Raw genomic sequence first — 121,896 nt, forward strand, 5'->3', positions numbered from 1 at the left:
TTTTTATTTCACTGCTTCCTTTACCTTCCGTTACCTTAACGACACTTTAAAAAAGGCCCAGAAGGCCCAAAGTGTAAATCATGTGCACGCACAAAGTGCAGCCAGAAATGTAAATAGTTAATGGCCATTGAAGGGCCATAAATGACCAGCGCGAAAGTTGACGCAAATATATTGTTTTTAATAAGGCAGTAACTGCAGCTTGCAGCGGAAATGGTGGGAAAACCAAGGACCCTCATCCTGGCATTTCATATTGCTAAAGCGCGAACATTAAGTGGCAGTGTTGTCCTTTTTTCGCTACAAGCGAGTGGTAGGGAGAGAGAGCGGGACAGGAAGGAAGTTAATGCAGGGCATTTGCCTTCGGGTGCGTGTGTGTGTGTAAGTGTGTGTGAGTGTATGTGTGTTTGTTCAGCAACATTAAAACAGAAGCGGAATATATAATTGGATGGTGAATATCGAATGGAAAATGCCCTGGCAGGGATGAAAGGTATTAAATTAGTCGCGATTTATTGATAAATTTATTTTTTATAGACAGACTTTAAAATTAAATCTGCAAATTAGTAATACAAATAAGATTTATTGGTAATTTTTACAATTAGTATTAATTTTATAAGAGCGGTTTAAGCTTAAAGTAGTAATTGGTAAAAATATTGCAATTTTTTAATCCATTTTCATAATTATTACTTACTTAACAAATAAGATTTACTTTTATTTGCTTACACATGCGTTAAAAGGCTTCTCGACTTGAATGTTTTGGCTTTTCCAAGAAGGTTTTAAATCTGAAAAGTCTGCAGAATTTCTTTTTTTTTCTGAGAGGTTACTGCTGAACTGTAGCATACTTTTCGGCTTGGATAGGGTACCCAACCACTGCTCATCATCGCCAGCATCCGGACCACGCACGTAGTCACGACCAGGAAACCCATACACTCCAAAAACTAAACAAGAGGGGGGGGACGGTCGGCTGGTTGGTGTTGGTGTAGCAAGTAACGGGAAGTGGGTGTATGGGTTTTTGGGGCGAAACAGCGCGGGCATTAAGCACGTCGGCAACATAAATATTTTAATTTTGCTAAAAATTTGTGCTGAAAAGTCGCTTTTTTGCATTAGGAAGTGCGAGGCAGGGACTTCCCCGTCAGACACACACACACCAACGCATATATACTAGTAGAAAAACACATATACACTGACATAAACTAAACAAAATGGCGTCGACGAAAGGATGCGCTACGTAACTGAGATGCTCGCTGTTGTTTGCCTTGTTTTTCCGGTGCTCCGCTGTAATGATAAGCGCTGTTAGTGTTTTACTTTAATAGGCAAAATTATGTGGCCACACAAATACACCTACACACTACCACACAGACAGGCTAACATACACACATACACACACTAACAAAAGTCTTTGACTCAAACACGGCTCAAAGGCATAAATTATTGCGGTTAACTGGCTTCGCTGAATCCAACGAATGGAGCACGGAAAGCGTTGTCAAAGCCCGCTTGGTTGACTTCTACTCTTGGCCAAAAGGAATACGAGTACAGTGTCCCAGATATTATTCCTGTGTTGAGTTTGTTAGTTACGACATAATAAGAGAAACTAACTGAGAAGTGTGGAATATCAGCAGTTTTGTTGAATTTCTGTGCAGTTTTCTTTTTTTATTTTAGCCGCCTGTTAAAAAAGTTTGCCGAGATTTATGCAAAGAGTTTGAGTTTGTTTAGCTTGGCTAACTATTTCTAGGCAATTTCGTTTGAACTTTGATGATTAATGGTGATTTTTTTAGTATAGTTTGGCCAGGAAATGTGTGTGAGCTTGCAGAAGAAATTGAATATGTGGAAAATTAAATTTTATGCTATGATTTATGGGTTCAAATAAGGGGTTATTGACTTGAACTTGGGTTAAGATGAAATAATATCTAATATTTAATTTTCGGTTAACAATTCAAAGCTGAAATGCAATGATAAAGTCTTCGTTGCTTAATAGTTACTAAACATATTTAACATACAATACTCAAACCTTTTCCCTTAATTACTTCTTCGGCGTTTTCCTCAGAGAAATTCCCCAACAAAATTACAATTTTAAAGTGTTTGAATTCCGTAAATTCTGAGCCATTCATCAACTTAATTAAGAGGCCATTGAATTCCAAAGTAAATACCTTGCATACCCAAAATTTATTCGGCGTATTGGAAAATATATAACCTCAGCCCTCAGTTTATTACGACTCCTTGCGGTTTATTACATGAATTTTAATTGAACCTTAATGAAAAGGCCTTGCAAATATTTGCGCAAATTGCAATTTACTAAAAATTTGCCAATTTGAATTTTCGAATTTGCTGTTAATTGAACACTCGAAGTTGGCTTGTTTGCTGAACGCATTTGTTGGGTTATTGCAGACAGGCCAACGACAACAGGCAAATAAGTGTGCAAACATGTGCTTGGCCACAAGAGCAAACATGGACAAATGAATGGTTAAATGTGTCACTAATTACGAAATGGCCGGCAATCAATCAGCGGCATAAAAGGAAAAAGTCCTGGCCAAATGGTCGATTGGGGAGACACTTAATGGCGTTTAATATTCAGAAAAGGTTCTTAACATCCCGAGCGGCGGTATAATGTACTCAATTAAAATGCGAGCAAGACAAAGTATCCGTTTACCCAGCCACTCTATCTGCGGCGATTTATGTGGCAGCGACACCATGGCGTATACTTAATTTGACAAATGGCTAACAAAGCAAGAAGAAGTATAGGGAAAAATGTATCTATATGACTTGTTTACGATTCACTTAGCTGATAGTTAAAAGTTTTATATGATTAGTAAATCAAATTTTGTTTGCCAAACAAGATTTAGATGAGAAATGGAAAAGATTTTTATTACATAAATAAATTTTACTTTTACTTTTACTGATTTTTTAGAATCGTATATCATTGTACTGTTCTCCATCCCTTGTCATTACGAATCTCATTGTCTGGAAATTAAATTACTAATGACTTTAATTATAGAGTGTCAATGAATTATGTTGTGCTGTTAATGGGCCATTTGCTTGGCATTCGCATTGAATTATGTGGAAAACAAAAGGATGTCAGCAAAATTCATATGCCCCCTGCCGAAAATGGAATGGAATCAATTTTGCAAATCGAAAATCACTGGCAGGCATCGACATTGCATGTCTGGCTGAATGGCTTGACAAATGTTTAGATTGAATACAAAATATTCGTAGACAAGAAGCGTCCGAAATCGGAGGGATGAGTTGCACTTGAGATGCATGTCTGACTAAGAACCTGAAGGATGCAGGCCAAACATCGATTCAAGTCTGTCAATCTGCTCTCCAAGTCGAGTGTTTGGCTGTCTGTCATTGAATGATTGACGTGTGCGGGGCGTGTCAATAAACCGATAAGTCAAGTGCCGCAAAATTGCAAAGAACCAACTCAAAAATGCCAGGCAATCGGATGTGAACGGGGCGACATGGTCTTGTTCTGCGATAGTCAAAGGCTTGCCAAGCCTTTGAGCAAAATTAAATTAAAAAAAGCTTTTTTGTCAACTGAAATTCAAATAATATGAAAAATCAACATTCAATATCCAATATTTATATATTACATTGATTGAATTCATCATTTTAATTTCAGAGTAATTGAAGGGCATGAATTGTATCTTATGCAGAGCTTTCCTGCTCGACTTGTTTGTACTTCGTTTGCCCTTCGGCTGCAATCGTTTAAAACTACATGGCGTATACGTAATGTTGTTTTCGAGCCTGTTTTTTGTTTGTCTGTAGTATATTTGACCCCAGGACATTATAGTGGCTGCTGCTATAAATAAATGCCATTTCCACGTAAGCACTAAATATTTAAAGGCAAATTATAATTAAGGGAGGCGTAGGAAAAAAACCTTTTTGGGGGTGGACCAAATTCAATTAATTAAAGGCAGCCACTTGCTGATGGATGGCCAAACCACGGCGGATGTGTAATTTAAAATTAATTTGCACTAAATGAGACCCACCCTTCGATGGGGCTTTTCTAGTGCCGCACGCCACATGCAATCGCTGTCCCACATTGCGTGTGTGCGGTGCAGAAACCTTGAATTGCATTTAAAATTCTTGCCACCTCTTCGCGTTTCGTATTTTGACACGAATTTTTAATTGTTTTCATCGATGGTGGGAGCGGGAAATTGGCACATTCGGGCGGGCTTTTTGCACTCTGCGGTTTTCTAAATAACTAAATATCTTTGGCCCGCAGCCGCATTTGTTGGGGTTTTGGTTCAAGTGGGTCTCATTGAGCCACTTCTATGGCTGCCGCACTAGTGCATAGTGAATTTGTTCCACATTCTCTGGATCTTTTGTGTCCCAATAGGGGGCAAAGTTTCCAGATATTATCGCTGACCATTGCCCGGTCATTTGGTCTCTGACCACTTTCTACTTTCTACATTCCCTTACCCTTTAACACCACTCCACCCATAGACAATCTGGTTCTCCGCAGCATGTTGATTTATATTTATATTTGCTGTCCAAGTGTATCTCGGGCCGGCTCTAAAGTGGGTTATGAGGTTGCCGGCAGGCCATAAATTGAATTATGGCTCACCAAATGGACAAGTCGTAAGCGTAAATTATTGTCAATAAAGTTGGACGTTAATTGCAGAAGTATTGACTAAAAATTAATTATCTTTTTGGGGTTTTCACGCTCCTGAAATGTTTGTTTAGACATTATAATTTGTATTTCAGCTTTGCAAGTAAAATATACCTTCTAACACTTTTATTGTTTAAAGTGTTAGTTAACCAAACCCTAAAAATCACTCCCTCTCTATTTATAACAACTCTTACAAGTCCGGTGCCCAAAAACAGAAAGTACATAAATATTTAAATAAATCAATCAGACAAATGAAAGCTCTTGTAAATATTTGTAGTCTGCTTTCGAGCGCCCACACAGACCCACTCAAATATATACAAAAACAATCAATTGGCAGCTCAAATCACACACACACACACACAAACACATGAGCACGCACTTTTGTTTCTCTTTTGAATGGGCTATAAATGCCGGCTAAAGAAGCGCATAAAAAACCTCGCCAAAATGCTTCAAATGTAAGATAAACAAACCGGCAAAAAGATTCACCAACACACACAAATGCACAGCTCATCCACACACACACTCAAGCCCACAGACATTCACACCCACACTAGTTATAAAAGAGAGTTTTTCCAGCTTAACGCAAACTCACCAAATTTCCCAGAGAAAGAGCCAGATGGAAATTAAGAGAGGGAAGTTTTCACTTCAAGTCGAAACTAGACATTTTACGTAGATTTCTTAGGGTAAATTTGACAGTTTCAGCTCATTTACTAAGAAAATAATAAGGAATAGTTTGACATATAATTAATATTTAAATGTTAATTCTTTTTTCTTCAATTGAAATATTTTACAATAATAAAGATTTATAATAAAAATTTGAAATGGCTATTATTATACAAAAATTCTTCTCAACCCACTGTTAAAAATAAAGTAATTAAATTAATGATTTTTCTTGGAATTATTCTACTAAAAACTTTAAATTTAATTATTATTTTATTGTTACTAGAAAGGTCAACTTAGTATTTGTGCTACTTGTGCTCTAGAGCAAAAGCAACAAAAAAGGTAGCCCACTTTTAGGGGCTGGTAAAATGCCTAACTAAAATGGCTTTATAGGTGCTCTTAACGACAACCAAAAAATACAAAAAAAAAAAATAACGGATAAAAACTAACAAGAAACACAGGCAACCGCAAACAGGAAAAACAAAGCCTTATAAATTGGGTTTTCTTGCTGGCGTGGCTGCTGCACTTAATAATTATAATTTATGCAAAAACCAACAATTGTGGTGACCAAAAACAATGCCACACAAAAGGTGCACTTGACTTTTAGGGGATGTGTAAAAGGTTTCGAAGAGTACTAAATTTGCATAGTTTGGTTATTTAATTACCTTAAAAATGGGATTTCATTATGTAAGAGTTTTGATCAAGAAAGATTTCCACCTGATGGGAAAAATTGACAGAGGTTAAATAGGAAAAATTTATTACGAAATGAAACCATTTCACTAGGTTCTTAATTTGAGTAGTAAAATATTTGAACAAATGTAATTAAAATGTTTCATTTAGCATACATAAATAATAATATTTAATAAAAAGAAACTCGAGGCCATGTTGACGAAACCCACTTTCCCATTATTTTGTGACCCTTTAGGACTTTTCATCCATTACCTCCTGAATAGCTGCATTTTGAGTGGGTGATGAAGTGCCTATGCAATTATCATCTAACTGATAGCCGGGACTTTTGTAACAGCTTTGACATTAACATGTTGTTGGGCCTTTTGCAATCGCTCGCTGCGTATTTCGGCCGCTGAGTTAGCATGGCTTGGAATTGATGTGCTTCAATAAATTTCAGCAGGCGGAGTCAACGAGGTGTGCATCGATGCTGGGGTATGGTGATGGGGATAATCCCCATGACTGCTCCTGTCCGGTACAATGGCATATGGCAACCGAAACCGCAACTCTCCACCCTTTTGCAACCCACAAAACCAGTTGACACATGTTGCAGTTAACATGGCAAGTGGATGTGGCATGGCTTGTATCCCGTGTGGAGAAGGCTTCAAATGCCAGTTCAGTGGACTATGTTTGCGGTGCAAAGTGATTTGCCATTATAGCAACACCCACAGGCTTCACATTGCCCACTTTCCTCCCACCCATTTGGGAGCGCTGTCTTTGGCACTTTGATCATTTGCCATTTTGCCTGTTTGCGTTTTAATTAACTTACACCGGCTTAATGAACTTTCCAGGCCTTTAGCACAAAACTCAATCCGAAAGAGGCTGCTTATTAGCTCTTGACATGATTCCATGGCCATCTCATTGTGTCCCGGATATTTACTGGCCCCATTTCCAGTTGTAATTGTCGTTGCGGTGTTGGCCATTCGATCTGATGGCCAACACCTTGGCCATAAGGCTTAGGGCACCTTGTAAGCTGCTTAACCGCTGAGCTCTTGATTTCGAAATGAAGTCGTTCATTGGGGGATAAAGTAAGATTGGGATGGTCTAAGCAACTAAAACTGCTTAAATTGGAACAGAAAATAAGTAGTTTTCCATTTTCCTTAGGGAGTAAGATGATGGAAACTTATGGAGACTTTTTGTATAAGTGATTAGGTTTTTAGATAAAATATTATTGTTTACTAAGAGGGAGTTTATAATATCCATTTGACTAGCAACTAAAACATAAATTAATATGTCATTAAAATCTGTTCTTACCACAATTTTCTTGCTTTTCTGGCCACACAAACATTTAATTTACTTATTATTGTAATTGAGCCAGAAATTTTGCTCAGACCTGTCATTAACAGCAAATTCTAGGAAAATGTCCTTCAATACACAAAACGCTTAAAATAGAATGAAGAAGGAGAAATCAAGTTTTCATTAATTTAATCAATTGAATTTGTATTTTGCCTTCGGCAAGGTTAATGGTTTCTCGTTTAATTTTTCGTGGAAAACCGCCCGGCACTTAAATAATAAAAAGAAGTCTCGAAGGATGTCAATTTTATTTTTCGACAGCTTTTTCTATTTCCACTTTGGCCCTCGGCAGGCTGTCAAATATTTGATTTGGCCTTGGTCTAAGCTGGCTCTTTTGAAGGCCATTGGCCACTTGAAAAGAATGGCTCTCGGCACGAAAGCGTTTGAATTGTACGGTCATTCGAGTGGAATTTTAAGATTAGTGGACTCGAGATGGACTCGGATAATTGGGCAGCTTATTAAAGGTACCCCTCCTTCTCAACTGGCCATAAGCATTGAACTTGAAGTTTTGGCCAACTTTCTTTCTGCAGAGGGAAACAGCTGCTGGCTGGAAAAACTTTTCGCCCACTTACGCTCGAGTTTTAGCCCCATAAATTTCCATACTAGAGCAAAGCAAAAGCAGAACAGGAAGCTGAACAAACATAGTTGATCCAATTAACTGACTAAGAATCACTTAGGTCGAAAGTTTACCCTGGGCCTCCACTTCACATCACATTGCTTTGGGGCATCAAAGTTATCCCTTTTAAATGTCTACTCAATCCCATCTTCAAGTGTACAACGATGGTGGTGGATCTCTCCTGTAAGTCCTGGCACTCACACATGCCCATCATTTCATTGTCCTGCGGTAGCACCAAAAGGATGTGGTATTGCCGAGCTTTTGACGAGACAATCTGTATTCATTGCCACTTTAATATTTAGCGATGCGTAAGCCGCTGTCAGTCACTTCACAGTGAAGTGATTTTTTCCCTTCCTGTATGTATATGTATGTATTTTTTTTAACTCCATTTTTTCCCAGTGATTTTAAGTGCAATAATTTGCATTGCAACTGACACGATATCACTGTGAAGTGCAGTGCTTCCCGCTGGCACTCACCGCCAATTGACGAAACAAACACGCTAGTTGGACGTGGCACAAAAAAAGAGTGAATTTAAATTGCCAGAGAGCTATTCGAATTAACACTTTTGAAAATGTACAGTATAATTGGCGCTTTTTTATTATTCTCAGAAAGAAATAAAAATCCATTTTCATGTCTGTTTGGTTAGCTGGCCGGAAAATAAAGAAATAAAGAAAATTTATCTGATTTATATATAATTTCTTTTTATATTAAGCAAACATTTCATTTTCTTTTGTGGCTTTTTTAAATTATCTGTTATAATTAGTTTGTTAGGTTTTGGTGTAAATAATATTTAAATTCATATTTAATGCTAAATGAAAGTTTATGTATTTTACGAGTTTCCCAAATTGTAATCCGTTCTTTCTGCAAAATAAGAAAAGTTAAAGTTGTGATCCCCAAATGTAACGGAACCCTCTGCGTCCTTTTTAATCCTTTGACAGGACACCCTGCTTCTTTGCATTGCAACTCATTAAAAATTGTAAAAGGGGAAACAACAAAGCCAAACAAACGGCAAAGGAGGAAAACGGCAAGGCGGGGCGGTGGAAAATCAAGGAAAGATGATGGGGCAAATGGAGGAAAAGGAAAAATCCGCGAATGAGTCAAGGTGAACACACTTACTTTGGGCCAGAGATCCGTTTTGGCAAGCAAATGAACCCAGGGTCCGGACCTCGGAAGATGCCCCTACACAGTCACACAACACCCAACCATTTCCACCCACTTTCCATCCACCTTACCGAATGAATTTCCTCTAGACTTTTGCCTCGCTTCCTTTGTTTATTTGCTCAGTGCGTTTTCAGTTGACTGCATTGCTTGTCGTGGGCCGCAATTCGGAAAAGCGGGGAGAAAAACGCGGGAAAGGCAATGGAAAATCGGGACTCCGCGGAGGAGGTGGTGGAAATGCAATAAGTCACCGATTGGCGACAGGCTGCACAAATGTGTGGCCTAGTGCGAAACAACGTTGCGTACATAAAAATGGGTTACCAGTGCAAGGCTGCCCAAGGCATATTACGTATACGTACGTATACGTATAACAGTTGCCCAGCGTAATGGAAAGCCATAAAAACGATTTATGGCAGTGTAAGAGAGATGGCAACAGGCCAAAAGGGGTTAATCAAGGTCAACACCTTGGGAGGACTTTAACACGATCTTTAGGCCACTATGTTCTTTTTTGTGAAGAAAAATTAAGTCTTCTTGAAAATGTCCTCCTGAAGTTCTTAAAAATATTACAAATGTATTTTAATTAAAATACAATAATTTCTTAATTAAAAGAGAGTACAGAATTCGATCTGGTTCCCAAGTGTAGCAAGCCATTATCTTTCCGCCACGCAATTGATTGAGTTTGGGGATTTGTAGATATCATTAGCTGTCCCACATGACATTTGTGTACGTCCCCGTCTGATTTAGCCATTTATATTCACATTTCCAACCACCCCCTTTTGGGCTATCTGATCGGTGGATTCTGCTGGGGCTGAGTTACAATTAATCGTTGAAAGGATTACACGCCCCCACAGAGGCACTCGGAGCGGTCCGTTCGACTCTCATCTGCCCACTTAAGTGATGCTAATTTATGGCCCCAGCACATCTTGTTTGTTTGTCGTCGTCTCCGAATGAATGAGCTTTTCCCCAGGGACTTTTCCCCTGACTTTCCTTGTTTGCCGCTCGGTTTGTCCGGTGTCATTTTCACCAGGAGTTTTGCGGTAAGTTTTTAAGCCAAGATTAAGCGGCATTGTTGCCAGTTTTGTATGCCGTTGTCTGTGGTTTGTCGTTTGCATTTCAATTGGACAACTAAGAAAACCGGAAAAATATTATCAGCTAACTTGGGTTTTAAGGATTTTATGGATTAACAAAACGTAGAAATTGATTTTGACCGCAGATAATCAAAAATAATCTACAGTTTAAAGGTTTGCTTTAAAGTTCATCTTACAGAAGTATTTTTCATGTCATATTTTCAGGAAGAATAACCAATTTGAAACCATACGGAATTACAGATTTCCAGAGACAATATCATCATTTTGCACTAATGAAAGGCACCAAAACAGGTCAAAGGACACCTTTGTCCAGTGCATCCTGCACTCATCCTTTCCATTCCATGCTGATTGTTATTGTTGTTATGGTTGCGACACCAAATTGCAACCGCATCCGGATCCAACCGCCTAATCAACGTGTGACTCGCACACTAATGAACTACGGCCGCCAATTAGCCAATGGCCACACCCACCACCTACTCTTTGACCTGCGATTGACCGCAGAAGATTGAGTGGCACTGAGCTGTCGAACAACACGGTTGACCATTCGCTATCCATTTAATGCACTCAAATGTCATCAGTCCTTTTGCCTTTGCAAGCGAATCGTCTTTGTGAAATCCTTGAAATGCTCCAATATCATTCCATTCGTGAGATGATGGCCATAATGCCTCCTGTCATTGCTTGTTAAGCTATGAATTCCGAATGTTAAGTACTCAGTTCTGACTGAAATTATTCACAATGTTTCACGGTTAAGGAACTTCACGGAGATAATGCCAATTTATATGCTTAATTAGTTATGACTCTAAGTGATTAAGTTTGCTGCTGTATATTAATAAAAAAAAAATTTTTAAATATACAAATTGATTTTAAAGTTAACTAGCTGTCAGGCATCTAGAAAGGCATTTAATAGAAAATATTGTAGTTTGCCAACCAAGGGTCACTCTAACTTTTAGTATTAAAAGACGATATATCGATATATATTACGATAGCAACAAATACTTTAGGGCGGGAAAGGAGGTGCCGAACGAGGTATTAAAAGAAGTGATAATTTAAACATAACGGACGTGAAAAAAATAATAAAATAGCATTACGACAAAATGTTACTCTAATTCTGAAAATGCTATTGTAGTAATTAACCTTTTTTAAATATTTACTAAATAAGTAAAATACTTTAAAATATATTTTAAATTATTTTGACAACCAAATTAAATAAGCAAATCAACTTCGAAATACCCTAAGAAAATCAATTCTCTTCGGATTTATGTAACTAAAGCCACTAAGATGACTTAGACTCTAACTAAAACGAAGCGGAAATCACAATGTTGTTAGCCTCCTGCATTGTGTTAATCTTTTTTTTACGAAGCACACCGGGAATCCAATTGGCAGTGGATGCCAGTTTTAAATTTTGGAAGTTCATAGCCTCACTTTGGGTTAATGGGTATCAGGAGTGCGGTGGATCTGTAATCGATGATCATGTTGTCTTGACTGCCGCCCAGTGTGTCAAGGGTATTCCGGCCAAAAATATAACAGTCCGCGTGGGCACACCAAGTATAAATAGAGGTGGCGAAATCATTCAAGTAACTGCCACGGTGGTACACCCAAACTATAAGGAATGGGATAATGATATCGCTCTGCTGTGGCTCGAATCATCCGCGTTATCCGATAGAGTGTCCAAGATAGAGATAACTAATAGCGAACCGAACGAAGGCGAGTATCCAAGCAACGCGGGATGGGGCGAGACAGGGCTGGAGGTCTATGTCATGCCCAAATTACTCCAAAAGGGAGTGACTAAAGTCAAGAACCGGGAGAATTGTAGCGAGGAGTTAATTGAACCGTTTGGCAAGGAAATTCTCTGCACACATTATAAGGATAACGATATATGCCCTGGCGACTATGGTGGTCCCTTGGTCTTGGCCAACAAACTAGTCGGCATCGCAGTGCAAGGACATGGTTGTGGACATGTCAACCTTCCCTCTCTCTACGTGAACGTCTTTCATTATCGGAAATGGATCGATCAGAACTTAAAAAAGCTGAAGAAAAATAAAAAATAATATATTTTTCTGAATGTATATTCTTATCTGTTTTTATAAAAATGTTTTGATATTTTATAAAAACATATTGATCTGGTTTCACGGTTTATGGAGAACGGACTACGGAATGATTGTGTTTTAGCTGTTAAATGACACACGTGGCTTTGGGCAAACGGATAACAATGATTGGAAGACACAGAAATATGATTATGCCGGACATGCTGACAGGTGAAAGAGGACTGGCTTGATCCACATTTAATTTACAAATGTCAAAAAGTGATTGAGTTCCAATACAGTTCATATTAAAATTAAAATTTTAAAAAATATAATAATGCTACATATATTATTATTGATTAAAAAATTGTCTTTATTATTTTTTATACAAGATAACTCATTTATTATCTGTGTACGTAATGTATTCCTCAATTTTATCATTGATCCAGTCGCGGAAGAAGGCAACGTCTGCGTAGACACCAGGATTCCGACCGCAACCTTCTCCCCAAGAAACAATGCCAATTAAGTTGCGATCACGGATGCTGACCAAAGGACCTCCGGAATCCGTCCTACATGAATCTCTTCCAATTCCATCGGCACAAATCATGTCCTCAGTTATCTTTGATTTAATATAAGCATTCTCACACTCGGTATGATTAAGTATAGCTACATGGACTCCCTGGAGTGTTGGCCAACTATATGCAGCATCTTCTCGTGTATATCCCCATCCTGAAACCAAGCTCATGGTTCCACCTACGGGAGATTTATCAGCGAGAGCTATTTTCTGTACATGGTTATTAAATTTCAGGGGTGACTCCAAAATCAACACTCCAATATCATTAAAAAAAGTTTTGTTATCGTATAGTGGATGGTATACAGCTTTTAAAACATTCACCAGTTGGCCACCTTTACTCCAATGCGAAGATCCAGCACGAATAGATAACCCCTCCACTCTTATCTCAAAAATGCAGTGAGCAGCAGTTACAATAGCTCGATCGCTATATATGGCTCCACCACAATTGTGAGTCTCTTTTCCTTGCAGCGATACTTGCCAAGGAACATATTCGATAGGAATAGAGTGGCCGCCAATAATTCTTTCCTCTGGCCCAGGGATACGACCAGCAGAAACCAAAGTAGCAATCGATAGGAAAATTAAGCACTTGAAATACATTTTGACTTTGTTTCACTGAAGTCATCAATGACTATGCTGAATTTAGTGCGACTCTTTTATACAGAAAACTGCTGTCGTTGCTTAAGTTAAAGCTATCATTCCTTTAGAAAAATAGATAAAGTCCTATAACTTAATATGGTTTATGGAACACTTATCTTTATGGAAAGAAATTTTCTTAAGGCAGCTAACATGACTTATTGAATTCTTTAGTTAAATAAGTTTTTAAAGCTTTTTATTTTCAAAGATCTACGATAATAAAATTAATTTAGAATAAATTGTTTATAAAGATTTCATACATTTGCTCACGCTGCATATACGCTGTAAAAACAACTAAAAAAAACTTCTTAAAAAATGGATGTTTTTTTTATAAATTTAAGTTTTACTTACCTGCCACAAGGGAGCCAAAGATGAAAAGCTTGTATATATGTCCGCTGTTTATTGGTTTTTTCTGTCCTTGAAGGAACTCCAACCTTTTAGGACAATGTGGACAAAGTGGCCTAAGCTGCAGATCCCTTTCCATTGAATTTTTGAAAAAACTGGAGAGGGACTCTAAGCTAGATTTGGACAGTGGAAGGGGCTTATCCTCGAGTCGAACGGGTATAATATTTGAGCAGATTTTTCTACGTGAAACCCGACGAAAAATTGCCAACGTTGTCTCGCCATTAAAATGTTTTCCGGGAGCGTATATAGATTGGATTGTAAATAGATGATTATAGCTCACATTTTCTTCAAAACTAAAGTGGTTCAGAATAATGCTGATCTCGCTGGTGCAATATGGTTCTATCTTGCCGGCATTTGGGCTAACGTTATAGTGCCGATGGGCATTTGATTTTACCTATGTAGATTCAGGCCTTGTTACTTAAAAGATATAACAAGCGGTAGGAGACTCATCTCACCTTAAACAGAACTTGCTTATAGGTGGGATTTAGCAAAGTCAGTATCCTTCTTTGACTGCGATCATATGGTGCATAAAAAGTTAGTAGTTTAGGATTCACACAAAGCAAATTCATTCTCCCCCTTCAATTGATTTTGACTTGTTCCTATTTTCTTTTTTTTTTTTTTTTATTTTCCGTTTGAAAAGCAACCGAAACGTGTCGGAAATATGCCAGCAATGGGAATGTTTTTGACAGCATTTGCATATGCTGCCCATCGATCCGAGTGCTGTCCATGTTTTGCATTTATTGCCACCAGATGCCGGACCAAAAATCCTACCAAAATGTTTCCACCGAAACGCTGACCACAGCTGGAGGCACCATCACGCATTAGCATTAGGCACTTCCATGTTTCATGTTCCAATGTTCGGGGCGCCGCGCATTCACATTATTTGCAATCCATTGCACTTGTTCTGGGCAGCCAGCGATTCCAAATCCCCACAACCAAATGGATGATGAACTCAGCTGTCCAGTTGCCTTTTTGGGTCATTCATTTCCCTGCAGAGTTCAGAGTCTGGTGAACAATTGATGATGCCACACACATATGTGGGGCGCTATGGATAAATAATGGCATTGAGGGGCGTTTGGATTGATTCACCGATTCAATTCTCTCTGGCTGCATTTTTTGTTTATTGGACAAATCGATAGAACTATTTAGAATGTGTCTTGTAATATTACTAGCATTTTGGCTAGTAGAAGGGAAAGCTAAAGTGTAAGATTACCGTTGGAAAATGTATTCCTTTTTTTATATATATTATTACAAAGATATTATCATTAGGTTTAAGCTTTTTGTCAGTTCATTAAATATATTTAAACAAATAAATCATAAGAAAAACAAACTTCCCTAGGGGCTTGCAACAAACATTTATTTTAAACACACTTTCACCTGTCAGCAACAGATTTATTTTCTGGATTATTCTTCCACTCTCATCTCAGATCGCTTTATATATTTTCGATCTCCCCTAAGCTACCCAAAAATAATGTCATGAATCAGCTTTTTATAGTTGACCATTCCCTGTTCATCGATCCTTCCCTTCAGCAAGTCGTCAACTTCATAAGGACTCATGCGATCTCCACACTCGGTTAAAAGACGACGAAGTCTAATGGCGGAAAGTAAACCGGAATTATCCGTATCGAAGATCTTGAGACAAGATGTAAACTGCTCCTCTTCCCTTTTCTTATTCTTGGGACTTAGCCGGCCTCCGTGTTTTCCCAGACTACTGTATATGGTCATCACCTCATCGAAAGATATGCGCTCCATGCTGGAGACCCTAAACTCCCGAACATGTTTACTAACCATCGCCTCGGTGGGATTGGCACCCATCACTCGGAGACAGTCGCCTAGTTGGCGTATGGATATCTTATTATCGCCACGAGTGTCATGCCCCAGGAAAATCTCATGCATTTCCAGGATGCGGCTTTTGTCCGGCTTTCGGTTAGGAGGCGGTGCTGTCATGTTGCCCATCCTCATCGGAAGTTTGTCCGGCTTTCTTGATGATGGATGAATGATAGAAGGGTTGAGTTGATTGCCTGTCCTGGACATCGTCGGACAGTTAGGATCTGGGAGTTATGGTCACGGTTTATGGGTTACGGACTACGGAATGATTGTGTTTTTAGCTGTTAAATGACACACGTGGCTTTGGGCAAACGGATAACAATGTTTGGAAGACACAGAAATATGATTATGCCGGACATGCTGACAGGTGAAAGAGGACTGGCTTGATCCACATTAAATTTACAAATGTCAAAAAGTGATTGAGTTCCAATACTGTTCATATTAAAATTGAAATTTAAAAAAATATAGTAATGCTACATATATTATTATTGATTATAAAATTGTCTTTATTATTTTTTATACAAGATAAATCATTTATTATCTGTGTACGTAATGTATTCCTCAATTTTATTATTGATCCAGTCGCGGAAGAAGGCAACATCTGCGTACACTCCAGGATTCCGACCGCAACCTTCTCCCCAAGAAACAATGCCAATTAAGTTGCGATCACGAATGCTGACCAAAGGACCTCCGGAATCCGTCCTACATGAATCTCTTCCAATTCCATCGGCACAAATCATGTCCTCAGTTATCTTTGATTTACTATAAGCATTCTCACACTCGGTATGATTAAGTATAGCTACATGGACTCCCTGGAGTATGGGCCAACTATATGCAGCATCTTCTCGTGTAAATCCCCATCCTGAAACCAAGCTCATGGTTCCACCTACGGGCGATTCATCAGCGAGAGCTATTTTCTGTACATGGTTATTAAATTTGAGCGGTGACTCCAAAATCAGCACTGCAACATCATTAGAACGTTGCTCGTATAGTGCGTGCGGTATGGTTATTGCGACTTTTACCAGCTGACCACCTTTACCCCAATACGAAGATCCAGCGCGAATAGATAACTCCTCCACTCTTGTCTTAAAAATGCAGTGAGCAGCAGTTATAATAGCTCGATCGCTATGTATGACTCCACCACACTTGTGGGTCTTGTTTACTAGCAGCGATACTTGCCAAGGAACATATTCGATAGAAATAGAGTGGCCGCCAACAATTCTTTCTTTCTGTGGCCCAGGGATACGACCAGCAGAAATCAAAGTAGCAATCGATAGGCAAATTAAGCACTTGAAATACATTTTGACTTTGTTTCACTGAAGTCATCAATGACTGTTCTGAAATTTGTCCGACTCTTTTATACAGAAAACTGCTGTCGTTGCTTAAGTTAAAGCTATAACTCATTGAGAAATATATATAAAGTCCATAAGCTAACATAGTTTATGGGATACGTATCTTTATTCAAAAAATGTAATAGATAGAAGGTGAAGTTCTTGAACAATCAGAATCAATAACCAAGCCGATGTTCATGCCTCACTGCACGTCTTCTTACGCCAACAAACTATAAAATACAAATTTATAAAAATAGGTTTAATTCCAAATATGTATTAATTTCGTTTTTATCGCTTTTTGGACCAAATTCTAGTGTGACCATAATTTCTTATTTTATTACGAACTTAAAGTTAGAGAACCTTACATGGGCAAATAGATAGAAAAATTAGGATGGGGTATTCTGCTGTTAGCTTAAATATTATAAAATTGGTAAACATTATTATTATTATTATTATATTATTAAAATTGATATTTCATCTAAAGGCTGCCGCTACTCAAATTTATTAAAAAAAACACAGATTCCTGTAAGAAAACATAAATGTTAATGGAAAATGTTATTCTAGACATAAACCATAAAACAAAAATAAGCCATGAATTTGAAATGCCAAACTTCATAGAAATAGTAGGCTGTGATTTTCCGTTCTGTCATCTCATCTAATGACAATTCTCTTTCTAGAAAATTCATTACTAGAGTTTGCTTAGTTGGTGCCCTCAAGTAAAAATAGTTTTTGAAGAAAATAAAACAATTTATTTTTAGTTAGGTTTTTAAGATCTTTCGCAAAATGGGAGGTAATCTAAAGCGCAAGATTATGAAACGCGTAAGTATTTTTTAGTATAAGAGTTCTAGAAAATTGATAAGAATATAGAGTTTTACAGAGGATGACTGTGGCTGGAACTAGACCTTTGTCTATTCCCGTCGCAGAGCCAATAAAGAAGCTCGGTTTTTATGAAAGTCTTGATGGTTTCCTCGGACGTGATGAAACTGATGGATTTCGCGGGAAAAACAATAAAAATGATTGGAATGGCAATGTTTCTGGTGCAAACTTTGGCTTAAATCGCAAATCTGTATCGCCTTGGGAGAGTCCCGTTTCAAACTTATATACTGGACGCAATCCTTCACCACCTGGAATTCTTCGTTCCAAAGATCGCAATAACTCCCATGAGTTTTTTCAAAAATATTCAGGTCACCAGTTGAAACGACCCATCTTGAAAGGCAGTTTAAAGAAACGGAGTCGAAATGCCAGTGCTCTTGGCAACATTTGCAATGATCAACCTGGAATTGATTCGGATATGGAAGACGATGAGCATAACTCCTTCATAGTTGGTGGCTTCCAGTTCCCGTATCCCACCAACGACTTTGGCAATTCCTCCTTGTCGGAGTCCGCGTACGTCGAACGCTATTTAAAGAGGGCTCCGGACTATATTATTCGCATTACGAAGACCAAGAAAGACCCTATAATACAGCACATCTACTGCGACGGGATGAGCGATGAAATCCATGGCAATGACATATCCGTGGTCCGTTTTCGGGACAATCTTAGCAAGGAGTGGGACGAAATATATAAGGGCCGTGATTACCGTAACTGGAAAGGCTGGTGGGAGGATTACCGCTATGTCGATATCCAAATTTGCAAACAGTTGGAAAAGTTCGATTGCTTTAATACAAAATATAACTTTATGATGCAAGAAAGCCCATGCGATGAACCCAAACTAATCAAGAAAGCCACGATGGCCCTGACCAAGAATGGAAAGACTTTTTTGGAAAACATGAAAGTTATCCATTGCCTCATGGACCACACTCTCCTCGCTAGCCTGTCCAAGGAGTCAGCTATTAAGCTGCAAAACATCATTCGGTCTGTTCCCAATAACTTGTGGATCTACAAGTTGAAAGCCATGATCTACGTATGGTTCCGCTACAGTATGTACATGACGTCCCAGGACATTTCGAATAAGAACCTCCAGATAGTTCTTAAGGAGTGGAAGAGTCCCGTCATTCACTGGCTGGCCAATCAGGCCTTCAAAGAGCTCCTGAAGATCAGCAAGTCCGAGTATCCAGAGTACAGTGAGGTGTTCGGAGCACCTCGCAAGGTTGGACAAATTTATTGTAAAGCCTGGGATATCGGTACACTTATCCGAATATCCAGTCGATAAAATTTGCTTGTTAAAATTATTTATATACTTGTTTTCCACTTTTGTTTCCGAAGTTTCAATGTATCGAAAATAACAATAATAAAATGAGCAGTGATATCACCTCAGATGCACGCCTTACATCTTAGTACCTTATTTTTTGCCAACTATTCATGATGACTATGTGTGGTATGCTCCTCAGTTCGTAAACTCGCTGGCATAGTTTCCTGGGGCCACATTCATGTCGTTCCCAATTTTCCAGTAGTTTATGTCAGCGGAGGTTATACGAAGACTGAAAGCGAAATTAAATCCCGAAAGTGTAGATCATAATGTTTTTATGAAGGTAAAAAGTTGTGTATATTTGTGTTATTTATATATTTTTTCCATTAATTTAACCATAAAAGCTAACATAACTCAACTAGTCCTTCGATCTTTCCCTGTTCTGTCTTTTAAATTGCTTGCAATGACAGAAATGTCCCTTATCCTCCCACAAATGTTCATCGGATACTTATGAACTTATCTCGAATGAGTGGTTTTACCTTCACTGTTAGTCAGATGGATTGCCATCGATGTCCTGGCCTCCGGAGAGTCATCTATGTGACTTTACCAAGTTATCTGCTGGGTTTTTACTTCGCCCATTGCTCATAATGCACTTTGCTTGTAGAATATTTAATTAAATGAAAAATAGCAAAACCCAGAGGAGGACCACCACCCATTTGGTTACCGTGGCATCGGTATCATTTTATGCTCACATCCTGGCAAGGGCCGCAAAAAAAAAAAAAAGAAAAGTTTATTTGTTTCGTGGCTGCCTCAGTCAGTCTTCATTTATTGTAAATGAGTTTGCCTGGACGGGATGGAAATGGTAGATGGTTGGGCTTCGCTGGGGGAAAGGATGCATATATGCATGCGGGCCAAAGGATGCATATTGAATAAGACTGTTCCGCACGCAAATGACATTCCAATTCAATTCCGATTCCCAATGCAAATAATTTGCAGCTGAATGCTATTAATGATGGAATGCCGGCTGCTGGTTGGCGAAATGGAGAGACTATGGTGAATATGTTAATAACATTTCATTTACCGAACACTTTTCTTTTAAATGAATGCAAATGAAATGAGGTTTTTGGGCCTTCGATTAAACATATCCACAGGATACGTATATTAATTCAATTCTAGTCAGTGGGACTCTGGAGTACTATAAGGAAGTAATCCTCCTGCGGGCACAGCAACACCTCGTGCAAGAGTGTCCTTAGCCGCAGGAAGGTGAATTCATTGGTGGCATCCAGATCCAGAACCACTTGGCGGGCTTTTTCCCTCAGGGTTTGCATCAATGCCGTATAGTGCAGTGTCAGGTTGTATTCCAGGGTAGTCTTTATGGGTATCCCATCATTGTCCACCACAACTATCCCGATGACGTTCTTAAAAGACTGAAAACGCTTCAGTTGTTCCTCCACTTCAGCCGACATTATCGGATTTTCTAGTGTTAGTTTGTTTGTATGTTGGGAATGTGCTTGAAACTAACGAATTATAATGGAAAATGAAGGAAACTTCAGAGCATACATAGAATACTATTTACTTTATAGATTCTTAAATTATTTTTACTTACAAATCATAATTTTGCAAACTTTCCTCAAGGATTCTTTGTCAAATGACGGGTTCATTTCGTTCTGGCAGTTTAACGAGTCGATACAAGTTTCATGATGTTCGGCATAATCCGGGAGCTTCTGGTGCTGTTGTGTCCGTAAATAAGCATTCAAGTTGGCAACAACGCCGGATGTTGGACTGTAAAAGTTTCGCTTTTGTGGATGGCAAAAGTACGGAAAATTAATTGAATGCTGTTGATGCTGCCAATGCCCCTTCCATGGTCCTGATCCTGTTTCTGAATCTGAATCTGGTCCTCGTCCTGGTCCTGGACCACTCGAAATGCAGATGAAATGTTTGCATCAAGTTCGAGGCGGTGTGGAAATTATGCCACTCTTCCGGCTCGACCAGACTACGGCAGACAAAAGCCGGACAGCCAGACTACGGACAACGGACTACGGACTCCAGAGTTGTTATGAAAAAGAGTGTAAAATTGTTCACTTTTTAAATTAATTAAAAGTCTTAAAACTCATAATGAAATTACTCAAATGGACAGATGGCCGGACGGGATGGACAGGATGAAAAGGATTCGGGCAGTGCATATGCAAATTCCTGGCCAGACTTGAGGGAAATTAAACTTCTTTTTCGACTTCTGGCTGGCAAGGAAATTCATTTGGTAATTAAATCAATGTCCATGTGAAAAACCTCAAATGCAATTTGTCATGCAATGCCGGAGAAGTCAAAATGTGGAAAATACTCTCTCTATCTCTATCTCTCTCTCTAACAATGTTACAAATGGATATGGAAATGGGGCGGGAAAATGTGGAAAGCGAGTATGCATTTTATTGCATATTTGTTGAATAAATAGTTAGTTTTGCACGCTGGGTAAATAGAAAATACGAAATAAAAATAATCAAATTCAAATGCAACAGGAGCCAGAGTACCGAGTTCGGAGTCCTTGATCCTGTTTTGATGTTAGCTGACTCTTTTACGAAACTAAAATATTTACAAATATTTTAGCAATTTATGCAACCTGTGTTTTTACTAGTTACAAAGTCACGATAAAACAAAAACATGTTTTCATTGCCCAACAGCAATTGGCGTTGGGAGTATTTGTTTAAAGACAAATATGCTGCCATGTAATTTGATATTTATGAAAACAAGTTTTTCTTGCACTTTGTAGTTTTTTTTTTTTTAAATAATTTTAATTTGTTATTTATGCATAGAACTCAGTCTGGTCATGACACAAATCATATTTAATTGGCGTTGGCCTTTCAGATTTTGAACTTTAAAATGTTATAACTTCAACTGCCTGATATCTACTTTTCCATCGACATTCAAGCGATTTAAGTCCGGGCAAATGAATTGTATTTCGTTGATATTTGACTCGTTTAATGCATCGGTAATTAATTGCAAATTAATTGATTTTTTTAATAAATATATGCCCGGACATTTTTATCATTCATCTGCAGGATTTCCTCTGTTTTGTCACCTCTCGTTTCCCGCTCTTCATTTCCATAACGCTATTTAATGAAGAATAATTTATTAATCAACGACTCATTGGCCATATTTGATAATTTCTGCAAATATTTCAATAATATTCCAAAGGTGATAATGAGATCACCAGAGACGACCCGAGTACAACTCAAATTTTAAAGTGGCAAATTTGTGTAAGTGAATTATGAGCCAGGACAGGTTAATGAGACTCACGGATTTCATTTGCAATTAGCAAGGAGCACACAGGCACACACATTACCATGTCCTGGCCTACTGGTTACATGTTGGTTAATTTCGTCCTGGCCAAAATTTAAATTATGATTGAGCATTGCCATGGCTGTGGGTGTGTACGTGCCAGCTTTGTTATTAATTGAATTTTAATTAATGGCCGTGTGTGACGGAAAATGCTAGACTCTAAAGCCGATTTAAAAGGCACAATAATTGTTTATGGAAGGGTGGAGAAATGCTGCTAAGTTAACTTTTATTTATACAACTTAAAACAGTCATGGATGTTTAGTTTTCTCATTAATATCTTTTATCTAACTGCGGAACTTTCCTCTTTAAAGCTTAAACACCAAATAAATCGCATAATATATTCCTAAATATAGATCAAACCTTTCTCAAAATGTAAGGAGGCATAAAACACGTTTCAAATCCCTGAAAATCGCTTCCTGCCATCCGATTTGGAGGGAACTTGAAGGCCTTAAATAAACTGCTAAAGTGTGACACTTTCTTATTTGATGCTCGCTTGCTTTTGCAAAATCATAAGCAAAAATGCCGGGGGGTTAAATTTTAAATTAAATATTAGAGCGTGGGCCTTGCGAAAAGGAGCCTCTGGGCAGGATAAATGCGTAAACACGATACCCCACTGTGTTCAAGGATCCTCTTTGTGCCTGAGTGTGACTGTGTGCGTGAGGGTGTGAAAGTGTTTGTCTGCACCTGACGCCTTCGCTTTGTGCTTTTTTTTTTAGAATTTTATTAAAATTTTCTATTCTAGTTGCCTGCTTTAATGCTTGGGCGGCCGTAATGGGGTTGTATATTTTTGGATAATCCAGTTTTTACCTTTTTAACATTTATTTTTTTGATTAAAATAATGAATAACATGTCAGCTTAGCAAAGTAAAATGTTTTTAAATGTATAAAACTTATATTTTGTACTATATTTAGTCCCTTTTCCCATTTTGAATAATTACTAGGCACTTTTTGCTTAGCTATAAGTTCGGCACTTTAATACCCAGCAGAGCCATAGCATTTTCCTTATCAAAGTGAAAAACTTCTATCATATTTAACGGAAGAAGGTCAACAAAGAATAAAATAGGAAGACGAAAAAAAAAAGGAAAAACCTTGACATCACCTTTTTCAATCAACTAAAAAGTGTCTTGTTCGCCACCGACTTTTTCCTTTCTCCGCGGCACCACTGACTCAATAAGCCGGCATTTTATTTGCATTTTTTTCGTCACTTGCCCGCCGTCTGTCCCAAAAGGCTGTCTGTCGTCATTTCTGCTGCTTCGTTGGCTGCCAGCCGAGTTTTTCACTTTGTGCCCCCAACGATTTCCATTTTCTGGAAGGAGGAGGCGAAGGATGTGGCTCAGTAAGAGGTGGGTGACAACAGGAGGCAAGAGGATGAAGACTGGAGGCTGGAGCCATCGGCGGCAGCAAATTCATCATCGTCTCAGCCCGCGTCTGTCAGCCGCGCTAAGGATACAATAAATGTCCTTCGCGGTCGCCCATCTCACAGACAGCCTGTTCTTTTCCAATGTGTCCTGATGGCCAAAGTTACACAGGAAGAAAATTATTGTACTGTTATCAGTTATATAACTATTTTTGAAAGCGTATTAGAAAACATTTCAGAGAAATAAAACATTTTTTAGTACCATTCAAGATACAATATATTTTCAGTAAACATAATATTTGGAGTAACAAGAAAAGTCATTGTTTTCAGTGTATTTTTCGGATCGCTTGTAGAAATGACACCCTGTACCGCTGAGTGTGTCTGAGGTTGAGTGAAATACTCTGTCGGATTAATATGCAGTAGCGCTTTGCATTTTTTTGTAGCCTTCTCTTTGGTTTGTATCGTCATTTTCCGTTGCTGTTGGTTTATTCATTTGCCTTTCCCTGTTTTTCATCTGTTTTCATATATATATATATTTATTTCCTTTTTTTTTTGGTTTTCCCTCTTAGCCCGGAGGGGCTCAGGTGCACTTTGGGGATAACAAATTAAACAACTTTATGCAAGTGGAGCTGAATAAATTGCAGCGGATCTCAGAATATGGATTCACTTGGCATAAGTAGGTTTTTCCTGGTTTTATTTCCTGGTTTTATTATGGCATTTATCAAGAGTTGCTTCGGTGTGGTTCGGTCAAATTTTTGATATATCCTTAGAATGCCAATTGTAAAATAAAGAATATCGAAATCATCATATAAGATTTTCTATTGATATTCGGTTAAGTGTAAATACATCCGAGGCCAAAAACTAACCCTTGCCAATCTTTCACTTTGCTCCATAAACCTCACTGTACTGTGGAAACTCAGTTTGACTGATCTTCCAGAGCTCTTCGAATGCCTGTTTGGCCAGCCAGTGGATGACGGGACTCTTCCACTCCCTTTGGACCATCTGGAGGCCCTTGTTTGACATGTCCGGAGACTTCATGTGCTCATTGTAGCGGAACCACAAGAAGATCATGGATTGCATCTTGTTGATCCACAATTTATTGGGTATAGACCGAATGATGTCCTGCAGATAAACAGATGCCTTCTGGGATAGGCCACCGAGAAGAGTGTGGTCCATTGAGGCAGTGTATAGTTTTCATGTTTGCCAAAAAATCCTTTCGATTTTTTGTCAGGGCCGTTGTGGCTTTCTGTATTAGCTTGGCTTCATCGCGGGGGCCTCTTTGGGCCATGAAATTGTATTTCACATTGAAGCAATCGAACTTTTCCAACTGCTGGCTGATATCCACGTCAATGTAACGGAATTCCCGCCACCAACTTTCCCAACTACGGTACCCACGGATTTTATACATTTCGGTCCACTCCTTGCTGAGATTATCCCGAAAACGGGCCGTGGTTATGTCATTGCCATGGATTTCATCGCTCATCCCGTCACAGTAGATATGCTGTATTGTTGGGTCTTTCTTGGTCTTCGTGATGCGAATAATATAGTCCGGAGTCATCTTGAAATAACGTACGGCATATGACTCCGGCAAGGAGGAATTCCTAATGGCGTTGGTGGCATACGGCAACTGGAAGCCACCAATTATGAAGATTTTATTTTCATCGCATTCCATTTCCGACTCAGTTGCATATTGATCATTGCGAATGTTTCGAAAACTGTCTTTCGCGATGGATCGGTTCAACCCATGACCTTCTGAAAATTTTCCGAAAAACTCATGGGACTTTTTGGCCTCTTTAGAACGAAGAAATCCGCTTGATGTAGGAATACTGCCAATAACTGAGAGCTGACTCTCACAAGGCGATATAGTTTTGCGAATTGCGCCAAAGATTGCAGCAGGACCAATGTCATTCGGGCCATATATAGCGGTTTTTCCTCGAGATCCATCAACTTTATCACAACTGAGGAAATCATCTAGACATTTGTAGAAACTAGCCTTCTTGAGTTTCTCTGTAACTGGGGGAGACGAAGGTCTTGTTCCAGCCACAGTCATCCTCTGAAAAACTCTAGATTTTTACCCACTTTCAAGAAATCTTAGCACCAAAAAAACTTACGCGCTTCATAATCCTTCTCTTTCGATTTCCAGACATTGCAAAAAAGATCTTAAAAACTTTTTTAAAGTTAAATTGTTTAATTTTCTTTAAAAATTTGTTTTTATCCGTATTTAATTTTCACACAGAATATGTTAGAATGATGATTGTTATTTAAATAATGACAGAACAAAAAATCACAGCCTACTAGGACTTTAAAGTTTGACATATAAAATTCATGACATTTTTAAGAAAAGGCAAGTACGTCATGCCTTTGAATTCGCAAATCCTTATAGAAAGTCGTATTCATCTACCAGCTATCAACAAAAAGTTATACGTAAATTTTTGGTTTATCTTTGTAAATTGAATATTTTTTAAACGAAAAAATGGAATCGTCTTACATCATTGCCATGCTTATTTCGATATTTTGTCATTGCATTGGCCTCTTCTACAATCCTATCGAAGCCAGCACAGAATCAACAGTGTTTTTGATCATCGCCATTATATTTCTGCATAAATTGAAGACGGTCTTTAGACCAAATTTGACTTATTCTCAAGGCGGTCCATTCCTTGAGGTGGCGGTTCTTTGCCTGGCGATGCAAGTGCTCCTAGTCGCCATGTGGTTTCCCGTCTATCAAACTCTGCAATTCTTGGTGAACTTCATTTGTGGTTATCTGCAAGGTCTTTTGAGCGATGATCTCGCTTGGTTAATGGAAAAAATCAATCAATCGGCCGTGACAGTTGTTCTCCTGGCCATGGAATTTGCTGTGCTCCTCACTACCTTCCAGATCAACGATTTGCAACGATTTTTCGGCTGCAAAGAAGACTGTCTCTCGGAGAGTGTCCTTTCTCTTGTGGATAGGCAGGAGATGTTAGCTCTACGCAGGGAGAAAAGACTCTTGCAGAAGGAGGGGTACTTTAAGCCTGCACGGAAATAACAAGGAACATTCTTTCTTAATTTAATCAAATTTATAATCTACGCCAAATGTATTTAATAAAAGGTTGTATTAGAAATTTGTTTAAGAAATTTTAAAGATTTTTAAGCAAGTAACTTTTACACTCAACTTGACAAGCTCTTACTTATTTTTCCCTGTTTTTTAGTTTCAATTTATATTCTTTCTCCTTTAAGAAACACCAACGACAATATGCAGCAAGCTCTGCTCCATTGGACGTGATAAACTTTCGGTAATAATTTATTGCAATCACTCAACTCAACGGCCACGTCAATGGCCAGTGCAAAAGAAAAAACCAGGAAAAATCCTGAAAAAGGAAAAATAAGTAAAGCTGCGAGAGGACTGTGCAATATTTTAAATTGCATCCCGAAGGATGATAAAAAGTGAGCAGAAACGAATGAAAACATTCGAATAAAATGGGCCGCACATTCGACACACGTCGCGACAACGAATGTGCAAAAAATTGAAATAAATAAGATATAAAATGGTGGCATACACACACACTCACACACACACACACGATTGGGAGGACAACAATTTATGCATCGCAGATACATATGGGCAAACATATATATTTACGACTCCCCATTCGATGCGATAAGTGTGTTTATTTGAGTTTGCCCAATGCAATATTTACAATGCAGCGACACCAATCTTGGGGCATCTCCTCGGGCGCACACGGCGTATGTGGAATGTGGAAAATGGAGTGTATATGCGGCAAATGCCTGTTTGCTGACTCGGCGACACTGTGAAGACACGCCCCCTATATGGGCGCAATTAAAGCAAACAACCAGGGAAAACTAATCTCGAGCGGATCGTAAATTCCAAGCGAGCATTCCTGTGGGACACCCGATGGATGTCAAGGATACCACACCCGAAAAAAAAAACACCGCCCCTTCTCATCCGGCAATAGAAACTCTGCACGAAATCTGCGATGCCGGCGGAATGACTAAGCTGCCTTTCTAATTCCTTCTCCAGTTTGTTTACGCTGCCAGCGAATCTGAGGAGGCTATACGTCCTACTCCCATTGCTGGCAAAGAAGCGGCCATCGCATGTGGATCTCGGAGCTGCTAAGAGTGCCAGATGCTGCGCGCATGAGGTCGGGATTGAAATGGAGAGCCGAGGCATCATTTGCATATTAATTAAATGTCAAAAGAGTAACGCCAGCAAACTGTTTGCGACCGCTTCCAATTAAATTGACTTGCAATGTGGAACAGGATGGGCAACTACTAGCTCAGTCAAGGTCAACTGAAAGTTTGGAAAAAAAATAGTTTTATGACCTTTGTAAAATTGATTAAAAATTTTTTTGTATGCAGCTTAAGCTTGCACCCGCTTCCGTGGCGATTTGCCACTGTTGAATCATTCTATCGATAACGGCCTACTTGGATGCTTTATCCGTATATTTTTATGTTGTGTGTATGCAGCTTAAGCTTGCACCCGCTTCCGTGGCGATTTGCCACTGTTGAATCATTCTATCGATAACGGCCTACTTGGATGCTTTATCCGTATATTTTTATGTGTGCTTGATCTTTCTGGGGGACTCGAACCCATGCCGCCGGAATACTTCGGTTTCACCTTAACCCCCCTGAGCCACCATCCGTGGCGATTTGCCAGCGTCGAATTGTTCTATATAAGCTACCTATCGATAAAAGCCTACTTTGATTCATACGATATATTTTTATGTGTGTGTGTTTGATCTTTCTGGGGGACTCGAACCCATGCCGCCGGAATACTTCGGGTTCACCTTAACCCCCTGAGCCACCGTCCGTGGCGATTTGTCAGCGTCGAATTGATCTATATAAGCTACCTATCGATAACAGCCTACTTGGATGATAATCCGTATATTTTTTTATCTGTGATCTTTCTGGGGGAATCGAACCCATGTCGTCGGATATTTGGGGATTCACCTTAACCCCCTAGGCTATCTATCGATAACAGCCTACTTGGATTCTTTCGATATATTTTTATGTGTGTGTGTTTGATCTTTCTGGGGGACTCGAACCCATGTCGTCTATCGATAACAGCCTACTTGGATTCTTTCGTTATATTTTTTTTTATGTGTGTGTGTTTGATCTTTCTGGGGGACTCGATCCCATGTCGTCGGATACTTGGGGATTCACCTTAACCCCCTAGGCTATCTATCGATAACAGCCTACTTGGATTCTTTCGATATATTTTTATGTGTGTGTGTTTGATCTTTCTGGGGGACTCGAACCCATGTCGTCGGATATTTGGGGATTCACCTTAACCCCCTAGGCCACCTATCGATAAAAGCCTACTTGGATGCTAATCCTTATATTTTTATGTGTGTGTGTTGGATCTTTGGATCTTTCTGGGGGACTCGATCCCATACCGCTGGATTCTTGGGGATTCGCTTTAACCCCCTAAGCCACCGTCCGTGGCGATTTGCCAACGTCGAATTGTTCTATAAAAGCCTACTTGGATGCTAATCCGCCAGCAAACTGTTTGCGACCGCTTCCAATTAAATTGACTTGCAATGTGGAACAGGATGGGCAACTACTAGCTCAGTCAAGGTCAACTGAAAGTTCGGAAGAAAAATAAAAATAAAAATTTTATATTATTTTGCTGTATGCTGTTCTCGCACCCGCTTCATGGCGATTTGCCAGCGTTGAATCGTTCTATCGATAACGGCCTACTTGGATGCTTTATCCGTATATTTTTTTTATGTGTGCTTGATCTTTCTGGGGGACTCGAACCCATGCCGCCGGAATACTTCGGTTTCACCTTAACCCCCTAGGCTATCTATCGATAAAAGCCTACTTGGATGATAATCCGTATATTTTTTTATCTGTGATCTTTCTGGGGGAATCGAACCCATGTCGTCGGATATTTGGGGATTCACCTTAACCCCCTAGGCTATCTATCGATAACAGCCTACTTGGATTCTTTCGATATATTTTTATGTGTGTGTGTTTGATCTTTCTGGGGGACTCGATCCCACGTCTTCGGATACTTGGGGGATTCACCTTAACCCCCTAGGCTACACCTATCCATATAACAGCCTACTTGGATCCTTAATCGTATATTTTTATGTGTGTGTGTTTGATCTTTCTGGGGGACTCGATCCCACGTCGTAGGATACTTGGGGATTCACCTTAACCCCCTAGGCCACCTATCGATAAAAGCCTACTTGGATTCTATCGATATATTTTTATGTGTGAGTGTTTGATCTTTCTGGGGGACTCGATCCCACGTCGTCGGATACTTGGGGATTTACCTTAACCCCCTAGGCTACCTACCGATAAAAGCCTACTTGGATTCTTACGATATATTTTTATGTGTGTGTGTTTGATCTTTCTGGGGGACTCGATCCCACGTCGTCGGATACTTGGGGATTCACCTTAACCCCCTAGGCCACCTATCGATAAAAGCCTACTTGGATTCTATCGATATATTTTTATGTGTGAGTGTTTGATCTTTCTGGGGGACTCGATCCCACGTCGTCGGATACTTGGGGATTCACCTTAACCCCTATTACTAAGCTACCTATCGATAAAAGCCTACTTGGATTCTATCGATATATTTTTATGTGTGAGTGTTTGATCTTTCTGGGGGACTCGATCCCACGTCGTCGGATACTTGGGGATTCACCTTAACCCCCTAGGCTACCTATCGATAAAAGCCTAACTTTTTATTCTTACTGTAGATCAGTTAATTATTTATTTATTTGTTGCTAAAAACTGATATTTTACAAGCACTTTAAATTCCTAGGAATTACAAAATAATATTACAATTCAGGATTTGATCTTATGATTTATTTCACTTTCAACCGTTTCCCTCGAGTATCAGGTTGAAAAGAAAGCTTAGGAGCGTGTTCACCGGCTAATTTAACAGAGATTTAACATCCAGGCTTAAAATTATCGATTGGGTCGGTTCGGCGTTGCCAGATGCCGCGGAAGCAGTTCACTATCTATCTCAACGCTAACATTAACTTTCAAGTCATCTAGCACAAAGCCCACGATTGTAACAAATTGAATTCGCTCTCAGAAACCTAATCCGCAAAGTCCAGAAATTGACTTTCCAATATTTATTCCACTTCAGCAAAATGGAAGCATACTTAGCCAGAAATTGGCATCTACGCATAGTGAAGCCCAATCAACGGATCCTTTTGCCATTTTCAGGTAGTTTTCTTGACTTGAAATGAAAATTCCATAACCCGCTTATGACGCACTACTAATAGACATAGAGAGAGAGTAGGAAAAGGATGCAGGATGAGATGAGGATACGGCCTGACAACGACAAGTGACATTTTGCATCAATGGCCAAATGCATTTCACTTTTCCATTGCTGGTGGCCAAAAGATTCGTCTGACAGAGTCTGCTTGCCAGATGCACACGAAACAATTGAGAGTGTGGCAAGGAGGAAAACTGAAACATATGTATACTATGCGGGTAGTTCTACTTTCCTTTTTCAGGTTAAAGTGTTGAGGGATTTCCGATTTGGATTTTTGTTCTTGCTAGTAAGTACTTATTTTCTTAACTAAAGGTAATGGAAAACTGTCTTAATGGACTGTTAATTACCATTCACTTGCACACTTGGCTATGTGCAATGTGTGGTTAAACGAAATATGCCGAAGTCCTCATGACAATTGTCTGTAAGATGACTTTGATTTCATCTTTGATGTCTCATTTCTGTTAATGGTTATTCTTTGGTTAAACTCCAACTAATCACTATCCAAGCCAGGGCTTCCCGACATGTCAATTAAGTGATGAAAATTCCTTATCTACCCACATGGCACTGGAATGGTTTTAGCCATTTCCCCCTCACTTTTCCCCAAACTGTCTCCAGTTTTGGTAATTTGCCAGGCCAAATGTCTGCTCGAGTCAAAAGCCAAACTTGGCAACCGCAGAAGCAGCAACTCGAGGAGCAGCTGTCAAAACGTATAGACGATGTGAAGTGGCTATATCATGGAGCTATCCGGCAACAGTTTGAAAAGGGTTGGGAAAGGATACAGAGGGGGAGAGAGAGGGGGATTTTCCCAAATCCCAACTTGCATTCCACATGCTGCGGCTCAAAAGATATGTAAATCTTCAGCGTCGATGGAAATTCGGCAGCAGGAAATTAGCACGCAAATTACAACTGAACCGACATCAAGTGAGGCGCATATAAAGCTGGTCGTAGTTAAGTATATATTTTCACTTGTAAGGAAACATATCCTAAGGTATATATAATATAACATTTAAATTAAAGTTCTAAAAAATAAGTGTAGTTAAAAGTTGTTTATAATAATTCTAAGTTATTATTATAAATGCCATTGCATGTATTGGATTGCTTTGAGTGTGTTCAAGCTTTTACAATTGGTTTTCCTAGTTTCCAGGCTGTAATTTAGCATTTCGCCGGCAGTCAGCAAATCCAGTTACTCAGCTTGAGCGGCATTTTACGCTCCAACGCTTTCGCGCAGAAAATTCCTTCGCATTTTCACAGTGCCTTCTCGCACTTAAAACGATTTTCGGTCTAGCCAGTCGAGCGCAAATAAGTCAAACGGAGTGACCTTTAGACTGAAGTCGAATGCGAATCGTCGTAAATCGCATAAAGGGCATTTACCAATTGTGCACTTTCAGCAGCTGCAAATTTTCCATTTATCCATTCAACCCACAAAAGTATGCTAAACACGTGGCAAACCGTTTTTGTGGAAAATCAAATTATCAGCAAATTTATTTAATGCATAACATTGGGGATGATGGTCATCCGCAAAATAGAAAGAAAAAAAAACTAAAAATAAATACGCTTTACACACACGCAATTAGCAATATTTCGGGCGGTCAAAAAAGCCATTGAAAATTAATCGAAATCAATGGCAATTTTCCGTGGTTGGTTTTTCTGTGTCATCCCGATAACCGAAAATTGACGCCGAAAATGCTAAGCCACAGAAGCTTTCAGTTTCGGTAGAGCGTATAGCGTATATTTCAGGTTAGCCCACAATAAATGTTTATCAATGAGCCATTATCAGCTAATGGCAAATTCTGTGCAATAATCGAAATAAACAATTTGGCCTATAGCGTGGGAAATTGTAGGCACCTTTGAGCCAAAATTGACGAATCAATTTAACACATAAACGCCTATAAGCCAACTACTTTTGGACTTGTTAAACATGCAAGTACTCTGGTCGCAAGCACACTTAATTTAGCATAAAAGCCAAGTTTAGAAGTTTCCGGAGGGCCACATTTTGTTTGCCTTTCCATACCCCCAATCTGCCGCATCGAAATGGAGCTAGCCGGAGTTGATGAACTGTAAATGAACTTTGTGTTTGAATTCGATTTAGTTTTATTGCAACATGCTTGAACAGCACTCCATCTAGACAGTTTCGCCAAGGACTCGGACATGCAAGGATGGCAGGATGGCTGGATGGCTGGATGCTGAATGCCTGCATCTGCCTGTTGGGCTGCGGGATCCAAAGTTGGGGCATTAAATAGCAGCAGCTGCAATTTGTGGTCCATGATATAGGCAAAGTACACATAATATCGATGCAAGTAGAGGAATGGGAATGCAATATCGGTTTGTCCTAAACAGCCTTTTGGGCATGCAAGGAACATATTATTTAAAGGAAACATGAAATTAAATGTCGAGAGAGAAAGTTATTCCATACTTTACCTAGTTAGTCCGTAAGTTACCGATCAAAGACCCTAAGCAATAAGCAATACATCAACTCAGAGTCATTAAATTGAAATCCCAAAACCAACTGAGATATCCAACAGCCGTGTGACACTTAAATGATTCACATCATTTGCAGTTATGTATTTTTTTAATTTTGCCACTTAGTATGCATGACAGTCCCACAGATTTTCACACAGCCGACAAATGAAGACAGATGAGTTGGCAATTAATCCAGCAGTCGACCATGAATTCCTTCCCCACCCACAACTATTTATATATAAATTTAAAATGCATATAAAACTTATCAGTCAAATGCAGACAGGGCTTCATCCGCATCAACTTCACTTTTAATTTACATTTCCATTAAGTCAACACGAAGTAAAAAAGAATTTGGCAAGGAAAAAGGAAGGACTGAAAAGCCCTACTTCAGCAGAAACCAAAAAAAAAAAATGGAAAAAACGAGGTGGAAAATTTACTGAAACAAAGTCAACACGAATTTGCAATTTGGTATAAAATTTCCACTGCGACCGCTGCACAAATTGCTAATTCGCTAAAAACTTCAAGTTGACACAAGAAATTTGTGTGAATACATTTTTTATGTGCCTCCTTTTGGGCATGGCGTTGAATAAAAAAGAGCGAGGAAAAGAGAGAGCACGTTTTAAATAGAAAGAGATGGGAAGTGCAAAGCAAACGGCAAAGGAAACTCAAGTATGGCTGAATTTCCACTAACAGATTTCAGACTTTCTCTGGGTACATTGATTGGGCTATGGACTTGCCTTCAAAATGTATTTGGCCTGAAAATAAAAATAATAAAAAAACATTTATCATAACCCTTTTCTGCAAAATTCCCCCATTTGTCAATCTATCTAGTATTATAAAATCAGAACTGTCTTTCCAAACAAAGACCAGCAATGCTGATATGCTCTTGACAAACTAAACAAATGTTTCGCAAAACTGATAAGGTTAAATGGATTTAGCAACTGCTTTCAGTAATTGTTGTTAATGGTGATAAGAAAAGTGAGGAAGGCAAGGCAAGGTCTTCTAATCAGTCAATGCAACCTGTTAATCAGCTTATTAAATAATCAAATAACCCATAAATAATCATTATCTGTGTTTAACGATTTGCGTAAAGTGTGACAAACAATTGCTTTAATTACCTACCTTCCTTACTTACCCACTATATAGTACGCATTTGTGAATGAAATCAGCTGCTATCTCTGTTCGTTTACTTTTCGCTTTGTTGGTCTTATCAAAATCAAAGCAAATCGCCGACAGTTTGTAAATATTTGCACGGTTGAGTGGGATCTTGACAGGGCTTCGGATTGAAGCTTAACGCGAACAGTGTTTGCATATTTTATATAATCCCCCTGCGATGCTGGCAAAGGGGGATACCTCGAAATATGGGGCATCTACAGCATCATCATCATCATCATCTGCTGCAGCACAAAGAAAATGCATTTATCTTGGGCCACTGATGCATTGGTTGTTATTAATACATCCGATTGATAAATACCCAACTACTAAATTAAAACTGTCAACGGCGAAACCTTCGATTCCGGCAGCTTTGTTTGGCTCGCTTCTCCCCCAGCTGGATTTTCGACAACAAAGCATTTGACATTAGTTGAGATTTTCAATGCTTTTACCCCATTTTGGCACCCTCCATTTCCCACGACGCTGTAAACGTGTCAAATGGAGCAAGAAAAACGCGACCAAGGGGCGCAGAGTAGTTCGGGAAAATAAGAAGTAGATTGGTACGGTGGTGCAGCCATAGAAAGGCATCTACATCATCGCCATGACGCCGGGTCTAAAACTGCTGGCCAGCTCGGCATTTGGTCAAACTATTGGGTACAAAGTTCGCCAAATTGCAAAATGCCAAACGAAATGCAGAAAAGCCAGAAATTGCAAAGAAAGCATAGAAAATAAATAGTTTTTAAATGCCGCCCAAGGTCTTTCGCTTTTTCGATTTGATTTTTTTCCCTCGTTTTTGCACGTTTTGTGTTACGCACTTATGCTGAACGGCTGCTATTTATATATTTTAATTAGATAACAACCATAACCCAGACAAAACTGAGCCCTAGCCTGGCGCCAGTTTACAAAATCAATTCTTCAGGGACTTGACTCATATGAATTTTCTATTCTAATAGGCAGAAACACACGAACAGCAGCTGAATAATGCAAAATTTTTAAATTTATTTTTGACTCATGGAGGCAATATACCACCCAGTCACACCCATTTTATTATTGATATCTCCAGAGCAAGGTGGGAAATTTGGCAAAGTAGCCCTGCTCCATTTTTTATGTGCCATTATGAGTCAAAGCTGATCTTAAGGGTTTATGACTTTCAATTAGACCTATTATCTCTCAGGGTCTGTCAACAGTACAGTCCGTGAACGTTTTCGGAATGCATCAAATACAAACTTTTGTATCAACCTTTCCAGCGTACGTTACCACCCGTTCTTCATGTGACTAATGCATATTCAAACTGTTGGCTTTTTAAATCAATGTCATAAAATATTACTCAGAAGGTAGAGGTCATGAAAGCTGAGTTACCTTATATAATCATTTTATCTAGGTTATTTCAGAGTTCCCTATTCTAATAATATAGTAAATAATAAAACAAGTAGTTAAATGTTCTTTTTCTATATATTAATTTAAAGAGTTTTAACCCCCTCATTATCATTTGGAGCAGTTGACTCAATGACAGTGTCAAGTCAGCCCGTGTCATTTCCTCCCAGAGCCGCCACAACTGTTGAATTCAATAATAACACCCGATCCAGCTACCCGGTGAGTAAACAACGGCATTAGGAAGTGGGTTGGCAGGTGGCAGGGGTAGCTAAACTTTGGCTCGCAGGAAGGGGAAAACTTATTTGCTTCGAAATTACGTGTCGCCAAAGTTGGCCGAGGCGACATTATACAATTTATATGCACGTATTGCGCTCTATCCAAGATGAAATGTCGACTCGTTGGCAGAGGCATAGGAAGAGGCTGAAGCTGAGGCTCAGTCCGTGGCTGCTCATCAACGTCATCAACGAGAATGTAATTACATTTTCCCGATTCATGACAGTTTTGCATAACCAAGAGTCCCGTTCATGCCCTCGTCCTCGTTTCCGTTTCCTGTCACTTCCTCCTGTCTGGGATATTGCGTTCATTAATGAGGCAGGCGCGAGTGGCAGCCACAAAAGCCAAGCCAGGGATATGGAATCTGGACGAGGCAGTCACCGCCAGTGTGGAAGGTATCCTGAATGAGTTTGCAATAAGCCGTCAAGAAAACTCCATTTAAAATCTATTTAAAAAATCCGATTATAAAGGGTAACCATAATGGTAAAGGTGGGCTGTGTGTTCATAAAATTCCAAGTTAATGATATTTTGTTTTTTAAATAAGTTGCACTGCCATTACTATTGGCATTAAAGTGGAAAATGGTTTAAGAGCAATCTTAAGTTTATCTTATTTTAAAGAGATTAGATTAGATCAGCGATTAGAGTTAACTAATTGCTTTCTTGGTCTGTTTAAAATTAGATTTCTTTTTAAAAAGCTAATTAATTTGCAACACGTTTAAACTTTTTGCTATTACTAGCTGGCAATGCACCAAGATTAGTCATCTTTGGTCGGAACTCCATAAAACTCCCTCCAGTCAGTGGGGCGGCAAATCAACTGATAAGAAAATCTGGGTTGGTCCCATAAAAGCCCCCGCTGAGCCCCATACGACATCAGTTGATCAGTTGTCACCGACAAGTGCCAGCGTTAGCTCTCCAGATATTACAATTTTAATTAATAAATATACTTAACAGCGTAGATAAGTGAATTTCTGAGTGAATACAAAAAGTACAAAATGAGCGTTCAACAAGTAAGGGGAAAAACCAATTTAAAAGTAGCTATTTATAGTTTAACTACCTAGAAATGTTTACTAAAATGGAAAAAACAATATATAGTAAATGTATAAAAAATAAAACAATTTCAGTTCGAGCAAGAGGTTCTTCAAGCCCACAATTCATATCGTGCCAAGCATGGTGTTCCAGCCCTTACTTTGAGCCCCAAAACTGAATCAGTTGGCCACCGATTGGGCCAAGGTAAGATCATTCAAAACATCTTTAGTTATCCAAAAACATTCCCTTACAACATTATTACCCCAAAACAGCATTTGCTGTCCATAAATCGATTGGAGCATCGCCAGAACAGCGGATATGGAGAGAACCTCTATATGGCCTCCGGCGGAAACTTAGAAGGAAAAGATGCTGTTAGATCTTGGTACGAGGAGATCAAACATTACAATTGGAATAATCCATCGTTTCAACCGAGCACCGGGCATTTTACTCAGGTGGTCTGGAAGAGTTCCTCTGAGTTGGGAGTCGGCTTTGCTAGAAGGTAACAGCTTTGCCTGTCTAAAAATTATTCATTTTGATTTAAATGTTATTTTTTAGGGATAATACCATCTACGTGGTGTGCAACTATAATCCCCCTGGCAACTATATAAACCAGTTCAGGGAGAACGTATTGCCTCCAAGGCAATAAATATGTTTTTTCTTATATGCCAAAGACATTCCAAAGATATACAGGACATCAATGAATTCTTAAAGATTTTATGAAGAATGTTTCAGAAACCTCACTTCATGAAGATTCCTTAAAAACCGAAAAAGTATATATACGAGTCTGTAAAATTAGGTCAACATTCCTTAATTTGTACTCTATAATTAATATAAAAACGCAGCCAAAGACACAAAATAGCTTTTATGGTATTTGACAATCAATAAAACTTTCCAAAGAACTTCAATTCTAAGTAACTTAAATATTTAACCAAAAAGAAAACAAATAAAAGACAAAATGTAAATAGAAAAAGCATTTTTAAATTTTATACAAGATCATTTCGTTTTAATTCTTCTACAGTTTTTAGATTTTACATTAAGATAGACACATTAAAGATTTTCCCCCATTGACTTAATCACTCTTCGATAGTGCAGAGAGTTGGCTGTGTCCTACTGGAAATTCCGGCAATACTGCTGCTTGAGTATCCTTTTTTTGAGACCTTTTTCCTGCTGCCAACGCCATCGTTTATATCCGAGGAATAGGAACTTGAAGAAGTTAAAGTTGCTGTCTTATTGCGAGTTTTGGCTTGCTGGCGATGTACGTAGCTTCCACTTCTGCGGATTTTGCGATACAGAGAGATGTATTTCCCCGCCGTCGTTGTCCTGGGAACAATGCATTGTTCACAGAAGGCGGTCTTACTGCGGGCGGCCTCGCTTAGCTGGGCGTGGCCCAAAGCTTGCAAGAAGGCCAAGACAAAGGCATAGCAATTGTGGCTCTCTTCGGCATAACTGGCGATGGACCACCGCACCGACTGAGCGCAAATCTATTAATGCAAATGGACAAGGCAGCGAAGGAAGTTTAGAGATTTGCATTCAATGTAGGTAGGGTGACTCAATTTGGTAGGCATAAAATTTGAAGTTTTAAAAGCAAAAAATATATTTTCTAAATTTTTAAACTATTTTTTTGATTTAATTAAACGAAAATTTAGATTTAATTTGAATTTCTTATTATAAGTTGAGCCACCCTTTAAGCTTGTACTTACCTGCTGCAGGACTTCGTCCCAAAAGTCGTGCCACGGCTCCGGTACATCGCCCACTAACAGCGATTGCCTCCACTCCGTCGGATTATCATCCCGCCGATGACGGCGCAGGCCAAAGCGATCGAACTCCACGATGTCGCCGCCGGATGTGGTCACTGCGATATGCAAATCGGTGGCATTGTTGTAATCGCTGCGGAAACAGAACGCATCAAAAATATATTCCAGCCATTAAAGATACTAGCTAAAAAAAACAGATATATATATATGTCCCTGGGAAAATTTGCACAAATTTATTTGAACTGATTCTGGCTGGGATTAAATGGAGGGAAGCCGCTTGGAATAGTCTGCCTCGATTGCTTGGCTTTGGTCTATGAAATTTGAATTTAAAATCAGGAAAACTAAAGGCCTTTCGAATTTAAAGAGTACATTTGGAATTTTTGCTCTATTTTTATCCTTGGAATAATATTTTAATAGAAGTCCTTAGATAGGAAATGGAAACGGAATATCCTTTAGTATTTTTCAAAAACCCAAGCTATTTTGTAACTTCAATTTGTAACGCATTGGAAAAGTAATAAAAACATTTGTTTGATTTGTTCATGGATTTGAATGTCAGCAGCTGCAGCAAATATGCTTTCCCGAATGGCCGGTCCATTCATGGCCGATACTCACTTGAGGAAATCGCCGGCGGAGGGACGGAGGACAATGGCGCACGGATGCTGTGTGGCCCGCACAAAGGGATATGGCAGGCGAAAGGGCAGGAGGAGTAGATGACGTGGCCCGCCTCTGTCTAGGTCTGCATTTGGATCTGCATCAGCATCCGCACTCGTATCCGCATCCACATCCGCGTCCAGTGGGGCATTGCATTGGGGACAAGTGTGCGGCAAAGTGAAGCAGAAAACTTTCACGTTGCAATGATGAAAACAGAGGATGCCCGGATCCGAGGTAATTGTGGTTGTACTTGTCGTAGCCAACATGGCTCTGTGTGTCAGTGTGGTTGGCTGTACAGTTAGAAAAATAAATTCAAAAATAATAAAATCAATTTTTTAGTTAAAACATTTTACATAAATCTTCCAAAATATGGTAAAAATTAAGTTAATTTCAAGTCTCAAATTCCTTTTGGCAAAATAAAGTCAAAAATTCGTTCATCATAAATATAGAAAATATCAAATAATAATAATTACCTCGCAGAAAATCAATATTTGTTAGTAGTTTTTCCCTGTGTATGATAGCTCCTACTCCTGGTTCCTGTTTTCTAACTCCTAGACCCTGGCTCCTGGCGCCCTGGCTGTGGATTCTTCGCCTTGTGCCCGTATTATAATTGATACACTTTGTCTATGGTGCCACTCTCATCGTCCCCGTGGCCTCCTGTCTTTGGTGCTTGTGGTTTTTCCGGCCAGGCCTGAAACGAAACGTAACGAAAAATTCTTGTAAATAAGCCGAAACCAGACGAAGTTGCGACCAAAAGCGGTTTGCCAGGCACATTCGGGCGATGAACATTTTCTGTGGTCAGCATAAAGGTGAAGGGTCATGGAAAAAGGACTAAAAGGAGAGTTGGAGCCAAAAATTCCACAGCCTTTGCGTTATTTGTCATCATTATTGCCTGGGTCTCTTGGTTAAAGTGTTTTTAAAAGCTTTTTGATGTTAGAAACACGGCACTAAGTAAGGGAAATTTTGAACTAAAAATTTAAAAATATGATAGGTAAAGTAATTACTTTAGAAATTTGTCTTCTTCTTACTAAATTTTAGTCATCAAATATAGAAGTAATCGAATTTATATCATGTTTTATTTTCAGTTTTCCCATAACCTAAACCCCAAGCTAACCACAAGGCAAATATATTACCAACCCTTGTTAGCGTGTCCTGAAAATCTTGACTAACCAAAAGCAAACCTTTAGTGCCGCACCCTCTAACCAAAAAGGGAGCTCCTCAATCAATTAAAATCGTTTCGTTGAAAAGCCACCCCGAAAAAAAATCCCCGTCATATGTTGGCCAACGAAGAAGAAAGCCGGCTTAAAAGAAAGCGGGCCAACACACAAAAACGTAAACAAACCGGCAAAATGCGAATCCACCACCTGACCAAAAGGAAAAATCGGAAAACTGAAAGCCACCAAATTGCCCAAAACAATAAAGGGAAAGAGAGTCTGAAAGTCTGGCAGATAAGAGAGAGAGAGCGCCAGGGAAATTCTATTACCTTAGGTGGAAAATGCATAATTCACGACAGAATTTCCCGGCTCGTTTTGCTGGACTCGGCAATATCGGGAACGATGGCTCGAAGGAAGCTCGAGGCGAACCAGTTGACGGCGAGCCGTGCGAGCAGACGGTCGTGTTTCAGTCGCATTTCCTTTGAGGAAAAGTACCCGATACCCCAACATAGAAAATCCATCATAACCATCGACACAAGTGCAACGTTGCTGTGAGCAGCACCAACCAAAAAAACAGCTGAAAAACTGTGTGCGAATTCGATTAAAAAAAACGCAGGATATTCCGTTGTAATATCCTTGCCAAGCAAATAGAAAAAAAGACTAAAAAAAAAAATAAAAGGAAATTTTGAAAAAACAAACGGATTTTGCTTGTTTACAAGTCTTGCGGTCAGGACTTTTACGGATTTTCAGGGGAGTTAGTCGTGTTAGTTTGTGTGGTTTTGTCCGCCCGACCCGGTTCCCTGTGTGTTTGTGTTGTGCTGCTGCAAAGTGGAAGATGCCATGGCAACACATTGCTAATCGATGACGTGACCAAAAACAACAACAACAAAAACAACAACCAAAAAGGAAACAAAGCAACAGAAACAACTTTGAAAAAACAGGACCACCCCCCAACTTCACATTTGGGATAACACAAGGATAATGACCATAAACTGACTTGGTATGTGGCAATCAACATTCTGACAGCGGGCCCTTTGGAAAATTTTTTGGCCAACTGATAAGTGTGTTGCGGCTAAAGAAATTCATTTTTGATAGCCCCGAAAATGACAGCAAATGAAGCCCCTTAACCAAACTCTTTTCTTTTCCAACTGAATTGCCGCCTTTCAAGATCGAAAGAGATAGGCTACCAGCAGGGAAAGTTGACATTCTGCAAACAAGCAGACATTGCCGAAAGGTTATAATTTATTTCAACTTTTCCCTTTTGGTCCCTCTCACACCGCTCTTAACCCAATTAGTGGGCGTGGCACTTGTAAGAAATTAAAATGTTTACTTGCCAAACTTGCCAAAAAATTACAAGGCAGAGCGAGAGAGTGAGAGAGTGGAACTTTTCATAAAAACTTTTCTGTGACAGATTAAGTGGATAATTTTCTGATATAGGTCGCTAAGGATTACAGAAATTTAGGAAAATTTGTAGATAAGATAGGAGATATGTCCATCAAGGATATCTTAAATTATGATTTCTATTTTAATCTTATAAACTTTAGTAAAAATTTACAGAAACTTAACTTTAACATTCCTAAACAGAGTTTATTCCATAAATATTAAAGATACTTTTTAGCCATGAAAACTTATGGAATAGCCTTTGAGAAAGAAAGTTCATTTTCCTGGCAGTTTCCTCGCCTCTTTAAAGTAAGAGGCCAGCAAAAGAAGTTCACAAAGTCATTTCAAAGTATTGTTGAGAAAATATTTAATTAAGATAAATCTAAGAGAAGGATAAATTTGAAATTTATATTAAATATAAATTAGTATATTTTTTAGCCCACCTGTTCTTGAAAGAGTAATAATTAAGAAGAAGAAAATTGGCTTTTCTTAGGGTCATGAATAAGCAAAATGAAAAAGCCAAGCCAAGTAAAATGTCTAAAATAAATTGTGGCATTTGGCTTAAAGCCTCGAACGAAATCGCGGATAGAAATTCAGGTTAAGAAATGCAATAAAGGATACGACAACAGGCCTTGGGAGACTCGAAAAGAAAGCAAGCAGAGGTAGATGGCAAAATAGGGGCCATAACAGGCAACGTTTTCGGTGAAATCCAAACAAACTTTATCTCCATGTTGTTTGCCAACTTGAATTAAACACGCCCCCTAAAAACACACATGAAAAAAGCTGTCCGAGAAAATCTCAAAGAGTTGCGGAAAATGAAATTACAACTTGCATCCGTTTTCTGACTTGTTTTCTTCCTTCTTGGCAAGGTACTTGGCCAGGACCTTCAAAGGGAATTGTTTGGCCAAAAGAAAAACATAGAAAGAAAGGCAACACAAAAAAAAATTTTGAAAAAAATGCCTGAAATGAAGTTAAGTTTACGCATTTTTAGTGCATATACAAAAAGTGGATGTGAAAGGAGAGCAGTGGGGAAAAGGTATTTGCAAGGCATAAAACATTTGAAAAATGCAGAAGGCAAAAACAAATTCTGGACAAAATCTCTTTTTTTTGGTCAACTCTTTTCACCCAAAACTCTTTTTACCCTAAACTTTAGTTAACTTTAAAAAATATTAAATATTCCTTTTTAATTTCAACATAAAAACAATTTTTACCATTGAAGACAATATTTTATTTAATGTTTCCTCGGCATCCATCCAATTACTTTTTAAATATTCCCAGTGAAAGGGTGCCGCAGAAACAAGTGAATAATTAAGTGTGAGTGGGCAAGGACCTGCCAGATCCTGCCAGTAAGTAAATTTAACGGCAGCCACTGACAGTAAAAATTTCTCCAAATTTTATTGTCCCGGCTGCTTGCCCCTTTTCTTGGCCCTTTACGTCTTTTTTTTTTTCGTTATGCCAGGGAGGGATTCTTTTGTTTTGCTTGGTCCGCAGCTGGTGACGCAGGATATAAATTACATTGCCAACAATAAGAAAAGTAACAACCAAAAAAAAATAAAAAGGGAAGAAAATCAACAGCAGGAGCAGCTACAACAAGTGTTCAGTGAATTAATAACAAAACGGCGACAATAACGACAAAGTTGAAAATCCTGAAGGGCTGTCCAAATGAAATAAGCCGAGTTGACAACTTTGGTAGCTACCTCCTTTTTGCCCCAAAACTGAAACTCAAAATTCCCCGCAATGCGTGAATTAATTCAGAAGACACGAGACTCACACACGCGATGCGAGTTCTGTGGGCCGGAAAACAGGTGCGTGCGGGAAAACTCTTTAGGAGAGGGGTTCAGGAAAAGTGTTTCGTTCTTCCTTCAAACAACTTATGACAGCCCAGGAAATATTTTAATAATTAACAATCTTCCAAAAAGAATATAGACTTATTCCAAAAAGCAAACGAAAAATAACTTTCTTTCTATTTAGTTTTTAAACTCTGAGATGTAATGATTAGAAAATCTGAACTTTTATAAAATATTATTATTTTTTAATATATTTTTCAAATTTCTTTAATTTTATATCCAAAAAATTGAATATTTTTCAGAAGTTCCCCCTATACTTTATATTTTAGTTCTTAAACTTTCATTTTAAGATAAAACAACACAGCCTCCCCTTATTGATGCGCCTCTGGCTAAAGGTGTGCTTCATGCTGTTGTTACCTCACCTCCATTTTCCTGTATCCCACTTCTCCCCCCTTGCTTTCCTGCCACTTCTGGAGGATTTCCCTTCTTCAACCCCTCGACAGCTTCATAAAGCCAAGTGTTTGCGCTTTGAAGTTTCCGCTTCCGCAGTGAACAACGAAATGTTGTTGTCGCCGCTGGTTGTTGTTACTGGCTGTTGTTGTTTTTGTTGCTGTTGTTGCTATTGCGGCACAGCATAAAACATACTTATTTTGAAGTTGGTGGCACATCCGAAAAAGACCAGGAGACAGGATGTTCATGCAGAGAAGGGGGAAATTTAACTAAATGATAAAATATGAAAAGAAAATATTTACTTTCCTCCGATTTATCAGTTTGCTGAAAAGTTGTTAAACAAAATGAACCTAAAATTGAAATATTATATTTATATTTATAAATTTAATTAATTCCGATGTACTAAGAGTAGTTAAATTTCTCTCACTGCATGAAGAGCATGTCAATGCTGAGCACTTGGCGAATTTTCTTTCGGCTGCATTGTTGTTCACCTTTCAGCGACGCATCTGGTGTTTAAATCACGCAAAATTTAAATTACAAATTTGTTCTCGTTTTCAGTGGGCTCTCAGTGGGCCCACTCCCCCTAAGCGTTAAATTTAGTTTGGGAATTGTTTGCTCAAGGGGGTGAAAGTCAAATGACTGAGGGGTAACTTCGAGGTAAATATTTAGTTAACTTTCCGTTGCTGAATTTGTTTATTTATTGTTCAACGAAAAGCATCATTTAATCATAATTATTTCATTTCGCTTAATTGAAAGTTTTCAAGTTTCATGGCATTGTCGAAATTGTCAAAATAAATGAGGTCAGGACGGAGGATTAAAACCCACTTGAACTCCGATTTTTATACGCACTTTTATGCCATTAATATTTGTACACGTTGTGGTCATAAATAACAACAGATTCATGGAATTTTATTACGCACATTTTATGCGCCGAAATAACCAAAAATACCAGAGTGTGAATAAAAATGTAGGGGATTCGGAGGCGTGTTAAAAGGAAACTCGATAAGAGTGAAGGCGAGGGAGCGAAAGGCAAACACTTTCACTTTGTGCCCATTTAAGGTCGTGTATGTTGGCATTTTCCCTACGTACGTGCAATAAATAAGCGACTTATTTATGCCCCTCACACGGAGACACCACCAATAACGAAGTATTTGGGTTAGTAATGCCATTTACGAGGCAAGAACCAAACATAAAGAAAAATGTAAAAAAAAAAGCTATGTTTATGTTTCTGCCGGTAAATCCGTCTTCAATGTAAGCTCTGCTAAATCTTTAAGAAGAAAAAAATAAAAACAAAAATATGAGAGGAAAAACCCAACGGACAAGCGTTCGTCTATTTAACTAACTGTGCATAATTCATAATTTAATTAAGAACTCAGCGAAATGAAAAAAGTTACACGAGGGACATTGACGCGCCCCCTCTCTGTCTATTCCGCTCTCCCCATCTCTGTCTCCATTTTCCATTTTCCCCCTGCAATTTGTGTGTCAGCGTGTTTGAGTCAATGGCTGAGAAGCCCTGCTTTACAGTGGAAGGTGGCTAACGCTTTTCAGTGGGCGGTGGCTTGACATCTTAGCCATGTGCTGGCTGTCTGCAAATGGCCAACTTGGCAACGTTGGTTCGGGCCATAAGTCAAGGAAATCTCAGCACCCAAATGACAAGATTTTCCGCAGTTGAGGGAATGCATAAACAAAGCTCTAGCTGGGATTACGCTTTCCGAGGTGCTAGAAGAGGTTTGCTAAGCCCAAAGATGCATTTCGCTTCTAAAGCTTTTTAATGAAGGGAAAATGATGGTCAGGGGAAATCATGTGGGTTTTTGGTAAAGGTTGGAGTCTTTCATACTCTGCTTTAATTTTTAATAATTAAGATAATTAAATTTCTAAATATCTAAATCGAAATGTTTCTGCATTTTATAAAAGCAAACATAAATATGCTAATGGCCTCATAACTGATCGTAAATTAGTTATACGAAATTCGAAATATATTTTTGAATGCCTCATGAATTTAATATTAGAATTGGTTAGTTGCTGTTATAAATATTAAATCCCTGGCTAATAAATTACCGCAAATTTCCGCCACAGAGTCTGGCAATTGATTAAAACGCATTTCAGTGGCATCGGCAAACTAGCTGGGTAGAAGAAAACCTTCAGTGAAAATGCCAAACAAAACCGCGAAACGATTGTCCAGAACATTGTTCGATTTTTCCCACCCCTTTTTCCTCCAATCATTTACACATTTCCACCGCCAACTTGTCACAGCAGAACCTAACAAGCCACACAAAAGGCGTCCCTGCGACTTGGTCAGCTCTTCATTTGGTCAACTGCTGACAGCAACCGCCATCCGCCACCGAAAACGCCACCAACAAACATCACCGCCAGCAGCAGCAGCAGCACAGTTTGGTGGTTTTCCTTCCCCTTTTGCTTTTCCCTAGAAACCCCAACCAACCTTCCATGGTTAATTAACTTGCCTCGCTTCGCGTCAACTTGCCAGCGAAAAATTCCTTTGAGCGAGTTTCATTTTTATACTCCCTTCGCTGCTACAAAGTTAAACGCTTTGACTTTGCGAAAGACAAAAGGAAAGCGATTTTCATCTACTAATTTAATTGCTGCGACGTGATATTGGGGGGACAAAAAAGCTAATTGAGGAATCATTTCAAGACTTTATTGATTAAGAGTCAAAGGAAGGCAATTAATACTTGTCCCTGTGGACTAAAATGGGATTACTTTAAAAGTAAATTGGAAAATTTTAATCATTTTAGATGCGGGGGGTTTCCAGTTTAAACAAGGCTTAGATTGATACTTTTCACTGAAAATTAAGAAAATCTTTAACAAAAAGCACTTCAATCTAAGACACTTCCCAAGTCTTTGTAGTTAAATTGCCGAAGCTTATTTATATTCAAAACCTTCTGCCTAGCATCAGCAAAATGCATTCAAATTAGCATTTTCATATTAAAGTTAAGCAAGAATTAACCAATTTCCCAGCTTCAGCACGAATCCTGGATGAGCTAGCATTCGCTGCATTCGAATTAACTTAATTTTCTGCTCATTTGCAAATGCAAACACTTTACTGCTCTGTGAAGACACGCATGCAATTACAGTCGCCCACATAAATATATGGCCCAGGCATTCACTTAAGTTGCACAATTTTAATTACAGTTGTAGGCTAAAGGGGAGGCAACAAGACACAAACACCAATGTGCCACGCCCACTAGAATAGAAGTGTTAAACGAAACAAAAAGGAGAGAGAGAGAAAAAAAAAACAAGTGCAATAATAAACATATAGTGGAAATGGGAGGAAGGATGCGGGTAAGAAAAAGGGAAAACTCACATTGCGGAAGCGAAAAATTTTCATTTAAAGCGATAAAAACTTTTATTACCACTACGAAAAATGTTGAGAATGTTTTTGGCCATGCCGCCTGGTAGTATGCAACATTTTTGCTCCGTCGACTTCTCCAACACATAAACGAGTACAACTACATACAGAAGGAGCCATCGGAGTTATCTCCGCCCACAATTCGTCTTGGTTTCCAGCCACTTGTATAATCGATGTATCCATGCCGATGCCTTTCTGCCTACACCCCTCCCACGCCAACACTGCCTCCGTCCCTGGAAAATATCCCCCTTAACACCCCCGAGCGCCCTGTGCTCCTTTGTGTTGTTTATGTTACATTTGTGTGTTGCCAGCTTTTATTGCATTTGCGGCGTCGTGATTTTCTGGCAAAACTGGTTGAGGTTGGAAAAAGGAGTTTTCCTCAAAGTGGAGCACTTCTGCCCCTACACGCCAACCCACCCGCTCCCTTGCAGAAAAGGCAAACGAAAGTAGTGCAGAGGATTAGCCATAGAGAAGAGGCCCTCATTTTAGGCTTATGAACATTGGCCTGAGCATATTTCATGCTCATATTGATTTTTGATAGCAAGCAAAGCCAAGCACGAAATGTGAAAATGAAAATGAAGGCAAAAATAAACCACAAAAAGTCAGGCAATCAAGACCATTGATAAGTTTATTTGCCATTGAGTTTTGTTTATGAATTTAATTTAAAATTTGTTTGGTTAACAGATTAGAAACCTTTAAACTTTAGTTGATTGAACTCAAGTAAGAGAAATTAAATCCAATTTAATTCAACAACATGGTCAGTCATCTAATTCAAATATTGTTTCTGGGAAACGCAATCAACTTAATACTACAGGATGTGGTAAGCCTTAACCGATGGCAATCAATTGATTTAATTGCTTAAACCTCGGGCATAGAGAGCCAAGGACAATTACAGCAATCAAACCAACTTTACCTCAACCGGAGAATGCTCGCGGATAAACGAATAAATAACCAATTCGGATTCAATTTACGTTTATTGAATCGCTGGCCATATGGCCATCGAAAACCAAGCAAAACAATTTCGAAACAAAAAAAAAACGGAAAAATCGAAAAACAAAAACCGAAAAAAATAAATGCAACGCGATGTGTATAAATTGCAAGACAAATACGCTTAAATAAATCTGCAGGCATCACAGATTGCTTTAATAAATATTCCGAAAGGGGCGATGGTCAGGAGAAATGTGTTTACACAGGCCAAACGAGCGGGTAAAAATGGCAAAACAACTCAGAAAGAAGAAACCCGAGGAAAATCAACGACAATATTCGAAACATTTTTAAAACACATTTAGAAAACAAAGAGGGAAAGCTACCAGAGCGAAATGGAGCACTCCTCAACAATGTTAATGTCGAAAGGCAAGAGCTAGGTCAGCAAAGGACGCAGAAAAAAAAAGGAAAAGAAATGTAAGAAAGAAAGGCGCCAAAGTCAAGCAAGGCACACACACACACATGGCGTATGCGCAATCTTCGTGTATCGTGTATCCTGCGAACGGCTCCTTTGTGTGCGAGAATGGAGCGCGTGCTGACACTTAATCTTCCAGCTGACGCAGATGCAGCCCAGGATATGGCAGTCATATATCTAGAAGGCTTTGAACTTCCCAGGCAGCGGATGTCCCATGTTATCCGCCTTCCAAGCGATTCAAGAAGTGAAAAAAACAGAAGCCAAAGATAATGCACCGGGCAAAAGGGTTTCCTTCTAGCATAAAACAAGAACTGAATGCAAAATGGGTTGGACTTTAGGTTCCACTTCATAAAACTGGAACACACTTCAAGCTGTTTGTAGAAAATACAATCGAAGAACATTATGTTATACTTTTATTGGTCATTTTCCATTAAAGACATAGTTTACCACTTTTTTTCTTTGAGGCAATTTCATCCACCATTTGCCCAACACTGCGTATGAGTTATGAAAATCATTTCCGTACATCATAAGCAGCAACTGTGACAGAGAAATGCTCACGAATACTTCAAAGTCAGAAATTGATTTAAGTCAATTAATTATAACGACCAGCAATAACAACAAACTCGCTGACTAGCCACGCCCTCCAGCCCTCTTTTTGCTACATCGCCAGTTAACAGCGTCACGTTCATGCCCTGTAAAACAGAACTTGGTACTTTCTAATACAATATATATTATAAATTTAAGGCGAAAATCTCGTTTCCAGCTTAGATTGATCTTAAAGGAATCATAAATCCCTTAAACTCTTCCATTCTGGTAGTCTAATTATAATTACTTTAACTAAAAGCGAGACTAATATTTATTTTTCTCTCTGTGTGGCAACATCAATTGGCCAGCTGCTTTTGGGGGGTGGCAAAGGGTTTTAGCTGGACAGATGGGTTGGTGGGTGGAAAAGGCCATGTAATCGTATTAGGCAAACGGAACTGGTAGCTGGACGAGCACGTGTTTGCTGACGGTTGGCGGGTTGGAAAGGTGGATGGGGTTGCCAGGGGGTACTTAAAGGTAATTGTATTTGTGCAGTGCAAACATGGCGTGTTTTATTAACAGAGAGAGAGAGAGAGAGAGTTAAGTAGAGAGAGCGAGAGTGGAATGTGTTTACTCATATGTCTTGTCAAAGACAAGTTAATTATTTTAACATGTGTGTAACTCTGCGTTTGTGTGCGTTCATTGTTGTGTTTATTTTTGGCCATCGATTTTCACACGCTCTACATTACAGCCAGCCAAACACAAACAGCCAAAATTTTACAAGAAGATCCAGGCTCAATGGCTTGGCATATTGCCTGCCTTATTATAAACAGTCTCTCACCCTCCCTCTCTCTCCTCTGGCAGAGTTTTTCCAAATATTTGCACAATATTTGTCAGAATTAATTAACAATGTGAGTGAGCGAGCGGGGCAACGCTTGTGCTGCCTCAGCATATTTCAACTTTTTTAATGCCAGGCACTTGTTTACTCGAAAGCGCTTTGCATAAATTGCACAACTCAAGCCCGAAAAAAAATGTGCACAATTTAATTAAATTTATGCGAGGAAATTTCTTTCGTATAAAGAATAGCAAATAAACTGGAAAGGACCTTTATTGCAATGCATTTTATAGAATTACATGAGTAGAAAAGAAGTAATAAGTGAAGAACAGAAATTGTAAACAACATCTTACATATATTCAGAACTCAAAACAATAGTTATTGTGGATAGATTGAAGCTGTATTTTTGCTGATTGATCCCTTTCTTAACTCTTAAACCAACCTCTATAAACCTCCATATTAAGTCATTCAAAATGCATGATTAGGAACTTTCTTAAGTAAACTTTTAGTTATGAAGGATTAACAAGTGTTATTAAGCCCAAAGTAATAACGAACCCAATTATTTCCTTCTAACTTTCAATGCAAATATTACCCCTTAACTATCTCAGCTATCCCCTTATCAATTCCTTTCTGTAACTCACTAACCAATCCATCACTATCAGTATTTCCACATTTATCTTACCAACTTCAAGAGGCCGTTTCTTCCCCCAAAAAGAAGTGGCAACCTATCACTCTGCTCCTCATCACCGACTAACGAGGCTGCAGAAAACCTGCTTATAATTACCCCACCGGATTACACATTGCCTAACAAGGCCCATTCATTAATGTCATCAAATTCTTGAAGGACAGGCGACAACGTCTTCCATCTCCTCCTGTAAATCTGCAACATTATGTCAACACACACACACACACAGATACAGTTTGCAAATGGCTCACGTTAATGGGAAGTCCCCGGTGCCTGTACCTCCTCAGTACCTAGCTCCTGGAATTTCCACAAAGTTGCAGTTCCTGCAAATGCCATAAAAAGCCAACAGAAATGGCAGCAACAGCCGTGGCAACAATAAAAGCAGAAACATCTAGGCTGTGGATCTGAGTTTTGGCACGGCTATCATTCAGGTGGACGACGTGAATTTTCCGAATAAAAACGTTTCGGTTTTATGGCCCTCTCTGCGATAGTTAACATTTTTGCAGCGCAAAATGGTGCTGAAGTATGCAGGTGCCAGCCAATTTAATGCCATTTGCTGCTCAACGATTGCTAGAAAATATGTATTCGCATTTCATTAAGGAAAATGGAAGGAAAACCTGGCGACATCTTATTAAAGTCCAGCATTTTTGTTGGGAAAAAAGTCAATACGACGAATTATAATAATACTTTTAAATTCCAGTAACTATTTCAATTTTCAAATAATTTTTCTTATATTTCCCGAACCAATTTGTGAACTTTTTGCTTTATTTCCCTTTGAAAGGAGTGGAAAAGCTGTAAAGGATAAAGTCCTGGATGCAATGTCTCTGTGTAACTTGAACAACTTCAGGCTTCTTCTCCGGCAATTCGAGATTGCCTCTTCAGGACCTCCTGCCATCCATTCATCCATTCTCCGCCCATTTGGCTCTCGGCCAGTTTGAGCCATTGGTGTGCATTTCATGCTGCCTGTGTTTACAAGCTAAATTCATTCGCCGCCGCCGCTCGTCGCCTGCCGTCATCAGGAATGTGATGATATCCATGCACCCTCCCCTTCGGTTTTCTACCTTGATATTGCTGTTTCTCTAACTCGCCCCCTCCCCACACCTTGTTGTTGCTGGACTCCTGACAATGCAGGCTACTGATGGGAAAATGGCTGCAACAATGGCAACATGAGCCCCATCAGCGTCATCAGGATCTATTGCCTGGCGTCAACCTGACAACGGGAAAGGCACTGAAGGAAAATCTTACTTCAAGTTTCATATCTATTCAATTATTTTAATCAAGAAAGTATATGAAAGTTTTCCTTTTAAAGAAAGAATTTATCAAATGAAACAAACAGATTATAAACTTATATTAATATTAGGCATAAGCCTTAACACACTTTTCCCAGTGTATATTGCATTTGTTCCATCTACCACAACGATATGTGATAAGTTTATGCAAGCCATTGCTAACGTTTGCATCTTTCAATTTGTGCAAGAGTCTAATTTCCAGCCAAAGATAGCTACCAAACTTCTGGTCTTCCTCTTATTATCTGGATATAATCCCAACATTATGACTGACGTTGGCTATATAGTCTTCTGGTGAAACAATATGGTCAAAAAACTCTCCAACAAAGATGAGAGACAGTGGCAGTCGTGGCTGGTCGTTGGCCAAGTTAAGTCGGATTTATGTTGATGATGCAGTCGAGTTATGAGGCGCCCAGTTGGAAGTTCTAGTTGTGATCTGAAATCCGAGACCCGCTCTCAATGTGTCCTGTTCACTTTCCCGTTTTCCCATGGCACTCGTCCTTTGTTCTAATTGATGTTGCGGGCTGCCTTTCTGAAATTGTCACATGAGTTGGGCTCCTTTTTTGTTGTATACTATATATAGATATGGTGAGTGCCATAAAAATATTAGTTTTCCATCCGAATCTGGAAAAAACAGAACTTAAGCCGTCTTTGCAGTCAGCGAAAAGTTATTTCGGTTTAAGTCTTCAAGCAATTTTATTTAAGGCATTTAAAGGAGTCTTTAAATTGTTTTCTTTTTTTCACTTTTGCTTTTTTCAACCTCTTTTTCCATCTCTATAACAGACAGCCTAACATCTAAGTACCAAAACCAACAAAACTAACCCCAAATCCATGTAGCATGTGTGTGATATGCGAACAAGTTCTCGGGCTTACTTTGACACATGGGTAATGGGAAAATGTAGTGTACATCTGGCCATCGTCAGACGAGGCGAAATGAAATGGAAAGCCACATGGCGGCATTATGGATTAGATGTGTAAAACGGTTTTCCGACTGTCACAGAAAGTGATGTGCCAACCGAGGATTTCGTTTGGACATTTATTTATTTCCCAAAATAGTTGACACTCTCAATCAGCTTAGCTTTGAAATCATTTTACAGCCTACGCTTCATTTATAAACAATTTATTTTACAAATTTCCGGGGACTAAATTTGAAATCTACTTAATTAATCCTTTAATCTAGAAAAAGTAGCTATTGTAAATCAGCATTCAGAGCTTAAAATGTAATAATTTAACCAGTTTTATTGTGGTGCGAATAAAATGAACCAATTGTGGGTGGAAATATCTATTTAATTGCCACTTTAGAGCGACAAAACCAAAGCATTTGATCCTTCTTAAACAATTGTTGCCGCAAATATTATCCCAGAATACTGAATGGCTTTTCCTTTTCACTTTTTTTCTCTACAGATTGCAAATTGAAATGGCAGCAACAATGTGAACGACCAGAAGAGCAACAATACCAGCGAAGAGCACTGAAAATAAGTAGCATAAAAAGAGTAAAGAAAGAGTGGAAAATAGAAAACTATCTGGATAGAAACGAACGAAATCATAAACAAGAATGCGAAGCATTTGCAGAGGACTGTGAGCTGCAAGGATGATGCAATGCGAAGGCGACGCAGATTGCATTCAAGGACCGCTGGGCCAGCAAACAATCAGTGGGGCAAACAATGAGAACTAATAAAGCACTTAAGCTTATAGACGACCAGCGACAACAAGGACACCCAAGTGGAAGCAAGTCTCCAGCAGCAGCATAGCAGCAGCAGCAGCAGCATCAATCAAAATAAGATTCACCCTGCCACGGGTCGTATGATCAACGTGCATCAATTTGATATACAGACAATGGCGGAATCGCCTCAAATTAGACGCAACATGGTTCCCCATTATGCCACATTGCCTTCGAAGGACTGTGATGATGGGGCCAATACAGTTTCTAGGGCAACAACACCGCTGACAGCCAATGGTGCCACAACCACTGGGCTAACTGTTACCGTTACCCCGAAAGACATGCAACGAAACCACCTGCTAAAGATGCCAACAGCAACAATAGAGAAACCAACGATAACAGCCACCAGCACCAGCACCACTAGAAAATCATCAACAGCCGTTCGGTATCCATCCCCGACATTAAGGATATTAGCCAAGGGTCTGCTGCTACCCATCCTGATCCTGGGCATCCTCGTGGGCAGCAGCCAGGCGGGATTCGCTTGCCTCAGCAATCCCTGTGTGTTTGGCGTGTGCATCGATGGCCTGAACAGGTGAGTTCAGGTGTAAGAGCCTCTTACCAAGCGGCTAGAGATGGTAGCTCTTAAGAGCTTTTTATTTTAAAGTTAAAAAAACCTTTTTAAACTAAAAGCCAAAAGCAATATTTAAAATAATATACAAATCGACTTTCAAAACAGAAAACTAGTTTTAGTATCTCAAAATTAAAGATATTTTCTTCGTTATTTTTCTTTAATTTCGATAGATTTTGTGGCAGATCCCTTACCATCCTTAGCAATTGGTTAAAAGCCCTCTCTGTCCTTTTACTTTTTTTTTGCTTATTATCGGCCAGGCAGCGACCAATAAACCCGTCCAACACATTTCGAGTGGCAATAAACTTGCGCCACTTGAGCATCGGGAGAGCAACCAGCTTCAGTTTCAGTTGCCCTGACCGGGAATATGCCATGCCATGCCACAGTATATACGATCCCATGCCGTATAGAGAAACCTCGATGTTGATGCCGCCACTTAGCAGGGAAATGAATTTGCCACAGCTGTCCCCCTCCCCCCCTTGGGTTTTATTTTCTGCTCCTGTTCGAGGAGGGAGGCATGCATCCCACCATCCTTTTGCATCCTTCACACTTTTTTAATGCATGCCCGTTTAAATGGGGTTAAGTTGCGGCCACTGCAAATGTGGCAACGAGGAGGCGAAGGCGGAGGCGGACAGGCCATAGGGCGGCCAAAAGGGTTGAGTGGGTTTCAATTGCAAGCAGCTGGAAAATTATTAACTTGAACGACCAACCAAAGTGCATTCTTAATGCAGAAAATTTATAGTCAAGATATGCAAAATATTTCAAGTGTTATTAAAAATGCAAAGTTAGATAGGGCAAGGAATTTAATTAAATATTTTTATTTAAAGGATAATTAAGGTTTGAGGAGGTTTCATATTAGTTTATTTCTAGGGAAAGCGATAGATTTTCAACTTCTTTGAGGATCACTATGCAAATCCCTTGCTTATATCTCAGAGATCTTTATTTCATCTTAAATTCAAATCAGAGAAGCTTTCCGAAATTGCTTCACTTTCCACCATTCAGTGGGGTAAACTTTGAGGCTTAACCATGGGATTTTCCCTCAGACTTGCAAGCTTATAGCTCTATATATATAGCTCAATACCGATTGCACAAACAAGTTCAAATTTTTCTCCTTGACGCCATTTATAGAACTAAGTAACTGGCATTTTATTTTTCCATGCTATGCTCACTTCGCGATATATGCAACCGCTAATCCCACCCAAAAGCCATCCAGACCATCGAAAAACTCAACCCCAACCAGCAACGGGAAAAGGCGGTTAAGATATTTTTTTACGATAGCTCCATGGGAAAGCTGCAAGTCAAATGCGAAATGCGAATTGCGAAAACCAGAAGCTTGAAATCTCTTCCCGCTTGCGTTTTCCCGGGCCAGGGGCGAGAACGAGAGCGAGAGGAATGGAAACGCTGAGGCTGGCCAAGTCGGATGGATGGGAAAGTTTATGTGCTGGCAAGCGAAATTTATAGCTGCAATTAAATTTAACACGATGCCATGAGATTTAAACGGATTAACTGAATAGTTTTCGACCATCTTAAACTTTCGCGGGGAGAATGAAATCCGTTAGAGGGGCAAAATATCGCGGAGGAGACTACTGGCTGCAGAGAACATTGATATTTTATTGGTTTATCCTGGTTTACTCGCCCGATAAGCGGGCTCTTAACTGTTTTATGAGCTAGCTCTAAAAACTCCAATAAAAGTTGTCTATAAAAGATGAGCACAAGGATATGATTTGTTTGGCAAATTGCCAAAGCCATTAAGTAGTTTATGCAATTGAGATTGGATAATGGATGCTTATAGGCAGAGGAATGGCCAGAATCTTAATGGTACATTTGCCTAATTTAGATTACTATTAGGATTAGCCTCATGTTGTTAAAAAGACCAAACAGATCTTAAATAACAGATCTTGGCCAAAAGATGTCTAAAGGCTAGAGATATTCATATCAGAGATATCGAAAGAAGCTCATCCTAAATCTAGCTTATTGATTTCCCCAAATATTTATAAATAGAAAACAACTTTAACAAATGAAAAGCAAGGTCACAGTAGGGAATTCCCTTGCCTCTTTTCCAGCTCTCCAATATCTTGATGGCTTTCTACTTTGATATTCTGACCGCAAAGAACCAGTCCAATGCCATTAGGTAGTCATTTCCCAATAGCTCCTGGCTGATGGCAACAAATCAAATGGTCTCCCGGGTGAAAATGTCCAACCGATGGCCATAATCAGCCAGAATCTCGGGGGTTTCTGTTAGGAAAACACGGAAAACAAAGTACCGAGAACAACAGGCGAATGTGTGTCTAGGTGCTCATCCCCGTGCTAAGTCCATAACAGACATGTGCACCGGGAGCCTTCAGTTACCTGCTGCATCCTAATGTAATCCATTATAAAGGACAACAGTAAGCCAACGTCACTTACCCCTTTCCCCATATTTACACGGCCAAAGAAACTTCTTTAATTAAGCCGGTTACCTGGCAGCAGTTTCAGCCATGTTTGCACTGCTCCTCAGGTAACACTCAACCGGCCTCAGTTCCCCTGACACTTTTTCTAGCTTCCTTGCATTTCTTCCGTGTTTCAATTTCAATTTCGTTTGCCGAAATAGAAATAGAAATGGAAAATGGTAAAATACAATCCCAAATGTCTACCAAATATTTATTTCCACAACACCTCAAGTCTAATGTAGCGCCAAAATGCTGGCCAAAAAGTTTATGGCACTCAACTGGCCAGCGGTTTTGGCTGTAGGGTATGTGTACCTCTATTATGCCTCTAAATGGGAGATCTGAGCAGCGTGGGAAGTCAGGGTAATTTATTAAGGAAAATGCAGGAATATAAAAGAACATAAATGTGGGGAGTAAAACTAACACAGGTGTATTTAAATTTTAGTTTATTTTCCCAAAAAAGAAATAGTAGAAAAAATACATAAACAAAAGTGAGAATATTTTCTGCATAAAATTTAAATACTGGTTGCATTTTTAATCAAATTTGTTATAAACAGGTTCCTTTTGGATCCAATATATATATTCCCTATTTATCTGTAACCACCCACCTTTAGCCTCAACTTCAATTACTGCCAACTGCCATTATAGTTCGACTTTATCTGCCCTTCCCCTGACCATCCCATACTGTGCCATTTGCCGTAACTATTTTTATCCAAAGCATTTTCCTCTAACTGTGGATTTTCTCTCTATTTTCATTTTTCGCCTCCATTGTATCCTGTATGCTGTTTTTTAACCAACGTTTGATGCATCATTGACACACCGTTCCGCACACCCACGAAAACTCAATGGGAAAACTAAAACAACTAAAACAACAGCTCGTATTCGTGTTACTGCATTGATGGCTACACAGGGATCCAGTGCCAAACGAATTGGGACGAATGCTGGTCGAGTCCTTGTCAGAACGGCGGGACATGTGTGGACGGTGTGGCCTACTACAATTGTACGTGTCCGGAAGGATTTTCTGGTAAGTGTGCCCCATGCTATCTATCCGCGGGTGTTTCTATCTGTGTGGATGGGTGTCTGTGTGTTAGAGTGGGTGTGCGTGTGGATGGGTTTTCCTGATGGAGCCGCCGTGCTGCCTGAATGCGGTTTATTTTTGGGGCCACCAGCATCCAGCTGGAATGCACGAAACTAAAACGCTGCTCATGCACAGGAAGAAAATGTTGGAAAATAAAATTAATATTTTAGAAAATCTTAAAAACTCTTTAAAAGGTAATGTGTGGAAAGTTTCTAAGGAAATGTATTTTTAACTCAAAATTTTATTAAAATATTTAATTTTATTTACTTAGTTACTAAATATCATCAAAATTTTCCAAGAAAGAAGTTTTTCCCTCACTTTATTTTGACAAATAGATGCGGGGTAGAAAAGTGGAAAAAAAAGGGTTATGCAGCAAAGTGGAGTGGCAAGCCAGTTGAGTGGGTGAAGTTCCTCTTCCGTTCCACGTGCGAAATGTATTTTTATTAAGCCAACATAAAAAACTCAGTCTCGCTTGGTTTGCACTTGGTCGAGAGCCTGAGACAGAGATCCCCCTGGCCAACGAAAGCTCTGGCAAATAGAGGAGGAATTCCTGCCACACAGGATTCTCTTTTGGCCCCCAAACGTATTTGTAAAATTTACGCGGCTCGGAGAAAAGGGCGAAATAAAAATATAACATACAATGGTAGTTTTTACTTATTTCCCCGGCATTTGCTCACATCTGTCTATTCTTCTTTTTAACGCGTCCTTCGAGAGAGTGAGAGAGGGGAGCGGGGGAAATCCAAATATAATATAGAAAAAAGCAAAACGAAGGGAAAATAGGGAGTCATTGAAGTGCAGAAGCCTTTTATACCCTTAAAACGTCGTTGACTTCCCTGGCAGAAGTGTTTACAAGAAGGACTTTCAATGGTCTAGGTTATTTGCTATTACCATTGCTATTTAATAGACTGAAAGGATATAGAAATGGATTTGAATGTCATAGGAAGAAGCATAAATAATAAATATATATTTTTTACCAGCTTTAAGTATTAAATAATCAAAAGAAAGCTAAAAACTTTTAAGAAAAAAGGTTAAAATTTGCATTAAGATTCTTAAACCCAAAATCAGAACCTCCATCACCCATCTTAGAAAGGGCATCTAAAAAGAAACTTAGATGATCAAAGCTGAGCGAGAAAAACGCTTTGAGAGATCTCCAAAGGCGTTAGCACCAAGGCAATCCAAGAAGGGGAAAAGGAAAGAAAGAAAATGAGGAAAAAGTGGAAATGGGAAAAATGGGAAAGCCGAAGCTGGCAAACCAACTTTAATGTTGTCTATTGTGGTAGTCAATGTTGGGTGCTTAACTTGCCACTTACCACTCCGTATCAGAGTGTGTGTGTGTGTGTGCGAGATGTCTCTGTATGTGTGGCAAGTACGAGTTTCTGTGTTGGCCAAGTACGGAAGTCTTAGCATGAATGTATCTAATGTTCATCCTTTTGGCTTCGTGTACGTCCACACATAAACACATTTACTTATGGTACGTGTGAGAAGCACTTAGTGTCTGTCCATATATTTTCCTTTTTTTTCCCTTTTTTTCTTTTTGCCACCCCTTTTCAGTGCACAAAGTTGACTTTATAAAATTTAGTGAAATTTATAGCCAACGTACATAGGTGTATCAACGTTAGACTAAAACCGAAATACAAATTGCCGAAAATTTGTTCGGAAACTTGGCTGATGAGCTCAACGAGAGTGGAACAGCAGCTGAACAATCAGGCAAAGGCAGAGATGGCTAAATGATACGAATGAGCCAAGAGGGACTTTTACAAGCAGACCAAAGTCATTGACCAACTCTTTCGGGCCAAAGGAGTCTTGGGAATAAATTACTAAGTTTGCCCGGTACATGGGTTACATGTGTTTTCCGGCTGGTTTACTGCAGACCAATTGAAATAATGGAAAAGAGAATTGTGGTTGATTGAAAGTTTTGTTTTTATATGAAAGTATCTCTCTGGAAGTTATCAGAAGAAGACCTAATTACTTATCTATGATCAAGGATTTTCTGAACCAAATTATAAAGATCATGATCAATCCTATCATACTTCATGATAATGTCCAATTATCTTAAATAATCTGAATAAAAATCGTATATAAATGCTAACTCATACCACCCGTTTAGCCCCTTTGCCTCCCCCATCGCTGAACAACTTTTATCTCTTCTGCAAACGAAACAATTGCATTAATTTAACATAAATAGAGCGGAGCAACGAACGCAGCCAAACAAAGGCCCACAAAGCATAAGCACTGCAAATGAAATCAACACAAAAACAAATCAAATTATGCACTGCAATCCCTGTTTTCCCATCTTTTCCACCGATTTTTCCACACCAAAACTAAGCGATTCCATTGCAAATTGCTCTCCGGCTCTCCGAAACAAAAAAAGACAAGACCAAATGTAAATAGAGCGCAAAAAATAAAATTGCATAACAAATTCAGAGCATAAAAAAACTATGGAAAGCGAAATATGCTTTCAGCTAAGGCAGCCGCAAAAAAATATATATTTTATATATACAAACACACTCATATATAATAAATAGATTTCTTTTTTTGGCCAAAAGCACGCGAAATGTAGGAAATGAAGCTATAAACTGGGCAAAGAGACGACCCCAAAAAATGCAGAAAAATTCAGGGAAATTTTCAAAATGAAATGCAGTCTGTGAATGGGAGTCTAAGGCAAAACAAAGCGAAAGTAACGGATGGAAAGAGACCAGCAAAAAGGTGGGCGGAAAAGCCCGATGGAAAATGGACAGACGCCTAGGGGCATTATTTAACCGCTCATTGAGTTTTCGGGGAAAGCTTTCACCTTGGCCAAAAGCAACCCACCACCTCACTTTCCCCTATTATAAAAAAAACCAGCAAATGCAAATGAAAGGCACCACAAGATAATGTCAGAGCGGGACAGGAGCTTTCTAATTAATTTTATGAGCTTCCTTTGCATTGCGCATATTTTCGCGGCCTTTTTGCCCTATTTATTTTTTGGCTCGTTGGCTTTAGCGTTTATGTTTATGCCCTTTTGAAGTGGTTGCGGGTTATACTAGAGTCTAGTATAATATCTAGGGGATGCGGTCGCCATTTCGCCTGTTCCACTTACCAACTCTTTGTGCCAACTTCTATGACTTCGGGGATATAAACTGGTTGCCAGGACTAAAATGTTAGCTTTGATTGGGTTTTTACTTTTAGTTTCATTGGATTCTCTTTGTCATAAGTGTTGTTTTGACCTAGCTAAATTGGGTTAATTAGGAGAGAAGCTGAAATGAAACAATATTAAAGGTGTTATTAGGTAGAAATATAAGTAAATGAAGTTTGGTAGTTTGTTAAAATAGATTTAAATGTTTGATTTATCTTAAAAAAGTCTGGTTTACTTTGAAATCTCTCCTTTTAAGATCACTTTCCAGATCATTCTTGGCCATAAAGACATTAACAAGTAAATTTACATCACAGCAAGAGCCTTGGAATTCTCTCTGTAAACAGCAATCACCAGAGGCTTAACCTTGCTCTGCTGACACACACACACGCACGCCCCATACCCACACAATCACAATCCAATAACAAAGCATTGGGCATGCCTTTGTCCTTTTGCTCCTTGGCTCCTCAGCTTTATGCAATCATTGCAGCCACCAAGTGCAAAGTGTAGGGAAATGAAAAATAGAGAAAGATGGGTGAGGGGTGAAAAACCGCTTGGCTTCATTGCAGCGCGAAAACAATAGGCAGGGGGGGGAATGGTGAAGGCGATGGTTGGATTCTGCAGGATGGAAGAAGGTCTTCCCGGGCCTATTCACCATTGAATTTTCACATTTCACATTCATGCAAATGCAGCAAATCAACAATGAAAAAATAATAAAGGATTGCATTTGAATGTGGTCAAAACGAAGGGCAAAATGCTCTTTAGATGGTAATCAAAATGAACAAAATGTAATATTTTATATAATAATATATTATAAAAAAAAAGAATAATATTTTTAAATATATTTTTCCTGCTTATAAAATAGTTTGAAATATTTTTTAAATATTTTTAAAATATTTTTTTCTTTAAAGAAAAATCAAATTGAAATCTTATAAGCTAGAAAATAAAAATCCTTCCAAGGTTAATTACGAAAAATATATAAATTTCACCTTGGTTAGCCAACTCATTAGGGTATATCTACCCTAGATATACATCCATGAAAATGCATTCAAACTGCAGCAATGCAGTTTGTTCCACGTCTCCCATTTTTTCACAGAACAGTTTTCATTCTGTGTTTTGTGTGTTTTTTTCCTACTCGCTCTCACTTGATATTTTATCGTAATTTTCCTGGGCAGCAGGTCCTTTTTTTTAGGACTGCTTCATCAGCGGGTTTTGAGCGAACGGCTGGCTGGCTGCGTGTGTGTGCATAAATTTGCACCTGTTCACCTGGTCGCTCTATATTTTTGCGCGTTCGGTGGCAATTTGCACACATTTTCACGTAGCCAGGAAGATACATGCAATCAAGCAGCTGGCTGGCTCAGTCGCCGGATCATTCATCGATTCATGGCTTCATTTGGCCTCTTTCTTTGCCTTGATTTTTCCGTCACCCTTTAATCAGAGTCCCATGAGCTTTAATTCCCCCGAATATACCGTTAAATATTCAACCAATTTTCAATCATATGACTCAGTGATTCGCATACATTTTTCATTTCAATTACCCAGTGGAAAATGCCAACCAAATATATATATATATTCGTGTTTATAAATAGAATTCGAACACAACGGTTTCTCATTTCGCCGAGGTGGCTAATCAATGGTCCTTTGGGACTTAGTTTCGCTGTTCATTTCTGTTGTTATTTATATGCGACAGCAGCATAAAATATTCATGGCTTTATTGATTTTATAATGTCAGCCTGCGGGTTTGATGAACTTTTCACATGTGCCCTGCGAGGAAGGTGGAGATATATTTTTGTTTGCATTGTCACGGGTCCTGGGATTAGCCGTGTAATCGAATACGATTAAGATTTTTATTTGCCCGCACACAACAGATGTGATTAAACCAGTTTTCTGTGGCAAAAAAGGCTTAATTGGCTTTAAATAACAATCAGCAGAGTGCATTGATGGCTAAATCAAATTACACAACCTAATTGGGGGTTTAAATCTACTCAAAGAAATGCATTGATTTTGAACACCTTAGAGTATTAATATCAGGCTATCAATCAAAATTAGCTTAGCAAGGAAGTGATATTGAAATGGTTTCTTGCACCTCATCAAGTTTCCAAACACCGAAGAACTTCTCCTGTAAAACCAATAGCTGGGCAATCCTTAAATCAAAGCTGGTAAAATGTTGTAAAATCTGCCATTAATTAAACAAGCTAACCGTTTTGTTAGTGTAACAGCGTGTTTTAGCTTTTCCTGTGAAAATGAGCTACGCTTTCCCATTTCCTTGGATTCCCTTTGTCAAGAATTTCTCCCTAGAAAAGGAGAAAAAATCGAAACTAAGCAATTGGATGAGCAACAATGCGCACCACAAGACATTCAAGTGCAGGCCAACCACTACACATCAAGAGTACACTTGAAGAAAAATTTTATAAAAATCTTTCTTCAAATCAAAAAATGATACTGCATCAAGATATTTATTTAGATTTCACTAATAAATTTTAGTCACTTTTTTAGTTTTATTTTTGATTTAAAATGCTTTTGAGATAGTTAACACTTTTTTTCCACGTGTAGATATGCGAATTGAAATTGCTAGATTGCGAGTGACATGAATTGCTCGGATTTTCGACTCGGGGGCTGGTCTGAGTGAATGGATCCCGTGATTAGTTTTCCCGTCGCCATCGAGAGCAGCCCAGAATCGGTGGCGGGAGATGGAACCCAAAGTGCATTTCATTGCTCACTGTCGCAGGTCGCAGGCAGCGATTTACGGGCAATGGATTTGAAGGAAGCTGGCCACCCCCAAACCCCTAAAACCACAACCCCCCCAATCCAACCCCACATTCAATGATAATAGATTGCTCTGGCTGGGGATTACTTTGGCATACAAATTGCGGGAGAGACGTGGCTCTCATCCTAACAAGCTAAATACTGTTCTTAGTCTTTGCTAATTGAAGATCTACGAAATGGAATAAACCAATATGTTAAAAGGATTTACTTTTGGGTCAAATTGACCAACTTAATGGAAAGTGTGTCATTATATTTAAGAAGTTCTGTGAAGCAAACAGCAGAACAAATTCCCATATCAGTTTAAATTCCATTTCTTGATGTCCAAAACAAGCTTCTTGGGTATATACATTTTTGATTCTTACTTTATAGATACTAAAAGCATATCCTGCTGTTCATTGTTCCGAATTCCAGCTAGCTGTTAATTATGACCTAAACCCAATGCTGATCTTTGATAGACTGCCTGCACTTGCAGGCTGGCTGTGCACTGACTCGTTCATTTATGCATTCATTCAGAGATTGCCGAGGTAGCTGCAGAAAAGTATCTGAATATGCGAGCATAAAATGCAAACGAAATGTGCAATATTTTCAACTCATGCACCTCTAGAAACGATGCCAGATTTCGAATGCACACATGCCCTGCATTCTGCATTCTCCCCTCAGCCTTTCTCCATGTCTCACAATATATGTGTATAACTTCCTTGGGTGAAGGTAACAAGCAAATAAGAAGCACAAAATGTGTGTGCAGATAAAATTCAAATTTCAATTTGTGCATCGACTGGAGGAGGGCAAATCAAAAGCACGAGCTTGCCCCAAGGACTGAGAGAGGGGGCAAATGGCCATGTTTATTGTGACTCGAAGCCAAAACAAATGTTCGTACCTTGTTGCACAAATGTTTACAGTTCGCTTCCAGCAAATAATAACAAAAAAAAAAGTGAATATACATAACAAGAAAACGATGAAGAGGCAGCACAAGCAGCATGACAAGCATCAATAAAGAAAAATGGGAACGACGGCTAAGGTCGAGGGGAGAGGTCATTGATCAAACAAAGAACTGAAAGAAGTTAGAAAATGTTGAAATTTAATTCAAATTAAATAATTTTATAAATTAAAACATCATTTCAAAAACTTTTTTATAACAAATGAAATCTCTCTAAATCGGTAGCCCACAGCGACATTTATCAATCTCAAATATTTTGCAGACCGAAACTTGATCAATATTTTACCAGCACTTAAAATTTGATTAATGGTTTATTTTGTCTATCTTTTTCGTTTCAAATATTCCAACAATCGACATGAAGAATGTCAGAATTGTATGCCTCTCATATTTTTTTATTTTCATTTTCAAATTCCCAAATGGGAAACCGAGGAAAAACGGACAACCAAAGCCCGTCCATTAAACAAAGCAAAAAAAAAAAATGGAAAAAAATGAAAAGATAGGAGGGAAAATTGTGCGTCCAATTCGGAAAAAATTCATTCATAAAACATGCCTCGTAGATTGCGGCAGTGAGTGAAGCATTTTTCGTGCCCACAAAAATGACCGATGCCGCCCTACCTCCTCCCTAACCCCCATTTTCTACCGTAACCACGCACATGGTAAAATAAAATGAAAATCGATTTTCACTTTAACGACTTCACACATTGCAAGGGACAGGGGGTGGGGGGCGAAGAAAAAGTGTTGCCGTGGCCCCACCAAAACCACAAAACGGAGCCAAAACAATGAACAAGAAAAACCAGAAATCATCGTGAATGCATTGAGAAAAGGTAAACTGGTAGAGTGGGCTGCCTTTGGTCTACTGAATTTGGGTTAAGAACTGTGCGTGAGTGGGGTTTTCTGGCTTGGGATTTTCCTGCTCAGTATTCTCCATGCTTTCTGTGTGCTTGACCACTTCCTGTATTTGTGCATGAATTGGAGCGTAATGTGACATTTCATGTGGAGCACACAAGTTGGAAAAAAGAAAGGGGAACTAGAGGAAGAGTTGACCATTTTGGTTCTGTTAGAACTCTGGTGCTACACGTCGTATAAGCACTAAAGTAAGAGCTTTAAGAAAATGATCAACAAAATGTATAAATTTTCAAAGATTACAAGGATTTTATAATAAGTATAACTTGGTATTAAAGAGATATCTTCTGATCACAGAATTCTTTAAGCATTTAAGTAGCAACATTCCTCAAACAAGCTATAAAACTCTACAACAAACATAAAGAAAATTGATATATTTGTAGAATTTAAAAGCCTCAGTACACGTACCCCAACATAAAAATCATAAAGCCAAATGCGATTGCCTCGCTGCGATGGCCATAAACAAATTGAAATGTGCAGCGACTTGATGGCACTTTATGGCCAGAATGGGGGAAATTGAAGCTGTTGCTCGCGCCATGGCAGTGAAATACGAGAAAGTGCCAGCCTGGCTGGAAAATCCATTACTCAATCGAAGAAAGAGTTGTGTGAGCGATAAATTAAAATTCGTTTTTTATGTGGTCCATAGAGCAAGCAAATAATTTATCCAAGAAAGGATATTAAAGAGTTTGATAATTGCAAATGTCTTAAGGAACGATTTAATGGCTTTTGGCTATTGATTGTGTTCAGTCAATTTAATATTAAATTAGGGATCTGTATATAAAATAAAATAGAAATGTTACTAAAATTCCCAAAAATTTAATCAAAGTTCAAACATTTCTAAACCCAAAATAGAAGTTTGTTCTGTTAATTTTGAATTTGCATTCGTTTTGAGAAGAACCTGCATAATTAGCCTCCTAAAATGACAAACAAAACCCGAGACAGCTTCACTCTATTCCCTAGAAGTGTCTAACATTAATAAATTAATCAAAATTAAATCATATTGAAAATGAACATTTGAATGCAAATGAAAATGCCCAGCAGCCTGGAAGTAGGCAATATAAATTCGAACTCAAGACCAAGGGACCATCCATGCTAGGTAGAACCTCCACAGAGCTGAGCTGAAACCCACAAAAGCACACAAAAGATACAAATATACATATTTAAGTGCAAGTCAGAAGATATATATAGTATATCCACACATCATAAGGCAAACAAATGACATCGACTGACATCCTGTACAGCTAGCCAGGATTTTGAGCTGCCTTCTTCGCATTCCGGTACCCCTTTTCGTGTTGATTTAGTGCTTATGCAAATTTAATATATGTTCAGAGCTCCCCCATTTGCATAGACTTACATTATTGTTGCATTATGGCCCAGACAGACAGGACCAGACACGCACATTTATCTTTTATGACCGCTCCGCAGCTGCATTTCTATTTTAGCACTCCTATTTTTATGTCTGTGTGTTTCTGTGAGTTTTAGTTTCTGTCTGCCCATCAGTGTACGTATTTTGTATAATTTATGAGTTCAAGTGATAAATTGTTGCACCCTCCTCCCCCCCAAAAAAAAAACGCCCTCTCAATTGCAGTCCACTTGAATGCAATTTTGTACTTTAAATTAAGAAGATTTCTTCCACGGCTCCCCCTTTGTTCGTTGGCGCATTAATTTGGCCAAAGTGCAGGGGCATTTCCAAGCCGAGTTTTTTGACACTTTTGTTTCGACACTTTGAAGTGCTTTTTTCTAAAAGAGTGAGAAGAACTTTTTCCTCAGAACCAGACAAGATAGAGGCAGCAAGAGGAAACTTTCATGGAGCGCAGACGGGGAAAAAACTTTAAGCATATTTCTCGCCAACTTGTTGCCAAAAAGAGTTTGCCAAGAAGGTGGCAGCGAAACGAAAACAAAGGCCTGAAACTCCAAACGCTGTTCCTATGCCGGGCAAATAAATTCTCAAACTTCAGCCATACAAAATATTTCGCTGGCAATAAATTTTCCAAAAAAGAGAAACGCCCCATACATACAACCAATAAAAATATCACTCATACGCAGCGTTGCACAGGCACAAGCTGAGTTAGGGAGAAAGAGATTCTCCCTTCAACCTCCTTCCCCATGGCAAAGATTGTCTGTCTGTCTGGCTGACAGTTGCTGCCTTTTGGCAAAACACTGAGACGAAGTCAACGTCGCTGCAAGTTGTTGAGCAGAAAATTGAAAAGTATTTCCAAGCATTTGTTGCCATTGTTGGCTGTCAAACAAGATACCCCCAGCAGTGCAGATTGCTCTATCCAAAAATCTGGGCATTTCGCTTGTTGCTTTGGGACTAAGCTTAATTTTGGCTAGAGATGAATATCTAATACTTCCTCAAACACCTTAAATGGAATCTAACCTAAGAGATTTATGGATTTTTAGCCCCTGCTATCTTATTTTAAGGAAGTTAATACTAAAAAAAGAATATTTTATTGCATTTTCTGGCTTGTAAAGCTTTAAAGACTCCTCTGTATCACAAATATAAAACACTTTTCAATACTTACATCAATCAAAGAAGAGTATCTGTGAAAAGTTCCCTCTTTTTACTAACTTTTATCCCATTTCCTTCACCACTTCGAGCTCAGAGTTTGAAGGACAGCTACAAATTTCGGCATGTGTGTTTTATATCCAGTGTGGCTTGGCTATAGATGTTCGTGTGCGTGTAAATATCCTTTTGAATTGTTTATATTGCTTGCAACCAAATCAGCACTTGTAGGGTTTGTTTTGATTGCCATTGATGCGCTTGTATCAAAAACTTTCCACTTTCTTATATTCTCTCTCCTCCACTTTTTTTTATTCTTGATAAAAAGTAGAGAGATAGTTTGAAAGGACTAGGATCGATGGGAGAGAAAAAACAGGAATTTCCATTGGCAAATATAATGAAAGGTCATTCAATTGCACTTCAATTGTGCGCACTTGTTTTGAGCGAAATATCAAAGGGCAAACTGAAACTGAATCCAATGAAAGAAAAGTTTATATAAGAGCTGCTACCTAAAGGATAAATGAAAATGGAAACGATGCTGTTTTAGTTATTAATTAAAATGGCCTCACATCCTTATAACCTTTGAAACGAATACATTTCTCTATCAACAATTAATTAAAATAACACATTTCTTCACAGAGTTTGCTAACGAATTTTAATTAAAATTCATAATCTGAAACCGCACAGCAATTAGTCTTTGGTAAAATATGTTAAAATCTGATTGCATTTGGCAAAAAAAAAATAATTAAACCTCAAAACAATATCAATATCAGATAGAAATAAATTAATTCCATACGCCAAAGAACTTTGGCCTGAAAACATAAATATTTCTAATAATTAAAATCCAAAATGCCATTGGATGGCTCTTTGACCTTCGAACTTAATCACACCTCTTTCCTTTCACTTTATTTCAGGATCTAGTTGCGAGGAGAACGTCGACGAATGCATGTCGAATCCCTGCCAGAATGGAGGACTTTGCCGGGACAGAACCAATGGCTACATATGCACCTGCCAACCGGGCTACCTGGGTTCCCACTGCGAACTGGACGTGGCTGTCTGCGAGACAGGTGAGTCGCAATCTGAATGATAAATAGCCAAAACATGGCAGTTGGTTTGCGGTTTTCAGAGATAGAAATTTGTTAGGAATTAGAAAAACATAAAACTAGCTTTTCCCCATTTAAATATGAAACAAGAAAGGATAAACATTATTTTAACAAATTATCCAATAAATTAAATTCTACTTTTGTTTAGAAAATAATATACAAATTAAGCTTTAATCTTCTTTTCTATCAAAATCTTCCACCTTTAACCAGGAACCGGAGCCCGTTGCCAAAATGGTGGTGAGTGCATCGAGGGTCCAGGACTGGAGTTCACCTGCGATTGTCCCGCAGGCTGGCATGGTCGAATTTGCCAGGAGGAGATCAATGAATGCGCCTCTTCGCCCTGCCAAAATGGTGGAGTCTGCGTGGACAAACTGGCGGCCTACGCCTGCGCCTGTCCCATGGGTTATACGGGCATCAATTGCGAGGAGGAGATTCTCATTTGTGCCGACAATCCGTGTCAGAATAATGCATTGTGTCTGATGGAAGAGGGTGTGCCCACATGCTATTGTGTTCCCGATTACCATGGCGAAAAGTGTGAGTTCCAGTATGATGAGTGCCAATTGGGTCCACGCTGCATGAATGGTGGTGTTTGTATCGACGGAGTGGATACCTTCTCTTGCTCATGTCCTCCACTCCTAACTGGCATGCTATGTGAGTGCTTGGTGGTGGGTGAGGAGTCCTTGGACTGCAATTACACGGCACCAGCTACGCAAGCGCCTCCAAGGAGAACCACCACCACATCTACAATGGCCCCACCCACAGTGAGGCCAGTTACTCCGCCGGAGACAACGGTACCGCCTACTGTATCCGAAGAAGTAGAGGTTGTTATAGTTACCACAGCTGCCCCTTCAGAAGTGGCAACCTCTGTGTCATCCTCATCTACTTCTTCTTCATCAGAGGAAGCTGTTTCCGTGGAGATAAAAGTGCCGACTATGGCTCCGCCAGAAAGCGATAGTCATAGCATATCCGTAGAGCAGACCACTGTCGCTCCAGCACAACCTGAACCGGAATCCGAACAAGAACCAGAAACTAAGCCTCAACCACCACTCGAATCGGAATCCCAATCGGAAACTGAAGAGGAAATAATACCGGGCACCACAGCTCGACCGCCAACTAGTAGATCCTCCAGTTCCAGTTCCTCAGAAGAATCACCCAGCATCTTTACAACTTTACCACCTTTGCCGGGAAAATCTCAAACCTCTTCGTCGGCGGAGAGTTCGGGTGAAGTGGTTACCTCCGAAGAATACACAACCGTACCGCATTTCGAAGTTAGTGGCAGTAAGAGCGAGAGTGGCAGTGAAGAAGTCACCACATTGCGACCCACTGCAGCACCCAGCATCACAATCTCAGTGGATGTCACCTCATCCAGTAGCAGTAGTTCCGAATCCGTGGAAATAGTCACTACACCAGCTCCAATTTTTGTCCAGAGAGTGACAACGATCGAGACTAGCATTACCATTGACTATGTGACACCAACACCACCACCGTCGGAAGCCACCACCCAACGGGTGGTGCCTGTGCCCAGGCCCACATTTGCCACAGAACCACCGTTGGATGTGATGGAAACCACTGCCTCTACGCACCACCTTTGGACGGAGGTGCCCACCACGGCGGCTCCTTTCTTCACGGAATATCCAGCCGAAGTTCTGATCACGACACATCGAACCAGTGCTGGCAGATTTACCACAGTCCAACCACCTGTTGAGGCTACCACCACCTCACCCACTGATGATTCATCCATGGAGTTACCCACTACGCATATGCCCCAAGTTGTGATAACAATATTGGATCCAAATGCCAACATTCCTCCTCTGATCACAACCACTGAATTGCCAACGACCCATCATCACCACCACCATCATCATCACCAGGAACCGGAGGGTACCACTCTGCAGCCTCTCGAAGAAGACGAGCATCATCATCATCACCACCACCATCATCATCATGATGATATCACTACTCCACCGCCAGTGGAGATAACTACAGGTCCTCCCTTGCAAACGGAGGATTTGGTTGGTGTACAGGAACCCGCTGTAGTGACCACAGAAGGGCCTGTTATTCCGGCCGAGACAACAGTGGTTCCAGCAGTGACGGTGGTGCCCGTTACGATTGTACCACTTGGAACTCCAGCACCACCTGCCACGGCAGTTCCTATTCCTCCAGCAACTACAGCTCCTCCAACTCCTCAAGCTACTGAGCCGCCAACAGTGGCGCCAACACCGCAACCTACTGCTCCACCCACTCTACCCCCGGTAACCCTTCCTCCAGTGACCCTGCCACCGCCAACAATACCACCAACTCCTCCATCCACGCAATCTGCACAAACTTTACCGCCACCAACGTCGGCCATAAATGTTTACACCACACCCGAGGGACCACCAACGGCCTCCCAAACGAAGCCATCGGTCACGGAGAGCAGTGAGGAAGTGGAGGGCGCCAATACGGTTTCCACTGGCGGAAGGGGATCCGGAGGTGTACCCGAGGAGAAGGCAGGCGATGTCGATTGCATCAAGCTGGGCTGTTACAATGGCGGCACCTGCGTAACCACATCCGAAGGATCGCGGGTAAGTTGAAAATTGAAAAAGAACACTCTAAAATATTTATAATTTAAGAAATGATTTTAGAAAAAATATTTTTAAGAAGTAGTAAGAAAGGTAGAAAACCTTCAAAAGGTCCTCTTATATGTTCTATAATTAGAAACTATATTAATTTGAAGGTTTTTCCAAGGCATTTTCCCTTAGTGCAGGCAGACTGAGTAGGTCAATCGATAGGCACCCCGGCACTTTGGCACCTTAACGAAATCGAGTTGTTTGTTCGATGCCAAAACAACCAAAAACTAGGTAAATGGAGGCATCCTAGGGAGCGGATTGTGTGTGAGCAGTCAACTTCACAATTTTCAACCCCATTGAGCTGCTAATTGGCCGTGTTTGGAGTTGTGCGCCTCCGGGTTCCGTTTTCACTCCCATTGCCATTTCCACCTCCACGACCATTAATAAGTCATTTAATATGCCAACTAGAGCTGCAATAGGTAAATTTACAAATTAATTGGGATGGAAGACAGACTATACTAATACCTTGTATGGAAAAGGTTTTAAGTTTCTGTTTCTTCCATAAAAATAGTTCTTAATTTTACAATGATACCCAACTACAAAAGAAGTCTTAATAAGCAACCTCTCTCTCCTCTTCCCTCCAATAATTTATAACAACAAAAGCATTTCTGTTGCTAGGTTCCAAGTCTAAGTCCCCTGTAAATTTAAGTTTACAATCTCAGAAATCCGAGAGGCTTTAATCAAACCCTTTAATAGGATACTCGGCCAAAGGAGAGCATTAGCATTACCTACTCAAGAGCCACACCCACGAGCAATGCACTCACTACTGGCGCCAACGAAATTTGCAAATTGACAACCTGAAAGGACCTCACAGCTGGCCACGTACAGATAGAGATGCAGATACAAGTCCACAGATGTGCACGACTCATACATAAATAATCACGTATATATATGCTAGGCTGACTGTAAGAGGAGGAAGGTTCCTGTAAGCAGATTTTCCAAGCAGATTGTTACTAGGCCAACGGACAGTGAAGTAATCGAAATTCTTGTTAGCTTCCTTCCGTTGGAAATAATTTCAAGGCATTTGTACAAATTACCTATCTAGAATTTATGGCTGCACATTTATAATGCCTTAATCCGTTTGGCTTGGATGAAAATTATGAGAGTGTCTAAAAGTATGCTATAATATATTTTCAATCCTTTTGAAAGTGATTTCTGACATTCCACTAGAACTTATATCAAAAGTAACATCAAAACTCAACTGGTTCTTATCAAAATAAAACAATCACATCTTTTTTCTAGCACATTTCCGGTGAAAACTTTCGCAACAGAGGCAAACCTTCTACTCTCACTTTATCTTACATTTTTGTAGTTCTCAGAAATGCCAATTGCTTGTGTAAATGAATAGTTAAGAACTTTGGAAATAGCAGAAGCATTAAAAACAGGAACATTTCAGGTAGAAAATCAGACAGCAAATAGCAAAATGCCGGAGAAAATGTTCGACAAGCGAAACCACAAAGGCCTTTCCCAGTTGCTCTAGTTACTGTAACGACCAACAATGGCAATGCCTCCTGCCAAAGTATGCCTATTCAACTATTTATGAAAATACTTGTGGTAATTTTAGCTTTCACCCCCAAAAAAAGAGTTGAAAATGCCCAAAATATGACGGAACGAGGGGAGGAGAAATCGAATTTTGGGCCTTGATGCCAAACTGAAAGCCATTAAATGTAACAAGCAAACATCCACATTTACCATAGAGGCACGAAACAAATTTCCAATGTCTACTAATAACCGGAAAATTGTTCACAGATGATTGGATGATATTTTCTGTTTCCTATTTTTTTTTGTTTAATTTTGCCTGGAAATTGATAATGGACGAGGGGGTGGCTTGATTACGGATAATGCCAGCTTATTGACATTGATTCGTGAAATTTACACAATATCCAAAGGATTAAAAATGCTAGAAATTGATGTTTAATATGCGGTTTTCCATTTATTATGAACACAAGGTTTCATTTATATTTTCAACTCAGCTAGAGGCAATGCAACATACAGGTTAGTTCATAAAAATATTCACATGGCTAACAAATTCTCACCAATCACCAAGTAATTTTCACCCCTCAGGCTTTATCTCATTTAATATTCAGTCCCTTTGAAGGTCAGAGGGTGTTGAAGTGACCAAAAACCCCGCCACGCCATATCACCATTAATATGTCAGCATGGAGTCCAGCGTTAGCAAAATTAGCACCTCATGCATTTCCAGTTTTTTACGACCGAAACGTGAGGCCAATATGACCTGAACATTTTTTGGCTATATATATTAACCCACCAGCAAAGTTTATGAGGAAGGTGTTAACATAGCAGCATCACTGCAGGCAAATTTTATTTTCAAATTAGGTTAGCATGTAATGTTTTTTAATTATTTTCAGATTAAAAGAGATTTATTTTTTCCAACTGATTCAGAACTAATCTTGTGACTGTTAGCTAAATCTAAAGCCACTCTTTAGACTCAAAATTTAACAACACTAATGCAACTAATTTATGCTTCAGACCCAGTTAATGAGTTAACAAAGCCAGCTGGCAATTTATTTATAAACTTTCGGTGCAGCCACACGAACATCTCCAAAGTGTACCTATGAATCACAGAGACACTCACCCAAAGGCGGGTGGGTAAATTAGGAAAACCGAAGAAAAACAAGGGGGGTAAGAGGAATGAAAAGCCACCCCGTTGTGGCCAACATGCTAACAAGGAAAAAATGAAATTTTCATAATAAATTTACGCGCTCGAGTGAGTGACACTACACCGCAGGATGAATTTGTTATTTTGCAACAAACTCACTCACTCTTAGTCTGGGCCAAGGAAACAAAAGTTAATAGTGGAAAAGGTGTAAGCGGAAATTATTTCACAGTGCATAAGCCACTTTATTGTTGCCAAGTAATTTAACTAACTGCACAAACACTCTCAGCAGTCCGCACACACTCGAGGCTTTTGTTAATTTTCAGATTCGCCATTTTTGTGCACTGATAAAAATATTGAAAATACGTAGGGTGGGTATAGAAAAGGAAATATACAAAGTATATATTTAAATTTTAAACCATAAACAAGGATTTTTAGTAATTTAATGAGTTTTTTAAGAGATAATAAAATCATATTTTCTCTCAGTGCTTTTTGATTTGTCACCTCTTTCCATTTCGCCTTTTGCATTTGTATAAAGAGACAAAAAACAGGCTGGCAGAGCGACAGGCATACACTTACATATGTCAGCTGTCATATTGGTTAGGCGAGAGTGTAGGGAATACGGAAGGAAAAGTTCGGTAGGAGGGAAATAGGAGGCGTGGCATGAGAGAAGTGCAGGCAAAGTGGCACTCGCACTCGGCGAAAGTCACTCGTAAAGTGGCATTAAGCACATTTCAAGTGCTACCCCGCCGAGTTTTTGGTTTTGGAAAATGTTTGCCTGGCTTCTGGCACCGACCTCGACGCTTCGCCCGCTCCACCCCCCCATATTTTCCACAAACGCACTCCCAATTTTCCCGAGGCTCAGTGTGTCTACTGTCTGCATTGCGTTGCTTTTGCCACCGCCAATGCCACTAATGAAAACTTTGTTGAGCCCTTTTAGGCTCCTCCATCACCGCCACATGTCTCTCTGACTTAATGCGTCCTCCGCAGACTCTTTTTCCCCATTTCCCTAGGTTTCTCCACCCCCCACACCCCTTCGCATTTGCCAACGTCCTTCAGGGTCCTTTTGAAGAGTGCACTTCAGTTATTCAGACCATTCCAGGCATTTGCCTGTTGACATTTCCAAAGGCGTGTTACAATTAATTTCCAACTGGCCAACGCAATGAAATGAAAATAGGGGAAACAGGTGGAAATGTTTGGTCAGCCAAAGACTTTAGAGATTCTGTGGGAAATAATCCAGCTGCTGAAGTTGAGTGTCTTAAATTTGCTTTGAGAGATAACAGTATTAGTTCCCCAGGAGCTTAAGGAGAAAAAGTTTTTACTTAATAAATTATTTTTAAAATGATCTTAAGAAAAACTTGTTTGAGAACCGAAACTACCAAAATATCATTTATATTGCCAACTTACATACATTTACACTCAATGCAGTAACGTTTTTTCAAAGTTTTTCAGTTCAAAAATATTTAAATTTTAAAACAACCTTTAATAAATTTAAACTTAATCCCGAGAATATTTATATTTTCTCTCGTCAGGGCAGACTCATTTCCGTTTTTTTGCTCCAACCAACAACCACACATATTTGAATCTTAAATCTGCCACATGTTCTCCCTTGGCTCATTTTCGTAACATATTATTTTACTTTTTTTTCTGGCCCTTTTTTGTTTTTGGCCAACATTCATTATGCGCCAGCCAAATGCCGCAAGGTCAAAAGCTTTAATTAAAATGTTTCCTGTAAGCAGGGCATGCGAGTTGGGGCACAAGCAAAAAAAAAAACCAAGAGAGAATAAACAGCGTCGACTAAAATTGTGCGAAAAACTAAATTCAGCCCACTGGGCCACAACCTCGATACTGAAATACCACCCACAAATGCAGCTTCATTTGTCTAACAAGAGCTGTACCAACGCCAACTTGGCCAAACAAAAAACAAAAGTTGGCGTATAAACTTCCAGCAAACACTTCAAATAATTGTTATGAAAGGAGCTTGGCATCAAAAGTTTTCAATATTTTTTCAAGTGCAGGCAAAAATTGAGTTGCCTCAAAAAGTATGCTATGAATAAAATCAGTGATATGAGAAGTGAGATTTGCAAAGGAAAACATCCTCACAGCAGGAACCGATTTTAATGTTTTGTGCTGGCAAACAAAACCGTGGGAATAAAAACAAGAACAGCGGAAATTTGTTGCGAAGAGGAAGAAAAAATGGTTGGCTAAGAACATTATTCGCTTAAGCCTTTACCACTGGTTTTTCGAATATCCGTTGAACAGCGGGGCTGTTGCAAAAGGGTTTTCATTTTCCTGTCGGGTTATAAAAGACTGAATAATGTCTTTACAGATTGAAAGATTTATGCTACAATTAAGTTTGTGTTCTATAAAAAAATCAAAGTGTTTTCGATATACAATTTTCCTAAAGATGAAGTCCTTTAAAATTTTTATAAACAAGTCATTAAAAAACACAAAAATGAGTTCATTTTCTGTAATGATAGTAATTGCCCTTATGAAACTTCAATAAAGAACATCTGCTGGTAAGGAGAAGTTTTTTTAGAGAACACCTACGCAACTCCTTGGGGCAACTACCAACATATGGATAACTTCCCATTAATGGGTTGTCATTTTACCACCCCCTAACGTGACTGTTCCGTTGCTTCACCTTATTCCCCCGATTTCCGGGCACTTCATTTGCCCAATTTCAAGGGGGGAGAAGTGAAAAAATCAGAGAAAAGTTTTTGGTAGCTGCGCGTGGTCTTATTCGTTTTTCCCTTTCCCTTGACTCCTGTTTTCCTTCGACCCGCCTGTTGCAGTTTTCTCCATGCACTTCAAGGGTCCCTTGGTGCGGCATAAATTATTAAAACCAGGACAATGGACAAGTCGAAAAGGAGCATGACGGGGAAGTCGATGCCACGGAGAGCCAAAAAGTTAATTCATATTACTTTTCAATTTATTGGCGTTTTTTCGAACGTGCTTTTCTTGAAAAGCGACCAAAAGTCGTCGCTATTTCATAGTAGGGTGGGCGCAGAAATTAAATTAAAATTGTTCAAGTTTCGCTCCGCTTTTTGGTGAGACTTTCCTATTAGTTGTAGAGAAAGTTCGGGCTGTAAATACTGTAGCTACTCGAAAATATTTTCATTGAGGGGGGACTTAACAAATTTGTATAGAATAAAAGTACCGCCAAACAAAAAATGTGTCTCTTATTTATTTAAAACTTATTAACTACATTTTCCTTTCAGTGTGTCTGCCGCTTTGACCGCCAGGGACCTCTTTGCGAGCTGCCCATTATCATCCGGAATGCCGCCTTCTCTGGCGACTCTTATGTGTCGCACCGCATCTACAAGGACATCAGTGGCCACGAGTCCTTGGACGCCGTCCTACCGATGCATATCCAACTGAAAGTGCGAACGCGAGCCACCAACGGACTGATCATGCTGGCGGCTGCTCAGGGTACCAAGGGGGGTCACTACATGGCCCTCTTCCTGCAGAAGGGCCTTATGCAGTTCCAGTTCTCCTGCGGATTGCAGACAATGCTGCTGAGCGAACTGGAAACGCCGGTGAACACGGGCCACGAAATTACCATTCGAGCTGAGTAAGTGAAAAGTGTCGACCACGAAATGCAATTACGCATGTACATACACAAAGAGAAAAACTTAGACCTAAAGAGCGTTTCGATTTAAAAAGATTACAATTTTGGGTTAAAGTAAACTTTGAGATGGATTTTTGTTCAATCTCCAAAATGATTCCTTATTGAATGTATTTCTCTCAGTGCAGGTATGAAGGTATGTAAGTAAGGGTCACGCCCTCAGCGTACAGATGATTGAGAGGGGCGGCGACGACTGCCGGCATGTTAATTAACTTTTTAAACTGCCCAAGCGGCAAGGTGGAGGTCAGCATATGGGTCAGTGTCAGGGAGCAGGCGGTCAGGACATTGCCCATTAAACGAATCCCATTTCATCGTCCGCTCGTCCACGGAGCCCACAAATTAAAATGCTTCAAGTGTAGAATAAATTGCAGTTTTTTAGCTTCCCTCTTTCTGCGCCCCGACCTTCCATTTTCCCATTTCCTTGGACATTAAATCCCGCGGGTCTTCCACTTTCCACCATTCATGCGTAATTAGTTGAAGATTTTTTTCTGGTTTTCTGTTCTTTTTCTTCTTGTTTTCCTTTGGTTGAAAATTTAATTTACCGCATTTGCAATGCTCACAACGGAATTTCAGCGTAAACGGGATAAGGGGTTGGACTGAAGGGGGCGGACTCGTGCGTAATTAATCGTTTAACTAACATTTCCTGGCCAAAGCCAACACTTGGCAATGTAAGGGAAAAAAGAGCAAATGGACTTAAAACTTATCTAAATATTTTCACTATCGCAGCGTATTAAACTGGAAATGGAGGAAAATAAAGTTTAAATGGGGTTTGGCTGGCATTAGGACTAGGAAAATGGAATAGTTTACTGAGGAGAATATTAAACCATTAATCAGAGAACATTTATTATTACGGAAACAAAATGGTCAAAAATTTGTATAAAAAGTTATTCATTTTTAATATAAATTTTACTTAACAACCGAAAGCTCCAAAAATGCATTCAAAACAAAACAAAAAACCATTAAAAAACCTTTTGGAAATTCAATAATCCAACAATTTTGCACATTTTCAACCTGTTGCCTTGATGGCCATCAAATAGTCCTGCAATATTCAAATGACCAGCACTTAAAGTCATCATTGAATTGTCAGCAAATCAAAAGCCCCAATCATCGGGAAAATCGTTTGTTTACAATTCAGCTGTGAGCAATTACTTAAAAATTGCCATCAAATTGATGGCTTTAACGCATATGGAAAATGACCAAATAATCGTTTTAGGCCCAGTTAAACTTGACTAAGGCCAAAGTCAAAATCTGGGGGAAAAGTGGAATTCCCGCGGCGAATCAAGGATAGACGAAACATTGGCATAAACAGGACATTAAATATATATATATATATATATATATAGTATATATCAAAAAGTAGGACAAAGAGTAAGCGAGAAGGCTGCCCATATAAATAATTTACCACAAGAAGAACAAAAAAACGAAAGTGAGAGGCAGCTAGGGGGACACATTCACATTTTACGACTATCGAATCGACCACAAATTTACTTTTTAGCACTTGGTCCCAGCTCGGTGCGATCCAATGTCCGATGTTAAGGGCTCTCTTGTCCTATATATATGTGCACTGGGGAAAAAAAGTGAAATTTAGGTGATTTTTTTTATATTTTTGAAAATTAATTAAGAATATGAATTCGTATAAGTACAAACTGTAGCATGCTTTTAGGGATATTGCTAATACTGACAATTTTAAGATGAAGAAAATCGTCTTAAAAAGACATTTTCTTCCAAAAAAAACATATCTAATTCTTGTATATATTTTCTCCCAGTGCACTTATATTATATTACTTTGCTTGCCTCGCTTTGTTGGGTGTTGTTTTTGTGTTTCGGTCTGGCAAGTGGATTTACGAGCAACAAATTTATGTTCGTTGCCTATTTTTATTTGCCTTGCGTGCTTAATCGTCCGAGCAGAGGGAACAAAAAGGACTTTTTCGCCCAGGGGCCACTCGATGATGATGATGATGACGACGTTGTCGACTGCCTTCGATGAACTATAGTTGCCACCACCTTGGGGGAAAAGGAAATCCACTACCCCTTAGTGGGTTGAATGTTGAATCGCACTCTCTAATGAGCCTAATGCCCAGCACAATTGACATTTTACTTAAGGACCTTCATCGAACTGGTGTTGCGCACAATTAGTGTAATTAGAAAGCAATAACAATTACATTTAGTCGAGCCTAATTGCGACCACATTTCTTTCCGCCATCGACGGAAATTTCCTTTTAATTATTGCGAATTTGCCTAATACAATTCTCGAATTAAGTTCATTAATTAGGATGACTGGCCAGCTTCCTCGGCTAAGAACTTTTCAATAGCATTCAATTGGCCGTGTCAATAAATTATATTCAAGGATTTTCCACTGACTCACACCCAAGGAAATGCTGAACACCCCGCCGAGATTGTAAACAATGCTAATTTAATTTGTTGCTCAGTCAAGTGCAGCTAATTGAACTTTAAATAGCATTGAAAGGAAGTTTGGATTTTTGGTTTTGACTCGTTAATGGAACTATAAGATGGGGCGAAATGGCAATTAATTCCGGCTCTTTGAAAGTGTTATTAAATTAATGGATTTGACATTAAACGACATTGCTTTCAGATAGAATTTCTCTCAGAAAATGTAATTTAAGGAAGACAAAAGAAAATTCAGTGCCAAATACATTTTACATACTCGTTTGTTGTCAAAAACTAAATGCAATCAGAGAGAAACTTTTTCCATCTGGCCATAGCATATGGGCGACTTTTTTACAGCTTCATTCTGCCTTCATAAAATAACAATAAAATGTATGTCCTTCTGCTGGCATTTATTGCACTGGCTGTTTGGCATTAAAATATCAACATTCAAATGCAATAAACGCGAAGATATGAATCCCAGTTCGTCCATCTGTAAACAGACAACCGGCCCGAACCCAAAGGCAAACATAGGGAAAGAAAAAATCTTCTGACAACAAATAAAATCAGGAATACGGCGGATGAGGCCTCACAACAAAGCCCATTCAAATAAAAGCAGGTGACATTCGACCAAGCGGGGCAATAAAAATTGGTTGCCCCTCTCGGAAAAAAGGGGGCGGAAATTCTCATAGTAACTTTAGTCGAGCTTTTTACCTCCATCACATCAAAAGGACCAGTAAAAAAAATGCCATGCCATCGCAGAACAGGCGAAACAAAAATTTGACAGTCGATTGACATTACAGCCAATTGTTGGGCGGAATGGTAAAGAATGTTCCCAGGAAACAGTGGTTGGAAATTCGAAATTAATTAGGAAAAAAGATGAAAGTTAAGTAGATTACAAATGGGCTTAAAAAAGTCTTTCAATAATTGATTTAAGTTCTTAAAGTAAAATTTTGAAATGACTTTCCTTCTAACTTTTGCTTTACTCATCTTTTAATCCTCTTCGAATAATATATTTATAATTTTTATTCTAAAATAAATATTAGAAAAACCTTCAAAATTATTTTAAATACTTCCTTAAACTTAACCTTAACCCACTGTACAAAAGCACGACTTTCCTGCAAAAGTTGCCTACGCTGAAAGGTCAACTGGCAAAAGGTATCCCAGGATAACAGATTGCTGGCAGAACCCTTTTTTTTCTTTGTTTTGGGTGGATGAGGGAACTTGCCGCGTTGGGTGGGGCGACTGTGGTGTCATAAATATTTGCACGCATCGGCATGTTGCGAATTTCTTCTTAAAAATTCGTCCCCAAAAGCCGGGAATGCAGGGAGTGTCACCGGCGCCAAAGAGAAAGTGCGCCGTATTAAATATTTGATGCACTATAGGACCAAAAAAAAAAGAAAAAATACAGGAAAAAAGATTGAAAAGTGAAAGGTAAAAGAGCTAAAGGAATGCCTTGAATGTCCCTTTTTGCAGATTGGACTTCAGTCGGAATTACACACACTGCAATGCCTCGCTGCTGGTGAACGACACGTTGGCCATGTCCGGGGATCAGCCCACCTGGCTGAAGCTCCTGCCACCCCGTCTCCATACCCCGGACGCCATACTGAACACCTGGCTTCATCTGGGCGGAGCGCCCCAGGCACCGATTGGCCTGATTATCGAACTGCCGCCTGCCCAGAGCGGCACCGGCTTCACCGGCTGTCTCCATACGCTCCGCATCAACGGACAGGGTCGAGAGATATTCGGGTAAGTCTGTCATAAGTTGTTGATTATCCTTAAGGCAGGCTTAACAGATAACAGAATAATAAACAAGAAAATTCAGTGATATAAGTTTCGCTAAAGCATAAGGAGTAAGGTCTTAGTAATCCAATCGCAATGAAAAGAAAGTTATTTATGATTTAATCAATAAAACCACCTATAACAATCTTAAATCTTTTATATTTAAGTAAACAATTTAATTCGATATTTTACAAATTTAAGAAATATATTTTTTCTCAGTGCCTTTAAGCCACCATCGCCCAATTCCCCTTTTTTTTCGCCCTTTGGGCACTTTGAAAGGTGGACCAACACGGCTAATGAACAGCTCCCAAAAAGTTACGACTTCTTTCGGGTCGATGGCAAGGGGAGTGGGCGCATATATCTCCGCCGGGGGCATCTCTTAAATGTTAATGCCGCTTACACTCTTTCGGAACGCCAAAAGGCAGGAAGGGAAGGTCAGGGGAAATAAAATGAAACCATCAAAATGCCGCCACACAAAGTTGCAGGTGGTGAAAGCCTTGGAGGAGTTGCAGTAAAGACCAGATTATATGGCTACCGGAGTGTTAAAAACTTTTTCCGTAGCTACATGAAAAAATTAACTCTGCTTACGTGCAGAGATAAAAATGGAAATGACCGGAGTTTCCAGATACGGATATAGCTAATACCTAAAGATCGTATATGTACTAAAAGGATCCGCATGTGACCAGTGGGATTGGTTGAATAAAAAACCAAAGTGCAGTCATCAAATGAGATATAAATTATAATGTAGCTCTAATTTTGCCTTCTAATTAAACAAATATAATTATTTTCTTTCTCTACCATTTATCATATATTATACCATAAAGATAGCCTTTAGCTATACATTTTAATATGCCTTGAAATGTCATAAATGCATAAAGAATTCTCAACGAATTCCATGCCTACCATAGACCTCAAGTTTCTTTGGCAAAGGAACTTCTTAGCCATAAAAGAAATAGCCATGCTAAAAGCTTATATATTATGGCCTCTTACCAAGTATGCCAGTGAAAATGCAGCGAGCCCGATGAAAAGGACATCTCAAAGGAGGTGGCATAAGGATGATGGGATGAGGACAGCCAGTCAGCGAATGCGGAAGCCATTCGTCAGTGTGCAACGTTCATAAAAGCGCGCGAGCACAAACAGATGGCCCAAATGCAGGGGGGGGGCTAGGTGCTGAGAGGGTGAAGAAAAGGGGGTCACAAGGCGACAAGGGGGCGGGCACATCCGTGTCGAAAGCGCTGACAGCTGTGGGCTGTTTGTCAAATGGCGCATAAGGATGGTGAAAAGGACATACCGGCCATGGTATTGGCATGTTGAATTAGCTTAGCTCATGAAATTAGCTGCGACACCTAACTCATCGCCCTGTCTTCATTCTACACAGAGAAAAATAAATATTTTTCTTTTAAAAATAATAAATTTAAAACTGGGAAATATATAAAAATCAAATTTTTTTACTTAATTAATAAAAAACTGGAAAATATGAAAAAAAATATTTTAAAGTAACATTTAAATTCCTACAAAATTTCATTAAAATATTTCTCAATGTAGAGATGCCCTAGATGGATTTGGCATTACGGAATGCGGCTCTTTGGCCTGTCTATCGAGTCCTTGTCGCAATGGCGCCGCCTGCATAAAGATCGAAACCAATGATCTGGACGAGAATGGCGAGAAGGCGGAGAAATGGAAATGCAAATGTCCCACTGGCTATATGGGACCTACCTGCGAGATATCCGTCTGCGAGGACAACCCTTGTCAGTACGGTGGAACCTGCGTACAATTTCCGGGAAGCGGTTATCTCTGCCTATGCCCACTGGGCAAACATGGCCACTACTGCGAGCACAGTAAGTCATAGAAAATATATTCTAATTTTTTATTTCTCTTTTTAAGATTAAATAAAATAAGAAAAATTACTTAATTTTCAAACTATTTATTATATTTAACAGATCTTGAGGTGGCCCTGCCTTCCTTCTCCGGCAGCGTCAATGGACTCTCTTCGTTTGTGGCCTACACAGTGCCCATACCCCTGGAGTACTCACTCGAGCTGAGCTTTAAGATCCTACCACAAACCATGTCTCAAATTTCACTCCTGGCCTTTTTCGGCCAGTCGGGTTATCACGATGAGAAGAGCGATCACCTGGCGGTGAGCTTCATCCAGGGGTACATAATGCTCACTTGGAATCTGGGAGCTGGACCTCGTCGCATTTTCACCCAGAAACCCATTGATTTCCGACTGGATGCTCCTCGAGTTCCCTACGAAATCAAAGTGGGCCGCATTGGTCGACAGGCCTGGCTTTCGGTAGATGGAAAGTTTAATATTACAGGTCGTTCGCCGGGAAGTGGCAGTCGAATGGATGTACTCCCCATTTTGTATCTTGGAGGTCATGAGATAGCCAACTTCAATACGTTGCCACATGATTTGCCATTGCACTCTGGGTTCCAAGGTTGCATTTACGATGTGCAATTGAAGGCGGGACAGGTTACGGTGCCACTTCAGGAGACACGCGGGGTCAGAGGTCGCGGCGTGGGTCAGTGCGGAACCAGAGAATGCCATCGACACGCCTGCCAGCACGATGGCGCCTGTCTTCAGCATGGAGCAACCTTTACGTGAGCTCAACTTTTGTTATTCTAATCCAAAATATAGATTATAAATTCCTTTTTCATTCAATTTAGTTGCATCTGCCAAGAGGGCTGGTATGGTCCACTGTGCGCCCAACCCACTAATCCCTGCGACTCCTTCAATAACAAGTGCTACGAGGATGCCACTTGTGTGCCATTGGTCAATGGCTATGAATGTGATTGTCCTGTAGGTCGAACAGGGAAAAACTGCGAAGAGGGTAAGATTCCTCAAATGCTCATCATTTCCAATCTTACAAATAAAAGTTAAAAACTAAATTATAAGCAACGTTTCAAGTACTCAAATAAACTTCTAATTAATTTCAATTCAATCTCTTTCAATCTTTAGTAATCCGATCTCTGAGCGATGTATCCTTGACCGGAAGACGTTCGTATCTGGCGGTTCGTTGGCCATATCTATATGATGGTGGGGATAAGCTGGGAGCCAAGCGCTCTCAAATGGTCAGCTATCGAAACTTTACCAAAAAGTTAATGCCACCGAAACCCATAACCACACCCAGCACACACTTTGTGATGAAACTGTTGAATGAGGTGGAAAAACAGCGCAGTTTTTCCCCAGTTCCCTTAATGGGATCGAAGACTTTCGAGGAGCACCATCGAGTGCAGTTCTTCTTTATCGAATTCCAACTGCGTCCCCTCTCGGAAAGAGGATTACTCCTGTACTTCGGCACCCTGAACAACAATCAGGATAAGAAGATTGGATTTGTATCACTTTCCCTGCAGGGTGGAGTGGTGGAAGTTCAGGATTTCTGGTCCCAGTACCCATGTGACGGTAGTGAGGAGTGTTCGTATGTTGGCCATCGGCGAGTGGCACAAGATCAAGATGGCACAGCGCGGCAGATGGTTGACTTTGTGGGTAGAGGGCAGTGCTTCATCAGCATTGGCTCCTTCTGCAGAGGTTCTCGTCGAACCGGACTCTTTGCTCTATATTGGAGGACTCAAAGATGTGTCGAAGCTGCCGCATAATGCCATCTCCGGATTCCCCATCCCCTTCAGGGGTTGTGTTCGTGGATTGGTGGTTAGCGGAACTCGCATAGTGCTCAACGAAACCAACATTGTGGGTGAGTAAACTTTGATATATATTCGTTATATATACGCCTACTAAGTTTTTTGTTAATCATAGTTTAAGAACTCTAAAAAAATGAATCATTTTGTAAACTTAATCCAAATTTTAAACCATTAGAATCGCGTAATATTCGAGACTGTGATGGCACCGCATGTGGCGGAGATTCCTGTGAATCTGGCGGACATTGTTGGCTGGATGAGAAGCTGCAACCGCACTGCATCTGTCCGGAATATGCCAAAGGTGATCGCTGTGAATATTCGGAGACCTGCAAGCTCATTCCGTGCAAAAATAATGGAAGATGTCTGAGAAGTGGACGCTGCTCGTGTCCAAATGGTTGGGGAGGCTTCTACTGTGAGATTGGTAAGTAGCCAAAAAGGTCATTAACCGTGAGCTCAGTGGGCGCACCTTAAAAGTCAGTCAGTTGTAGTTACAATAGCAGTAACTCATATTAATGCCAAGAAAAACAAGTTTCATAAATCTTCGGGCAGCTTCAAGTTCAATTCCCAAAAAATGTGTCACGAGTAAAAGTTTGTTTTCGCAATTCATACAGAAGCTAAAATGATTTTATTATTATAATCATTTATACTTCATTTTTTTTTTTTTTTTTTTCTTATCTCTTTTTGTGAGTTTGGCTGTGCGGAGTTGTGGGGCAAACAAGTTTTAAAGTCGCAGAGTAGAACAACATTATTATTATAATTAGAGATTGACGGCAGCAGAAAATAACCATTAACAGCGGCATTTGGATTTGGATTCTGGATGGTCGAGTGCACAGCGGGGTCAGGAAGTTGGCTGGCCAAAAAAAAATAACACGAAAATTAGCCATCTGTGATTCACAACAAAAACAATAAAGAGCACTATAAATTGGAATGATGTTAGAGATAGAAAATAATTAAAACTTGCCATGATTCAAAGTTGAATGCTCTCGTTTTGTTTTTTTTTGGATATGCAAATTTGTGATATTCAAGCATTTAGTTTTTGATTCATAATTATTACAAAATATTTATAATATTATATAATTGGGTATCTCCTTAAATGGCCAGTTGAAGTTAAAATTACCCATAATTGTGTTAAAAAATTCCTTTCTCTTTTTAATTATTAGTTCTGTCGCAGTTCTAGAAACTTTTTAAGACAATTTCAATTATCCAATCAATAATTTCAATATTTAAATACCCGCTCATAAATGCAACATTATTCAAAATTATAATGACACTGAGCCAACCGAAACATCAATCAAGCATCTGCGAAACAAGCTTTTTGATTATATGAAATCGGCAGATGCGTTTTTTGTTTATTTCTTTATCCATCGAATGTTATATGTGGAGATTCCAGCTGCCTGCCTTTCACTTATTAGCAAATTGTGAATTAACATGCCACAAAGGCAACTTGAAATTGAAATTGAAGAAATGCAAGCCGGTGAAGGGAAATCGAAAAGATAAGAAGAAATATACGGAAAACTTTCCAAGTAAACCATCGAAAATCTAGAAGCTAGGAAAATCGTAAAGATCATGGAAAAAAGAAATTATGACAGTCAGCAGATGGCTAACAAAAAGCTAGAAGAGAAAAGTGAGAGGAAGTGTAAGAAAAATTAATAACCAGACGATAATAGAGATTAATCTTTGCCTCAAGTTCAGGTTCTGTGATGAGTCATAACAAGAAAAAAACTGGAAAGTGAGTGAAGTTGAAGAGAAGGAAAATCAGACAAATGGGTAAAGAAAAGTGTATAGTATAGTGAATGATTATTTGGCTAAAAACTTTAATCAAATATTTGCTGTGAAATTTCATATTCAACCAAATTCATTTCAATTTAAACCAAAAACATTTTGCCAAAGATTAAAAATGTAAAACTTTTATCAATAAGTCACAATTTTTCTAGTTTTCTAAGTACTTTAACAAGAGAAAACCTCCAAGTAGATTAGAAAGAAGATTGAGCAAGTCTAAATGGAAGATGATGGTAGGCTTATAAACGAGATCAGGGCCTGAAGCTGAAGATTCATAAAGTGAAACAAAAGACGAAGACGAACAATGCAGCCGGAGCAGCGGCAAGCTGATGCTGTAATTTAATTATGTATCGCATGCAATGTGTTTAATGCAACAACGCCAGCGTGTGTGTCTGCCACAGCCGCTTCTCTTTTCCCCTCCTGCAATATTATATATTACTTATAATTTTTTTTTTGATTTTTCTAGCCATGAGCAAACCAACAACGCCGAGCTTCCGTGGCAACAGTTACCTGATCTTGCCGCCGCCACGAATTCCAATGAAAGACAAGAGACGGGGACCCTCTCTCTATGTCCGCCCCCGCGAAGCCATCCAAGTTTCGCTGAATTTCTCGACCATCGAACCGGACGGACTGCTCCTTTGGAGCGAGCACGAAAAGAGTAAGTTCCTGGGTCTAGGATTGGAAGCGGGTCACCTGAAGTTGGCCAGTAATCTTTTGGGCAGTACCAACGATACGGTTAGGGCTCCGGCCAGTGGTTTTATAGCCGACGGAGCTTGGCATTGGACGAGTATACTGTTGGATCGATCGAGACTGGAACTTCAGCTAGATGGCGAAGTGATCTTCACGGAGAGATTACCCGAGAATGGCAGATCCTGGGCCTCCACAACCCCGAGAACAACTATAGCGGGCAGGCGCAAGAATTCCAACAAAGAGCCAACAATTAGCTACGAGGATGTCTTCTACTTGGGTGAGTTTATAAGTTTTGATAAGATCACAATCATATTTAAAGTACTTAGGTTTTTAAAAAATTGTTTATCATTTTACCAGTAAATGCAACTTATCTCTTACTTTTTCTCCCAGAAATTTATGTTTATCGTATAACGTATAATTTATACACAAAATTGATCATTAAAACTTTCTGTTTTGCATATCACAAGTGGTTATCAAACAAGTTTTGTTTATTTAATAACACTAAAATATAATAATCGCATTACAATGTTGTATGAATTATTGCCTAATGATCCGACTTACCGGTTTCCTTTTTATTTTCTACAATAACATAATTTATAAGACTATTTAGGCATTATAAGACTTTTTTTTGCAATAATAGCACATATTTTTTTATAAATATTCTATGGGAATTCAATTTGTTTGACCCCCAAAACATGATTACACTCACAAAAACATAGATATTGGATTACAAGTTATAAATAAAACTTAAAAATTTAGCTCTTACCACTGATCCAATTACTTTTTTATGGCTTTCTCATCAAAATTCACTAAAACTAGTTTCAAAATGTTTACAAATTTTAAAACAAACGCAACTGCTACAATTTTAATGCAATTTTAAAATCCACTTGTTGATAAGTTCACTTTTTTTTAAATGTTAAAACTAGCAAGAATTAATGTGAAAAAACCCACGATCACTTAAGACTTTAACTAGTAATTGGCAAGACTGTTTTTACAAGCTTTTTAGCTATAACTTATAGTTCACGACATTTAAATATTTTAAAACAACGATTTCAAGCCATACTTGCTGAAAAGTCGCGAGCCGAACAAACACTGACTTAAACTGGGCTGCCAACTCGGTAGCGTAAAACAGCTGTTGAGCCAATAGCTTGTTTAACCAAACCAGATGTTCAATTTAGTGCTGTTAGACGCAACAACACAATGTTAACTTACGAAGCTTACGAATTAAACAATACAAATTTTATTAATAAAGATGAAAAGTCTACCAGTTTAATAAATAACCTTACTAACAGAAATATTTAATACAATCGCAGTATTAAGATTTATGTAAAAACTTATGAAAATAATTTCATGTTCAAATTAAAACTTACTATTAGCCATTAAATTTTGCTGTTATTTGCGTAGCAGTCCAAGTGCTGAAAACGCAACCATTTACCTTACCCAACACTAACAACTGTTCAAATCAAAATAATAAGAAATCATTTTCTACTCTAAAAAACAGGCGGTTTTCCCAATTCGGACTCGGTGAGCAGGCGCACAAAAGGCCGGTTCTTCGATCCGTTCAAGGGCTGCCTGCAGGACATCCAGTTCGGAGCTGAACCCACAGCGATTATCAGCGATTTCTCGACGTACCAGGGCGAGAACATTGGATCCTGTGATCTGCACGGCGATGAGCCTTTAATTGTATAGGAAACAAAATCAAAAGTAACATGGAGTAATGGATAAATCGGAGTTACGAATCTGTAGAACACTTTGATCAATTTAGATTATCAAGATTGGCAATATTCTTGAGAAGCTAATTGAGGACGCGATATATAGAGAGAACTACTTGTAAGCTAAGTGATAAGCGAGTTTATATAGGAAGTGTGGGGGGAATCCCCTGCCAGAATCAATATATACACACAGTTTTTGGGCAAAGCTATCGATAAAAGACAGACGAATAAAAGAAAAGAAATGGAACGTAATTTTGTAAATTTTATAGAAATAAATGAAAAACAAAAAAAAGACAATGTTTAGACTTAAACAATGGAAACAAACAAAACAAATTAACTGGTTTATCAAAACAATACCAAAAGCAAAACTAAGACAAAATTTTAGACTAGCATCTAAATCTAGAAAATACCGATACCAGATAAAGATATAAACTTCTCTAACGTAAGTGATATTTCAAGTGGAATAACGATTATGGATAAACGATCCAAAAAGCAACTTAACTTATCTCTATGTATATTGTTTTTGTTGAGCCAACCTTTTGTTATGCAATCGTTAGCATTTGTGTTATAAAATTGAAAAACTAAACATATTTTCCTTAAATTGCAATACTAATTTATCTACGATAACTGCCCCTAACACGATTCTGCCATTTTTAGTTATTCAACTTAAAAGTAATAATTTAGTTAGTTGGATATTAGCGTCCTTGTTATCTCTGTACGTTAAATAGCATAACAATCTCCTGATTGAAGCCATTTAGTTGCCTTGTAGTAAGTTAGCGTATACTCTATATGATTTATCTTCAACTAACTCAAATTCGAAGTCGACTATTCTAACAACAAATCAAGACGCATATGGAAAATCTATGCTAGTCATACAATATAATTATTCTTATAAATGGGAAACCAAGTAGCAAGACAGATACAAACAAACAAAAATATATATACAATACTTATACAATACGAAACCAAATGAAAATTGTAACCAAAACTGTAAGTTAAGTATGTATTTATTTCGAGAGACATCTTAATCAGTTATAATTTTAAATAAAAAATGTGGGAATTAGAAAAGGTTAATAAAACTTAAAAGATGCGATTTGTTTTATTTGGGATTCTGGTGGCTTGATATTACAATAAAGTAATTAATTTAGACTCCTATTTATGAATATAATCACGGTAAGCTTTACAAATTTATTTATATATCTTTATCATTTTTAATTAAAATCTTCCAGTTTCTGATATGATTATTACAAGTACCAAGAAGATCTTCTTCGCTTAATTGATGCTTTTGAATTTCTTAAAGCAATTGCTGAAAAAAAATAACATTAGCGTATAAAAGCGAAAAAGAATTTACAATTTTAAAACTAACCAACATCAAGGAAGCACTTGCTGACATTCAAGTTGGTAATTGCAGATGTTTCCCAAAAGATTAATCCATTTCTCTCAGCATATTTCTCCGCCTCAAAAGTGGACACAACTCGATTGTTGGGAATATCAATCTTGTTGCCCACCAAGGCTATAACTTTCCTTGGATTTAATGTCTATAAAATAAAGAAATATTAAACATTTAAAAAAATAAATCCAAACTTTAAGCCTACCCAATCATTGAGTTCTTCGGCCAACTGGATCACATCATTATAACTCTTTCGATCATGAATATCGTATACCAATAGGGCACTTTCATGGTTTGTATATAGCCTTTTTACTATCTCTTTGAATCTAAGTTAAACAAAAATATAACAAATACAACAACTCATAAAATTAAAATATTAAAATATCAAAAACAAAACGAATTTATCTGGGATAATAAATCTTATTTTTAATATGATAATACTCACCTCTCGTGACCCGTTGTATCCCAGATCTTCAACCTGGTAGTTTCATGAGGTTCCAGTATAGTTTTAAACACAAACTCCACTCCCTCAGTGGGTTGAATATTTTCAGGGACTTCACCGCTTACATATTGCGAGACTAACAAAGATTTTCCAACGCTTGCATTTCCTAGGATAACCACATCAGCAGAAAAGACTATTTCCATCTTTCACCGATCCGCTCTAGAAGAGCTCCAACTCGAGACTAATTAAAGGAATATTACGATGATTATTGGTGAAATTCCCTTTTAAAGTCCAGACAATTCGTCATCATCCAACCTACGTTTAGTAATGACTAACGTTAGAACCCAACTAGCTATTAATATCCACTTGACAGGATGAAAATTTCCTTAATTTAATTTTTTAAAACTGCAAAAACACTGTTTTTTTCCTATTATAATTTAGTGACCCATAATTTAAATAAAAATTTTGGTTCATTGTCGATTCAAATCGAATGACTCTATATATATACGAACTCATATATATATATAAGTAAATACGATGTTTTCATTTATTATAATTTATAAATGGTAAATTTAAATACATATAGACAACATAAAAATTATGAATTGGAAAGAAATAAGCATCGGATCATATAGATGTCTCGTGGAACGATTTAAACAAATAGTTTATGGTATTGTGTTGTTCGATTCGTTTTATTTACGTTTGTTTTTCTCTTTGCATTATGGTAAAGTATTTCAAGGTTTATGCTTAAGATTTCACTTTACTTCCTTCGCTTAATTGCATACTAGATGTAAGTTTAATTTTTATTTTTTATTTTTATGGTTTACGATAGTTTCTCCTTTCTCGTTTATGTTTAAAGATAGTAGCATTAAATCTTCGATTGCTGCTAGAATGTGGAAAAATAGTTCAAACAAGACGAAACTAAAAAAAATTTTAATTATGCATAATTTGTTTTCTTTTTGTTTTTTTTTTGTGGTTTTTGTTTTCTTTCATTTTCATATGTGTATATATAATTTATATAAATTGCAACTATCACACGTGTCCACCGCGACCCGGAGTCGAATCCGTATCCGAGTTTGGTAACTGGAATCTGGAATCCAGTGCTTCGGAGCCGGAGAGACACACACATTGCCACAGACCGAGGCGAGCGAGGATCTTCAGCCGCTGGCCTGAACTTTTGCTCCTTGTGGTGTTTCTTTTTTTTTTATTTTTTTTTTTTTTTTTTTTTTTTTGGAACGCTGCTGAGAACAACTGCAACTGGAATCTTCCCTTTACTTAATTCTCTCAGAAACTTACACGAAATGTAAACTTTACAAATATTATTTTGCTCGCTTAGATGCTTTCCGGGATTTTCTGTTTTTTTACAATACAATTTCAAACTTTCTACGACACGATGAACTCTGCAAAAACCTTCTGCCCTTTCTCTTCAACTTGTTATTTTTTTGCTTTGTTATTTGAAATGTTGTTTATGTTGGTATTATACTGATAGTTTAGCTCTATTGCAATGGGCGTGTCAGTTTTCCATCTTTTTTTGATTTTGGACAGTTATCGGTTCTAATGAGAGGAAATTTAGGGTTTGGGAATTTTTAACTAACTTTCATTAATTGCAACTTTCGTTTATGTTGGGTAGGGGAACTCCGTCGGTATTTAGTTTATAATCCTTATGTGGTCTTTATTATTATTGTTTATGTGGCTCCCAAATGAATTTACTGTCCCCTGGGAGAGCCGGCTTTAGGTATTTCTTTCTGATTCTGTTGAATTTTTAAATAATTTTTTTATTTATAATTATCAGCATAAACTTTTCAAATCTCTCGTTGGAAATTTCATTTTCTAGAAAGCCAAATGAGAACGTTATTATAAACGGAGCCATCATTCGGTTGGAATGAACTAACCTACAAAAGGACATCACTTGCAGCAGTTGTTCGTCGGTCGATTTGTTTCGGTGCCAGTCGGCCTTATGCTGGTACCCTGATTGTTGGCGCCATCGTTCTTAGGTAGTTTCTTGGCTATAATTAGAAAAGTGATTAGCTTAGTTTCCAGTATGGTTCTTGGTGTCATTAATAGCCTACCAATGGCCAAGAAAATGTCGTTGACATTCATGCCCGTCTTGGCGGATGTTTCCATGAACAGCAGGCCGTTCTCCTCGGCATATTGCTTCGCTTCATCGAACTCCACGACGCGAATGTTTGACAGATCCGCCTTGTTGCCGGCCAGCGCAATGACAATGTTTGGTGAGGCCTGGAAAAGAGGAAAATAAACATTTTATTACATTGAAAAGTATTAGAAAAAAAATTTTGTAATCATAAACTCAGTTAAGTCTTATATACACATAAACAACTAACAGCAGTTACCCAAGTTGGAAAAGAATAACAACTAAATAAATGCAATGGGGCATGAACGAATGCCGAATGTCTCGAATCAAGTTCAATGCACCCACTGGAGGGCAGTTAATGTACAACAATAAAAAAGTAATTCACATCCATTCAATAATGAAACGCTGTGCACGAGATAGCATTGACCTTGATGGTGAAAACGGAAGAACGGAAATGATGACACTCACTTGTTTATGCAGTTCCTTGACCCAAGTCTTCGCACGCTGAAAACTGTCTTGATTCTGTATATCATAGACAACGATGGCGGCCTGCGCTCCCCGATAATACATGGGAGCTAAGCTGTGGTATCTGTAAACGCAAATATACATTGTTAAAATCAGCTCACAAGTTCAAGATTAAAGTTAATCCCTCCAATAATTACCGCTCTTGGCCAGCCGTGTCCCAGATCTCGAACTTAACGACAGTATCCTCTATGCAAATGGTCTGTGTCAGAAAGGCTGCACCTATCGTGCTCTCCTGGTACTCGTGGAACTGTCCCTTGACGAAGCGCAGCACCAGGGATGACTTGCCCACGGCGGATTCGCCGAGGAGCACCAACTTGAATTGGCAACTTTTATTCTGCGAATTGCCATTGGGTCGCTGCGCCGCTCCAGTGCCGCTGGCACCGCCGCTGCGTGGTGTGGTTGCCATGATCGGTTCGGATTGGATCGGATGCGGTCTTCCTCCTTTGAGATGGCAACTGATGATTTTCTACGGACGGTTATTGCAACTCACTCCCTCTCTGCTGAGTAAGTCTTTTCGGAAAGATTGCTGCTGAGTGTGGATGCGGAATCTAAAAGATTAAAAATAACAAATAAATCTCTGAGATAGTAAGATAGAAACGATATAATGATTCAAAGTATCTTGTATAAAATCCGACACTTGAAAATATTGCATATGTGGATACATGATAAACACACAGGAAAACGTCAGAGGACAGAGTGGCGCCCTTGTTTGTTTAATGACGCCGTCGACAAGCTTAACGAATTGAATGAAATATGTACATATATCCGACAATATGCATAAAAGGCCTCCATCATCCATCAGTGAAAAGTAAAACAGAGCAAAAAGAGCGCCGTTGCTAATGGTAATCGATAAATCCAATTGAAACTGAAAGCCATACGCCCTAAAAAAAACTCTCAACTGAATACAAATTACTTAATTTCAATACTTTCACACGTCAGAAAAACAAATCATTATCGTTCACGTCACTTAGCAACATAATACTACTGATAAGAAAGTCGAACTATCAGAGAAAGTACAAATCCGGAACTACGAATTTCAATGTCAAGAACTGGGCTTGGAAAATTGCTTGCGTGTCGGCTTCAAACACTCACAAACTTAGTTAATTGCATGTGTAAAAACAAACACAGCAACAACTAAAAATACTTTGGCAAACACTAAAGAGAAGCCTTAAAAATGTTGTTTAGGCCCAATTATTGTTTTTCCCTTTCTTCTTTAATTTCCAAGCCGCAAATATAAAGGTTTGCAATTAAACAAAATTCTTATCGAGTTTGTATGGGAAAACTTAGTTATCGTAATAAACCATTTATTGGAACTCCTTCAGCTACTATACAATTGATAATTCCGACAGTTTCTGATAAAACTATTTTCGAGGGCGGGTTATTTAGAAATATAAAATGATATTTATTACGTATTGAGGGGACGCCTCGAATTATTCAGACGGAATGCGTGCGGTTTCGACAATCTATCTGTTATCAGTGTTATTTTTATGATTCATACGCTACACTGGCCCCTCGTTTTTCTCCGTAATGAGAGCAAGTCCTCTAGAGACTTCTATATGTATCAAATTAACGTGTTTATATAAATATATTTAACTAAATATATTAATAAATATCTCAAGATAAACAAGATATTTAATATTAATCTTAACTCCATTCTCTGGACTTAGGAAAAGTTCCGAATAAATTTCAATTTGATTTTATAATGACAGACGTTGGAAATCTCAGATTCCCGACTGTAATTAATTAACACATTGAAGCCAGACTATACAGTGGAGATAAATCTACCAAGATCGGGGGATGAAAGTCTACACGAATCTTATTTATTTTGTGGAGAGAGGTTAACTAACAGCGAAGAGCTAAGGAGAGTAAGGGCGGAAGCTGAGCTGAGATAAAAATCAATGCAAAATGCATTAACGAAGGAGAGAAGCGGAGAAAGTAAAATAGTGACAAACATCACAGATGTTGTTGTTGCTTTGCGGCGTTATTAAATTAACGAAGAAGGAGAGAGGAAATATGCTGTGAGTCTCTCTATGACATTAAAAATGCAGTCAGTCAACAATTGTTTGTTTCTCCCTTCCGCCCCGTTCTATTGTTTTTGTACTAAGGCATTGGAGCAAAGTGCACAGTCACACACTCACAAACACTATCAAAAGCCGCAAACTTGCTCTCTCTTTTTTTGTTTAATTCTCTCTCACTTGCGATAAAGGAATTTCGCCTACATTTTTTTGTCCAGAGAATGACGTAGTTGCAAAGCGAAAACCGCACTTTAAATTGAATTAAAACAATCCGTTTGTAAACCAATGCGAAATTTTCCATGATCAGCCGACAGCTGGCGGTGATTAACTCACCGGGAAATGTATAAATTAACCTATCTACATAACCAATATGGTTTATTAAACCTTTAAGACACTCGAACAATAGAACTGGCCTTCGCGCCCGTCTGCGGAAAATTCAATAAAATATAAAACAACGTTCAACGCTAGGGTCAGGAAATTACGGTTCTTTTAGAACAGCTGACGATGCGTCATTCACATGTACCAACACAATTACAAACGAATCAAGAGAGAATAAGAGTGAGAACAAAAACACCACGCAGCCACAACAATGGTCAATCAAATAGCCCCTAAACAAGGTATATTAGTATTTTAAAATACACAAATACATTATAAGTGAAGTGTTTTATATAGGTATGCATTATTTTCTACAAAAAATTATTGTTGTAGAAAATACTATATTTGTATTATCATTGGATAGTCAGACGTTTTATTAGTATTTCTACTAGAAGTTCAATCTACTGAAACCTATTAACGTGGTCTTGACTGTAAAATTGCCTCACTCAAAAAGTCAACAAGTGCAATTTTCTCAGCACGCATATTTGAAGCACAGCTAAAGACCGGAGAATACAATTAGCGTTATATTTACAGTCACACATACTACTTAATAAAAATGTATTGTATGGTCCTCCCATTTTGCGAAGTGAAAAAGTCTTAAATAAACAAATGTGAGCAAATAGAAGATGGGATTTTGTTTACATTTCGGCTTTAAGAAAAACATGAGAGGAAAAGTGGGTGTTTTTTTTTTGAGACTTGTATGATAAGAAAACGTATCGCAGATAAATACACACACACTAACACAACCGAACTCTCTTTAATTAAGACGCAAAACAAGCAGAACAAAGAACCGCTATATTCTTTTCTTTGGAGCGGTTAAAACCCTAATAAATCGTGTGACCGATCAGACCGATCAGTTTCGATCAGCTTTATTCCAAGCCCACGGTGCACCTGCAGTTTCTTGATCTCTTAACAATGAAAATTGAGCAATATTTTAGTTATTGCGAACCCACTGTTCACACTGCACTTGGAGCAGGTCATATGGACGTCTCGCTTTAACGACCGCCCCCTTGGGCAACGCACCCAAAAAATTCATGGCCATCTATCGCACTCGCTCTTACACTCTTACACTATGGCGGACGGGGCGAGAAAATTTTTATACAACTTTCTTAATTAATTAAGGGGAGAAACGCGAAAGCAACAACGCAAAACAGCCGAATTACGCACTACTTAACGCGGCTCTTGAAAAACAGTATACTATTTGCATTTACGTATTTTCCTTCAACTGTGTGCCCCAAAACAGCCCCAAAGAAGCGAAACGAAACGAGCTCAGAGGGAGACAGATAGCGACTGAATTGACGATTCGCTTCTCGCAAATTTATTGTCGCGTCGGAAGTCTTGTTTTTGTCGATTTCATTTCCTGGGCGACCTCGCGGCTAGTTTTTTTTCGCGACCCTTTTATTATTGATTTCCCTGCTTATTGGAGAATTTGTTTTGATTGGTTTATTGGTAAACTTAACTTACAACTTTCCACTTTACTTTTTTATGAATAGTGTGACCGAATCTGTAAATAAAAAATCGTAGATGAGAACCAACAGTGAAGTATTTTTGTGTGTGACCGCAACAGACAAATGGTGGAAAGCTGCGGTGATATATTGAATTAATTTGGTCATACTGTTTATTAACACAGACTCAAGCCAATGGTACCCATTTCTATAGGCTTTTAGCACATAATTGATGTGGTGTGACCAATAATTTCAATAAAATTTCCAATAAGAAATCCTTGTTATATATTTTAAAATCAACTTTAAAATTATTTTAAATTAAAAAAAATTCATTCAAAACTGAAGTAAATAAAGCATTTCTGGAATATTGTCTCATAATTATTGTAGGCAATCATCCATTATTGTGATAAAAAAAGTTAAATAGTCATCAGTGGATATATTACATTTTTTAAATAATTTTTTTTTACACTTTAATCCCTACTAGGGTTCTCTGTTTTAAAAATCAAAAGCTCTACAAGAAAAACTTCCAATCATGCCTTTAGACACGATATTTTGATAAAAACTTATATAATAAATATATTATAACTAAGTTTTAAACGTGTTGCGGGGAAACCCATCACTTTTTTGACATTTCTGCAATTCATTACGCTTTTTAAATTTATATATACAGATTCATTGTTGGTTTCATTTTCAATCGCTTCTGCATAAGTCGTTTATCATATACAGCAACCACAGTTATCGGTATATCGAGTCTCTCCCCGATTTAAGTAACTGATGGTTTTGGTAAAATTGAGTATATTTGAAGTCTTAGATATCTGGTATATTTCATTAGTATCGCCGCGGGCACACTGGATGAAAGAAGTAATAACATTGCAAGAAAAGGAGTGAAAAATTGAGAAAGTGTGAAAAGTTTGAAACATCTTATTGAAACGACTATGACTTTTTAAGTGATTGAATTCATACAAAAAACATTGGAAATTCAATACATTCGCGTCCTGCTCTATTTTCGCACACACACACACATACAGCCCATCACACACACACACACACAGTTGCGCCTTTCGTCATCTCTCTCGCTCTCAGCTTTTTTTCGCAGCTGCAACGCAAATTCCAAAAAGGATAATCCCCACCGATCTCGCGAGTCCTGTCGTTAGTCTTAGAGCGAATATAAAGCCGCGAAGGTGAGCTTCCAAAAATCAGCTAATCAATATTGATTTTAATTTGCGGTGTGTCTACTTTTCGGGTGGCCTTTTTTATTGTGTGAAATTCTAGGGGATCCAGGACTTTGAAGGATTCTGCACACGCACACTCGTGCAAATGCAGTGCCACTTCAAGAAAGTGAACTACGATATATAAAAGAAAAGCGAAGGGAAAAAATATATTCTTAACCTTTACACGTACACAGAAAAAAATGCATTGATATGAACACTAATGTGATTATAAAACTCTTTGGGAGGTGATATTAATTTTAAAACGCTCTTAAAAATATATTTTTATAATTAATATTAGTTTTAAATACAATTTTGATAAAGTTCACATTCCACGGTGTTCACTCTTCAGGGAGGCCACTGTATATACACACCTGATCTAGAAATTTTTCCTACCTGCAAAGGAATTTTGCTTAAAAGGTTATATAAAACAATGTCCAATTTCTCTTATAGATGGTGACCGAAGGAAACTTGAAGATCTAGGAAGAGCAAGTGAATTTTTGGTGAATTCGACACGGATAGCATGTTCACTCCCATCAAAAAGATATTCACGTACATACAAAAAAATGCGAGCGGCTCCAATATGTTCAGCCCATCAGGAAACACGGCAACTGGCCAACGGGAGGACACTCCCAGTTTAAGTGCCCATGAAGACCGTGATATGAAGGATCAAGAAGAATGAGCAGTGTGATCATGAGGATGATCAAGGGAATCAAAGACAGCAACAATTGCAGATCCTGCCCGAACTGGACGATGATGAGGTCGACATCGAGAGACAGATCAAGACCTCCATAATCGATGCAACCAAGGTTCATGCAGCCAAGGCTAAGGCGTTGGCCTGCTTACCTTTGCCTCTGGAGCAAATGGACGATGAGTTGGCGGACTTTGCCCACGGCCCCGCGGACATCGAACTAGAGGAGCAGTTCCTCGAGCTGGAGAACTATCCGAATAACGAAATTATTGTGCTCGGCGATGCGGATCTGAACTCTTCTATAGCCTCTGATGCTGTTTCCGAGGATCCGCTGGCAATTGACAACTTATTGGACTCCTCGTCGATAACAACCAACGAGGAGGTCGATACCAGTGGTGAGCTGCTCTGGCTGAAGCTAAATAACGAAACGGAAATAGCTACCAGTTCTAGGGAGATGTCAACTACCAACCAGGTGCCCTCTAAGCCCGTTAAATCGAAGGAAGATGAGCTCCGAGACGGGGGCTCTGATTCTGGACTGGGCAGTGAAACGTCCGCGTTAAGGATGCTTAAGGATCAGGTAGAAAAAGAACCGGAACCAGAAGTCAAGGAAGTGCACGAAACCAAACCTATTAGATCGAATCTCAAACGGAGATTAGAGGATTCGGAAAACGATCCTATAGATCTAGTGCCCGACATTTCTGCTCCCCCCTTGGCTGCTCAAAAGCGGGCCAAGCGATCCATTAATTTTGACGAGGTGAAGGTGTACTATTTCCCAAGACAACAGGGATTCAGTTGCGTGCCGACAGCAGGCGGATGCACCTTGGGAATGGGTGCTAGGCATATAGCCTTCAAGACGATGACCCTGGCAGAGCATGCAGCGGAATTAAGACGGGCACATCGCAGCCAGAACCAGGAACTTCAGCCTCGTGGTTCAAGCAGTGATGACAGCGAGGAGTCTGAAGAGGATTACCTTAGCGAAGGTAGTGGCTCTGATGCCGAAGACGGTTCTAATGGCTTCCTTCAGCCAGTGACTCCCAAACAAAGAAGAGCCCTTTTAAAAGCAGCGGGTGTGCGGAAAATCGATGCCAGCGAGAAGAGCGAATGCAGAGATATCAGAAACTCCAGAGAAGTTTGTGGCTGCTCCTGCAGAGAGTTTTGCGATCCGGAAACCTGTGCCTGCAGCCAGGCGGGTATTAAATGCCAAGTTGATCGAGCCATGTTTCCTTGCGGATGTACTCGCGAAGCTTGTGGCAATACAGTTGGCCGGGTGGAATTCAATCCAACGAGGGTAAGAACCCACTACATTCACACGGTTATGCGTTTAGATCTGGAGCAGAGACAGGGCTCAGTTCAAGGCGTCCAGGGAGGACATATCCAGCAGCAGCAAACGCAGCAGTCCCAACAGACTATAAGCTATTCCCCGGTGGGAACGGCTGCCTCATCATCCGCATACTTCCTGCAAACACAATCAAACTACAGTTCCGGCTACGCTTCTCCAGCTTACACGCCCGAGAGCACTGTGAGCTACTACCAACAGCAGGTGCAGCAGCAGGGAGTGGCCGCATCGGGCCAAGTGATTCCTCAGCAGCAGCAGGCTCAGAGTCAGAGTTATGCGGGATACACTCAATTGGATAGCTTAGATTCGGGCCTTTTTGCTAGTGGCACCAATGCCACGCCCTCCTACGGAGAACTATATCATTCGCTCAGCTATGGAAGCACTCAGGTAAGTAATATTTAAAAACTTAAGTTTTAACTAGATTTAGATAATTAATTATTTCTATATCTTGCCACAGATCACTTCCTATCCGACCTCCTACCAACAGCATTCGCCGTCACCCGCCGTCGCTGTCGCCTCTGGAGCCCCCAACTCCTGTGCTTATAGCTCCTGTGCGGTGCCATCGGCTCCGCCGTACGGAAATGCAACCACCACAGCGTCCAGCAATGCGCCATACCAGACCACCGCTGTCTCCATTACGGCTGCCTCCACCTCCGCTTCACCGTCACGACTTATTGGAAATCCAGTTGGTGCTGCAACAACCTCACCAGTTGCCGTGTCATCCACCTCTTCCCCGACCAACGGCAATGAATTTATCAGTTTGAGCACACCGATCGCCAGTTCCTCGCGCCTCTCCCAGATCAATGATTTGCTTCAGCACAACCGCAACACTACCGCCGCATTGGTGGCCGTCTCCGAGGGACTAAGCGGTGTTAGAACCTCGTCCAGTGCATCCACCATCGACTCCATCGATACACCGCCTATTGTCGAGGATAGTCAGCAGCGAGGATGCATGAGCTTTGAGACGTTGCCCCCGCCGCTTGTGAATCCAGCGCCCATTGTTGCCGTGGTGGAGAGCAAGCTGCCACCGACGTTGGCCTTGCCAGAGCCACAGGCTCCTCCAACTGCCCCTCAGCCACGCCAGCCGCTAGAACAGCATTGAGCGAGTCCACCTAGAGCAGGGAATGCACCACCAAAACCGAGTTGGGATGGGTCCACTTGTGGGGTCTTAATAGGTTTTAAAATAGGAGAACATCACTTCTTGCGCAATTCTCAGTATCTTTGAATTGAATGCTATCATTTTATGAACTCCTTTTACATTTTTGTTTTTATTTTATTTTACCCATTTTACTTTAAGTGACCCCAGACTCAAGTTTTTTGTTCAGAGCCTAGATAACTATAGTAAATCTATAGAAATTCCAAAAGATTGTGTATTAAAAATATTAGACCACTTTTAACATTAATTCTTTAAATAACGTTAGCATTATTTAGTTCCTTTATTAGTGCCCCCTAAATATTCCACCATTTTGCCTACTTAAAAAAAGTTTAGGAAAGTATTTTAGTAAAAAATATAATTGGGAATTAGTGCTAAAGTTTTCATTAAAAGAAACTTGCCCGATACATTTTTTTCCCAACTTGTTGAGAATTGTACAAAGCGAGAAAGAGACCCACCCATAAATCGAAATAGGAGGAAGCAACGAGAGAGCTGGGAATAGTTTTTATAGCAATTTTACACAGCAAAAGACTTCATTACGTTTAAGGCGGCATTGGGCGTGGCTGGGAAGGGGAACGGAGGCAGGTAAAAAGGATTAACAGGGGCAGGAATCAAAATGGATAGCATTGGCGACACTCCTAGATTTTAGGAGATCTCTTCAGTAGCGGCGAGAGCCTGACAAATCGGGCTCGAACCGCCTTGTATAAATCATTTTATTGTTAAATTCGAATTAGTCTATAAGTGCATACTGTAGTTTAGTTACTTTGTTGCTTAAGTTATGTATTTCCATCGCAAAATCAAGCTTCCTTCTACTATTTTTTTCTATCTGTTATTTAAAACGAACAAAATTAGGACACTGTTTAACCTTGTTTATGGTGTTGCTTCAATGAATTTAATGAGCTGAGAGCCCCACAATATCTCTTACAAATTCTGTGTCAAATTTGATTTAACCCAACTTAACTCAAATCGATCGTTAACCGATTTTGTGTTTTGTACTTTGCATTTAGTTACGAAGCCAATTTAATTACCTAATGAGTTGTATGATCCTTTTGTAGAATTATCCTCGATTTAGCTGCTTTTAAGTATTCATTTAGCTCTTAAGTTCCTCAGTTCTGACCTTTAGCGTATTAGCCTTAATGAACCAACAAATGGCAGCAACCAGAATGAAAAAAAAACAACAGAAAAAAGCAACCACACATGCAGTACGATTTAGAAATATGTATATGCAACTTGATAACGACAAAAGCGGAAAAATGAAAAAGATAAAGAAAAAATAATTGCAATTATTTAAATAAATATTGAATACAAAATAGCAAGCATATTTTGATTTTTTTATGATTGATAAATTATATTTATTTGTATTGCTATTTCCAATTGTAGATTCAACGATACTAATTTTAATTTCAGGCCTCAATCTGATATAATTTTCCAGCTAAACTATGTTTATTCCCCGTATTTTATTTATTACTAAGTTTTCCTAACTTCTCTTACAGCTCAGACGTCATAGGTGACCCCGATTTGTCGTCTCATTTCATCGGTAATGGCTATGAGCTCTAGACTCTCGGCATGCGTGAATCTTGGACTCTCGAGCAGACGTTTCTCTATGCAACGACGCACTTCCTCCGCTTCATATCTCAAACCGCAGGTGTTCGTGTAGTGGAAATCAAACTTGGCCCGTGGCAACGGCCAGGATTCAGGAGGGCCGTTTGAGCGGCTTAACTGGGTGCAGCACCAATAATTGGACAGCTGGAAGATTTACAAAGTAAAGCTGAAACAGCTGCACTGATAATCCCTCTGACCCAGAGGTTGAATCCGAAAAAAAAACTAAGATAAGCTCACCTTAATCTCGCCCTTGGTACCCGTAATGACGGCATCGTTTTCAAGATTCTCCAGTCCTGTCACCAAAGCCACCAATCTTCGTCCATCTCCATAGTCCAGCATAAACTCACCCTGCACATCCACTCGATCCTTATTTAATTGCGTTCCACTGGGCAGGATTTTGACAGGGGAAACACCGAAAACAAACTGTCCCAGTTGTAGGGCGTAAATCCCAATGTCCATTAGGATGGAACCGCCTAGAGAGCGACTGCACACCCGTTCCATGTGAGCCAATCGGAAGCCATGTTGGATCTTCACCTGGGTTATCTCCCCAACGACATCGTTATTCAGAAGTTCCCTCAACCGATCGTAGCTGGGAAAAAAACGTGACCACATGCCTGAAAGCAAAAGATAATCAAAAATATATACCTCTCATTTGATTTGAGCTTTTTAAATCAATACCTTCCATGAGGAATACTCCGCGTTGCTCTGCCAAAGCGTACAGCTCCTTAGCCTGATCCAGTCCTAAGCACATTGGGGTCTCACATAGGACATTTTTACCCCTGGCCAACATCAAATGGACGACAGCATAATGATATGGATTAAGGGTGCCCACATATACCACATCCACCTCTCGATCTAGAGCCAAGGCGTCGAAACCATCATAATGCCTGGGAATCTGATTCCTTTGGGCGAACTCCTGAGCCCGTTGACCATCCACATCGGCCACGGCCACCACTATATGGCGGGATTTCTCGACAGTTCCAAGAGCGGTGACAAAATCCTGTGTTATCCTGCCCGCTGCTGCAATGCCCCAGTTGAGATTCGCCTGACTTTGCATTATACTTCCCGATGTACCGACTGCTATATGGGTATCCGTTCTGTTTTCGAATCGAGTCTCGCGCTCGGGCTCGTGTCCGGGCAGCTACTGACGCCATGATAATGATACTGAGTGCCAGTCCCGAGGGGTCTCCTATCAGTCCCTGGCATCTGCATTCATTGCACTTTTCGTATTCAATTGCATTCCGGTTGATAAGGAGCCGCACATTGACGCTCTATGAGTAACATTTTTGGGTGATGATGCTCGGGTTTTGCTATACTCAGTTTAATTCTTTGTTGTAATTCCTTTTTTGTTTCCTGTTTTATCAGAACTTAATATCGTTTTGATCGCTAATGATTAAGTACTAGTCAATAAGTTTCTGGAATCTGACCCATAATAGATTTCCGTCAGTGTTCTTGAAGTGATCATAAGGTTTTCGTCCACTCCATGTATTCCAAATCTCTAAAGGGCTTTGACCATGAAGTATTCTACGCAATTGAACTTATCTTATCTCTCAGAACTAAGACGAGCCCCCCTTTTTACTACTATCTACAAAAATTACTATTCTACCAAACTTTAAAAGTACAGTTGAGTAGTCTGCAAAAAGCTCAATTTTTAAAATTGTATAAAATTTAAAGAACTGTATGCTTAAATAGTATTTTCCTAATAAAATTTATAAAGATCATTCCAGTCATTAGAATTGGTCTCGCTTAGCGTCAGTCTAGGTGGTAAAATCTTGAACAGGGGATAAGAGAACTGATACAAAAAAAACCCTGAGATAAGAAACCCCTGCGATTTCTTTCTAGCTCCTAAATTAAAAGACACCCTATCACGCAACAAAAACGTGATCAACTGTGAACAGTATAGAATGAGAATTTTGCTATATCATCTAGTGTAGTTACACCCCAGGCAGAGTTCGACCTAGTGGGAATGTCATTGCTGCCGTTCCACAATCAATATTCTACCTTATCGCACTGTTTGTCAATCCTTGATTTAGAGTGGAGGAATCGAAAAAAATAGAATCGATGGGGGTACACTTTTTGTAAAAACATTTACATGTAAAATGTATGCACTTAAAATATAAAAATATTTTTTAATAAAATGTTTGGAAATTTTTTCATTTAAAGAAAAATTATTACAGACAATAATTATTTTTTTAAACTTTTCTATATTTGATTAAAATAACATCAAGAATATGTTGCTTTCAAAAATAGTTAGAAAAAGTTATAAAATGTTTTTTTTTTACAAAATTATGTTTATTACTTTATGTTATGTTTAAAAGTTTAATTTTAAAATCTACTTTTACTCCTCGTCGAACTTATTCAGCACACCGATCTGCTTGCGGATGGTGTCCTCGATCTCGGCGAAGAGCAAACTATCGGCGTAGGTCACGTTCTTGTTCTCCACATCGCCAGCGATGACGGACTGACGCACTGCCTCTGCCTCGTACCTCATGGCCTCGGAGTTGGCATAATTGGTCTGGTACTTGCCCTTAGGGGGCAGCCATTCCTTCTCCTGACCATCGATGTCGATCATCTTGTTGGCCGTCCAGAAGTCAATAAGCTAGAAGATAATACATTTATTATAATTTATGTTTTATTACGATAGATTAGATTACTTACGGTAACTTGTCCTTTGGTGCCCTTGATCACGGCGGTGTTGGAAAGTTTCACCTTTGAGGAGAAGCGCATACGAGCAGTGCGTCCACCGCTGTAGGTCAAAGTGGCACTGACGTCATCGTCAATGCCCTCGGCGTTAAGGGATCCCTTAGACTCGATCTTTTCTGGTTTCTCCTGGAAGGCCCACTGAGAGACCTGGATGGTGTAGATGCCCAGATCGTAGACTACTCCGCCACCCAATTCGCGTTTCCTTTGAAGGATAGAATCCATTAATATAAATTTGAAGTTCCAAGTACATTAAATTAGACCACTTACTGCAAGCGATCAACATGCTCCAATGGGAAACCAAAGTTGACCTCCACATCCTTAATTTGGCCAAGCTGACCGTTGGAGATAAGCTCCTTGACGCGCTGGTATGAGGGGAAGAATCGTGACCAGACGGCCTCCATGAAAAAGCGCTTGTTGTTCTTGGCAGCAGCCAGGATGCCCTCCACCTGCTTTTTGTTCATGGCCAAACGGCTTCTCGCAGAGTACGTGCTTGCCATTGTTCAGCATCAGCACAGCCACCTCGTAGTGCTGAGGATTCAGGGTACCAATATAGACCACATCTATGTAATAAAAAAGATAAATTAGTTTTTTAAAACAGCAAGAACTAAAAATTTGTTTTTTAAACTAAACTTACCGACATCGCTGCTCTTAGCCAGCTCCTCGTAACTTCCGAGGGCCTTGGGAATGGAGTGCTTGGTGGCGAACTCCTGAGCGCGATCCAGGGATCGGGCGGCAATAGCCTGGACCTTGTGGTCGCTGGAGGGCAGGGTGCTTAGAGCGATGACAAAGTCCTCGCTGATCTTGCCGGCAGAAGCAATTCCCCAACGGATGAGTTTCGACATGTTGATGTTTTGTGAAGCGGGCTACGAGTGAGTAGAAAGTCGAGAGGATTGTTAGTTAAATATGGATGGGTGCCTCAAAGAGAACCCATCTTATCAGCAGTGAATAAGAGAGAATCTAGCGCCATATCTCTTACTCTCTTTATCTCTCTACGGGAAGTTTATCGTCCTACTATTATTTGAAAGCAAATCGACAAAAAGTAATGGTTCTATTTCACAATGTTATTGAATTTGACCTTGTTTGAGTACTACTTGAATTATTCTGGATGCCACCTGTACGGCAATTCGATGTTATCATTCGATCGAACGAGCCCTCCTCTCTTGGCCAATAATTCCCGCAATAATAATAAATACTTGTCACGTTCGCTACACAGAGATAAAAGATAATTGCATAAATAATCAAAATAATGATAATGTCGTCATAGTTCAATTGGTTTTCGAATTATGTTGCTAAGATTTTTGCCTTCAATTTCTGGTCTACATTTTGTTATGATTAAATCTCTTTAATTCAAAGTTTTAATATATATGTTCTCTTACATTTTATTGTTAAAGTTGACATATTAATTTTTTTTAGTGTACCGATCATTTTTATTCCCAACAATTTTTCTGGAGTATTTGCTTTTTGATTTTTGTTTACAGCTGACAACAGGTACTCTTAATATTCCTTATGTACTTGTCCATTTGTAATTATTTTCCCTATTTAAACAAACCCATTTTGCATATAAAAATTTAAATAACCTTGAACGTTAAATAAGCCGACTAGTTGTTGACTTTTGCACGTTACAATAACCCTTTTAATTATGTTTATAAAAACTATGATGGCAATTGACTCCTCCACACTGTAGTTATATACTTAATTTTAATTAAACTTCTTACATTGAACTTGCTGAACTAAATGCTTAGATAAAACTTTCCACTGTGTTTATGTGCGACACTTCTATTTATAGCTTTTTTAATAAACTAATCCCTGAACACCCGACATGGAAAACAAGTCAACTTCCTAAAATCTCTTAAGAAATAAGCTTTTTGAAATTTCTGGTGGGTGTACCAGCTAAACATGCAGATGTATGCGTTTTGTGGTGAATGCCAATTTAAAGCGGAGGAAAACAGCTGTTTATTGTTTTCCTCCTAATTTTTTAAAAACACATTCTCAAAAATGATACGAAAACTATTATTTAACACACATGGTGTGTTAAAACAGCAACCAAAGGTGAGTACAATTTAATCTTAAAACCCTATGGTTGCATTACATACGCTACCGTGCAGTTACATCACATAAGACACCTGGCAGCACCGAAAATTTTGCAACTTGAACAAATCCACATAGACGAAGCCGTCAAAGTGGAGCCAACTTTATCTATCTTCACACCTGAGATTTGGCGGAGAGCACATCAAACGTTTCAGAATCACGGTTTAGAAACGACAAACTTTCTGAGAATAGTTACCGGTAATCCAGACATTCTTAAACGAACGCCAGCAAAAATAATCAACAGCCTGGAAATTTGGAGAGCCTGCCAGTTCGGCGAGAATCTTCTACACCTGCTCCTTACAAAATATCCTGAATTATTGGACATAAGTGACTCTCATCAGTTACTTTCTCATATTGGCTTTCTAAAAAGTCGCGTCTCCACAAGTAAAAATGTTTGGAAACTACTGATGAATAGTCCAGATCTAATAGCACAGCATGAGGAATCCTTAGAGGAAAAGCTTAATTTCATGATAGATGTAATGCGCATTGAAGTTCCGGAAATAGTGAAATCATCTGCTTTAACTTTACCATTTGAGGAGCTGCGTTGTCGCCACGAGTTCTTGGTCCGGTTGGGCTTATTCAAGCCGCGACCTCTGAAAGCCAATCCTGATGAGCCCACTACAAACCACAAACTGTATCAAATTACAGACACTTCAGAAAAGAGTTTTGCTACAAAGATATCCCATGTCACTCTGCCGGAATACGAAGCCTTTAAGGAACTCTACGCCAAGGAACTTCAGCGAAAATCCAGAAAAGCAAAAGAGGAAGAAGATTTCAGCGATGAAGAAGACTAGGATTACGACTTATCATTTAAAGCAAACCAAATTTGATTAATTTAATCAACTAATAAATCATTTTACAATGGCAATGTATTTGTGCATTAATTAATAGCATAATTTTGAATTCAAAAGAGTGGATTATTTAGTGAGTAGTTCGTGGGCATTTGGTATGATAGCCGTTATAACATCTGGTAACACTGGGGTCCCGGCATTTTTAGCGGAAAGCGCGTGAATTTCTGTTTTGTTATAATTAATTGAATTAATGCCAAATAGCAGATAGCCAGGAATTTCAGAGAGCAGCTATGCCCGACAGCCCGTTTCCAATGAGCAATCGCAGTGGCCTGCTGCGCACCACACTTAATAGTTCTGTGGCACCGCAGAACCTGTCTCATTCACTGCTCCTCCTCGAGCATAGCAACGCGACTGCCATGGAGGATCGGTCATTGATCGAGGATGCCGGCGACGATATGGATCGCGGCAAGAGCCGTGTGGATGTCCTATTCCCACAGTTTTTTGAGGTGCTACAGACACATAGCGGCGGAGCAGATGCATTCGAAGTGATTCAGGCTCTCACCCACATCTGTCGCGGTGTAGTGGAACAGCTGGAGCTGGAGATTGAGCGCGGTGTGGGTGGATCACAGGGTGCTCGACAGCGAGAAGCCATCCTTGGTTGGTTACGCCAAGAGATCTACACGTGGCGCCTAGTGCACGCCCTCTTCTACGACCGCATCTTGCTGCAGACTGATACACAGGCGGATGAGGCGATGCATGATGGTCCGACACTCGGGGGCAGCGAGAAGGAGGTTATACAACAGCTTTACACTATCAATGCTACCCTTCGTGAGTATCAGCTTGTGGTAGACTGGTTAGAAGCCTGCTACGATCCAGGGGAGCAACAGAACCCACTTCACTGCCATGACCGCATGATGGCTTGGGAGAACACGCTTTTCCAGTTGGAGAACCTGCAGGGCGCCGCCTTTGGTAAAGGTCACGAAATTGTGGCGCACCTGGACCCGGATGCGTCCGTACGCGAGAAACGCCCGCTGCACGCCCTAGACGAGGAGGACAATCTGCGTCTTTCCCGCGCCGTTTTTGCGGCCATTCGCTCTGGACGCGTAGATGACGGCCTAAAGCTGTGCAAACACTATGGTCAAACCTGGCGAGCCGCAATCCTTGAAGGTTGGCGTCTCCACGAAGATCCTAACTTCGAGCAAAGCGTTGCGGGAGTCCACGAAAAGCTGCCCATCGAAGGAAATCCCAGGAGGGACATCTGGAAACGCTGCGCCTGGATGTTGGCAGATTCCAAGAACTACGACGAGTATAGCCGGGCAACAGCAGGTGTCTTCTCTGGGCACTTGAGCTCTCTGAAGTCCCTCCTGCACAGCAACTGGCATGATTTACTGTGGGCTCATTTGAAGGTCCAGATTGACATCCGTGTGGAGTCGGAGATACGCGGCTGCTGTCTAAAACGTTATCAACCGATGCCCGATGACTACTGGAATGGAAAAATGACCATGGAACAGATATTCGAGGAACTAAACGTGGCTAAGGATGCATCGGTGCGGGACTTTGCTCAGGGACAATTGGGTATTATCCAGCGGCATTTAATCTTGGATACTTGCGGCGAGCTGCTTCAGCACATGGCCCGCTGGGTAGAGAAAGATGCCGGACAACTATCGCCTCATCAACTGCGCTTTATGGCCCATATCGTCCTTTTTCTGCGTCAAATCGGACGCGTAGAGCAAGAACGGCAGGCGGAGAAGATCATTGCTGCCTATGTAGAGGTCTTGATTGCGAGGGCCGAACCGCAACTGATAGCCTACTATGCAGCAGCTCTCTCAAATCCTCTGCAGGTTAAACTGTACTCCAGTTATTTAGAACAGGTTGAGCAAAAGCGTCAGCGGGAGTTGGCTCTGGATGCCGCTTTGAAAGCAGGTTTGGATGTGGAACAGATCACTAGAATCACGGTGGAAAACATTTGGCTCGCGAATCATCCACCTGGGGAATTCGGGGAGCCGCCTGCGGGCCAAATCTCTGTGCCAGATCAGCGCAAGATCTCAGCCCTAGAGTGGCTTATCCAACTGCCGGAGCAGCGCGGTGAGTTGCTGTGGCAGGCCAACGCCATGATACGCACCTATCTGGCCAGTAGCAAGATGGAATGCGTGCGCCAAACCTTTCGCATGGTGCCTGGCGACATTGTACAGCAAATCATAAACTTATACTGCTCTGTGGATAACATCCCGCCGCGCGAGGAGTGCTGTGTGAAGGAGTATCTATGCTACAAAGTGTATCTATCTGGAGTGGACAGTTTTGTGGAATGGAGCCGTTTGCATCAAAACAGGCCTAAAAAACCACAGGCTGGAGGTTCTTCTCAGGACAACTTCACGGAGCGCATGGCCATTGAGCGCAAGGAGCAAGCCCATCGATCCGAAGTCCAGCGCTGGGAGCATAAAGTTAAAGAACAGGCCAAACGTAAGTTTAGTATAGATTCCTGGTATATATAACTATTAATACATATGTATAATACTGGTTTCTTTCCTTAAACACTTTCAGAAACCATTGATACTCTGTACAATGTGCTAATGTTCCCGGATAAGGGATGGCTTGTGGATCCATTCATCGAAAAGCAGCCTGAGAACGCCGTTCAGCTGAACTGGAATCACCGCCTGCTGCAAATGGAGAAGCTACGCTCCATCTGTCTGCCTGAGATCGCCCTGTGTCTGAACGAAGTCATGTTTAAGTCCGGAGACTTTGCGGGATGTGTGCGTCTAGCGGATGAAATCTCCAGCGAAAACCGGCAGCTGTACAAGGTCTACACGAAGCACAAACTGGCTGAACTGCTGGCCAAAATTGCCGACGCCTCGCTGGAGCTGCTCAACTCGAAACTGGATCCATGGGGTTACCCCATCACAGTGTAGGATGTGTTCCCAGTACAATACGTGTGTTTTGCAAATACATTCTAACTTTAAACGTTTATTATGTTTCACTTACACAACTAAGGAGCGAAAAAAATGGGAGGTAAAGGGTCTAGGAGTTGTTGTCCACCGCAGCGACATTGTTCTCATCGCAACCATTGCTATGCTTTCAGCAGGTAGGAGGCCAGAAACTGAATGGGATCCGTGGGTCGTTCGCGGGCAAGAGCCTGCAGTCCGTGGAGCAGAACAGGCGCAACCGTCTGGTCGAGGTACTGTCGCGTGGGCATGGAGCTGGTCTCTCCGCTGGGCTTCTTGGCCGCCGGCTGTTGTTGCTGCTGCTGGGTCACTGGGTTCGTGGATTGGCCAACGGTGGTGGCACCGGATGAAGCGGCACCCGGCGCGACGGTCGAGTTGGTCTGCGCGTTATTGCTGCAGTTCTGCTCCTTGGCGGAATCCGTCGACGGATTTGGCGTGGGCGCCGGGGAGATGGGAGCATCGGTTTTGGCCTCCATCGCAACGGCTATATGGGGTTCCACAAATATTGGGCTCTCAGGTGGCGTCCAGTCAAAAAAATTCGATACGATTTGAGTTTACAAGTCGATAATTTGCAATTGAAAAATGAGCGATATATCGCATATATGTTACTTTTGTATCATATTTGGGGTATTCATGCGTTTATGTCGTTGTCCCACTGTTTTGATTTATTTGTTTTTAATTTTTCTGAAATATAATTTTTCTTTAAGTCTTTCTTTTACCGGCCATTCTTACTTTTTATCATTTGAGTCAATTTAAGTAATGTATTATTAAAAACTTTCAAGTTATGCTCACGTCTTTCTATTTTCTCAGTTTAAAATTTTATGACAAATAGTTACGGCTAAATATGCATCCTGTCTGAACCGGCCTTAAAATTCAAACGGGCACTGATACTTTGAATATTTTGTCACGACTGTGACTCGATAGAAAAACTTGGATGAAATATCGATTGTCATCCCCAATTGTTCCAATTGGGTGAAAATTAGACCGAAAAACTTGGAAAATCTAACAGATCAATTAAAACATGACGGAGCTGCTGATTGATCCAGACATCCGCGTGTGGGTGTTTCTGCCCATCGTGCTGATCACTTTTTTGGTGGGCATTGTGCGGCACTACGTCTCCATACTAATTTCCACACAGAAAAAGGCCGAGATCACCCAGATCCAGGACAGGTGAGGGCACAAAGTGCAATGAAGCACCCCTTGAAATACTTACCGTTTCATTTACAGTCAGGCGATGATACGGGCACGTCTGCTTCGTGAGAACGGCAAATATCTGAGTGCCCAAAGTTTCTCTATGCGAAAGAACTTCTTTAACAACGAAGAGACCGGCTACTTCAAAACCCAGAAACGAGCTCCAGTGGCCCAAAACTCATCCGCCATGCTCACCGACATGGTCAAGGGTAACTTCATCAACGTCCTGCCCATGGTTGTGATCGGTGGCTGGATCAATTGGATGTTCTCGGGCTTCGTCACCACCAAGGTGCCCTTTCCGCTGACCCTGCGTTTCAAGCCCATGCTCCAGCGGGGCGTGGAGCTGGCGTCCTTGGATGCTGCCTGGGTCTCTTCGGCTTCCTGGTACTTCCTGAACGTCTTCGGCCTCCGCTCTATCTACACTCTTGTCCTTGGCGAGAACAATCACGCCGACCAGACGCAGGCCCAAGCGGATGCCATGACTGGCGCTGCGATGACCATGCCGCAGGATCCAAAGGCGGCATTCAAGGCCGAGTGGGAGGCACTGGAGATCACCGAGTACCATAATGCCCTCAAAAACATTGACGCTGATATGCTGACCATCGTTAACGCTGCATTGGACAAGAGTCCTTGAGTGACGAAGCCTGCGGGCTCATCCTAATTAAGATATTTTAGCAAATTCCCAGATGTAACAAATCAGATTTTGTTTAAGAGTCCAAAAGGGGTTAAAATAAAGCAAGTTGTGTGTCTATAATAGGAAATTGTTTTCAGCTGACTTGCATTGTAAGAGGCATTTAATAAACATTTTTAAACTGATTAAAATCATCTTGTTCCCCAGAAAATATACAAAAATCATAATTTTGATTCCAATAGCTCTGGACTTGTCTATGACTGAAAATTTTAAAGATGACCCACTCCCAGTCGCGTGTTAACTGAATAATAAAAAAGAACAAAGTAGAAAATAACTTAGTAGTAGGCCTCTTCGGTGGCCTCTGTTTGTGGAGCTGGCTCCTCGGCTGCGGGCTCTGACGGAGCGGATACCGGTGGCGACGGAGCCTTCTGCAGCACAGGTGGCGAGGGAGATTTCTGTAACATCGGCTCCGGCTCACTAGGTGCATCTGTGGGTGGTCCTGCAGCATCTGACTCAGCATTTTTCGATGGGCCTGCTTCGCCGCGAGCCGTGTTCAAAGGAGACGGAGGACGGGCGGTGGCCTGGACCTTGAACTGCTTCTCCGGCTTCTTAAGATCTTTGGGCTTGCCCATTAGACGGTAATCATTTGGCAACTCTGCCTCTGTGTAGAGCTTGTCGGCGAAGTAGATGCGGCGGATGCGAACGTTGGCATGCAGCTGCAAAGACACCGTCTCCAAGTAGTTGGACCCATAGGCACGGCGCGTAAAGTCGGCTAGGTTGAACTGGATCTGATTCCAACCTGGGGACATGCCCATCGGCATAGCCGTACAGAATGGTTTCACAGATGTCTTGCTCTGGAAATTGGACACTCGGAAGCGTCGCATAAAGCGTTGATCGTCTTGAATCTAAGGAGTGAGATCGACCTTTATCATTTCTCATATAAAATGGAATCCCAAACCCCTTAACTAACCTTAACTTCGAAACAGAAGTACTTGTGCATATTCTTTATCAGAAGCACTAGGAACGGCAGCTTGATGCCCAGCTGCTCCTTGCACTCGCTGGGACAGTGTATGAAAGTGGTGGAGACGTTGGACCCCATGATCTCGAGAACCAGAGACTTGATGTCCTCATCGTAAATCCGCTTTATGTAACCGTTCTTTGTCTGTTCAAGGAAGCTTTCCAGAAAATGCATAAGAGTTTCATGTATTTTAGATACTCACATAGGAGGACCAGTTGGTAAGGGGCGAGCTGCCCACGCTGTACAGCACGGTTAGAAACCCTTTCTGGTAGGCTGAACGATACATTTTCGATTGTATATTTTTGAACTGTGTCTGGTTTATACGATTAGGCTAAGAACAAGTCTCCAAATGACTGATTTGGAACAGCAAACTTAAACTAAATACAGACTAATTGTAAAAGGGATTGTAGGTGACCCAGTGAGCTCGCTCCTGATCCTTCTCGGTCTTATGCGAAGTAAAAAGCGATTTGTAGACGTCACTGGCCTTGGGATCTTTGGCCACGCTGAAGTCGCTCTTAAGGCGCTTTAGCTCGGGATCCTGCATAGCGTTTACCGCGCCAAGTCGTTTAAGCTGGGCCACCGCCTTGACTTTCGTGCTCGTAGTTGGCTTTTCTAAAGCAGCAGACTTGGATGTTGACGCCACTGGTTCCTGAGGCTCTTCAGGTTCAGTTTTAACCTCCGTCTTTTTGGCTCCCTTTTTCTCCTTCTTGGATGACTTGCGTTTGGCTGCCCGCATCTCCATTTTAACCCTCATCAACTCCAGATCCTCGTCATTTCCGTTGAGCACAACAACGTCCTCGACGCTGTACGGAGCCTGACAAAGCGGGCAAGTGCTGGCTGCGTTTCCCTTGATCTGTTTTAATGCCCGTTCGGACAGCACACATCCACAGCTCCACAGAGCAACGAAGCGGAACTTGCCGGACATCTCAAGGCCAATCAGCTTGCAGATATACGGAGCATTGCGTGTGTCCAACAGACCCTCTGTCTTGTCCTCTTCGGTGAAGGCAGGATTAGGTGTGGGATTAAGCTGGCGGATGTCCTTCATGCTCTTTACATGCGCCGCGGTCTCGGGCATCGGCTCTTTCTCAAGGAGTCTCTCGATTACGCTTTGCTTGGAGTAAAGCCTGCCCATGCCGCACATGGCTATCGGTTCCTGAAGGCGTTGCTGTGTCAATGCGCAGTGGCGCCAGCGGAACTCCCGCTCTGCATCCTTGTCTTTCTGAAACGTTCGAATTATGAGAGTTAGTTAGGCTTTAATGAAATTATTTAATTACGTACCTGTTCCGGCTTCTGCTTCACACGCACCAACTCATCACGCCTGGGAATGGTTCCACCATCGCAACCCATTATTTATTATATATTATTTTTAAGGTTTCCAAACTTTTTCTTCGCTTGTCTTTTGTTTGGAACCTGAGATCTGTAATTTATCTTCCACATTATTTAGTTTTATATTAAGTTAAAGCTACATCACTTACCCAAAATGAACAACAAGTATATATATTTAAAACCTTTTTGGTTTTAATTATGTTTAATTAACGTTCTATTTTCAATTTTTATTTATTTTTACAGAAATGTTGCTCATATACACAGTCAGCTGTGTCGATTACAACGATTAATATGTGTATCGATTGCTTGTCTGCGATTGGGGTGACCATAGCAGCTAAATCATTTTGAATATTGTATTTCCATTTTTTTCATTTTGAATGGTAAGTGATAGCCATTGTGAATAAAAATATTTTTTTAACACCTTCAGTGATGAGTAAACAAAATAATATTGCAAATAATATTTTTTCTGAAATTTATTATCAACATCTCTATTATAGAATTACAACCTATTGAAGACCAGCTCCTACGCATCTGTGAAGGGGCAGTGCTTGGCATACGGCACATCTATGCAAATGCAGCCTCGGGCGCTAAAAATTTGAGTTTCATTAAAATTGATAAAAAAAAATAATTCGCTAAATTTCTTTGGAGATCTTACTCATCGGGAGCGTCGTTGCCTATGTGATACTCCCTCAGCAGCGAGTTGAACTCAAAGGGATTTATTTTTCCACTGACGGGCAGCCTCTTTGAACCACTGAGATTCAGGCAGCCATTGGGACATGGAACCCCCATAAACTTCTTGTGCTTGAAAGTGGCCGTGGCCAAGTAACAGATGCTCAAGAAATGCGAGCAGCGGGATCTTCCTGTTGGATACAATCATATTTTATATAAGTATGCATTCTTTGATATAGCGATATATAAGCTCTTACTGATTGGATTTCCCTTGCAAAAAGGCTGGATGCGTCCTCCGTTGACGCAATAGTTGAGGTGTCCGGTATTATCCTCCTGCCCCAGGAATCCTGCATTAGTATGAATCACCTGGATGACATTGGCATCGTCTATTGACAACCGGAAGGTGTTGCTCTTCTTGCGCTCTATTAACGGCCGAGCAGGATCCAATCCTATGATGCGGTACTGTTTTCTCGTCAGATGATTGCTGATCATGCCGCAAATGTGGGCGCCCAGCGAGTGGCCCACGCAGGTGATCCTTTCCCGAACTGCTCCGTAGTGGGTCAGGAAGGCGTAGATCTGAGCGGTGCACTGAGCCGTGAGCCTGGTGTTGATCAGCGAGTGTAAGTAGCACGGATAGCGGGTCAGAGGTCTCCAGTCCACAGTGATGACGTTAAAATCGCGGGATAAGTACGCTAAAATTGTGAAGAGTTTATAAAAGAAGATACCAGAAATATTAAATATTTTATTTTATGAAGATTATAGAATCTATTTAACTCCATACTCACCATCTCTAAGAAATTGTAGGTGAATATCGATGGCGGTTCCATTAAACCCATGAATTATGAAAACTGTTTCGCGGTGTTTGCTGAAACCACCTTTATATAGGCTCATTGGGTTTTTCACGTTTAACGCGATTCCTCGGCGTGGCCCATTGCTGAAACAAATATTTAATATATATAAAAATTTTTTGGTTTAATCCTTTTTAAATAATAAAATTGATTAAGGGATAATACTAAAAAATCAGTTATAAAATAAAAATTATTAACTATGTGAGTGTTATTAGGAATTTATAACGTCATTTATGGTGTTTAAGTATTTTCTTGTCTTTAAAGTTATAAAAATTATAATTGTTACTTCTGAAATGGCAGTATTAAATGGCGATAATAGTTTGCAAATATATCTGTGTTGTTTGCAAATGTTTTTCGTTTAAATGGAACGATCAACATTCCTCGTGGGTATAAAACCGGAGAAACCTCTCGTGCGAGAAGCCAGAACATGGTCAATAAAGTGATTTTCGCTTGCTTCCTCTTCACTTTGGTTTTCTGTCTTAACATTATTTATTGTCAAGCAGATTTTGTAGAAAAACGTATATATTGGCTAAGAATAATGAAAATGATTCGTTGTCATAATAAATTGTATTTGGAGAAGAATCTTTACTTTTTTGTTAAAGATAAATCATCAAAGAATTTTGAAACAGTTTTCATTACATTATACTGTATTTTAAGATACCTAATGATACTCAATTAAATATTCCACATTAAAAAATAATTGATAGAAAATGAGATTTCTTAGCCGAAGAAATGCAAAAAAGTACAGTTATCAGCAATTACTGTGAGAATGATTCCCATAAGTCTTTAACGAGATTAAATAGTTGCAGACGACTATTTGAAAGTCTCTTGGTTGGAGTTCCCAGAACGGAGGTGTCAATCCGGTAATTTTTCGCTGTTATACAACCATCAATCAGCAGACTGTTAAACGCTTGCCATCATGTAATCCCCTCTGCCGGTTAATGTTACCACAGCAATTACCCGTCTGCTCTCCAAAAATGGACTTCACCAGTTGCGACTTTGTCTCATATTGGGAGTTGGTGGTGAACTTGAACAGACAAGTTGCCAAGGAGTCGTTTGTAAAGCATTTTATTGGCCAATTGGCCATTGAAATCGATGTCATCGCTGGCCAAGCTTGGCGGTAAATATGGAAGATGCAGGCCACCTTTTGGCGAGAGAATCTCATCCTTAGTGGGTCAGTGGCTGGTTTTCAAGAAACGAGTTGCCCGCCCATTAATTGCACTCTTATTTTTCGGTTTTTTTTCCAGCCAATATCCTTGTGGTTGCACAAGTGCAGTGCGTTAAGTGTTTCGGCAGTTGACACACTAACCGAGTGAGCAATCCAGTTGCCTAACACCTGAGGAACTTTCTCCCCCGCCCAACAGATGGCATAAATCATCACCATAAGTTGGCTAAGCCCGCAGCATAGAGAAAATAACCTAACTCAAACTAAGATGACTACTAATCGAGTTTTATTTGAGTTACCGCTCATAATAAACTTCAACTTGTATACGTATATCATTTATTGATTTTATTAAAACGACCCAAAACCAGTTTCATTTATGAAGGAAATATTTTTGCATGAAATTAATTCACTTTCTTATAGGAATTTTATTACTCTGAGCACTTTCTGATCTTTCAAATTGCTTTTTTAATGTTTTGTTAAAATGTTTCTTGCACATCCCATTAAACTTACGGAGCATACAGCCGGTGATCGATATGCGGACTGGGACAGAAATTCTTATCGCGCAAAAAGCAACGCAAGACATTTAGGTCCAGGGCTCCACTGTTGCGCAGATTCTTCCAATCCATTTGACTTAACAGCAATGTTTGTGCATCTGCAATTGTATTTTCCATTCAGGATTCTTTATTTTTAGTCCTTCTTAACATTAATTTTTTAATATGCTCGTACCTTTGGCAAATAGTGAGAATAAGCAAAGCACGACGAGATGTTTCATTTTACTTAAAATTTCCCGGTCTTGTGACTTATTTGTTTTTTAAAGAAATTATTTTTAACTTTCTTTATTTTTTATGACATAATTCAAAGCAAAATGATTCAAGCCAAAAGAAATATTTCCAATTTTAATTCCTTTTCAGTTTACAGCTAAAAAATTCTTCACTTAAACACTTTTATAGATCACAAATCGAAATCTCATATTTTCGATGTGCTTTATCGTTAAGATTACTAATTTCAATTTAACAGAGCACTCAATTTTTATTTGGTAATATTTATAACGTAATCCAGTAATTTAATTAGTGACTTGTCAAGAAAATAATTATACAAATTAATTTTGTTTTCCCACGTTTTAGTTTTTAATTATTGAGTTATTTTACTAGAGGACATTCGGCTTTCCTCTTTTCGAATTTGATTTGCTTTCACATATTTTGTATATTTAAACCAGATTCCATGCCGCATTTCCGTTTAAATTGACAACTTGCACTGCGATCACATGTTTTGTTAATTGATATCCATTTGATTTTGACAAGCGATTTCATTGTAATCCTTAACATTGAAATTAGCAATTTTGATTTTTTCGCGAGCAATCCGCACAACGTCTTGCAGATTCGCGTTGTGCGCTGCAAATGCGCGAAATTGCGCGACTGAGGAAAATGCAGTCGTCGCTTGCAGAAGCAGCAACTGCAGCAGCATTTGCAACGGTAGTAGCAATACCAAAAGCAGCAACACTAGCAAAAGCAACAGGCAAGGCAAAAACTGGCCAAAGAATCGCTCAACCCACCGCCTATTGCCTTGACTTTGCCCAACTTCGACTTCGAAACGTGAACGACTTTGGCTAATATATGAATAATGATGCCGTTGTTATTGCTGTTGCCTGTATGGTTGCTGCAATTGCTGCTGGTGTTGTTAATGTTGTTGTTGCTGCTGTTGCTGTCTGCCTGGCGACGACTATAAAATAAAAATTCACGGCACACGCAACGCTGCACT

At 39.7% G+C, this 121,896-nt stretch overlaps 21 protein-coding genes and 1 pseudogene across 26 annotated transcripts; 9 read left to right on the plus strand and 13 right to left on the minus strand.

Annotated features, from left to right (window-relative positions):
• The first annotated feature begins 11,460 nt into the window (after positions 1–11,460).
• Positions 11,461–12,192, plus strand: LOC108110453 (trypsin epsilon). Its single transcript, XM_017219521.1, has one exon. The coding sequence runs from the start codon at positions 11,461–11,463 to the stop codon at positions 12,190–12,192; it is 732 nt and encodes a 243-aa protein (XP_017075010.1).
• A 326-nt stretch (positions 12,193–12,518) lies between these two features.
• Positions 12,519–13,365, minus strand: LOC108111202 (trypsin beta-like). Its single transcript, XM_017220599.2, has one exon. The coding sequence runs from the start codon at positions 13,334–13,336 to the stop codon at positions 12,563–12,565; it is 774 nt and encodes a 257-aa protein (XP_017076088.2). The 5' UTR covers positions 13,337–13,365; the 3' UTR covers positions 12,519–12,562.
• Positions 13,366–13,415: 50 nt separating this feature from the next.
• Positions 13,416–14,999, minus strand: LOC108111203 (vesicle-associated protein 2-2). Its single transcript, XM_017220600.2, has 3 exons — positions 14,233–14,999; positions 13,724–14,171; positions 13,416–13,666 (listed from the first exon to the last, which is right to left on the minus strand). The coding sequence occupies exons 1-3, from the start codon at positions 14,344–14,346 to the stop codon at positions 13,602–13,604; spliced, it is 627 nt and encodes a 208-aa protein (XP_017076089.2). The 5' UTR covers positions 14,347–14,999; the 3' UTR covers positions 13,416–13,601.
• A 114-nt stretch (positions 15,000–15,113) lies between these two features.
• On the minus strand, positions 15,114–15,983 carry LOC108111204 (myosin-2 essential light chain). Its single transcript, XM_017220601.2, has one exon. It carries the CDS (start codon positions 15,809–15,811, stop codon positions 15,236–15,238), a length of 576 nt encoding a protein of 191 aa, XP_017076090.1. The 5' UTR covers positions 15,812–15,983; the 3' UTR covers positions 15,114–15,235.
• A 151-nt stretch (positions 15,984–16,134) lies between these two features.
• On the minus strand, positions 16,135–16,930 carry LOC108110454 (annotated as a pseudogene).
• A 691-nt stretch (positions 16,931–17,621) lies between these two features.
• Positions 17,622–19,211, plus strand: LOC108110521. The gene is made up of 2 exons (XM_017219601.2): positions 17,622–17,754; positions 17,813–19,211. The coding sequence occupies exons 1-2, from the start codon at positions 17,719–17,721 to the stop codon at positions 19,085–19,087; spliced, it is 1,311 nt and encodes a 436-aa protein (XP_017075090.2). The 5' UTR covers positions 17,622–17,718; the 3' UTR covers positions 19,088–19,211.
• A 652-nt stretch (positions 19,212–19,863) lies between these two features.
• Positions 19,864–20,600, minus strand: LOC108110591 (dynein light chain roadblock-type 1). 3 transcript variants are annotated; one of them, XR_001772566.2, is made up of 2 exons: positions 20,145–20,600; positions 19,864–20,087 (listed from the first exon to the last, which is right to left on the minus strand). XR_001772566.2 is itself a non-coding variant. In XM_017219688.2 (1 exon), exon 1 carries the CDS (start codon positions 20,527–20,529, stop codon positions 20,236–20,238), a length of 294 nt encoding a protein of 97 aa, XP_017075177.1. In that variant the 5' UTR covers positions 20,530–20,600; the 3' UTR covers positions 20,118–20,235. The 3 variants fall into 3 exon arrangements, 1 of the variants encoding a protein (XP_017075177.1); XR_001772565.2 differs by having other exon boundaries at positions 19,864–20,090; XM_017219688.2 differs by lacking the exon at positions 19,864–20,087 and having other exon boundaries at positions 20,118–20,600.
• A 5,537-nt stretch (positions 20,601–26,137) lies between these two features.
• LOC108110581 lies at positions 26,138–26,829 on the plus strand. The gene has a single exon (XM_017219677.2). The coding sequence runs from the start codon at positions 26,226–26,228 to the stop codon at positions 26,775–26,777; it is 552 nt and encodes a 183-aa protein (XP_017075166.2). The 5' UTR covers positions 26,138–26,225; the 3' UTR covers positions 26,778–26,829.
• A 9,980-nt stretch (positions 26,830–36,809) lies between these two features.
• On the plus strand, positions 36,810–38,176 carry LOC108110662 (Golgi-associated plant pathogenesis-related protein 1). Its single transcript, XM_017219779.2, is given in 5 exon segments — positions 36,810–37,252; positions 37,367–37,438; positions 37,440–37,475; positions 37,544–37,770; positions 37,827–38,176. Coding segments are annotated over 5 exon segments (441 nt in total). The 5' UTR covers positions 36,810–37,237; the 3' UTR covers positions 37,918–38,176.
• Positions 38,177–38,229: 53 nt separating this feature from the next.
• LOC108110659 (MKRN2 opposite strand protein) lies at positions 38,230–89,864 on the minus strand. The gene is made up of 6 exons (XM_017219773.2): positions 89,550–89,864; positions 61,413–61,569; positions 40,150–40,367; positions 39,638–39,966; positions 38,972–39,158; positions 38,230–38,752 (listed from the first exon to the last, which is right to left on the minus strand). Exons 4-6 carry the CDS (start codon positions 39,940–39,942, stop codon positions 38,345–38,347), a joined length of 900 nt encoding a protein of 299 aa, XP_017075262.2. The 5' UTR covers positions 39,943–39,966; positions 40,150–40,367; positions 61,413–61,569; positions 89,550–89,864; the 3' UTR covers positions 38,230–38,344.
• Positions 40,392–90,778, plus strand: LOC108110658 (protein eyes shut). Its single transcript, XM_017219772.2, is given in 15 exon segments — positions 40,392–41,830; positions 53,946–54,793; positions 58,131–58,279; positions 69,469–69,621; positions 69,868–72,221; positions 78,105–78,457; positions 82,373–82,645; positions 84,224–84,516; positions 84,619–85,279; positions 85,346–85,509; positions 85,638–86,047; positions 86,049–86,370; positions 86,493–86,735; positions 88,560–89,060; positions 90,285–90,778. Coding segments are annotated over 14 exon segments (6,513 nt in total). The 5' UTR covers positions 40,392–41,830; positions 53,946–54,344; the 3' UTR covers positions 90,473–90,778.
• Positions 90,779–92,800: 2,022 nt separating this feature from the next.
• On the minus strand, positions 92,801–98,907 carry LOC108110661 (ras-related protein Rab-5B). 3 transcript variants are annotated; one of them, XM_017219774.2, is made up of 6 exons: positions 98,799–98,907; positions 95,082–95,492; positions 94,888–95,008; positions 94,397–94,565; positions 94,220–94,333; positions 92,801–94,157 (listed from the first exon to the last, which is right to left on the minus strand). In XM_017219774.2, exons 2-5 carry the CDS (start codon positions 95,348–95,350, stop codon positions 94,233–94,235), a joined length of 660 nt encoding a protein of 219 aa, XP_017075263.1. In that variant the 5' UTR covers positions 95,351–95,492; positions 98,799–98,907; the 3' UTR covers positions 92,801–94,157; positions 94,220–94,232. The 3 variants fall into 3 exon arrangements, with proteins under 3 accessions (XP_017075263.1, XP_017075264.1, XP_017075265.1); XM_017219775.2 differs by lacking the exon at positions 98,799–98,907 and adding an exon at positions 98,546–98,649; XM_017219776.2 differs by lacking the exon at positions 98,799–98,907 and adding an exon at positions 97,293–97,311.
• A 716-nt stretch (positions 98,908–99,623) lies between these two features.
• LOC108110897 lies at positions 99,624–104,483 on the plus strand. Its single transcript, XM_017220154.2, is given in 4 exon segments — positions 99,624–99,960; positions 100,441–100,660; positions 100,662–102,401; positions 102,472–104,483. Coding segments are annotated over 3 exon segments (2,535 nt in total). The 5' UTR covers positions 99,624–99,960; positions 100,441–100,510; the 3' UTR covers positions 103,117–104,483.
• A 115-nt stretch (positions 104,484–104,598) lies between these two features.
• On the minus strand, positions 104,599–105,972 carry LOC108110898 (trans-1,2-dihydrobenzene-1,2-diol dehydrogenase). Of its 2 annotated transcripts, none has more exons than XM_017220155.2 (3): positions 105,448–105,959; positions 105,007–105,383; positions 104,599–104,913 (listed from the first exon to the last, which is right to left on the minus strand). In XM_017220155.2, exons 1-3 carry the CDS (start codon positions 105,824–105,826, stop codon positions 104,662–104,664), a joined length of 1,008 nt encoding a protein of 335 aa, XP_017075644.1. In that variant the 5' UTR covers positions 105,827–105,959; the 3' UTR covers positions 104,599–104,661. The 2 variants fall into 2 exon arrangements, with proteins under 2 accessions (XP_017075644.1, XP_017075645.2); XM_017220156.2 differs by having other exon boundaries at positions 104,747–104,935; positions 105,448–105,972.
• Positions 105,973–106,953: 981 nt separating this feature from the next.
• On the minus strand, positions 106,954–109,293 carry LOC108110882 (trans-1,2-dihydrobenzene-1,2-diol dehydrogenase). The gene is given in 6 exon segments (XM_017220140.2): positions 106,954–107,368; positions 107,428–107,674; positions 107,740–107,939; positions 107,941–108,032; positions 108,107–108,335; positions 109,188–109,293. Coding segments are annotated over 5 exon segments (1,008 nt in total). The 5' UTR covers positions 108,315–108,335; positions 109,188–109,293; the 3' UTR covers positions 106,954–107,107.
• Positions 109,294–109,386: 93 nt separating this feature from the next.
• On the plus strand, positions 109,387–110,428 carry LOC108110883. The gene is made up of 2 exons (XM_017220141.2): positions 109,387–109,521; positions 109,578–110,428. Exons 1-2 carry the CDS (start codon positions 109,468–109,470, stop codon positions 110,352–110,354), a joined length of 831 nt encoding a protein of 276 aa, XP_017075630.1. The 5' UTR covers positions 109,387–109,467; the 3' UTR covers positions 110,355–110,428.
• Positions 110,429–110,526: 98 nt separating this feature from the next.
• Positions 110,527–113,313, plus strand: LOC108110881 (nuclear pore complex protein Nup107). The gene is made up of 2 exons (XM_017220139.2): positions 110,527–112,811; positions 112,893–113,313. The coding sequence occupies exons 1-2, from the start codon at positions 110,642–110,644 to the stop codon at positions 113,255–113,257; spliced, it is 2,535 nt and encodes an 844-aa protein (XP_017075628.1). The 5' UTR covers positions 110,527–110,641; the 3' UTR covers positions 113,258–113,313.
• LOC108110884 (protein dpy-30 homolog) lies at positions 113,293–113,993 on the minus strand. The gene has a single exon (XM_017220142.2). It carries the CDS (start codon positions 113,764–113,766, stop codon positions 113,416–113,418), a length of 351 nt encoding a protein of 116 aa, XP_017075631.2. The 5' UTR covers positions 113,767–113,993; the 3' UTR covers positions 113,293–113,415.
• A 225-nt stretch (positions 113,994–114,218) lies between these two features.
• LOC108111122 (ER membrane protein complex subunit 3) lies at positions 114,219–115,235 on the plus strand. The gene is made up of 2 exons (XM_017220474.2): positions 114,219–114,460; positions 114,518–115,235. The coding sequence occupies exons 1-2, from the start codon at positions 114,312–114,314 to the stop codon at positions 115,113–115,115; spliced, it is 747 nt and encodes a 248-aa protein (XP_017075963.1). The 5' UTR covers positions 114,219–114,311; the 3' UTR covers positions 115,116–115,235.
• Positions 115,236–115,257: 22 nt separating this feature from the next.
• LOC108111121 (cilia- and flagella-associated protein 20) lies at positions 115,258–116,442 on the minus strand. The gene is made up of 3 exons (XM_017220473.2): positions 116,333–116,442; positions 116,083–116,274; positions 115,258–116,017 (listed from the first exon to the last, which is right to left on the minus strand). Exons 1-3 carry the CDS (start codon positions 116,414–116,416, stop codon positions 115,448–115,450), a joined length of 846 nt encoding a protein of 281 aa, XP_017075962.1. The 5' UTR covers positions 116,417–116,442; the 3' UTR covers positions 115,258–115,447.
• On the minus strand, positions 116,412–117,752 carry LOC108111120 (replication termination factor 2). The gene is made up of 3 exons (XM_017220472.2): positions 117,606–117,752; positions 117,409–117,547; positions 116,412–117,349 (listed from the first exon to the last, which is right to left on the minus strand). The coding sequence occupies exons 2-3, from the start codon at positions 117,475–117,477 to the stop codon at positions 116,519–116,521; spliced, it is 900 nt and encodes a 299-aa protein (XP_017075961.2). The 5' UTR covers positions 117,478–117,547; positions 117,606–117,752; the 3' UTR covers positions 116,412–116,518.
• A 156-nt stretch (positions 117,753–117,908) lies between these two features.
• Positions 117,909–120,919, minus strand: LOC108110613 (lipase member H-A). The gene is made up of 6 exons (XM_017219711.2): positions 120,865–120,919; positions 120,649–120,790; positions 118,911–119,059; positions 118,383–118,817; positions 118,112–118,316; positions 117,909–118,043 (listed from the first exon to the last, which is right to left on the minus strand). Exons 1-6 carry the CDS (start codon positions 120,908–120,910, stop codon positions 117,980–117,982), a joined length of 1,041 nt encoding a protein of 346 aa, XP_017075200.1. The 5' UTR covers positions 120,911–120,919; the 3' UTR covers positions 117,909–117,979.
• Between the last annotated feature and the right edge of the window lie 977 nt (positions 120,920–121,896).

The sequence above is a fragment of the Drosophila eugracilis genome, unplaced genomic scaffold (assembly GCF_018153835.1).
Source record: "Drosophila eugracilis isolate 14026-0451.02 unplaced genomic scaffold, ASM1815383v1 contig_445, whole genome shotgun sequence".
Classification (NCBI taxonomy): domain Eukaryota; kingdom Metazoa; phylum Arthropoda; class Insecta; order Diptera; family Drosophilidae; genus Drosophila; species Drosophila eugracilis.

Excerpts from the sequence above, each read along its gene's own strand:
- LOC108110883 (XM_017220141.2), top strand. The coding sequence starts at position 109,468 with ATGATACGAAAACTATTATTTAACACACATGGTGTGTTAAAACAGCAA. Across the intron at positions 109,522-109,577 it reads TGTTAAAACAGCAACCAAAG|TTACATCACATAAGACACCT; the intron begins GTGAGTACAATT and ends GCTACCGTGCAG.
- LOC108110898 (XM_017220155.2), bottom strand. The coding sequence starts at position 105,826 with ATGCAAAGTCAGGCGAATCTCAACTGGGGCATTGCAGCAGCGGGCAGG. Across the intron at positions 105,384-105,447 it reads CGGAGTATTCCTCATGGAAG|GCATGTGGTCACGTTTTTTT; the intron begins GTATTGATTTAA and ends TTTTGCTTTCAG. Across the intron at positions 104,914-105,006 it reads GTACCAAGGGCGAGATTAAG|CTGTCCAATTATTGGTGCTG; the intron begins GTGAGCTTATCT and ends TAAATCTTCCAG.
- LOC108110884 (XM_017220142.2), bottom strand. The coding sequence starts at position 113,766 with ATGGAGGCCAAAACCGATGCTCCCATCTCCCCGGCGCCCACGCCAAAT.
- LOC108110661 (XM_017219774.2), bottom strand. The coding sequence starts at position 95,350 with ATGGCAACCACACCACGCAGCGGCGGTGCCAGCGGCACTGGAGCGGCG. Across the intron at positions 94,566-94,887 it reads TCAAGGAACTGCATAAACAA|GCCTCACCAAACATTGTCAT; the intron begins GTGAGTGTCATC and ends CCTCTTTTCCAG. Across the intron at positions 94,334-94,396 it reads CGACATTTTCTTGGCCATTG|CCAAGAAACTACCTAAGAAC; the intron begins GTAGGCTATTAA and ends TTCTAATTATAG.
- LOC108111122 (XM_017220474.2), top strand. The coding sequence starts at position 114,312 with ATGACGGAGCTGCTGATTGATCCAGACATCCGCGTGTGGGTGTTTCTG. Across the intron at positions 114,461-114,517 it reads ATCACCCAGATCCAGGACAG|TCAGGCGATGATACGGGCAC; the intron begins GTGAGGGCACAA and ends TTTCATTTACAG.
- LOC108110881 (XM_017220139.2), top strand. The coding sequence starts at position 110,642 with ATGCCCGACAGCCCGTTTCCAATGAGCAATCGCAGTGGCCTGCTGCGC. Across the intron at positions 112,812-112,892 it reads AGTTAAAGAACAGGCCAAAC|AAACCATTGATACTCTGTAC; the intron begins GTAAGTTTAGTA and ends AAACACTTTCAG.
- LOC108110521 (XM_017219601.2), top strand. The coding sequence starts at position 17,719 with ATGGGAGGTAATCTAAAGCGCAAGATTATGAAACGC. Across the intron at positions 17,755-17,812 it reads AGCGCAAGATTATGAAACGC|AGGATGACTGTGGCTGGAAC; the intron begins GTAAGTATTTTT and ends AGAGTTTTACAG.
- LOC108111203 (XM_017220600.2), bottom strand. The coding sequence starts at position 14,346 with ATGAATTTGCTTTGTGTGAATCCTAAACTACTAACTTTTTATGCACCA. Across the intron at positions 14,172-14,232 it reads ATAAGCAAGTTCTGTTTAAG|GTAAAATCAAATGCCCATCG; the intron begins GTGAGATGAGTC and ends GAATCTACATAG. Across the intron at positions 13,667-13,723 it reads CTTTGGCTCCCTTGTGGCAG|TTGTTTTTACAGCGTATATG; the intron begins GTAAGTAAAACT and ends AGTTTTTTTTAG.
- LOC108110581 (XM_017219677.2), top strand. The coding sequence starts at position 26,226 with ATGGAATCGTCTTACATCATTGCCATGCTTATTTCGATATTTTGTCAT.
- LOC108111204 (XM_017220601.2), bottom strand. The coding sequence starts at position 15,811 with ATGTCCAGGACAGGCAATCAACTCAACCCTTCTATCATTCATCCATCA.
- LOC108110453 (XM_017219521.1), top strand. The coding sequence starts at position 11,461 with ATGTTGTTAGCCTCCTGCATTGTGTTAATCTTTTTTTTACGAAGCACA.
- LOC108110659 (XM_017219773.2), bottom strand. The coding sequence starts at position 39,942 with ATGTTGGCTACGACAAGTACAACCACAATTACCTCGGATCCGGGCATC. Across the intron at positions 39,159-39,637 it reads TCCGCCGGCGATTTCCTCAA|CGATTACAACAATGCCACCG; the intron begins GTGAGTATCGGC and ends CTGTTTCCGCAG. Across the intron at positions 38,753-38,971 it reads GGGACGAAGTCCTGCAGCAG|ATTTGCGCTCAGTCGGTGCG; the intron begins GTAAGTACAAGC and ends TTGCATTAATAG.
- LOC108111121 (XM_017220473.2), bottom strand. The coding sequence starts at position 116,416 with ATGTATCGTTCAGCCTACCAGAAAGGGTTTCTAACCGTGCTGTACAGC. Across the intron at positions 116,275-116,332 it reads TTACCAACTGGTCCTCCTAT|ACAAAGAACGGTTACATAAA; the intron begins GTGAGTATCTAA and ends TTCCTTGAACAG. Across the intron at positions 116,018-116,082 it reads ACTTCTGTTTCGAAGTTAAG|ATTCAAGACGATCAACGCTT; the intron begins GTTAGTTAAGGG and ends CTCACTCCTTAG.
- LOC108111202 (XM_017220599.2), bottom strand. The coding sequence starts at position 13,336 with ATGTATTTCAAGTGCTTAATTTTCCTATCGATTGCTACTTTGGTTTCT.
- LOC108110591 (XM_017219688.2), bottom strand. The coding sequence starts at position 20,529 with ATGTCGGCTGAAGTGGAGGAACAACTGAAGCGTTTTCAGTCTTTTAAG.
- LOC108111120 (XM_017220472.2), bottom strand. The coding sequence starts at position 117,477 with ATGGGTTGCGATGGTGGAACCATTCCCAGGCGTGATGAGTTGGTGCGT. Across the intron at positions 117,350-117,408 it reads TGAAGCAGAAGCCGGAACAG|AAAGACAAGGATGCAGAGCG; the intron begins GTACGTAATTAA and ends CGAACGTTTCAG.
- LOC108110613 (XM_017219711.2), bottom strand. The coding sequence starts at position 120,910 with ATGAAACATCTCGTCGTGCTTTGCTTATTCTCACTATTTGCCAAAG. Across the intron at positions 118,818-118,910 it reads CCTACAATTTCTTAGAGATG|CGTACTTATCCCGCGATTTT; the intron begins GTGAGTATGGAG and ends TCACAATTTTAG. Across the intron at positions 118,317-118,382 it reads TTGCAAGGGAAATCCAATCA|GAAGATCCCGCTGCTCGCAT; the intron begins GTAAGAGCTTAT and ends TGTATCCAACAG.